Source organism: Salvelinus namaycush, chromosome 37 (assembly GCF_016432855.1).
Source record: "Salvelinus namaycush isolate Seneca chromosome 37, SaNama_1.0, whole genome shotgun sequence".
NCBI classification, from domain to species: domain Eukaryota; kingdom Metazoa; phylum Chordata; class Actinopteri; order Salmoniformes; family Salmonidae; genus Salvelinus; species Salvelinus namaycush.
In genome coordinates, this window is record NC_052343.1 from 6404857 (window position 1) to 6526752 (window position 121896).

Below are 121896 nucleotides of genomic sequence, written 5' to 3' on the forward strand. Positions count from 1 at the left end.
TTCAACACAATAGTCCCCCTCCCCCAAGCTCGTCACTGAACACCTCCCTCCGCAACTGGATCCTGGACTTCCTGACGGGCTGACCCCAGGTGGTGAGGGTAGGCAACATTACCTCCGCCACACTGACCTTCAACACGGGGGCCCCTCAGGGGATTGTGCGTAGTCCCCTCCTGTACTCCCTGTTCACCAACGACTGCATGGCCGCGCATGACTCCAACACCTTCATCATGTTTTCTGACGACACGACAGTCGTAGGCCTGATCCCCGGCAATGATGAGACAGCCTACAGGGAGGAGGTCAGTGACCTGGCAGTGGTGCCAGGACAACAACCTCTCCCTCAACGTCAGTAAGACCAAGGAGCTGATTGTGGACTACAGGAAATGGGGGGCGAGCGAGCCCCTATCCACATCGACGGGGCTGGAGTGGAGCGGGTCGAGAGCTTCATGTTCCTCGTGTCCAAATCACTAAAGACTTAAAATGGTCCACAAATACGCAAACAGTCGTGAAGGCGGCACAACAGAAACGATTTGGCACGGGCCCTCAAATCCTCAAAAAGTTCTACAGCTGCACCATTGAGAGCATCTTGACTTGCTGCATCACTGCTTGGTATGGCAACTGCACCACCCCTGATCACAAGACGCTACAGAGGGTGGTGCGTCACTGGAGCCGAGCTCCCTTACACCCAGGATCTCTATATCATGTGACCAGCTACACCTTTGCCCCCCCACCCCCGGCCCCCAAACATCTCTGTCTGACCCTCTCTGATACCCATAACCCCCAACTGGAGGTCCATAGTGCACTGCAGCATACATGTGCATGCCAACGCTGTGTCTGCTGTCTGATCGAGTCAATGAAGCAGGCAGAGTAAGGGCGGGACCAAGAGAGGGATGTAATAGTGTAAGAAGGAGAGAGATAGAGAGAGAGATGGAGAGATGAAGAGAGAGAGAGAAAGTGCGCTGCATGGGCCACCACAGAATTCATCTATAATTCATGGCCCCTCAATTAGTGTCAGTGATCGCAGGGGGCTGAGGAGAAAGCTGGCTGGCTTGGGCTGGCTGTCTCCTCCTGGGCTGGGCTCTCCCCACACAACCCCCCTTGGTCCTCACAGGCTCACACTGGTTCCCCCCTGGTCCCACAACACAAGAACCAGGGATCCCAGCCTGGATGGATAGACCACCCTGGGCCCTGCCTCCAAAAGCCACCCACCTCAACCACCCACAACCTTAACCCTGTTACCAGATCAGTTTGTGCTGTGTAGCCAACTCCAATGGTAGTTGTCATGTTTGGCATGACAATGAACCAGGAGGAACCAGGAGATGGCGAGACAGCATAAACAGATCTGGGATCAGGCTTCCTCGTGGTAGATGTTGTCATTAACCACTTATCTAGGGTAAGAGTACCTTTAACCTTAACCAATATGTGGTCGCTAGATGAAGAAATATCTTACCCTGTGTCAGTCAGTGGTGTGGGGCCATCTTCTACTTACTCCATACTTTCCACCCCTGCCTTGACTACAGATCTAGGAATCAGATTTCCTCTAATCTTAACCATTAGGTGGTCTGTGGGTGTAGACATATCTGACCCTGTATCAGTAGTTAGGGTGCTGGTACACTACTGTACATCTCTAGAGCTGTCTCCAGTCCCAGCTGGACAGATGGTGGTGGGGCACCTAAGGAGAGAGCCTCCCAGCTGGGAAACACAGCTGCTTAGGTATGGGACTGCCTCTCCCTGGAGGCTTGTTTGGGAAGGAGAAGAGAGACTCCTCTGTACTGTATGAGGGAGGGAGGGAGGGAGGGAGGGAATGTGTAGGAGGGGTGTATGGAGAAGAGACGGGCTGTGGGCTGCAGCACTAATGAGTGAGAAATTAATTAAGAGTGAAACAGTGGTCAGAGAGAGAGAGAGAGAGAGAGAGAGAGACAGAGAGAGAGAGACACAGAGACAGAGACACAGAGACAGAGAGACAGAGAGACAGAGACAGAGAGACAGAGACAGAGAGACAGAGACAGAGAGACAGACAGACAGACAGACAGACAGACAGACAGACAGACAGACAGACAGACAGACAGACAGACAGACAGACAGACAGACAGACAGAGAGAGAGAGACAGAGAGAGAAAGACAGAGAGAGAGACAGAGGCAGAGAGAGAGACAGAGAGAGAGACAGACAGACAGAGAGAGAGAGACAGAGAGAGAAAGACAGAGACAGAGGCAGAGAGACAGAGAGACAGAGAGAGAGAGAGACAGAGGCAGAGAGACAGAGACAGAGAGAGAGAGACAGAGAGAGAAAGACAGAGACAGAGGCAGAGAGACAGAGAGACAGAGAGAGAGAGAGACAGTCGCTCAATCATTACTGGTAGTCCCCACAAGGAGAAAGTCAAGGGGTATTCACACCCCTTGACTTTTTCCACATTTTGTTGTGTTACAACCTGAATTTAAAGTGGATTCAAGAAGGATTTGTTCCTTCTTCAAAGATAATTTGTGGAATTTCTTTCCTTCGTAATGTGTTTGAGCCAATCAGTTGTGTTATGACAAGGTAGGGGGGTATACAGAAGATAGCCCTATTTGGTAAAAGACCAAGACCATATTATCGAAAAAAACTGCTCAAATAAGCAAAGAGAAACGATAGTCTATCATTACTTTAAGACATGAAAGTCAGTCAATACGGAACATTTCAAGAAATTTGAACGTTTCTTCAAGTGGAATCGCAAAAACCATCAAGCGCTATGATGAAACTGACTCTCATGAGGACCGCCACAGGAATGGAAGACCCAGAGTTACCTCTGCTGCAGAGGATAAGTTCATTAGAGTTACCAGCCTCAGAAATTGCAGCCCAAATAAATGCTTCACAGAGTTCAAGTAACAGACACATCTCAACATCAACTGTTCAGAGGCGACTGCGTGAATCAGGCCTTCATGGTCGAATTGCTGCAAAGAAATCACTACTAAAGGTCACCAATAAGAAGAAGAGACTTGCTTGGGCCAAGAAACACGAGCAATGGACATTAGACCGGAGGAAATCTGTCCTTTGGTCTGGAGTCCAAATTGGAGATTTTTGGTATCCAACCACCGTGTCTTTGTGAGACGATGTGTGGGTGAACAAATTATCTCCGCATGTGTATTTCCCACCGTAAAGCATGGAGGAGGAGGTGTTATGGTGTGGGGGTGCTTTGCTGGTGACACTGTCTGCGATTTATTTAGATTTCAAGGCACACTTAACCAGCATGGCTACCACAGCACTCTGCAGCGATACGCCATCCCATCTGGTTTGGGCTAGTTAGACTATCATTTATTTTTCAACAGGACAATGATCCAACACTCCTCCAGGCTGTGTAAGGGCTATTTTACCAAGAAGAAGAGTGATGGAGTGCTGCATCAGATGACCTGGCCTCCACAATCCCCTGACCTCAACCCAATTGAGATGGTTTGGGATAAGTCGGACCGCAGAGTGAAGGAAAAGCAGCCAACAAGTGCTCAGCATATGTGGGAACTCCTTCAAGAGTGTTGGAAAACCATTCCAGATGTAGCTGGTTGAGAGAATGCCAAGCATGTGCAAAGCTGTCATCAAGGCAAAGGGTGGCTATTTGAAGAATCTCAAATATAAAATATATTTTGATTTGTTTAACACTTTTTTGGTTACTACATGATTCCATATGTGTTATTTCATAGTTTTGATGTCTTCACTATTATTCTACAATGTAGAAAATAGTAAAAATAAAGAAAAACCCTTGAATGAGTAGGTGTTCTAAAACTTTTGACCGGTAGTGTAAGTTATTTAATTTAATATTTTTTTTTACATATTAACCCCCTAGAGCCTATTGACTCACCGCTGCGTCAATCTAAGGACATCAAAATCCGTCAGTTTAAGCTAGAGATATCTATTTTTTCATGGGCTGGGTCTCAATCCACTGCATCAACCTATGTCGCCCTTCCAAATCTGTGGTGAAAAGTGGCAGAGCTACAGCGCTGTTTGTCAGAATTGGAGACATCCCGAAAATTGGTCTTGGGTGGCAGATGACCACGTCTGTGGCAGATGACCACTCTATAGAAGGAAGAGACTCTCACAAAGACAATGGTGTTTTCCATTTTGCTCTATGACCCCCACAGGTGCGGGACTCGTCTAAATGTAACCCATACAAATTAATGGAAGTATGGAGGTAGTTTTGTGCCAACAAAAATAAAGGGTTAAATGTGTATCATTTTTTTATATATATACTGTATATATATATATATGTATATATATATTTATTTTTTTACACATATTTAACCCTTTATGTTATTTTTGTATATGTGTATATACACTGCTCAAAAAAATAAAGGGAACACTTAAACAACACAATGTAACTCCAAGTCAATCACACTTCTGTGAAATCAAACTGTCCACTTAGGAAGCATTAGGTACCGAGATTTCACATTAGGTACCGAGATGAGATCCTCAGACCCCTTGTGAGACCATATGCTGACACATGCACATTTGTGGCCTGCTGGAGGTCATTTTGCAGGACTCTGGCAGTGCTCCTCCTTGCACAAAGGCGGAGGTAGCGGTCCTGCTGCTGGGTTGTTGCCCTCCTACGGCCTCCTCCACGTCTCCTGATGTACTGGCCTGTCTCCTGGTAGCGCCTCCATGCTCTGGACACTACGCTGACAGACACAGCAAACCTTCTTGCCACAGCTCGCATTGATGTGCCATCCTGGATGAGCTGCACTACCTGAGCCACTTGTGTGGGTTGTAGACTCCGTCTCATGCTACCACTAGAGTGAAAGCACCGCCAGCATTCAAAAGTGACCAAAACATTAGCCAGGAAGCATAGGAACTGAGAAGTGGTCTGTGGTCACCACCTGCAGAACCAGTCCTTTATTGGCGGTGTCTTGCTAATTGCCTATAATTTCCACCTTTTGTCTATTCCATTTGCACAACAGCATGTGAAATTTATTGTCAATCAGTGTTGCTTCCTAAGTGGACAGTTTGATTTCACAGAAGTGTGATTGACTTGGAGTTACATTGTGTTGTTTAAGTGTTCCCTTTATTTTTTTGAGCAGTGTATATATATATATATATATATATATTTCCTGAGCTTTTTACAGTATATATCCTAGATATAGGACAGACACTTCAAAACCTTATTCCTTATGATTAACTTTTTTGCCATTTGTGAATGTGTTATTTAATGTGCTTCTATGGACTATAGTAGTAAATACAAAATTAAATATTATATCAAATAATTTTAAAATGTTTTTGGGGATACCTAAAGGGGTAGCAATGATCAACAACCAATTTGACACAGCTTGAAGAATTTTGAAAATAATAATGGGCAAATGTTGCACAATCCAGGTGTGGAAAGGTTTTAGAGTCTTCCCAGAAAGACTCACAGCTGTAATCACTGCCAAAGGATAGGGAAAGGGGGATACCTAGTCAGTTGTACAACTGAATGCATTCAACTGAAATGTGTCTTCCGCATTTAGCCCAACCCCTCTGAATCAGAGAGGTGCGGGGGGCTGCCATAATCAACATCCACGGCGCCCGGGGAACTGTGGGTTAACTACCTTGTTCAGGGGCAGAATGACAGATTTTTACCTTGTCAGCTCGGGGATTCGATCCAGCAACGCTCTAACCACTAGAGGTGCTTCTACAAAGTATTGACTCAGGAGTGTGAATAGTTATGTAAATGTTAACTTATGTAAATGAGATTACATTTTCAATACATTTTCAAAATGTTTTAAAAACATGTTTTCACTTTGTCACCATAATTTTTTTTTCAATTTAATCCATTTTGAATTCAGGCTGTAACACAACAAAATGTCAAATAAGTCAAGGTGTTTGATTACTTGTCACTGAGAATGGATGGGATAGAGAGAGAGCTACGACAGGCTAACCAATAACCATTCAGTACAGAATGTGACGTTAGAGGTTAGGCCCAGAGGGATCCCGTGATTGGTTCTCCAGAGAGCGGGTCACCGCACCACAACATCTGGCAGTGAGTCCATCTCGTCTCTCCTCAGACACTCATCTCCTCCACACACACACACACACACACACACACACACACACACACACACACACACACACACACACACACACACACACACACACACACACACACACACACACACACACACACACACACACACACACACACACACGGCGAGATGACCTTGAGAGTGGCTGCCGGATTTTCTCTTTTCTCTCACTGAGCAATTACCACTAAAGGGAGAGAGCGAGAGTGCTCTGGGGGGTTCTTGGTGAGAGAGAGAGGGAGGGGTAGAGAGAGTGAGGGTCCGAAGTCAGAGAGAGAGAGAGAGAGAGAGAGAGAGAGAGAGAGAGAGAGAGAGAGGCTGGCTGGCTCTAACCTACAGGGTCAAGGCCTCACACAGACAGCACTACTCCTTTAGCAGAGCACTCGGGGGCTAGCCTGGGGCTAGGATTACTAACTCACGGCTTGGGCTTGGGGAGAGAGAGAGGGTCAGAGGGGTAAGTGTGAGGGAGGGACACTGTGTGCGCGCGGGTGCTGATATAAACAAAGTGTAAATGGCCTTGGCTGGGAAAGGAGAGGGAGAAGGGATTCTGATCTGAGGACAAGGGTGGTACATGCACACACTTAGAAAAAGGGTTATCAAATGGTTCTTTGTAGAGATTTAGGGTTCTACATGGGACCTTTTTCATCTGATGAGCCCTTTCTGCTTCTACGTAGCACGTTTTTTTTAATAAGGGCTCTATTTTAACAAAACTAACGCAATGGTGAGTCTTAGCGCTAGTGGTACCATTATAGGTTCAAGGGTGTGTCAGAAATATTGGTGCTATTTTCACAATTGGAATTATTGGTGTAGTAGTTGGCGGTGGCGCCATTTATTTGATGAATAAACAAGTTGTGGGTGTCGAGGCTTGGCCCCTCATTAGCCAATCAGAATGTGCTCCATGGCTAAATATGTAGTTTTTTTCAAGTCGTGTATTTATGGTCTTTTATGTATTGCATTGTCATCAACTCCAATTCGAATGTTAGTCCGTTATAGCCTAGTTCGTTAAATAGCCTGCCCGATATTTACTAAATATGTTGAACATGTTTGCAGTCCACATTGTTGTAGTTGCATTGCTTTAATATGGAAAATGCCCGTGCGCCAGTTTTTACATGACCAAATTGCAAACTAACATGCATGACTCTTGCACCTCCTTAGAGCCAGATGAAAATAGAGCCCTAAGAGTGCAGAGATTGAATTCCTAAAGGCCTCTACAGTCTTATACAGTAACAGACTAAAAGGTATATGGCAAGAGATCTAAGAACAGTTGATACAGGCACATATTAAATACCCTGGCATTGAGAGACACGAGAAACAGATCTGAGGCCAGCCTCAGAAGGAGGTGGAGAGGAGAAGAGACTGGCTGTGGGCTGCAGCACTAACGAGTTCGGAATTCATTAAGAGTGAAACAGTGGTGAGTGTGAGTGTGAGTGTGAGTGTGTGTGTGTGTGTGTGTGTGTGTGTGTGTGTGTGTGTGTGTGTGTGTGTGTGTGTGTGTGTGTGTGTGTGTGTGTGTGTGTGTGAGTGTGTGAGTGTGTGAGTGAGTGAGTGAGTGAGTGAGTGAGTGAGTGAGTGAGTGAGTGAGTGAGTGAGTGTGTGTGTGTGTGTGTGTGTGTGTGTGTGAGTGAGTGAGTGAGAGAGCTGTTCGCCTGTGGGAGGATCAAGACTATTATTGCTATTATTGCCATTATCATTGTCTCATTTTCTCTCTCCGTCTCTCCGTCTCTCCCTCTCTCTCTCTCTTTCTTGCATGTACGCACACACGCACGCACACACACACACACAGAACACACACACACTCTCTCCTGGCAGTAAGAGGGAAGACAGACTGCTAGCCGGTGGATCTGTAGGAGATTCTAATGAGATGTCTATCGCCTCAGTCTAGACTCTCTCTCCTCTCAGCGAAGACGAACCGACGCCACAGCCACCTGCGAGGGGGAATTGCAAGAGCCTGCGTGAGACGAGATATAGCAGGGTGTGTGTGTGTGCGTCAGTGAGTTTGAGTGTGTCCGATGCTGCATCATTGCCTCTCAATATTGTGATGGATGGCCTCACCAACACAACACCGTCCTCTTCCCCACCACCGATACCCCCAACACACACACACACAAACCGCTGCCCACCCTACACACACACCACTGTGACTGCCTGTTAAGGTATTTTTATTTATTTTACCTTTATTTAACTAGGCAAGTCAGTTAAGAACAAATTCTTATTTTCAATGACGGCCTAGGAGGCTAAAAGGCTGACATAAAAATCTGCCCTTCAAATTCCACCACCCTTTCTCCCTCTCCGTCTCCCTCCACCCCCACCCCCACCCAAAACCCTGTACCCTACACTCCACCCTTTATTTCCGCCCCTGCCAGGCTGGTCCTCAGTCGGGCACTACCACCACAGAAACCTCACCAGTGGCAAAGTCATGACGACAGCTATAGATGCATCGGTTCCCGTGCTCACCCCTCTGCTCTGCCCTGATTCAGTATGAACACTTCATATCAACACCCATTCATACAGAGAACCAAGGCCGCACGAAGCACAGTTGTCTTCCACAGTTGTCGTCCAAGCCCTGGTCAAAAGTAGCGCACTACATAGGGAGCCATTTGGGACACATCCCAAGTCTATTTCATCACACACCTATCTTTCATTTGAGTTCAACAACGGCACACTTCGTTTGTTGTTAACTTTGTTATTTTTAACAATCACTTGCTTACTATTACAGTGGTCCATGACTCCACATTGCATGTGGAAGCAGACTTGGTATCGTTTGTCGACGGTTGTTGACGGCTCGTCCCCAGCTGGTCCTTGATAAGCTGGAGCTTCTCTCGTCAGAGGGAGGGATGAACTCTCTCTCTCTCTCTTCCTCTCTCCTGGGTTTTAATCAGTCACTTTCTTGCAAGGCGTCTTCTCTGGGAATCTGGACACGGCTGTGTACACAAACTCTGTGGTGATTAAGGTAGCGGGAGAGGCTGAGAGAGAGAGAGATGCTGAGAGAGAGAGAGAGAGAGAGAGAAGGAGAAAGAGAGAGAGATGCTGAGAGAGAGAGAGAGAGAGAGAAGGAGAAAGAGAGAGAGATGCTGAGAGAGAGAGAGCGAGAGAGAAGGAGAAAGAGAGAGGGAGTAAGAGAGAGAGAGCGAGTAAGAGAGAGAGAGGGATGCTGTGAGAGAGAGAGAGAGAGAGAGAGAGAGAGAGAGAGAGAGAGAGAGAGAGAGAGAGAGAGAGAGAGAAGGAGAAAGAGAGAGTGAGTAAGAGAGAGAGAGAGAAAGAGAGAGAGAAAACGCTTGTTAGCAGCCAGATTGAAGTGCTGCTCCAGTTACTTGAGCGAGAGGCGCAGTTTTTTTCACTTTCACTCTGTCTCTCACTCTCTCTTTCGTGTCTATCTCTCTGAGGTCCATTGGTTCCAGGTGATGCTTACTGAGGGTCAGGGTAGACTGAACACTGGGTAACGCAACACACACACACACACACAGAGGGCTCTCCTCTGCAGGCCTATTAACTACACTACGGCTGCCCTCGATTCTGAGCCTCTGTCTAACACACACACACACGCACACGCACACGCACACGCACACACACACACACACACACACACACACACACACTCTCTATTCCTCTCATTTTCTCAATTCAGTTCATTCAATTCAATTATCTCTCTGTTAGTCTCTCTCTCTCTCTCTCTCTTTCTCTCTCTCTCTCTCTCTCTTTCACCAATGATGCATGAACTACCAACCACCACCACAGCCTACAGCTGACCCCTCTCTCTGAGCTCCGCAGTGCCCAAGCCCCAATCCAATCCTCCCCTACAGCAACCACATAACCCAGTATTTAAGCACCAGAACTATCTCTGATTCAGAACCTGTGTGTCTGCTCTTGCCCATGGGAGGCTAGTCGAAGTGTCGTTATCTCCTAGCGATCAACCCTAACGTTCCAAAGCTGTCGCCATTAGCCACACTCGCTAATTACTCTCTCAGTATCAGCCCGTAATTATAGACGCCAGTCGGCCCTGTTCCCCGTACGCCAGTGCTGCGCTAGCTGAATCAGGCTACGACGCTTAATGCTTAGCCCCCCATGTGGGATTAGGCCATGTGTGATAGAGCGGTGGGGGTTGAGGGGGGATACAGATTTGAGAAGGGAGCTCAGGGGTATTCATTTTACATTAATTGTGTCATCACCTCTGTAGCACCCCCCCCCCCCCCCCCCCCCCCTCTGGATGTCTGACTTGCGATCTGCAGTAGTATTAGTGGGCTACAGGGAATAGCTGCTTTTCATCTATATTCACCCTTTAAACCGGGGTGGACTAAGGACAGCGGGTCAGCACGGACCTAAGTCGATAGGGCAATTTATGACAGACCAGGACCGTGATTCCATCTGAACGGCAGCATAATGTGCGCCGATGACAGTTATATTAGCATCATCATTGAGAATGAAATGAAGCTCGATTCTCAGTAGAAACGCATGTGGTCAGCATTGAATCAAATGGATCCGTCTTCAGTATTATAGTCTAGGGTTATATTAACCTATAGGTCTTGGTTGGCAGTGCCCACCCCGGACAGCCTTAAGCCCTGTGAGTTTTTTCTATGCTAAACCATCACCAGGCTCAGTGAAGCAGACCTGCGCTGAGCTGTTTGAGTGTGAGAATAATGGCACGGGAATGTATAGTCTCTCTCTCTCTCTCTCTCTCTCTCTCTCTCTCTCTCTCTCTCTCTCTGATAATGAGGCAACAGAAGACTGGTCCAACCCTGAGGCGCAGCACCTGGACCGAGCTGTCTGCTTTTTCTTCTCTCCTCTGTCTTTCTTTCGGTGTCTCTCTCGGTCTCTCTCGCCATCTCTCTCTAGGTCTTTCTCTCCCTCTCTCTCTAGAGGTGGGGACGGCAGAATTGAGGGATGGGGATAACAGCCAGACTTGTAGAGCAATGCCTTCTTCCATTCCCTTTTCCTGCTTAATCACACGTGCTAGCGTACGATGCAGAGAAACGGAACTACGCAGACATCATGTAGAGTATATGTATAATGGCTTGTTTGAATTATTCAGTACAGCGATAACTGTTATGTATTGAGAATTGGGTCTTTTTCAAATGGTGTTTCTCTCTCTGGTTCTCTCCTCTCTGGCTTTTCCCTCCGTATGGTCCACCACCTCCCTCTTTTTCTCGCTCTCCCTCCCTCCCGAGAGTCTCTGCCGAGTGGAGTCAATTAAAAGCGAACATTTCAGTGAGAGGAGTGTTTGTGCGCTCCTGTGTGCGCGCGCTCCTGTGTGTGTCTGTATGCGCCTCCGTGTGTGTATCCGTGTCCATGTGTGTGTGTATGCGCGCCTGTCTGTGTGTGTGCGCGTGTGTGTGTGTGTGTATGTAAGGAGGAGGAGACTCCCCTGCGGCCTGGCAGTATTGCGCTGCAGCGCAGCACTCTCCTCCTGTGACAACGCCTCCGACGGGACTGGGACAGCTGTGACCAACCTACAGTGGCGATGACAAGCCTTATTAGACACTCACCCCCCCCCCCCTCCCCCATCTCTCTCGCTCACACACAGACACACACATGTTTTTGCTTTCGCACATACAAAAGGAGACACACTAACATACAAGAACACGCATACACACCCAAGGGCACACATACACACACACACACACACACACAGAGACGCACAAACACACTCACCATTTCCCTTACGCACATACAAACGGACACCCATCAACATATGCGTACACTCTTTCAAAGAAAAAAAAAAACCTACTCGTTCACAAACACACACTTTGGAAGCAAAGTGAGTCTGTGTGTGCCGTATGTACAAAAAGAGAAGCTTGTTGGACAGATTATCCTTGGGTAATATCAAATGAAAGAACAAATGCATACGCAACACAACACACGCAGTCGCTCACACAGGTATACGAAAGAACAAGGACTCAAGAACACACCAGCACAAGACAACTCACGAATCAGGGGATTACAATGGAAATGTCATCACACAATCGTGACAAATCCTCGCGCGGAACCACACAAGCGTAGAAAGAGCAAGAAAACAGATGCTTTCTTTTCATGTCATTTATTTAACAGTCACCAGATAAGATACATTCTCTTAAAAAAAAGAAAGACAACAAAATTAATCATTTCTTTTGAGTTTAAAAACTATTATACAATATCCTCAATATATAGATTTTTGTACAAAATAAAATCCTTACAACTATAAAGAAAGTGTGACGCGGAAACAAAGACCAAAAAATGGGAGGGAAATTGGAGTTGGCTCACAAACTACCACACTCGGGGGTGACAAAGACCCACCTCTTTCATAAATAAATATGTGTATAATAAAATGTTATATTATATATAGCTCTATTTTCCCAATATCGGGGCGTCACTAAACCATTTTAGCGCAGGCTATAACATATCGCCAAGACCTTCCACACATACTTCACAGACTGAGATTGAACAAGAGACGACATCCTAGAATAAGGATGTTGATCTCGAGGATAGGGCCTGATAGTCCGTGCCATAATTGACCTCTGGCTGTAATGATATGCCCCTTGTACGGTGTACATGTTAGGAAATCCCTGGTAAGGTGTACATTTTAGGACATTCCTGTTAGAAGTACTCAGTACAGTCCACAGCAGAGCGTGTCTACTGAGGGAGACAGGAGAGCTGGTTCATGTTCTTCAAGCATCAAACGAACAAAAACTGACTGAATCGGAGCGGGACAACCTGGACTTTGTCCAATAAGAAACACTCATTTTTGGGTTTCCGTTGCAAAGCGCTTTAAAACAGTTCGCAACGGTGTGCTGCGTGTGCCCTAATGAACATGACCCATGGCTCTCTCCTGTCCAGAGGCTTTGTGTGGAACTAGAGTGTGGTGGCTCCAGTAAATAGACACCGTGGTCCAATTCATGGGGACGGGTGTAGCCTAGAGTATAGGGTGTGGAGGGGGCGGGGGTCACAATCCCGATATCTGCCTTCACACATTACCATGCCGTATCCACCCTGTCCCTGTATGTCCCTTCAGAACTTCAACATTACAACGACAACAAGAGAGAACGACGACAAAAAGGGAAACACGCTGAATGTGGAGATGAGGGGAAGGAAGGTCGGAAGGAACAACAACCCTGTCTGACAGAGATGAATGCCAATCTGATTGGCTGATTGTTTTCGTAGTCTTTTCTACCCCTCTCCGCCTATATGTACAGTACCTTATACCAGAGAACCAGTCAAAACTCAAACTCCCACCAGGCCCAAAACACAGTCGAAAACACGACCTCATAACATGTGCAAGGGAACAGAAAATACAGATGATGAGGACGAAGCTGATGACTTACGACACAAACACACTACCCGTTTAAGACACACACACCCAAAAAAGGACGGGGAAGGGGACATGATCATGTGACTATCTCGTTTTTGACCTCAACCTGTGTTTACTTATTTTGTGTGGGGTTCTTTTTCCCACCAGTGCCCTTTCCGAACAGACAAACCGAAAAAACGGACGGCGTTGTCTCCCTCAGGCCAGGACGACTAGGCGTTAATCACGGCTATCAGTCAGCACATTACGTTAGCGACAACTGCGGGGGTGAGAGAGAAAGGAATGAGAGAGAGAGAAAGAGAGGGATGGGAGGCTGTTGCGTTTAGATTCCCGATAATGATGCATGGCTGCAGCATCACTTTGGAGATTAAAAGCAAGATGCTGAATTTCAATCAAGCCCCAGTTTAATGGGTCGGTCTGAGGGATGATCACTCTGTCTTCGTTGGCAGAGGGGAGGGAGGGAGGGAGAGAGAGAGAGAGACAGAGAGAGAGAGAGACAGACAGAGACAGAGACAGGGAGAGAGAGAAAAGTTAAAGAAAAAAAGCTGGCGCCACAAAGAAAAAATAAACCCTGGTTGAGGCAAGGTGATACGCCATTTCGAATTTTGTCTTCTGAATATTCCAAAGATGAATTCAATTGACATAATGACAGAATGCAAACGACTAATATAACATACATTTTGACTTGCACGGTAAAGTAAAGCACCAGATTATAGTTTTCAATTAGGTCAGTGAGGAGGCACAGGTCGTTGTAAGGGTCTTTCCCAAAATGTATCATTTGATTTGACCTAATACGAGCCAACGACAAAGAGACCAAATAAGCAATCAATCAGAAGTCTTTGATGACATTTTGCCTGCAGCATAGCAACCCCCATTATAAATCTATGCCACGAATGCATCTACAGATCCTGATTCTTGCACTTTCTTTATTTGTTCAGCAAAATGATATGTCAAATACCGTACCCGCCTTGCAAACAGCCAAACTCTGCATGAATTTGCCTGCTACATGAGCAGACCTGGGTCCAAATACCATTTGAGATATTTAAAATCCATTTAGCGTTTGCGTCTGCCTGGAGATAGGCGTGGTTTGCACTTTTGCGACAATTCTATTGGTTCCATTGCACCAGGCAAACTCAATCAAGCCCAGATAAAGTGATGGAAAGGATTTTGAATAGCATTTGAACCCAGGTCTGCATGTGAGTGAGCTGTGGAGTCTGACCCACTTGTTTTAAAGTGCTTGGTGAGTTCAGGTCTCATGATAGTAGATGAGAAAGGGTCAATGTGGGGCAACAACACAGTTGAGATTGTCATCACAGTATACAGCTGATGTGAGAAAAAAACAATGTGACATGAGCTACAATCCCCAGAGGGAGTCTGGGCAGGGGGGGATAGGACGGGGGCATTTTATAACACAACATAGAAAGGTATGGGGAGTGAGTGACAGTGTTTGTCCCATCTCCTCTGTTTTCAGTCCAGGAATGACACAGTTAAGCACAGTGCTTCCCAACATGTTAGTGGGGAGGGGGTGGAGTCTGTCTATCTGAGGGGCGGTGAGGGCTGGCCTGCAGCACTCTGGGTAGTGGAGTCTTTTGAGGCCTGCCCGGAAGCACTCCGTGAAACGTCTCAGCCGGGCACCCAGCTCTGGTTGTTGTGGGCTTGCTGAGGGCCTGCCAGTCCACTCATGCCCACCCCCACGCCCACCCCCATGCCCATCCCGACCCCCACCCCCTGGGCCAGGGAGCTGTCAAAGTTGAAGTCCATTTCCTCTCCGGAGTCCATGATATCGTGGAGGAGGATGGACTCGACGTCGCAGTCCAAGCTCCCGTGGAAGATATCCAGGTCCAGATCAGCTGGTAGTCTCTCGTGGGGGTGAGGCTGGTGGTAGGAGCTACCATGGTAGCTGCCTCCTGTGCCGCCTCCCACCATGCCCCGTTGGTGGTGGTACAGTCCACTGCCCATTCCTTGGTGTTGGGGACTGGGGTAAGTGTTGTGGCAGGGGTGCGAGGGGTGGGGGGCGGTGGCCAGGTGGCAGGAGTCCTGAGGCATCCCCAGCATGCCGGCCGGGTTGGGTGGCAGGGTGGTGGAAGCGGGGAGGTGGGCGTGGGACGGGGGGCTGTACAGATAGGGGGCTTTGTGGCTGTAGGGCTGGAGGTGGCCACTGCTTATGCGTGGGGCCAGGGCTGGGGCTGGGGCTTGAGTCGGTGTGTGTGTTGTGTGGTTGCTGTGGTTCTGACTGAGGTTGTGGCCAAGATGAGGAGAGTTGTGGTTGTGGTTGTTGTGGTTGGTCACAGGGTTGAGGTTACGACTCTGAGTTCCGTTGTGGCCGTGAGCCGAGTTGTGGTTTGTGTGGCTGCCATTGTGACTGTGTGCTGCATGTCCGTTGTGTCCGGAGTGATGGCTGTGATGGGTGGAGCTCACTCCGTTCGTGGAGGGCCCCATCATGGGGTGGGCATCTCTCTCTTGGCCCAGTATTATGTCCTTGGCACAGTACTGCTGTGGCACTCCGGGGCCTCCTGTCAGCAGGCTCTGCAGGGCGTTGGTCCCTGAGTAGGCCCGCATGGTGCCGCCGAAGCTAGCAGGCTTATTCTCCTGGATGGTCTGCATGGGTGAGTGGTGGCGCAGCATGCCCATCCCAGCCTGGCTGTAGACCGCGCCGCAGTACGATCCCTGACCTTTAACCCCAGGGTTGTAATGATAGACCGGGGGAAGTTTGTGGTCTGCCGCCGGGTGAGGATGATGATGGTGGTAGCCTTCATCCAGGAGCCTCTCCTCCAGGCAGATCGCCCCCGTGAGATTAGCCAGCTGGGGCAGCTGCTCCACGGGTGGACAGTGGCCTCCCGCAGCCCCCATGGCCGGGGAGCGGGCGCTGGAGGAGGGGGAGGGGTAGAGGTGGGGCGAGGCCGAGCAGGAGAGCCCGCCTTCCTCTGACTCCTCCAGCTCGCCCTCGGCCAGGATGGGCGAGAGGCGCCCGCTCAGGGTCGAAGTGGACGAACTAGCCCGGGAGTGGAGCTCCGTCCAGGCGTCAAACTCTCCTTCCACACCCCCAGCTCCCCCTATGTTGCCTGGGAGAACCTTCCCCGTTGGGCTACCCTGCTCAGGGGAAGCCTGGAGCCCCACTTGAGCCCCAGAACCAATCCCCGGCCTGCCCACCCTCTTGCGGCTGACCCGGCCCTTGCTCTTCAGGTACTTGGTGCTGTTGTCCATGGAGACGGTTCGCCGGCGAGGGGCCTTGCCCATCTTGCCCCCCTCAGGGTTGAGCATCCACCAGGAGGACTTACCCGTGCCTTCGTTCTGCACCCGGATGAAGCGCGTGTGGAGGGACAGGTTGTGTCGGATGGAGTTCTGCAGACATAGATAGATATATATATATATAGAGAGAGAGAGAGAGAGGGGGCGAGAGAGAGGGGGGGTGCGAGAGAGAGAGAGAAAGAGAGAGAGAGAGAGAGAGATTGATTTAGAGTGCACGTTACATTGCTCATCATATTATGTACACAGTAAGCATTTTCACTATTTAACACACTGGATCCCACCGCTGCCACCAAACGTCACACTTTAGCTATGGGTGAGGATAGCGTGTGACTTTCAGGCAATGAGTACTGGTCGCCTTTGTGCGTGTCCCAGTGCATCAGAACTCCTCATCTGTAGACATCAGCTGAATCAAGTATGCATATTACCTTTTGCATATGAATCAACTGTCTGTCGGAGAGGAAACTACAGTTTCAGCGACTTTGACGATGTGCAACCTGCCAATCTGATCCCAAGTCTGCTACTCCGTATTGATGACTGTTTAAAGGTTTATCTCACACACATTGATGCCACTGGGGAGTGTGTGGATTCCCCTTCCAAGAAGAGCTTCGCTGATCAATATGTACCAGACAGTTTGTGTTTATGCGTATAGAGCCGCTATACACTCACCATCCTGGGGCTACAAAAGACTTGCTAGTACCTTGTCTGCCTACTAAACTGTAGACACCAGGGCACAGTTTCTCCTGAAGTTATCTATCCGAATTTCAACTATCGGACATGATTAAATGCGTAGAAATAGAATGAATAGAATGGTGTGTCCCCATTCAAGTCAATTAATAGTCCATTCTATTTTTATACATTTAATCCTATCCGATAGGCGAAATCCAGATAGATAGCTTTAGAAAAAAATGGGCCCATAAATCAATTGCCAGGTAGGTAGTCCACATGGGTATACTACAAAGCAGGATAAATGAGTTAGCCAGCTAACTTTGATTAAAAAAAACAAAATAACTACCAATTTCTGCATCATTAAGACATTGAAACTAAAATATGTGTTTCTGGTTGTTGAGTCAACTAGACCATGTCCATTTCAAGGTTATCTTTCAAAAAAATATATATGTTTTTTCAGAATATTTAGGTTAGCTGGCTAACTCATTGATCATGCTTTGTGGTATACCCCTCAGTAGTCTACAAAGTGACCCAGTCTCTCTGTAACTCTCCTGCCTATTCACCATCATGGGTCTACAAACTAGCTACGTGTGCCTTTACCAAACAGTAGGACTCATGAAAATCTATTCTTCGCTCTGTAGTCTAAACTGGAGTGAGCCAGACTCTTTGTACAATCTATCAGGTGAGAGTGCCAAAGATTGTCTGAACTGAAGACACTCGGTCCACTTTATCTCTGTGAAGTGGAGGATATTCCTCCCTCCTTCTCCTTCCCTCGGTCTCTTTCCTCTCCACTTCTTCTCCTCTGCCTGGTAGATGTAAACTAATCCCTGGTTCAATGTGCCTGGCTGGGGATAGTGTTTGATGTGGCTGCCACTCTGGCCCAGCACCAGCCATGTGGAGATGGATGGGAAGATTGAGCTAGGAGCTACCAGGGATAACGGACGGAGCCCACCAACCGCCTCCTACCTACACAGACTCTCTCTATGGCCTTATTCTCTTTCTGTCTCTCTATAACCCTGTCTCTTTCTCTCCACCTTCTCCTCTCTCTCTCTCTCTCTCTCTCCTTTTATCTGTCTCTCTTTTATCACCGTTCTCTCTCTTTATAGCCTTCTCTACTCTAAGCGGTCTGCAACTTGTTGCTTCTCTCCTTTCTTGTCATCCTCTTTCCTCCCTCTCTCTCCGTGTCTCTTGTGTTTGTTAATATGCCATAATCATTATTTACCGCTGAGAGAAAGATTTCACTTTTTTTGTCAATTTCTTTCCCACTTTTTTTTTTTTGGAACACTCATATTCAGTGATAAACTCTCAATAGATGACTCTGTTCATTCAATTTCTCATTCCAAAAACAATTTGTAGGTGTATTAGACTTTTTCGTCAAGGCCAAGTGAAGGCCAAGTGAACACTGAGAAATATTGATTGACAATAGCTGTTCTGTTCTGCTTTTGCTGTAGGCGTTATTCTGAAACTTGAACGGCAAAATGAAACCAAAGCACTTAGTGTGGCTAAGCCTTACATTGGTACTATAGTACTATATTCCATTGTTTCAGATTGAGGTACACGTGGTGTAATTTAAGCGTTCGTACTTTCAATGGCACCATTGTGTCGTACATAATTTGTATTCACGGGCGAAAGGCACAGTCTGAGTACACACAAATCAAATTGTGGAGCACCAACTAGAAAGCGGCGACTGCCTGAATTCAGGTGATCTGTGAATGCCTCCCTTCGGTTGTCTCGCTGTGACACCTCGAGCATTGGGTAACCATGGCAACTGTTGGTAAACGTGCAGGAGAGGGAGTATATGATATTGTGGTGGGTAGAGCAGGGAGGCAGAGTAAGGGTAGCGGGGGGATGGGGAGAGACGTTGGTTGTTTGATGCTGCAGCTCTCTCTCTAACTCTAAACAGTCTTTCTTTCATCTGGGCCATGCCAGTCCGTCGGGGATGCCCGGTCGGCGGTTAGGGGCGGGCAACTACGTGCCTGCGCCGACTCCTACCCTTTTCACACTATCGTGCCAACCGGAACTGTACTGTGTTGGCTCACATATTTTCTTTTCACATTGATCTTTTCAGCACAGTTCAAGCAACTATGGTGGATACCCAGCCAGCTCAAACAGCTTGGCTCAGCAAAGTTCGGTCCGGCTTGCTAGTGTAAAAAAAGGTATACCTGTGTCTCCCATACCAGAACATTATCTTATCAGATCATGATAAATGTTGTCCATCAGGTTAGATGACAGATTGATTAAAGGCCGAATGAAAAGGAACCTCCTTTAATGGGACCAGACCGGTTGAAGCCGCTACCGGATATGATTTCTGATCTGTTCCAAAAGTAGCATGTATGATCAAAAAAGTCCCCCGCTATAGACTTGGGAGAGGGATTTGAACATCATCCACAAGCCCTCTTTATCTGATGAATTCTGAATCCACCTGCTTAAGAGAGATTTAAGGGATTGGCTGTGTCCCAACTGGCTCCCTATGCTCTATATAATGCACTACTTTTGACCAGGCGCCATAGGGCTCTGGTCAAAAGTGGAGCACTATATAGGGAATGCGGTGCCATTTGGGACTCAGCCATTGCGTGGGTAAGTTGGCCATGATGGCGTAGTCAGCTAGCTGTTTGCTTCCTGTCTGCCCGGCCTTTCTGTTTTGTTTTCAAACCCGGGGTTTCTTAGTAGTAGTCATCCTGTTTGGGTGTGGATTTAGGGACTAAGAATAGCCCTGCCAGGTTACAGGTTTCCCTCCCTGTGTTGGTGTAGCCTAGCCCTGGCCTCTCGCCCAATCTCGGCCTGAGTCAGGGCAAATATGGCCGGCCCATGCCCCACTCACTCACGCCCCCAAAACAGGCAGTCGCAGGCAGCCGGTGCTAATCCCGCTCCATCCCGAGTAATCCCAGACAATCCCGAGCTAATCCTGGAGTTGATTCGGGGGCACTCCCAGCTGGACGTCTCACACAGTCCACTGCCAGGTCATCGTGTGCACCGCGGGCAGTCCGGATACGGTATGATCCAATGGGAGGAGGAAGATGAGGGGGCAGACTAAGGAGATTCCTTTGTTAAGCAACCTGTCCATGTAAGACAATGAGAGGAAAGGCCATGATCTACAAGGCCATGTAATACAACCACCCTTTCAATTTCCTATCTGACAGAGCTAAGCGGAATGCCTCACTCTGAGTTTGGCCTTAAGGGTGGCTTTTTCCATACTTCTCCCCACAGGCTTACAACAGAATAGAATTGAAAACATTATTGTCTATTAAATATTCATAAAATGTTTCTTCAGCCCCCTGGCTTTCAGGACCAGACAAATGAAGGGAAGCGCACAGAAACATACAATGACACGGAACACACATTCCAACCCTGGGTCCGGCAGCTATCTCCTATTGAAATCAGGCCCATGATACAATACACATTGTGGAAGGCCGAAATAATAAAGTGAAATAGAAAGCTAAGACACAAATGTATTCCCTGATCCCATCCGACATAAGTAAACAGACGTGCTGTATATCAAAAGTTGTCAAATCAAACTTCTATGGAAATGTATATATCACAGAGTGGGTTTTTAAACAACAACAACCAGTTTGCAGTAGCCTTGCACTGTTATTTGTGAAAAGGGCATCTGTCCGATTTATAGAACAATTGTAGCCAGTGGAAGACTGTGTAGCACATATAAATATAATTACTAGAATGGTAAAGCCCCTCAGACCACATCAAGTTCACAGAACACTCATGGCTACATTCAATATGGCAGCCGGTTCACCCATCACATACGTAACATTGACTTGAATGGGAATGTCCTTTCTAGTAATTCTATTTCTATAGTGTGGCACCCCGGTGGCCCCAGAGAGACAATCGGCTTGAGATCAACTCTCATTAGAGCCCACGATCCTGATACCTGACTTACGTCTTCTTTATTCGCTCTGTACCAAGCCACTCTACCACAGCCCTCTTTGCCCGCAGATTAAGTTTAAGACCCATTAACCCGCTCAAATCTGACACGTTCACGCTCTTTCCGACACAGGTGGCCTCAGAGCAGCAGAAAGGGATTTTTCCTTTTTCCAAGACCGGGTACTTGTTCAAAGTCAATCGAATAGGGACTACAAGACTTCCTGTTTTGGATCGACCGAGCTCCGTTCATGTTCCGAGAATGAACAAAAACAAAACGGGCCCTGGTCATGGTAAATAATTCTCTTTCAAACCCTTTAATTTGCCCCTCAGCCTTCTGGCCATTCACATTGATTCCTGCTCAGTCCTCCCTCCTCACACCCACTGAGTTTGATTTTTGGATCTGGAGTAGCCAGTTCAACTTGGAGAATCGATTCAACTTAATAGCCTTCAATGCTAAGGCTTGGCATTAGACACATCAATGTCTGACTGTCTGTAGGAAGATATTCTATTGGACTAGCTTTGTGAAGGCGATATGGCTCCCTTTCCAATGCCCTTGCTCGAGGGTACCCCCGGCATTGCGTGAGTAGGGTGACCGCGCCCAGTTGCCCAGCCTGGCGCAATGCCAATGTGTGTCCCCTCTGCCGCCACTCCCAGGGTAACAATCTGCCATTAAGACTGTGGTGAGCGGGGTGGTGGGGCAACAGACCGTCTGGGTTGGCTTGACTGGCAAGGCGGGCAGCTGGGATAGAGGGGGGTAAGGGGGTGAGAATGTAGAGGTATAGCATGGAGCCCAGTGTGTGAAAACCCTCCGAGCCACACAATGGGCTGCCCTCAAAATGGGGCCCCTCTCCCCCCACATACTCACAAGAGGGGATAGAAGAAACAGGTCAAACTGTACAGGGCCCGTCTTGTGGAGAGAGGTTGTACTCATTCAAATAGAACCGAGTGACGAGCCCAAAGACAAGAGGGCTCGCATGGGAACGCCAAAAGAAACCACTCACCCGGTTCAAATAACTTAAAGGGTTGGATGACTGGCATGTTCGTTCTGCAAAGACGAGCATCTGTCTGGAAGCTGTTCACCGCCATTCGCCATGTACTCATTCGGTGTTTACCAATCCCATTTCACACAGAAAGCAGCCATTATGCTCCTCTGCTGTCTATGGGTATCTCTTCATAGCACACCATTCATTAGATAAGCACAAATCATGGGGGACCAGGAGAGGCTCTGGCTGTGTTTCCTGTGATGCCTGTTTGTGGGGGGGGGGGGGGGGGGGGGCTCAAACACAAGCAGTTTTGTTCAGGCAAAGGAATGAGTTTTGTCAGCTAAGCCTGTCTCCAGGCTATTGATGGAAATTAGCACTGGCTAAATATTCGCTTCCCGTGATTGATGTCACAGCTCGGCTTGTCCCCCTTTGAAGGGAAATAAAGAATTTAGAGGCGCATAGATTAATGGGAATCGGGGGGTTGGTGCATTCAGCATTCTCTGTCTGCAGGGGTGGGGTGGAGTGGAGGGATGGGAGGGCTTCAAGGGGACTGAAGGGCCTAATGGTAGATAAAATATGGCTCCATACGGAACAAAGCAGATACAGCACGCTATCCCAAGTGGCACAGGTACAGACAGGAACACAGATCTCGTTGGCTGCAAAGGAAGCCCAAAGTCAGACGATAATTCAAATCTCTTTAGAGGAGGAGAGCCTACTTTAAGGAGAGACAGATGGGCAGATGGACGAGCCTGATTTCTGGACTGCGCCCAAATTGAAAAGATTCAAAAAAGAAGACCTCTTATTAGGAGTTGAGAAACTAACTTAAGCCGCCACATGCCACAGGGGCGGCTGGTAGCCATACGGTTAAGAGCGTTGGGCCAGTAACCGAAAGGACTAGGTGAAAAATCTGGTGATGTGCCCTTGAGCAAGGCACTTAACCCTAATTGCTCTGGAGAAGATCATCTGCTGAATGACAAAATAAGTTATCATTTTATAATGCCATCGTCATTGCCATGGTCCAATGTATGTCCATAGTCACGGAACTATCAAGTAGGTCTAGTTGTGTAGTCACGGCAAGCCCTGTCAGAAACCTAGGCTAGGAACCAGGCTGAGCTATCGTACAGACCATTGGCTACTATCTGTACCTAAGACATAGTCTGGAGAACCTTTGCCATTAGAGCCTTACTAAGGCAAGTTCCCCCTCTTACGACAATGCAAATCAATTTCAGAATTGCTATATCATCCCACAAACCACTCAGTGCCATTCCAAAGGGGGAAAAGAGGGAAAGTCAATTGAGAGTTTGAGCTGCCATGTGCCGTGGTGCCCACAGTCAGGAAGTCTGTGGGGAGAGGGTGTAATGGAATTGGTAGGGGATTCCTGCTTGGCTGTGTTCTAATTGCAGCCAGTCCCTGGCAAATCGCTGCCTGTATACTTCTATAAGCACCAAGGGGGATGGTTAGCGGTCGGGTGTGGAACTGTGGATCAAGGGCTGCACGAGCTTTGGCGGCTAAAAATAGCTGCTAACAGATTAGCAGACCATCTGAGACCGGGATAGGGGATTGGAAAAAAATCCACCACGGAATGCCAGGGCGGTCTTGGCGGCTTTCCAGTTGGTCGGCGTGAGGGGGACACGACATCTATGACACCCACGCGACGAAAGCCTCCGCCTGGGCTCGTAATCACGTCTGACGCCCACGCCAAACGTGGGGAAGACCTGTGCCAGGGAGGGCACAAGGCGGGCACGTGCAAGAGGGTATGGTTTTCCACAGGGGCTATGGGAGTTAGGCTTCGCTTTCCCCTGTGAGGATTCACAAACAGGTGTAGTGGTTGGTCCACCTGTGGGGCCTGCTCACAGCTCACACTTCGACCAAAGTCTGGGGATCCATCTGACTCACATTTTCCACTGGGCCTGCCATCATGCTGTCATAAAGTCATGCACGTTTCTGGAGAGAGGCTTTTACAGCTTTTTGTTTGTATGTGTGTGTGTGTGTGTGTGCTTGTCTATTTGTGTGTGCTTGAGTCAGGTCTTTTAACGGCCCACAGGCGGAGTGTGGATTTGATTATATTGAAACCACCCTCTGCCACAAAGAAACAGACGATGCAACAATGGAATCAATGCCGATGCGATTTTCTCCTCCTCTCACTCCACAACATAATCCCGTTCATAATAATAACAATCTCATTTCCCGCATTCTAAAGGTCAGCACACACCTCTGATCAGACTTTAATAAACATAATTTCTCAGGGTTTCATTTCATATCAGCAGAGCAGGAAACTCATTCGGCAGCGGTTGCCTTATGGCATGCAAAATTTCATAGAATAGTCCCCTTTTAATTGCTTGCAATTTCATAGCGCAGAGACTAATGATCATCGCAATCAGATGGAAGCGTCCAAAGATTCAGAAGGACACGCACGCAGACATGCACGAATGCATCTTAAGCAGGCAGGCACGCACACACGCACACACAGTAGGGTATCCATCATGACTTGTGAGGTGCAGATGATGTGAAGACCGAAACTCAGGCATGTCTACACGTATATCACATGTATCAGTCCCGCAATAACACACAGCTTCTCCCTCACACGTTCATCTTCTCACATATACTGGCAAACAAAATATACACATAGGCCTCTTCACACTCTCTCTCTCTCTCTCTTACTCACTCACACACACACACACACACACACACACACACACACAAAGAGCCTGGCACAGTGGGCACGCTCATTACCGCAATGCCAAGCTACTAGTTGCTAAGGAGACCTGTGGGAGAGGGAGGCTCCTTGTTGCCATAGCAGCCGGCCTGCTCCCTGCCAACTATCCCCCGAGGGAAAGGCAGCTAAGGAGAGAGGTGGGGGGGGGGGGGGGGGGGGGGGTGAAGTAGGGAGAGGTAGAGGGCACCCGTCTAATAGGGGAGAGGTGCTGGGGAACTTCATTAAGCGCCCTGTGTACCACACCAACCACCGCTCCTCAACAATATACACCACATGCTATACACGCACACTCAAGTCTACTTATTCAGAGATGCAGAGAGCTACACCCACCTATGGTGTACGCCTACATACAACATTGAAAAAGGTAAGTGTATATGCGGAATCTTAGGTCAAGGAAAGGCAGCTATAGAAAGAACGAGGGAAAAGAGAACAAAGGAGGATCAAAGAGGGTCTTGCATTTTGGTGTGAATGGAGAACGTTTGGGGGATCTTAACTATGGAGGCGTCTGTTAACCACGGAGCCATCTTGAGACATTCCTTTATGTAAACGCATCGTTACCACCGTCTCTTTGAGCCAATATGGCCATCCAGTGATAGCCGCCAGGTGATTGGTTGAGCCTTCTGTGTGACATCACTCCGAGCCCATACCGAAACACAAAACAATGACGGCCAATTTCTCTCCCCTCGAATCTAAAACCAGTAGTAACCACCAACTTCACTGACCGTTATATCTAATATTCCCACACCCCCAAAAACATTGCCGCCGAGGAGGGCTCGTTAGCTAGTCACCTCAGCCGTTTTCTTCTGAAACAGCTCAGCTATCAATGCTAGCTAACTAGCTAACATTAGCTAGACTGCATCCAGACTCGGGAGTCTGGACGCATAGACAGGTCACATAGGCTTCAGGAGACAGCTGGTTAGATATGCTTCCACCATGGGCAACAACAACTGGCTACTAGTTCCTTTTCACTTAAATATGTTCAACTCATAGTTAGTTTATCCACTGACCACTGCATTAAGGAGGATAGCTAAATTACTGAAATGTAGCTAGCTAGCTAGCTAGCTCACCAACTAATCGTGGATTTCCTATTCTTTGATAGATTTGGGTTAACTTGCTCATATCAAGCAACAGACAGTTTGTGTAAAGGTAAAAATAACTATTAGTGGACTCGTTTTTATGAATGACCGGACAGTGAAACTAAAATAGATTGGTGAGTCTTCAATTTATTTTTCATTCAGTGCTTACTGCTTATGCCGGTGACCAAGCTAAACAGACAGCTCTGCAGGGCATCTGTGTGACATCACACACCCAAGAAGGCTCAACCAATCACCCAGCGCAACTCATGAATATGAAGGACTTTGCCTCCGGCTATCCCACGAAAGGAAATGTCCAGTGAGCCCATTCCATCCACTTCCTGGAAATTCAGTCTATGAGAATGAACAAACAATGAATGATTTCAACTTCACATACAGCTATGCTGTATATCCAACCATACAGTACAACGGCTCAATGGGAACCTACTACACAACATACTCAAGGAAACATACTATAGCAGCATTCCTTCACAAAACAAAAGCCCACACTGAAGAGTAAGAGAGTGCTCATTCAGGACTTACTCATCCCGCAAGAGAGGCCTCCGAGATTGCTTAAACAGAGTACAGATAGTGATACAGCGAAGTGATAATGCTGAGTTCATAGGTCAAGGTTTGCCTTTTACATTGAAGTGCATACACATACAGTAAGAGTGCCTTTACGTAGTGGGAAATGTATGAACCATGTTGCTTCCATGGAAATTAAATGGATTCTATTTCTATGGTTGCTTGACCCTCAAGATTGGAAGTGCCAACCTACTGTATGAATGAGTAGCTTTATTGCCTAGTTTGAATCTCAATGGGGGGTGGCGGTGGTGAAGGGCACAGAACACCCTGTCTGCTGGGGTAACTTGTCTCACTGTCTAGACTAATGAGAGAAGGAGAGATGCCCCTCTGAGTTAGGAGGAAAAGTGGAATGGGGGGGATTTCACCCCTCCTCCTATGCCTTCTCCCTCCATTTCCCGAAACAAAAAGAGCCCAATTAAGTCAGTTTGAGTTAGGGTCTGGTGGTGTGTGTCTGTACATTTGTCTGTGTGTGTATGAGAGGAAAACAAGGAGGGGGGGGGTCGTTCTCTCAATCGCTTAATCGCGTGGGAGAGAGAAGGGGAGAGCAGCCAACCACAGAGAGAGAGAAACGCACTACTCTACAACATAAGCGGGGCAAAACTTGCTCTCAGCTCCTCGACGGGAGACGCTGAAATATTAATCAGCATGCTCCGGTCACAGACTCTTCTCCTCTGAATGCAATTGCTTCAAACCCCTTCCCTCCCTAATGAGTGGCTATGAGTGGGTTCATGAATGGCTAATGGACACAGATGGGGGGGGGGGAGGGCTGATGGCGGGATAGATAGCGATGGGGGGGAGTGAGGTATGGGGGGGGGGGGGGGGGGGGGGGGATGTAGAGAAATGGCGTGACCTTTTAAGAGGCTACTGAAAACTTCATTACGACTATCCCCACTATTCCTCTTCTCGTTCCCTCAATCTTTCTTTCTCCCTCTCCATTTCTCATTCTCTGTCTCTCCCTCTGTTTCCTTCCTCTCTCTGTCTCTCCCTGTTTCCTTCCTCTCTCTGTCTCTCCATCGCTCTCTCATCCATCTACCTTGCGCTCTCCTGTTGGTGCGTGCTGACTGATAACCCTCTTACCCCCTTACCCACACAACCCCTCAGAGCTATACTGTACACTGAAGTTTCAGTTCTAGGGCTATTTAAGGGCACTTCACCAAACTACACACTTATGCTTTAATGAATGCACACAGCGTTCATGTCAAAATGAACATACTGTACATGCAGGCAAACGTATAAATAACCTACCAACATTAAAGCTGCAATAGTCTGAATGTTGTCTCCAAAACCCTTACATAGAAATGCCTCATATAGAATGTAAACATATAAATGTCTCATATAGAATGTAATCAGCTGTAGGGCTGTAGAGAAATCCACACAGGCCAGACAGTAGTAGCCCGAGAGTATCTGAAAGTGATGCAGTGTTACTTGAAGAGAGTCTCTCAGTAGAAAACCGATGCACTATTTCGGCCTTGTTGATTGGATTCGTAAAGCCAAATGGGTAATAGATTTGGGATATACCCCCACATTGAAGAAAGCTTTATGCCGAGAATTTTATGCACAATCCCCGATTCATTGAGAAGAGACAAAATAAATGGAAAAGGGAAAGCAAAAGGGAAAACATTTAAATTCAGTTGATTTTCGAGACTACTTTTTGACTGTGAACCGTGCAGGAACATTTTGAAAGTAGGACCACTTCAACTACTATTGGAACCCTAACTCCCCCTAGCATTCTCCTCAACTCAAAGTGTACGAGACACAATCAGCAGCGCCTTGAATGTATCACGTTTTTTTTTTTTTGTGAAGTCGGGAGGGGATTAGTGAGCAGAAGAATGAGAAATGTGGGTTACTTCGTCTTCCCAGGACCCTCCGTTACCATAGAGGCCGTGTCTGGAGTAGGAGCGGCTGGAGCTGCCAGCGTGCTGACGCAGATGCACACACTCCCCTGCTTAATCCACTCGCTAATTGGAGGAGTGGGCCCCTATTGGGCCTATGACCTAATTCTTGACCTAACCCCTCCCTCTCGGCAGCAGTCATGGCTGGGCAGGCCACCGGATTACAGTTCGCGCGGGGAAATGAGACCTGGTTCATAAGGAGCGTATAGGTCTATGTCAGAATGTATGGGGCTGTAGGAGACTGTACGGAGGAATGGGGTCATGCTGCACGGGGACGTACGGTCTATCTATGGGTCTGGGTAAGGATGTATGGGATTGCACGAGGCAGACCGGATTAGGGCAGGAAAATGAGACCTGGTTCACAGGGGGTGTTCAGGGCTGTATGGGCTCATGCTGCACTGAGACATATGTATGGAGCTGTGTAGGGTTGTAAGGGGATGTAGTAGGATGTATGGGGTCGTACTGCCCGAGGGCATACAGGGCTGTGTAGGGGGGTGTGGCGGGGTGGCCGCATAGGCCAATGGGGATTATAGAGTCAGACTACAGTCATACACGGGTCGCTATAAGGCATACAGGATATATATATATATATTGCCTCCTCTACAGAGGGATGAAAGCACCATTATGTCTATCAGTACTGTTGAATGTGATTGTGTGTGTGTGTGTGTGTGTGTGTGTGTGTGTGTGTGTGTGTGTGTGTGTGTGTGTGTGTGTGTGTGTGTGTGTGTGTGTGTGTGTGTGTGTGTGTGTGTGTGTGTGTGTGTGTGTGAGAGAGAGAGAGAGAGAGAGTTTCCGCCTGAGTGGTACTGTCAGTGGGTATCACTCAGCCCGGCTGCGTGGCGAGACGCGTGGATCATTAGCAGAGATGGAGAGAGAGGAGGAGCGGAACGCGGGAGAGAAAGAAGGCAGAGAGAGACTGAGTCGGGCAGCGCGTCTTAATGTCCGTCTTGAGAGCATTATACATGGCGCTGCACTCTCCTCTCAGTCACGCAATCACCCCACCGTAAAAGCAGACTGAGCCCCCCCTTTTCTCCTCTGTCACTCTCTCTCTACCCCTCCACCCCCCCCCCCCCCCCCTTGCCCAGTCTCTTATTCACTCTCTCCAAATCTCTTCCCTCCTCGTTCACACCGTTCACTTCATCTTCATTATCGCTTTTCATCTCTCACTTGCTCCAAATCTATCGCTCCCACTTTCTCTCGATTGCTGGCACGTCCTTTTTTTCTCCCCTCGTTCCAATCTCCCCATGTTCTCCAACCCCGTAGCCTTACGCGTTCATTTCCTCTCTTTCCCTCTCTCCATCAGTGTCACTTGCCTGCACTCTGGTCCACGGCGCTACGTAGCTACTGCTCTATGTCTTCAGACACATGCTTAGACACAGACTGACACACGGACACACACACACACACACACACACGTCTCTGCTACGCACTCTTTCATTCATCATCTGTTTTTCCAATGTTCTCCTTCCTTCGCTCTGGGGCTATGCCCAGTGCAGAGATGCCCGACGCTAAATGTTGAAAACAACATGGATGACATTTACTAGGATAATGGTAAACATTTGCCTGTATCCTTCTACATAGCTGTGTCGTGTTCATTAGGTACCAAAAGGAAGAAAATAGACTGAAACAGGGAAAGGAGTTCTACAACAAGAAACACTCATTTACGTTTTCTGTTGCAAAATGTTTGGAAACATTTTCCGTAGCATGTCATAATGAACACTACTCGGGATTCATACAAGCACGGCACCAATTGTCCCCCATGCAATGGTGGCTTGCTTGCTTAGCGGGTTAAATAATTTCTTAGCGTACATCTGTTGGTGGTAGCGTTAGCATTTTAACACCCAAACAGATGATGGGTTGCTGCATTTGTCCCTATGAAACATTTGTGAGACCGGCACAGAGCTGCCTAGCGTAGCCCAGCGTTAGCCCCGCTAACACGGAACCATAGTGAGGCTAAGTGATGCAATCTGGCCTGATGCCAACAGCGCTCTGAAACAGACTCAAGCCTCAGATGATATGCAGACAGAAAATGAGACACATGTACGCCCACTCGCTGCTTGGGGACCACGTGACTGCACAGGTGCAAATGGGGCTGGGTGGATAGAGGACAGAGAGTTTCGGCAAGTAGGCTACAAGACTGAACAGTGTATTTGAGGGATGACTGAGACAAAGATGGAATGATAAGAGTGGCTGGCGACGGAGTGTGAAAAGGTGGCTAGATGAAGCCTAGACGCCTCATGTACAAAAGACAGGCAATCACATTGAGACTGCACACACTCACCTCCAAACACACACACACACACACACACACACACACACACACACACACACACACACACACACACACACACACACACACACACACACACACACACACACACACACACACACACACACCCACACACACACACACACACACACACCTGCAAGCTCTCAACCATGTTTCAGCTGTCAATCCCCCCCTCACTTCCCCTCTCTTGCCCGAGAGTGCAGGCATCTGATCACCCCCCCTTTCCCCATTCTCTTGTCAGCGTGTCACTCAGGCCTTCTAGGTCCCACCTTCCCACCTACGAGTTCATCCCACCAGCCACCATCCTAGCCTGCTCTCCCGATCGACACACACACGAGTAACACAACCAAACAACCTCTCCCTTATGACAGAAATACATTAATCACACACACACGAGTAACACAACCAAACAATCTCTCCCTTATGACAATCATACATTCATAACATTCAGTCACACACACACACACACACACACACACACACACACACACACACACACACACACACACACACACACACACACACACACACACACACACACACACACACACACACACACACACACACACCTCTCTTCTACACCACTGATTTATTTGCCTCCCCAGTTGCTCCGTCTGCATGGATCACTTGTAAGGATTTGAGAAAATACTTTTGCTAAGCTGATTGCTAAGGGGGGGACAAATTAACGTCGCACAACTGCATAAAACCTTCTTGGGTCACGGTCTCCCTTATGTAATAGTGTGTGTCTGAGTTCCCGAAATACCACTCCCCCACACACACAGCCCCCGCCTCACCCCATTCACCCATTCTGTTCTAATTGAGGGATCTTTTTTCGGAAGCTGTTATTGCTCTCATTTAATTATTTATTTTGTCGGGAAGCACTGAGCAATCTGGTGGGATAAGAGAGCTGGTGTGTGTGTGTGTTTTTACAGTAACTGTAACATACAGTGACTGAGTCTAGACCAGTGAGTCTAGACCAGAATAGAACTTGAGTGAAATGAGGTATACGTGAAGGGAAGGCGGGTTAGGTCTTTGTGTGCCTGTGTTTTTTTTATTTGCACGAAAGTAGGCTATATACTGTGTGAATTTTACAGTGAATATGTGATTTTGCGGATGTGTGTGTGTGTGTGTGTGTGTGTGTGTGTGTGTGTGTGTGTGTGTGTGTGTGTGTGTGTGTGTGTGTGTGTGTGTGTGTGTGTGTGTGTGTGTGTGTGTGTGTTTGCTTAACTATCCTTGTGGGTACCAAGAAGTCCTCATAAGGAAGGTAAAACAAGGAATATTCAGACAAGTGGGGATATTGTGTCGGTTAGGGTTAGAATTAGAGTTAGGGGTTACGGTTAGGGGTTTGGGGTTAAGGTTAGGCATAGGGTTAAGGTTAGACATAGGGTTAAGGTTAGGGTTATGGTTAGGTTAAGGTTTAAGGTTAGATTTAGGGTTAGGGGAAATAGGATTTTAGATGGGAAGCAATTCTTTGGTCCCCACAAGGATAGCAATACAGAACTGTGTGTGTGTCTGACTGTATGCACTTCTGAGTGCAGTGGGAGTGCACTAATGGACGCACACTTGAGCGGAAGTGCGCAGAGTAGCTGAAGTGCAGCCAAGTCTGGCTTCCAGTCCTGCTTGGAAGCTCTAATCCACTCATCCTCATCTCCCTCTCCTTCTCTGTCTCTCCATCTGCGCTCTCTCTCTCTCACACACACACACGTCTGTTCTCTCTCTCTGTCTCTCTCTCCTGAATCCTCTCCCAAATGACAAAAGATCATGGATCCATATGCCAACCCTGACCTATCCCCTCTTTCCTGTCCTCTGCAAGGCGATGGAGAGAACAGGGGAAAAGAGGACAACACGGAACAACAAGCAGTGACCTTTACCATGCTCTCACTGCCTCAGGACACAGCTAAGGAGAGGTTAGGTTAGCAACATGACTGAGCGTCTTACCTCTACGCACGGGGTGTATCTCAATAGACTCAAGTAGCATTGTCTGACAATACCGGGTATAATAGTCCGAAGTAGCATCGTCTCCTAGCCTTCTCTCCTTTTGTATGTACTGATGAAAAAACAAAGGATAGGAGAGATCAAACCGTTTAAACCTGCTTTAATGTGTCCACCGAATGAAGGGGATGAGAGAAGGAGACAAACTATTGCGATGCACCCCATTGTCAAAGACCTTTGTGGTAGGTGTAGCTGTCAAGTCCTGCCAAGACCTCAGTCTGGATCAATCCTTGAAGCTCTCTGGTACACTCTTACTAAAAAGTTAGAACCAGGTTATTCAGCTGTCCCTGTAGGAGAATCCTTTTGGGGTCCACGTAGAATCCTTTTTACCAAAGGTTCTCTTACAGGGACCGCCAAAGAACCCTTAATGGTTATTTTCCGGATACATCAGACTGGATACAGAGCTGTCCATCAATGATGGATACACCTGTGGTCACAGGCGACTATAGCAACTATAGGCCCCAAACTCACAATGGAAAACGTCAGTCGGATACAGTCAGAGACAACTCTAAGACTGGCATTTAACAGAGAAGAAAAGCGAGGCGTTTGTCATGTTAGTTTTAGTAATAAAAGAATGACTGAAGGAGAGAAAGAAGGAGAGATGAAACAGGACATCGAAAGAGGATGAAAGGAGAGGGAATAAATGAGCGAGGGATGGGGAAATGAGTGGTAAACGGGGTACTTTGCGAGGAGGAATGAAAGTGACTGAAAGTGTGAAATAGAGCAAGAGAGGAGAGGAGTGAAGGGATTGAGTGACAGGAAGTGGGTGTGTGAGAGAAGGAAAGCCCAAATATAAAAAGAGTAAGAGAGACAGAAGCAGAGAGAGACGCATGTAGAGAGACTGAAACTGAGGGAGACATACGTGCTGGGTTCATTCCGGGCTATCTGCTGGCTCTGAGTTCAGCCCTCCTCACACGGTCAGAATACTAAACACGGGACCCCGCATCCTGACCTTACATTCATCCCCACTGACACACAAATCCAGTTAGGACAGTCAAATTTCAGCCCGATGGCCAGCCGGCCTGCTGGCCACGGCTAACCTCCCTCACCACCCCTGCTGCTACAGTCCCTACTTGGGTTGGAAAATTGGGTTGAAAAATAAAATGCACTGTTATTTTGTGAATAATTCCAGGTTGGAGAATTCCCTCAGAGTTCATTCCCTCCTTCAAAGAGGATTTCTGAAAAACCAGTGAACTTTGAAAACATTTGGGGATTTTTGCAACTATACCCCTACCCCCAGTGAACAGAGCCCCCAATGTAGTACCGTAGGCTGAAGTTGGGCTTAGATACTGATCCAAGATCCAATTTGTGCCCTTCCCCCCAGGTGCATAAAGTTGGGATTTAGGGAAGGGTAAGCTGATCCTAGACCTGTTTCTGAAAGCAACTTGTACCTGGAGTGACCCAGCTGACCACCAACAGCCAAATCCATCAACTGCATGGGCGGAAGTGGGCTACATACAGGTGTACATGAATAGCCAGTAACCATTAGCATAACAAGCAGACACTTTAACTGTTCTCAGCCCCGGTCTCCTCCTCACTCCCATATCAACCAGACAACGATATGTCAAGGTTCTGTCAACGGTAACTACATTTCCCTTTGTGATCCAGCCCTCTTCATCCCCTTTAGGGTGGTTACCCGTCGAGCCATGTGGCTGCGGGAACCTTAGATACACCGATAGAAGGCCCAGACACACACTCTCTCACGGACACACACACACTGATAGTTGGCCCAGACACACACTCTCACGGACACACACACACTGATAGATGGCCCAGATATACACGCATGTGCATGAGCGCGCACACGCACACACACACACCCTGACAGACAGGCTGAGAGGGGTGGGACAGACGGGGACACGCCACCTCAAACTGGCCAAAGATAGAGTGTCACCCACCCAGCCTCTATTCTCTCCCCTCTCTCCCCTCCTCGCTCTTCCACTTTCCTCACCCTGTCTCCCTCTCGTCTTCTCGCCCTCATCAATCGCTGCATATTGTGTTATGATATATGAAATATGAGCACCTAGATTTTCTGTGATGACATTTTTTTGTGGCGCTGAGAGAAATATGGCTTCCAGTGTACAGTATCTCCGTATGAAGAGAGAATCATACGTTGTTCATGTAACATGCTTTTCTTACTTTAATTTAAAAAATAAAAGATATATATATATTTTTTAAATGTATAAAGTAACACCATGCTCATGTCAGCAAATGGCTGATTATTTATATGCAAATATGACAGGTTCACAACCACTATTCTGTGTTCTCAACGGGGATTCCGCACCACACGGTCATTAAGAAGGACAAAAGACGGAACGGAAAACCATCAGTGAGTACATTATGTACACGATGGTGTTGCATTACAGAAAACCCCATTTCATCACACTGTACAATGAATATCAAGATAGTTTTATCATAACAACAATAAAGACTGGAAAAAGCCTAAGCCGGAACTCACATGGTCGAGTTGCCTTACATAAAACAACGTCAGCGTTCTAATCATCAACACACCGTAGGCCTTTATCACTACAGCAACCATAACAATACATGACATTCCACAAACATTGCTGTAGCAAGATACCAGGCCTACTGTAGCAACTGCTCATCTGATCGGTAAGTAAGTACAAATAGTATGTTTGTGACATTCCGTGCACAGTACGGGGAGGTGTACAGTGCAATACAGAAGGCAACATTGCTGTGGCCGTATGAAGGACGGAGGAGAACAGGAGAGAGCTGGGGTGAATACTGGAGGCAGAGAGTCAAACCTGGGTTCAAAAATCATTTCAAATACTTTAGCTGGGCTTGATTGAGCTTGCCTGACACAATGGAACCAATAGAATAGTATCAGAACTTCAAAACCCCAAACATCGCCCCTCTGGCACTCAAGACAGACTAGCTCAAACTAGCTTGAAAGATTTCAAATACTATTTAAACCCAGGTCTACTGAAGGCAGAGTGAATATGAGGGCTGTGCTAGGACTGGGATTGCTGCCTTGCCTGAGTGGAGCAGGCTGCCTGCAATTAAGGTGAAATCAGGGAGAAATCTGCACTGCCTTGATAATGAGCCTCGTCTGAATTATTAATGAGAAGCCGTTCCCCCGGGAACCAAACTCCCACTGAGCTCATCAGCCGCGCAGACGCATGTGAGCACTCTCTCTCTCACACACACACACACACACACACACACACACACACACACACACACACACACACACACACACACACACACACACACACACACACACACACACACACACACACACACAAAGGTATACAGTATGTGCACACACATATACATAATACACAGGAGGTTGGTGGCACCTTAATTGGGGAGGACGGGCTCGTGGTAACGCCTGGAGCGGAATAAGTGGAAAGATATCAAAACACATGGTTTCTATGTGTTGGATGCCATTCCATTTGGGCCGTTCCAGCAATTACTAAGAGCCATCCTCCCTTCAGCAGCCATCCACTGCATAATACACATTGACATGCACCCAAACAGACACACATGTACAGAGCCACACATGTATCCACAGACTCAGGCTCACCGACTCACTCATAGACAGACCAAGTTACTCCCAAGCACCGGCAACCTTTCATTGAACACAGTAGCAATATGTTACCAGCTGCTTCATGAGCCTTTGTGATTTATCCATGTCATGAAAAGGGCTCTACAAATAAAGTGTATTATTTTTCATGTTCAAGAAAGAATGGGAACAGACAGGCTTCACTATGTACCTATCCAAATGAACAGCTCCCAGACCAACCCACGCGCAAGCAAAAGGGATTGTACGTAAGCATTTCACGGTAAAGTCTACACCAGTTGTATTCTGCGCATGTGACAAATCAAATTTGATTTCAGCAGAAGCGAGCCTTGATGTGGAGCTTGAAATCGACTTGAAGGGACATCGTTGCTAATATCTGAGTCACTCCCATAGAGACTCATCTCCTACAGACAAACAAGATGGCTACCAATGTGCATACATTTTCTGAACCACATACAACAGAACTATAACCACAAATAAGACAGGACTCCGTATATCAGCGCAAGGAGTTATCTTACCGCCTTCACATTGACGTACACACACATCTACATTCACCAAAACAAAAGCCTTTTGGTGAGCAAACACAAGCCAAGAGGAAGGATAAACATTTGGTTTGGGATGAAAATAAAGCCCTTTACCATGTGTACCAACCACATCAACTTCCAGCTTTTATTGGGCACAATACAATTCCACCGAAAGGACTAGCACTCTCAGTGTCTCGTTTTACTTTTTGCTACGTTGGAATATAGGCCTAGTTGTGGAGGGCTGCCTTTTAACTCATTGTGCACCCAGTCAGTTAGCTGGATAGTTGTTGCTCTACAGAGAGAGCAACAGAAGCAGGCCTCCCACTCTTCCCTCTTTACTTCCCCATCTGCTCCCCCTCCTTCTGCCTTTGGCACCCCCCCCATCCAACCCTGGCAGGGTGGAAAGAGATGTGCTTTCTCAGAGGAACGTTGAGAACAGAAACCCCCCCATCCTCCCTTCCTTCCCTTGACTGTGGACGTTCCAAACTCGTAAAGTGCCTCGGCACACCAAGTCCCAAGCTGTAAAAGGCGTCACCAAAAGCATTTGACTCTTACCAAACAACGCCACACCTCCCCAAAGAGCCAATCCGCCCCAAGTCCAGCGAGTTTCAAAACAAAAGGCACGACCACATTTACATGACTTTCCCCTCTCATCATACCCCCACCCCGCGGGCCTCACCATCAAGAACACAGTGTTCCTCCATGGGTGGTGCTCCAAGGCAAAGGGATAGTGTGTGTGGTATGGTCGGAGCCAGCCCAGTCAGAGGGTGATGATGCGACGCTGCGGGAATGACGATCCACTTTGCCATATTTTGTATTTCTTTTTAAAAAGAGCAGAGTCCACATCCTAAAGGCCTAGCCTCACTCACAACACTGCCTTTACAAACCTCTGCCTGAGAAAATTAGAGAAAAGGTTGTTTCGTGTGGTAAGTCTCAACAAGGAAACCCTCCAAGTGAGTAACCCTATGTAACTAGAGCTGCGTCCCAAATGGCATCCTATGCCCGACATAGTGTACTACTTTTGATCAGATCTCTATGGTGCCGGGTCAAAAGTAGTGCACTAAATAGGGAATAAAGTGCCATTTCCAACATATTTCAAATGATACAGATACAGCTGGAGAGGGGAAATCCATGCAGTGTCATTATTGGTGAGATAAGGCCTGTGAGAGATGTGATGGCGGTAAGGAAACGCATGCTGCTCATGGCACTCTGGGTAACTGGCAGAGGCAGGAGACTCCTAACGAGTAAGACATTTAACCTGAATTGGCCCGCGCTAGGATAAACCTGAGGGGAGACGTAGAGAAGGAACGAGAGAACATATTGAAATCGGCCAATAAAGACAGTGTGATATTATATCTGTGAGATAGAGACAGTGGGAATATAATTGTGTAATTTCAAAGGGAAAACGCTATCACTCCACTTAGAACTGCTGCGCTGACTGCCTGAAGGTTGTTGGGAAGAGAGGGAGTCATCATCGCACCCTTAAGGTTAGGGATTAAGGTTTGGGATTAAGGTTAAAGGTTAGGTTTAGCTGTGTGTGTGTGTGTGTGTGTGTGTGTGTGTGTGTGTGTGTGTGTGTGTGTGTGTGTGTGTGTGTGTGTGTGTGTGTGTGTGTGTGTGAGACACAGTTTGTCTTCAGTATTCAACGTTTGTCCTGGGGGGGGATAAATGTCAAATTTCGACGGTTAAGTTTAGGCATTAAGGGGCCTCCCGAGTGGCGCAGCAGTCTAAGGCACCGCATCGCAGTGCTAGCTGCGTCACTACAGATCCTGGTTCGATACCGGACTGTGTCGCAGCCGGGAGCGACCGGGAGACCCATGATGCGGCGCAGAATTGACCCAGCGTAGTTCGCGTTAGGGGAGTTGCAGCGATGGGACTGTAACTACCAATTGGATATCACGAAAATGGGGAGAAAAAATGTGTAAGAATCTTTTTTTAAATTAATTTCATTATTTCCAAATGGTTAAGGTAAGAGTTAAGGTTTGGGATATTGTTTCAAATGAGTGCCTAGTACTGTGATTGAACACGCGACCCTCGGTGCTCGCTAGCAAGCCGCAAGCCTACTTGATGGTAATATCGCTCACCGTTGCCCCTAGTGGATGGTTTTGAAGGTGTCTCCCGACATCCTGGGGACCTGGACGAATGTCAAATATCGCCTTGGATCTGGAGTGACCTGGCTGGAGTGTGCATGCATGTACATAACAGAGAGTGTGTGACAAGAGAGAGATACTGTATAAGGTGTTCATAATCAGACATCATAAATCTCTCCAGCTTGTATCATCTGTGCTCTCATTGTGTGCGTCTCTCTCAAATTACACCATTCCCCTGGGCCAAAAGAGAGGATAAAATATGAATCAGCTGATGGTTTCCAGTCTTGCACCCTCAGACTACCCACCCTCAGCACGCACACACACACACACACACACACACACACACAGACAGCCACATATCCCTGTTATTTCCCAACTGGAGTGTTTATCTCCTACTTTCTGCTAAGGCCTGTGTGTCCCAACAGTACTATGAGTGTCTGTGCATCTCTCCACAGAGGTTGGCACACGTGTCAGTGTCACGTTTGTAGAAATCAATAACTAAACAGATATGATCCATGTGACTTCATCCCCTTCATGAGTAATGCCTGTATTGTAACACTGTAATAAGATTGTGTGATTGTCAGCGGAGACCCGGGTCGTGTTCATTGGGGCAGGCAACGGAAAATGTTCTACAACATTTTGCAACAGAATACAAAAATGAGTCCCCCCCCCCCCCCCCCCCCCGCATCCTCCTGACGCTTTCCATTTTGGCTGATATCTGTCAGGCAGCTAGCTAGCTGCTGACCCTATCTATGCCTTCTTGGCCTGGACCGCCCGTTACCTAAAGACACGTTATAAATAACAGTCTCGTCACTTCAGATTAGAGCGTCTGACTGACGCACCCGCTCCAACCTGACGCCAATCCCCTGGCATCTGACTGCCTGCAGCTCACACACACACACTGTGCGACACACAAACATATACCCTAAGTAGCACAGAGAACCACACACATTCAGAGACCAGACCCCCCCCCTCTCACTCACACACACACACACACACACACACACACACACACACACACACACACACACACACACACACACACACACACACACACACACACACACACACACACACACACACACACACACACACAAACACACACAGAGGTCATTAAGAAATACTCATTCCCCTCCAAACAAAGGGGAAAAAACTAATTCCACATGCAGGCAACACACACACACAATCAACATCTTCATTAGCCCCTAACACAGGAGATTCCCTTGAACCAAATGAAGTTATTAGCCCCTGCAGGCATTACACACACAAGCACCGTTAAAACACACCGTTATAGACATTAGGAAGTCAGCGCCAAGGCTGTGCACCATTCTCTGCAGTGACACGCTGTCACACTAATCAGAGGGGCCCAAGACAACCCCTCCCCCTGCAGTATCCCCCACAAAGACACCCCACCACCACTCACTGTTGACCCTTTGTTGTGTGTTGTCAGCATCATGTGTGTGTGTGTTCTGTGTGTGCTTGCCCTCATACGTGTGTGTTCGTTTTTCTATGCCTGTGTGTTTGAGCACATGCATGTGCGGGTGGGCGCGGCCAACACCACAAAGCACCACAAAGCCCACGCACTACAGTAGCCTCTCTAAGGAGATGATTAAGTTCAGGCCAGGGCCTCAGATTCCAGCCTTCCTAGAAGTTAGAAGAGCCGGTATTTATAGTCAGCTGTTGGTTGTTGTCAGTACTGTCTAGGACCAAGAGGTAATCCAGTGTCCATTCCAGACCAAGAGAGAGAGAGGAACTGGAAGCTGAAAAGACGACCTGCTTTTGGACCAGATTAGAACTACTACATACAAACCCCTTTCGATAGCCGTCTGCCTGTGCCTCTCCTTTCAGCCGACCCCTCCCCCTCTCAGCCGACCCCTCCCTCCTCCGCGAACCATACCATTTCAGTTCATTTCATCAGAGGCGTACCAATATTTTCGTCTTTTATCTTTTTTTTCTTCTTCCACAAAAAAAAAAAAACTGTTCCCACATCAAACGCGTTTGCCTATTGATTGAAATGGGAATGTAGCGTATGATGCGGGCAATCTTATCCAACTCTCACACACACTCGCACGCACATAACGAATAATTAGGGTGCCTGATATGATTGTGTAAGTATGGGAATGTGTATGGGGAGGGGAGGGAGATAGCATCTACAAACAACTGACTCATAATTTGGACTGTGCTGCGAGTCCGCGACAGTATTTGCATCAAAGCAGTTGGTCAACAACTGGATGTTAAACCCCTGCACAGTCCATCATTTAAAAGTGATCATCGACTATACCATACGTTATTTATTACCTACAAATGGCTGCTGTACGGACGATGGGTTTGTGTCGCATTAAACACTGTCTCCTCAGGCCTGGGTATGCGAGTGCTTCCTCTAAGTGTATATTTACATTACCTACCACGTCTCTCAATGAAACCAGGCCAGGGCTATTACTGCAATTACGCCTTGCTTTAAAACAACTTTCCTAAACACCTTCATTACCTGGGATGGACCGCGCCTCTCGCCTCGCACCGTTCATAATAAACCTGGGTTCATAATAACCCTGGCCCTCAGACTTCCTCAATCTTCCATGGAGTCAAACCCCCTAATTTGCCTGTTTCGTAACTGTCGGGCTCGCTGACTGGGTGACACTAGTGCTAAAGATAGAGCTGGGCTGTCGCTTAGCGGTTAGAGTCTGTTAGCATGGTTAGCGTCTGTTAGCGGTGCCACTGCCGTCGAGGTACAGGGCAGGGATAACAAGGGCTAAGCCACCTGCAGACACACCTCAGCAGCGCTCACTTAAATGGGATGGACTTAAGAGTTAAGAGTCAGTCAGGCGCTTGGTGATTAAGGCTAAGCAGGCTAAAGGACTGAACTCGAACATACTCCTCAACTCGTGACTACCTAAGTGCACCCTACTCCCTATATAGTGCACTACTTTTGACCAGGGCCCTTATGGGATTGGGCGCCATTTGGGACACACAAAGGGTTCTTTTAGAAACATAGACTACAACAGGTGTTTATGTGAAGACGACCAAACTCCACACAGGGAGACATACAGATCATGAAGACAGAGTCGCGTTTAAATGGAAAAGAAACACTTAAAACCCCAGGCCTCCAAGCATTTCTCACATGTACACCAATAAAGTGTTAGTTTCATTACTATGAGCCTGGTTGTGAAAGACTAAACTGACACTTGCCAAGCATGGAATACCTGGTAGGTGATGAACTGACGTGTGATTTTCACTCTTTTATGGGGTGGTATTAGTGCAGTTCTGAATCGTCTGTCTATGTGTTCTGGTGTTGATTACTAACTGTGGTCCTTCCAAATGTTGCTTTTTGGGCCGTGTTCCAATGTTAGCTTTGTTGAACATTGCAATGTCATGAATAGAGCCCACATTATTACTGATTCTACATGTCAGAGAGGCATGTTTGTTCTACGTAACGCCTGAACGCTCCACAACGTTGTGCCCTGGTAAACATGCTCCCTGTGATACTGTGAATAGACATGGTTAGTACAGGGTAAGTAGTGAGCAATCAAACTAGCCCTGACGATTTTCTCATGTTTTAGAGGATCTCACTGTTAAATTGTGAGGGTAAAACCATCACAACATAGCCTACATGTACAGTGGATGTGTTCATATGTAAACTCAGCAAAAAAATGAACGTCCTCTCACTGTCAACGTGAGGTCGACCGATTAATCGGCATGGCCGATTAATTAGGGCTGATTTCAAGTTTTCATAACAATCGGTAATTGGCATTTTTGGACGCCAATTATGGCCGATTACATTGCAATCCACAAGGAGACTGCGTGGCAGGCTGACCACCTGTTACGCAAATGCAGCAAGGAGCCAAGGTTAGTTGCTAGCTAGCATTAAACTTATCTAATAAAAAACAATCAATCTTAACATAATCACAAATTAACTACACATGGTTGATGATATTACTAGTTTAACTTTTTATGGCTGCAGGGGCAGTATTGAGTAGCTCTGATTAAAGGTGCCCATTTCAAACGGCCTCGTACTCAATTCTTGCTCGTACAATATGCATATTATTATTATTATTGGATAGAAAACACTCTCTAGTTTCTATAACCGTTGGAATTATGTCTCTGAGTGAAACAGAACTCATTCTACAGCACTTTTCCTGACAGGGAGTGAGATTTCAGAAATCTTGGCCCCTGGTCCCAGGTCAGTTTTAAGGTCCCTGTAAATGCTATGAGGATACAAACACTGCCTACGCCTTCCTCTAGATGTCAGTAAGAGGTGACAATTTGAATGGAGTCGATTGCGCAATCAGGGCCTGTATAAAAGAGCACAAGGCGGAAGTAGCTTTCTTTTTTTCCTGCGCCTGACGCACGATGGACGTCGGACTGGCTCTCTTTCCAAGCTTTGGTTTAGCCACTTCTAAATCGCCGGTCATGTTTTTACTCGTTATAGGTGTTAAAAACATCATAAGGTAGTTAATTTAAACCGTTTTATAGCAATTTATATCCGTTTAGTGCGATTTTGAGGCATTTCTTTGTGATTCACTTTGAAGCGCTGGGCACGTTTCCAGTACCGGTCGAACGTTAGTGGCCATTTCGACGGACAAGAGGACATCTTTCGACCAAAAGACGATTAGACCCGAGAAAGGATACATTGCCCAAGATTCTGATGGAAGATCAGCTCATAGTAAGAAATATTTAAGATGATAAATCGTTGTTCTGTAGAAAAATGTTAAACGCATATTCCGCCATTTTTTTTGGTATAGCTTCGCTTGGCGAACCCTGTATTGCACAGTAAGGATAATTTTAGAAATGTAATTCAGCGATTGCATTAAGAACTAATTTGTCTTTCGATAGCTGTCCAACTTGTATTTTTTTAGTCAAGTTTATGAATAGTTATTCATTAGACAAGATCACTGTCAAAGATGGCGCCCGACATTTTCAGGCCAGTTTTGCTACTATTCTCATTGTAAAACCACGTTTTTTTTGTGGCTAAATATGCACATTTTCGAACAAACTCTATATGTATGTTGTAATATGATGTTACAGGAGTGTCATCGGAAGAATTCTGAGAAGGTTAGTGAAAAAATTAATATATTTTGGCGATGATAACGTTATCGCTCTCTTTGGCTTGAATCAATGCTCGGGTAACGTTTGCACATGTGGTATGCTAATATAACGATTTATTGTGTTTTCGCTGTAAAACACTTAGAAAATCTGAAATGTTGTCTGAATTCACAAGATCTGTGTCTTTCCATTGCTATGCGCTGTCTATTTTTAAGAAATGTTTTATGATGAGTAAATTGGTAATACACGTTGCTCTCTGTAGTAATTCTAGTCGCTTTGGTGAGATTTGTGATGGTGGCTGCAATGGCAAACTATGATTTATACCTGAAATATGCACATTTTTCTAACAAAACCTATGCTATACAATAAATATGTTATCAGACTGGCATCTGATGAAGTTTTTTCTTGGTTAGTGGCTATTTATATCTTTATTTGGTCGAATTTGTGATAGCACCTGATGGAGTAAGAAACTGATGGAGTTAGAAAAGTGGTGTCTTTTGCTAACGTGGTTAGCTAATAGATTTACATATTTTGTCTTCCCTGTAAAACATTTTAAAAATCGGACATGTTGGCTTGATTCACAAGATGTGTACCTTTCATATGCTGTATTGGACTTGTTAATGTGTGAAAGTTAAATATTTTTAAAAAATATTTTTTTGAATTTCGCGCCCTGCACTTTGAGCTGGATGTTGTCATAGGTGTACCGACCTCGGGCTTGCAGCCATAAGAAGTTAACTAGCTTGTCCTGCGTTGCATATAATCAATGCGGTGCCTGTTCATTTATCATCGAATCACAGCCTACTTCGCCAAACGGGTGATGATTTAACAAAAGCACATTCGCAAAAAAAGCACAATCGTAGCACCAATGTACCTAACCATGAACATCAATGCCTTTCTTAAAATCAATACACAAGTATATTTTTCAAACCTGCATATTTAGTTAAAAGAAATTCATGATAGCAGGCAAGGGAAATTAACTAGGGAAATTGTGTCACTTCTCTTACGTTCAGTGTAAGCAGAGGCAGGGTATATGCAGCAGTTTGGGCCGCCTGGCTTGTTGTTGTAACGGCTTTCCTCCTCCTCTTCATCCGAAGAGGAGGAGCAGGGATTGAACCAAAATGCAGCGTTTCGATTTGACATAATATTTATTTACAAAACGGAAAAACACGACAACACTTTAAACAACCTACAAAACAATAAACGACGTAGACAGACCTGGACGACGAACTTACATGAAACACGAAGAACGCAATAACAGGAAAACTGACTACATAAAACGAACGAAAAAACAAAACCGAAAACAGTCCCGTGTGGCGTAACATACAGACACTGACACAGGAGACAACCACCCACAACAAACAGTGTGAAAACACCTACCTTAATATGACTCTCAATCAGAGGAAATGAAAACCACCTGCCTCTAATTGAGAGCCATATCAGGTCACCCTTTAAACCAACATAGAAACAGAAAACATAGACTGCCCACCCAAACTCACGTCCTGACCAACTAACACATACAAAAACTAACAGAAAACAGGTCAGGAACGTGACATAACCCCCCCCTTAAGGTGCGAACTCCGGGCGCACCAGCACAAAGTTTAGGGGAGGGTCTGGGTGGGCATCTGACCACGGTGGTGGCTCAGGCTCTGGGCGAGGTCCCCACCCCACCATAGTCAATCCCAGCTTACGTTTCCCCCTACGACTGACCACCCTCCTATTCCACCCACTTACTTTTAATGGTAACCTTACGATAAGAGGCAGCACCGTGACAAGGGGCAGCACCGGGATAGAGAGATAGCTCAAGACAGAGAGGTAGGTCAGGATAGAGAGGTAGCTCAGGATAGAGGGGCAACTCCGGACTGAAAGGCAGCTCCGGACAGAGAGACAGCTCTGGACTGAGGGGCAGTTCTGGATTAATGGCCGCTCTGGGCTGAGGGGCAGCTCATGACTGGCTGACGGCTCTGGACGCTCATGACTGGCTGACGGCTCTGGACGCTCATGGCTGGCTGACGGCTCTGGACGCTCATGGCTGGCTGACGGCTCTGGACGCTCATGGCTGGCTGACGGCTCTGGACGCTCATGGCTGGCTGGCGGCTCTGGCAGATCCTGTCTGGTTGGCGGCTCTGGCAGATCCTGTCTGGTTGGCGGCTCTGGCAGATCCTGTCTGGTTGGCGGCTCTGGCAGATCCTGTCTGGTTGGCGGCTCTGGCAGATCCTGTCTGGTTGGCGGCTCTGGCAGATCCTGACTGACAAATGGCTCTAGCGGCTCCTGACTGACTAACGGCTCGGGACAGACGGGCGGCTCTAATGGCTCGGGACAGACGGATGGCTCAGACGGCACTGGGCAGACGGATGGCTCAGACGGCGCTGGGGAGACGGATGGCTCAGACGGCGCTGGGGAGACGGATGGCTCAGATGGCGCTGGGGAGACGGATGGCTCAGATGGCGCTGGTGAGACGGATGGCTCTGGCCGGATGAGACGCACTGTAGGGCTGGTGCGTGGTGCCGGAACTGGAGGCACCGGACTGGAGACACGCCCTTCAAGGCTAGTGCGGGGAGCAGGGACAGGGCACACTGGACTCTCAAAACGTACTATAAGCCTGGTGCGTGGTACCGGCACTGGTGGCACCGGGCTGAGGGCACGCACATCAGGACGAGTACGGGGAGAAGGAACAGTGCGTACAGGGCTCTGGAGACGCACAGGAGGCTTAGTGCGTGTTGCCGGAACTGGAAGCACTGAGCTGGAGACACGCACCATAGGAAGAGTGCGTGGAGGAGGAACAGGGCTCTGAAAACGCACTGGAAGCCTGGTGCGTGGTGTAGGCACTGGTGGTACTGGGCTGGTGCGGGAAGGTGGCGCCGGAAATACCGGACCGTGCAGGCGTACTGGCTCCCTTGAGCATTGAGCCTGCCCAACCTTACCTGGTTGAATGCTCCCCGTCGCCCGACCAGTGCGGGGAGGTGGAATAACCCGCACCGGGCTATGTAGGCGAACCGGGGACACCATGCGTAAGGCTGGTGCCATGTAAGCCGGCCCGAGGAGATGTACTGGTGGCCAGATATGTAGGGCCGGCTTCATGACATCCGGCTCAACGCTCAATCTAGCCCTACCAGTGCGGGGAGGTGGAATAACCCGCACCGGGCTATGCACACGTACAGGAGACACCGTGCGCTCTACTGCGTAACACGGTGTCTGCCTGTACTCCCGCTCTCCACGGTTAGCCTGGGAAGTGGGCGCAGGTCTCCTACCTGCCCTTGGCCCACTACCTCTTAGCCCCCCCCCCCCCCCCAAGAAATTTTTGGGGTTTCTTCTCGGGCTTCCTCGCTAGCCGCGTACCTTCATATCTCCGGTTCCCTTTTCCGGTTGCCTCTGCTCTCCTCAGTGCCTCCAGCTGTTCCCATGGGAGGCGATCCCTTCCAGCCAGGATCTCCTCCCATGTGTAGCAACCCTTGCCGTTTAATACGTCCTCCCATATCCATTCCTGTTTCGTGTTCCACTGCTCGAACTTATGCTGCTTGGTTCTGGATGGGTGGGTGGTTCTGTAAGGGCTTTCCTCCTCCTCTTCATCCGAAGAGGAGGAGCAGGGATTGAACCAAAATGCAGCGTTTCGATTTGACATAATATTTATTTACAAAACGGAAAAACACGACAACACTTTAAACAACCTACAAAACAATAAACGACGTAGACAGACCTGGACGACGAACTTACATGAAACACGAAGAACGCAATAACAGGAAAACTGACTACATAAAACGAACGAACAAACAAAACCGAAAACAGTCCCGTGTGGCGTAACATACAGACACTGACACAGGAGACAACCACCCACAACAAACAGTGTGAAAACACCTACCTTAATATGACTCTCAATCAGAGGAAATGAAAACCACCTGCCTCTAATTGAGAGCCATATCAGGTCACCCTTTAAACCAACATAGAAACAGAAAACATAGACTGCCCACCCAAACTCACGTCCTGACCAACTAACACATACAAAAACTAACAGAAAACAGGTCAGGAACGTGACAGTTGTGAACTGTTTCTCTTGCGAACCATTTCTTCCTAACAAAGACCGTAATTAATTTGCCAGAATTTTACATAATTATGACACAACATTGAAGGTTGTGCAATGTAACAGCAAAATTTAGACTTAGGGTTGCCACCTGTTCGATAAAATACGGAACGGTTCCGTATTTCACTGAAAGAATAAACGTTTTGTTTTCGAAATGATAGTTTCCGGATTTTACCATATTAATGACCTAAGGCTCGTATTTCTGTGTGTTTATTATATTATAATTAAGTCTATGATTTGATATTTGATAGAACAGTCTGACTGAGCGGTGGTAGGCAGCAGCAGGCTCGTAAGCATTCATTCAAACAGCACTTTCCTGAGTTTGCCAGCAGCTCTTCACAATGCTTGAAGCACAGCTCTGTTTATGACTTCAAGCCTATCATCTCCCGATATTAGGCTGACAATACAATAGTGCCTATAAGAACATCCAATAGTCAAAGGTATATGAAATACAAATCGTATAGAGAGAAATAGTCCTAATAAATTCCTATAATAACTACAACCTAAAACTTCTTAACTGGGAATATTGAAGACTCATGTTAAAATGAACCACCAGCTTTAATATGTTCTCATGTTCTGAGCAAGGAACTTAAACGTTAGCTTTTTTACATGGCACATATTGCACTTTTACTTTCTTCTCCAACACTGTGTTTTTGCATTATTTAAACCAAATTGAACATGTTCCATTATTTATTTGAGACTAAATTGATTTTTTTTATGTATTATATTAAGTTAAAATAAAAGTGTTCATTCAGAATTGTTGTAATTGTCATTATTACAAATATATATATAAAAATTGTCCAATTAATCGGTATCAGCTTTTTTTGGTCCTCCAATAATCGGTATCGGCATTGAAAAATCATAATCGGTCAACCTCTACTGTCAACTGCGTTTATTTTCAGCAAACTTTACATGTGTAAATATTTGTATGAACATATTAAGATTCAACAACTGAGACATAAACTGAACACGTTCCAAAGACATGTGACTAACAGAAATTGAATAATGTGTCCCTGAACAAGGGGGGGTCAAAATCAAAAGTAACAGTCAGTATCTGGTGTGGCCACCAGCTGCATTAAGTACTGCAGTGCAACTCCTCCTCATGGACTGCACCAGATTTGCCAGTTCTTGCTGTGAGACGTTACCCATCTCTTCCACCAAGGCACCTGCAAGTTCCCAGACATTTCTGGGGGGAATGGCCCTAGCCCTTACCCTCTGATCCAACAGGTCCCAGACGTGCTCAATGGGATTGAGATCCGGGCTCTTCGCTGGCCATGGCAGAACACTGACATTCCTATCTTGCAGGAAATCACGCACAGTACGAGCAGTATGGCTGGTGGCATTGTCATGCTGGAGGGTCATGTCAGGATGAGCCTGCAGGAAGGGTACACATGAGGGAGGAGGATGTCTTCCCAGTAAAGCACAGTGTTGAGATTGCCTACAATGACAACAAGCTCAGTCCAATGATGCTGTGACACAACGCCCCAGACCATGACGGACCCTCCACCTCCAAATCGATCCCGCTCCAGAGTACAGGCCTCGGTGTAACACTCATTCCTTCAACGATAAACGCGAATCCGACCATCACCCCTGGTGAGACAATACCGCAACTTGTCAGTGAAGAGCACTTTTTGCCAGTCCTGTCTGGTCCAGCGACGGTGGGTTTGTGCCCATAGGTGACGTTGTTGCTGGTAATGTCTGGTGAGGACCTGCCTTACAACGGGCCTACTAGCCCTCAGTCCAGCCTCTCTCAGCCTATTGCGGACAGTCTGAGCACTGATGGAGGGATTGTGCGTTCCTGGTGTAACTCGGGCAGTTGTTGTTGCCATCCTGTACCTGTCCCGCAGGTGTGATGTTCGGATGTACCGATCCTGTGCAGGTGTTGTTACATGTGGTCTGCCATTGCGAGTACGATCAGCTGTCCGTCCTGTCTCCCTGTAGCGCTGTCTTAGGCGTCTCACAGTACAGACATTGCAATTTATTACCCTGGCCACATCTGCAGTCCTCATGCCTCCTTGCAGCATGCCTAAGGCACGTTCACGCAGATGAGCAGGGACCATGGGCATCTTTCTTTTGGTGTTTTTCAGAGTCCGTAGAAAGGCCTCTTTAGTGTCCTAAGTTTCCATAACTGTGACCTTAATTGCCTACCGTCTGTAAGCTGTTAGTGTCTTATCAACCGGTCCACAGGTGCATGTTCATTAATTGTTTATGGTTCATTGAACAAGCATGGTAAACAGTTTTTAAAACCTTCACAATGAAAATCTGTGAAGTTGTTTGGATTTTTACAAATTATCTTTGAAAGACAGGGTTCTGAAAAAGGGGCGTTTCTTTTTTTGCTGAGTTTATATACTGTATACACCTTTTCTATTCATATACTGTTCATAATGTCTATACACACCATCATATACATGTACACTGAGTGGACAAACCATTAGGAACACCATCCTAATATTGATTGCACCCTCTTTTGCCCTCATAACAGCCTCAATTCGTCAGGTCATGGACTCTACAAGGTGTCGAAAGTGTTCCACAGGGATGCTGGCCCATGTTGACTCCAATGCTTCCCACAGTTGTGTGAAGTTGGCTGCATGTGACTTGGGTGGTGGACCATTCTTGATACACACAGGAAACTGTTCAGTGTGAAAAACCCAGTAGCGTTGCAGTTCTTGACACACTCAAACCGGTGCTACCATAACTACTACCATACCCCGTTCAAAGGCTTTTAAATATTTTGTCTTGCCCATTCACCCTCTGAATGGCACACATACACAATCCATGTCTCAATTGTCACAAGGCTTAAAAATCCTTCTTTAACCTGTCTCCTCACCTTCATCTACACTGATTGGAGTGGATTTAACGGGTGATATCAATAAGGGATCATAGCTTTCACCTGGATTCACCTGGTCTGTCTATGTCATGGAAATAGCAGGTGTTCATAATGTTTTGTGTGCTCATTGTATATTCCGGACTCTGACATTGCTCGTCCTGATATTTCTTCATGTTTTGGATCTGTATTGTTTTGTTAGGTATAACTTCACTGTCGGAGTTGGAAACACAAGCATTTCACTGCATCCGCAAAACATGTGTACGCGACCAATCAAATTTGATTTGATGCGATCACACAGACAGAAAAAGAGACCACGACAGTAGCTTTCAAAACAGCCTCTTGAGAGGGGAACCAACAGGAACGACTGACAGCAGATTGACAGCAAACCTGAGGGGATACTATAGTCGATCCCACTGCACGCACGACACATGGTTCAATGTTCACATGTTCCGGAGTTCCAAATTAAGCAGCAGCAGCTGAAAAGATGAGCTCCTACAAATATTGAAATTTAAATGTTTTTTTAGAGTAAAGTACATCGAAAAAAAATCAAAAGAAAACTGCAAACTGAATAGGAGACCAAACAAGCAGCAAACAAAGAAGAAAGGCTTTTGAAAAAGTAACAATTTTTTCATAAAATTATACCGTTTTCTTAGCTAGCTAAGTTGTTTACCTGTTGCTAGGCAGTTGCTAGGGACATTCCTGGAAGAAGCTAGCTAGCTAACAAGGAGTGTCTAGTTGGCAGAAGAGAAGAAGGGACAAAGAAGGGACAAAGTGGGACAAAATAAGGACAGAAGAAAAGGGAAAGGGGGGAAAAGGGACATTAAGGTGAAGCAGTCCTCTAAAGACACAAAAGACAATAATACAAGAAACAACACTTCTATTGCCTCTCCCTCTACGATACGCACTTCCGGGTTGGAGCGAGTAGTTGCATTCCGCTTTGCTCCACAGGTAGTATTACATTTCATTTCATTACAGTACAACAGTTTGATTTGTTTGATCTTAGCTGGCTACATAGCCGTCTTTGTATCCAAGATAATTGTGTAGTCTAGAGTAATTGTCGAGGTTACCTAGCCAGTTAGAGGTTACCTAGCCAGCTACACTTTCAAACAAAGTCAACAACGCAGCCACTGCTAGCTAGCCTATTTCACCAGCCAGCAGTACTATATCATTTTAGTCAATAAGATTTTTTGCAACGTAAGCTTAACTTTCTGAACATTCGAGACGTGTAGTCCACTTGTCATTCCAATCTCCTTTGCATTAGCGTAGCCTCTTCTGTAGCCTGTCAACTATGTGTCTGTCTATCCCTGTTCTCTCCTCTCTGCACAGACCATACAAACGCTTCACACCGCGTGGCCGCTGCTACTCTAACCTGGTGGTCCCAGCGCGCACGACCCACGTGGAGTTCCAGGTCTCAGGCAGCCTCTGGAACTGCCGATCTGCGGCCAACAAGGCAGAGTTCATCTCAGCCTATGCTTCCCTCCAGTCCCTCGACTTCTTGGCACTGACGGAAACATGGATTACCACTGATAACACTGCTACTCCTACTGCTCTCTCCTCGTCTGCCCACGTGTTCTCGCACACCCCGAGAGCTTCTGGTCAGCGGGGTGGTGGCACTGGGATCCTCATCTCTCCCAAGTGGACATTCTCTCTTTCTCCCCTGACCCATCTGTCTATCGCCTCCTTTGAATTCCATGCTGTCACAGTTACCAGCCCTTTCAAGCTTAACATCCTTATCATTTATCGCCCTCCAGGTTCCCTTGGAGAGTTCATCAATGAGCTTGACGCCCTGATAAGTTCCTTTCCTGAGGATGGCTCACCTCTCACAGTTCTGGGTGACTTTAACCTCCCCACGTCTACCTTTGACTCATTCCTCTCTGCCTCCTTCTTTCCACTCCTCTCCTCTTTTGACCTCACCCTCTCACCTTCCCCCCCTACTCACAAGGCAGGCAATACGCTTGACCTCATCTTTACTAGATGCTGTTCTTCCACTAATCTCATTGCAACTCCCCTCCAAGTCTCCGACCACTACCTTGTATCCTTTTCCCTCTCGCTCTCATCCAACACTTCCCACACTGCCCCTACTCGGATGGTATCGCGCCGTCCCAACCTTCGCTCTCTCTCCCCCGCTACTCTCTCCTCTTCCATCCTATCATCTCTTCCCTCTGCTCAAACCTTCTCCAACCTATCTCCTGATTCTGCCTCCTCAACCCTCCTCTCCTCCCTTTCTGCATCCTTTGACTCTCTATGTCCCCTATCCTCCAGGCCGGCTCGGTCCTCCCCTCCTGCTCCGTGGCTCGACGACTCATTGCGAGCTCACAGAACAGGGCTCCGGGCAGCCGAGCGGAAATGGAGGAAAACTCGCCTCCCTGCGGACCTGGCATCCTTTCACTCCCTCCTCTCTACATTCTCCTCTTCTGTCTCTGCTGCTAAAGCCAATTTCTACCACTCTAAATTCCAAGCATCTGCCTCTAACCCTAGGAAGCTCTTTGCTACCTTCTCCTCCCTCCTGAATCCTCCTCCCCCTCCTCCCCCCTCCTCCCTCTCTGCTGATGACTTCGTCAACCATTTTGAAAAGAAGGTTGACGACATCCGATCCTCGTTTGCTAAGTCAAACGACACCGCTGGTTCTGCTCACACTGCCCTACCCTGTGCTTTGACCTCTTTCTCCCCTCTCTCTCCAGATGAAATCTCGCGTCTTGTGACGGCCGGCCGCCCAACAACCTGCCCGCTTGACCCTATCCCCTCCTCTCTTCTCCAGACCATTTCCGGAGACCTTCTCCCTTACCTCACCTCGCTCATCAACTCATCCTTGACCGCTGGCTACGTCCCTTCCGTCTTCAAGAGAGCGAGAGTTGCACCCCTTCTGAAAAAACCTACACTCGATCCCTCCGATGTCAACAACTACAGACCAGTATCCCTTCTTTCTTTTCTCTCCAAAACTCTTGAACGTGCCGTCCTTGGTCAGCTCTCCTGCTATCTCTCTCAGAATGACCTTCTTGATCCAAATCAGTCAGGTTTCAAGACTAGTCATTCAACTGAGACTGCTCTTCTCTGTGTCACGGAGGCGCTCCGCACTGCTAAAGCTAACTCTCTCTCCTCTGCTCTCATCCTTCTAGACCTATCGGCTGCCTTTGATACTGTGAACCATCAGATCCTCCTCTCCACCCTCTCCGAGCTGGGCATCTCCGGCGCGGCCCACGCTTGGATTGCGTCCTACCTGACAGGTCGCTCCTACCAGGTGGCGTGGCGAGAATCTGTCTCCGCACCACGTGCTCTCACCACTGGTGTCCCCCAGGGCTCTGTTCTAGGCCCTCTCCTATTCTCGCTATACACCAAGTCACTTGGCTCTGTCATATCCTCACATGGTCTCTCCTATCATTGCTATGCAGACGACACACAATTAATCTTCTCCTTTCCCCCCTCTGATAACCAGGTGGTGAATCGCATCTCTGCATGTCTGGCAGACATATCAGTGTGGATGACGGATCACCACCTCAAACTGAACCTCGGCAAGACGGAGCTGCTCTTCCTCCCGGGGAAGGACTGCCCGTTCCATGATCTCGCCATCACGGTTGACAACTCCATTGTGTCCTCCTCCCAGAGTGCTAAGAACCTTGGCGTGATCCTGGACAACACCCTGTCGTTCTCAACTAACATCAAGGCGGTGACCCGTTCCTGTAGGTTCATGCTCTACAACATTCGCAGAGTACGACCCTGCCTCACGCAGGAAGCGGCGCAGGTCCTAATCCAGGCACTTGTCATCTCCCGTCTGGATTACTGCAACTCGCTGTTGGCTGGGCTCCCTGCCTGTGCCATTAAACCCCTACAACTCATCCAGAACGCCGCAGCCCGTCTGGTGTTCAACTTTCCCAAGTTCTCTCACGTCACCCCGCTCCTCCGCTCTCTCCACTGGCTTCCAGTTGAAGCTCGCATCCGCTACAAGACCATGGTGCTTGCCTACGGAGCTGTGAGGGGAACGGCACCTCCGTACCTTCAGGCTCTGATCAGGCCCTACACCCAAACAAGGGCACTGCGTTCATCCACCTCTGGCCTGCTCGCCTCCCTACCTCTGAGGAAGTACAGTTCCCGCTCAGCCCAGTCAAAACTGTTCGCTGCTCTGGCACCCCAATGGTGGAACAAACTCCCTCACGACGCCAGGTCAGCGGAGTCAATCACCACCTTCCGGAGACACCTGAAACCCCACCTCTTTAAGGAATACCTAGGATAGGATAAAGTAATCCTTCTAACCCCCCCCCCCCTTAAAAGAGTTAGATGCACTATTGTAAAGTGGTTGTTCCACTGGATATCATAAGGTGAATGCACCAATTTGTAAGTCGCTCTGGATAAGAGCGTCTGCTAAATGACTTAAATGTAAATGTAAATGTAAATGTTCAAACTGCTACGGATATCAGCAAAGGTTCTAAAAGGGTTCTTCTGATCTACAGGGACAAGGGTTCTCTACATGAAACCTTTTTCATACAAAATGGTTCCTTTGGAACCGTGCCTCAACGAAAGAAAGGATTCCAAAAGTGTTCTCCGTCGGGTGAAAAGGTTCTACCTGGAACCATAAAGGGTTCTTCTACAGGGACAAGTGGCATGGTGTGGGTTTATAACGCTCCCACCTGTGACCTCATCATGTCTGGCCCTCAAGATCTCCTCTCTGAGAGGTACAATATCAAGAGCCACACTTGTGCCTCTGACTGTCCTTGTTACTTTGGGATTTCATTTTTATGTTCTTAACATTAGCTTGTATTAATGAAGAACAGCGATATGAGTGAGACGGTATAATAATGAGGCTGATACAGTAAAATGGGCAGACATCCAGGAGAGGCAGCTCTAGGCTGCTGGCGAGACAGGCGGTAGCCTCTGCGTGCGTGTGTGTGTATGTGCGTGTCTGTAGAAAAGCACCCTTTGAATAGCCTAACCCCTGGGCACAGACGTCAATTCAACATCTATTCCATGTCGGTTCTATGTAATTTAATTGAAATGACGTGGAAACAACATTGATTCAACCAGTGTGTGCCCAGTGGGTATTACACGATGGACAGCTGACCGGCTACAACTACAAGTGTCTCTCAAGTGACACCTTAAAAAGCGAGTATAGAGTAGGTGTACAACAAATATTTGTAGTGAAAATTGATTTTTATTGGCTATATGCCTCTGTCTAGGGCCTATTTCTCCGTCTCACACACATAGAGATAGTGTGAGAGAGAGAGGAGAGAAACCAAAGGAACCAATATAAAAATGCTTGCCATGTGTGCATTTTCATGATCATAGGCTTTGAAAAGGGGGCGGTTACTCATTTACTGTATACATGTAGCCAAACTAAAGATGGAATTATGAAGGTATGCACAGTGCTCTTCCAACCTCTACCCAGCTCCATTCCATTTAGCTGTCAATGGTAGGCTACAGTAATATATCGATCGGTGCCATTGACGAGAGGGATAATTACATGGCACCATTCATGCGTAACGACCCTAAAGTGTGACATGTGGCAATGTAATACACAGTATATGTGCAAAAATTTAGCCTATAGCCCAGGTATAGCCTACCCAATGTTGTCTTGATTAAGACTTCTGGTGTGTTGAATATCGACATAAAGTATTTCCTATTATAACATTTGTAGACATGCGCTTACCTTCCATCCAGCTGAACTATTACTGTCGCCCTTATCCTTGAAATAGGGCACATAGCGGACCATCCAGTCGTAGACCTGTGATAGCGTGAGTCTTTTTTCAGGGGTGCTTTCAATGGCTCGTGTGATAAGGTCCGCGTACGACTGGTTACCCCATGCGTTCCGCCGCGAGGATTTGGCTTTGCGCAATTGTCCAGTCACGTCAAGTGCGGCGCCGGCCAAGCATGGGTGCGTCGCGCCGATGGGAGCAGGGGCGACTGCTGGATGCTTCAGCTCCGTCGGCGTGCCACCCATTCTCCCCGCTCTGCACGCTGAAACGGCTAGATTGTCATCTGGTTCCACCTTGATGGTGGTCAGTGGAAGACCCCCATTGACCTCCAGTACTTCGGGGAAATCCTCCGGACAAGGCAGTGGCCAAGTGCACGAGCGAGGCCGGTTTTGCGGCTCGAAATCCGAATCAACCTGATGAGCCAATTCGTCGTCCCCCATCATCAACATTTATCTTCAGTTGTGAAGGAATAACCGGGTTTATTAAGAAATACAATACCTCCACAATTCCCGTATTGTCTCCAATACTAGACCTACTTCAAGCCGAAATCCGTCTCGTGACGGGGATATTACAGTCTGATTCAACAAAGTAACGATCAAATCTCAGAGAAGCCGGCTGCTGTGGAGATGGACGATTTTGAATGGCTCGTCTGCAGTAGGCTATCACAACCAGCATGTAACGATAAGAGTAGCAATAATAGTAACAATAATCGTTCTCCCATTTTACCTGAAATAAAACATGTTCAATTGGGGAAATTATGAATTGCTGATTGCCTACATCTCCAGCAGCTAGGGTCAATCCAAACGCATGACAATGTCAGTTAATCCGGCTGCAGCAACAGATGATACCTCATATAACGAGAATGGAGATGCAGAGAGCCGTCGAAAGAATCCGCCAAAACATAGACAGGAATAATGTTTAAATCAACAGGATTGTCCAGACAGCACAGACAAGCGATGATGTGTGATCATCGTACATTAAATATTCCAGTCTTCACGGAATAGGCTGGCAAATGCAAATCCATCCACAGTCACACACAAACGATTACGAATTCAATTGCAATGATACTTTTTTTTTTTTTTTTCTTACTCTCAGATCCCCTCACATATCCTCATTTAATAAAAACTCGTTTCGTAGATGTGAACTGATGACGTGCTGACGCTGTTGTGTGGAATAGATGCTGCCATTGGATGGCGCGCACATTACTCCCAGAACACACTTACAACACCCCGGCCCGAACTCTCTCACATATAATATCAACCCCATCATAAAACGGTAGAAAAATATCCATGGCAAATAAATGTTTCAACATGAAAAATATGCTAAATGTCCTTAATCTCTGGAAAAGCAGCTGCTGCGCGTTTTAATGCGACCTTTGGTCTCCAGATTCCAATCAGCCTTAATTTCACTCTTAAAAGAATTTGGTGCAGATATACTCTCTTAATGTCCTTATGATCAGTTTTGGAGAATCAGTTGATAATTTCCTTTTGGCAGCACGGTGTCCAAAAAGACCAACTGACGCGCCAAGCGTCTCTGATGGTGCACCAGAACAGCGGGAGTGTAGTTTTCTACCACAATTAGATAGATTTAGTTCAGATTACCAGAGATTAGGTAACCCCAGATTATAATCCGATATGAGTTGGAAAAAAATGCAATAGCTACATGCTGTTCAATTATCTCTGCTCTATTCCCCTCATCACCAGATTTTTTTTTAGGTTTAACACAATTTAGCACATAATTTTCTAAAATCGCATTTGCCAAGCTTCGATGCGTTACAGCAGCCTGTTTCTTTCTACACTGCAGGCATGACTGTTGAGGATTTCAGACTCCCAGTGGCAGCCCCTGTTTGACCCATGTGTGCATAACTACCAGATTGCTACATTGACCGAGGGGATTCCGACCACGCCTCACTGTATGGCGCCGCCTCCTCATGTATCAAATTGACAGCTGGGCGGGCGCATTGCTCAGTTGCTTAGATGCGATTGGCTACCGCGTTTCAGACCACGTTGTCCATTGCATAAGAATTTATTGCATAAGGGGTTAATTCAGATGAACGCTGTAATTAATGTAGTATCCTTTATTTTGACTGATAATTTCGAATTGTATTGGTGGTGCGTCTGCGTCACACATTTGCCATTGACAGTAGTAGTCAAGGGTGAACAAAACCAAAGGAGTCATCACAGACTTGGGGTATTTACATCATGAGTAATCCAGATTTACAAAATTTAACAGTCAGGGTAATAGAGAAATCAGACACCCTGGTGTTCATTCTCATTGTCTAACTCAAAACATATGGGTCAGTGGTTTTTGAAAAACAGACACTAGCCCTATAAACTACATAAAACCAGAAAAGTAAAAATAGACATAGGGGGCTGCCTAACCCATAATGCATTTCTTAACCACACAGGAATGGAAAACATATATCCAAACGCTGTGCAACATATCTGACCAATACTGTACTTTTCACCAAATAAATACAACTTGCTTTACAATTCTATTACCATTATTACAAACATGGACACATCTAATTGACTGTACATGGGTTGGTCATTAATACAGTGTTCAATAGAATACAGGATAGATTCAGGATTAGGGCATTGACTTTTACATTTCTGTTTTTTTAAATGTTTTTCATTCGTCAGGAATAAAATGTCATCGTCCATCTTGAAATTGTTTAGGGTGGACCTGTAGACTGCATGTTGGCTTGCCGCCCATTGTCTAGTAAAGTAACCAACCCAGGATCAGGTGAGTAGTTGGGAAATGTCGTGGCCATTACGGAATGTCTGCACGCACCAGTTATGAGATAGGTAGGCCTACACTACCAACCCACAGTCATTGCTACATACACACACACCTGTGAATTACTTCACATTGCATTTATTTGTTCTGAAAAAGGGGTTGTCAATGTTCTCCATGATTGAAGGTTTTGGCAGAAGCTTTCGTTCTGAGGACAATACTAGATGGTGGATCGAATAGCATTGTTTACTTGAGGGATCGACAGCACACATAAAAACCTATGCACGCTCACATATTCCTTGAGTGATATAAGTGGCCACAAAGATCCCAACCCACAAAAACATCTATTTAAAGTACAAACTGAGATTGTCTACCAAATCTCCACCCAGCACACCTACTACAGTAAGTACATTTAAAGTTGCACAGTCATGTCTACAAAATGCAGTCACAGTTGTGAAATTGTAAATGTCAAATGTAGCACTTGATGAGTTGGAAGGATGTGTCATAGTGTGTCACGGTTTGACGAAATAAATATTGCACAATTAAACACAGTCATAATATTATATTGCTAATACAGAGGAAAACCTCTGAACATAAAATAATTTTATTCATATTAATTTAAATAATTAATTAACCGCTCAGAGTCTAAGCTTGGGGGGATCTACTAAGCTAACATAAGAAATTGTTTTAAGATGGTCATACCAAGGATCATTTAGCCATTTGAGTAAGAAATGTAAGGCCCCTTTAGGTATAAAAAAAATAACGAACAATTACATTTGACGAAACATTGAATTTGGCCTTACTGCTGTTAGCCCACAGAACTGCATTGAATAACAGATTCATACATGGATGAACAGATAAATAATAAAATATAATACATTTTAATAAAGTTTGTTTTGAAGTGTCTGTCCTATAATTGAGATATATAAAATCAAGAAATTATTATTATTGAACCCCCCTTTTTCAGATGAGTCTTGTGGGCATCCTAGAGCAAAACAACCAACGTGTTCGTGAGAGTCTCACCTTTCCATAGAGGGGTCATATTAGTGGCTAGGCCAAACCGTTCGGACGCTATTGATGTTTTCGTGAGAAGACCGATTTTCAGGATGTCTCCTGGTCTGACAAATACCGCTGTAGCTCTGCCACCTTTCACCGCAGATGATGAAGGCCGACATCAACGGACGTGGTTGATTGAGACGCAGCCCATGCAACAACAAAAAAACGGATACTGTATCTCTAGCTTAACAGACAGATTTTATGGGGATTTTATTTTACTATGCTAGTTAGATTTTCGCGGGGAGTGGATATCCACTCTTCACAGAAACTGAAAAGTTACAATTTCCAAGCTATGGAGTTTCGGCCAGCATTGCATAACATGTCTCACAACAAGAACACCTACTCAGACAAAGAACAAACTAATCAGAGGTGATGAGAGACAGTGCAACCAATCCAGAGGCTTGGAAGAGGACCACGCCTAAGGAGGGAGAAGAGGGAAGGCCAGGAAGAGGTGGAGAGACAGAGGGAGGCCCTGTCACTGTCAGAAGACGTAGCCAGACAGGCTGCTTTACACGGGTCCCCATACCAGACAATCCGAGGCAGGAGGGCTGGTTGCAGGAGCTCTCTGTGGCTGATCTTAGAAAAGCCTGTTCACCACAACGAACCATTTCAGCCGCAAGCAGCACAGCAGCAGGCTGGTCTGAGAGCTGCTCCACAACAGCACAAACTGACACACCGAAGAAGCACTCAGTGGAATTTCATTCACTTACAAAAAATATAAATAAATAAAAGGGTTCCCTCCCACTTCCCCACAGCCAAGACCCACCCATCATTCCTCCTCCCACCTCCCACCTCCAGTAACCTCACAACTTTACATAAGTGAGCCATGTACCCCTGTCGCTCTGGTGGTACTGGGATGAGTGGAAGACTGGAAGTTGGAGGAGCCACAAGGAGGCCCTGGGGAGACCAATGTCCGTCCTAGGAAAACGCCTCCCTCCTCTTCAGTCACAGTTCGCCTCCCTCACCAAGCATATGGGCTCCCAATGACACAGGAAGGAGAGAGGATCCTTTCCAAGTATCAAGAATGTTCCTGAGTAGGCAAGTCTGGATTTCACCCCCTACATGGCACCGGCCCAACTTAGGCTGACTTAAATACTTCCTGCCCTGGGCATGGAGTCAGGCTTATTGTGGCACAGATTTTGGCACGGGCCCTACTTGGTATGAACATAATGCTCAGAGGCACAAAGATGAGTGGAGCCAAGAGGCTATAATTAAGACGGAATGCAGCAGAATGGAAAGGAGAGGGGGGAAAAAGTGGAGCACAGGTAACAGCTTCTCTCCTCTGTTTCGAGGGCTCCGACAGTGAGAGGTTTAACTAATACGATACTGGCCCGCTTAATCCTATTTACAAGTTAAACACTGTCTGGATGATAAAAATCTCCTTGAAGATTCTCCCGTACTAGGCTGTTTCTTTGGGTGGCAGAAGATGGTAAGGTGGCTTAGATGTGTGTTCTGGTTGTCAAATACATGAACATGGCATTGGGGAAAACGCATTGACTTCACACTTATTAGAGTCATGGAGAGTGAGATGAGGAGTGGAAAGGTCATGCTAATGTCCATGCTCCTCTACAATGGGCATATAAGTACATTATCTGCAAGTGCATTATCCTGAAAATCCTCGATTAATACGATTCATATTTCTTAAAAAAGGGTCGTCTATGAGATGCCCATAACCTTCTGCTGAGCCACACATCGCTATGCGCTTTACTACTGACTACACATGATGAGCATTGACTATTGACTGTGTGCAACCCAAGATGTCATGCTACTACATTTATCTCATTGTCTAATCTGGTTTTTAGGAGGAACTCTGTATTCTATTTTCTAAGACACTGAGGCTCCATCGCTTGGCCTCTGCCTCCAGCAGTGAGTTAAATTAACTCACTAGCACAAGAAGAAGCCATTGGTTGGCAGGATCCACAATGGCTGAGAGGGCCCGATGCCAAGCAGCTGATTAGCCTGGCTGGGCTCTCCAGGCAGCACGGAGGAGAGGTACCCAGGGCGGGGGGGGGGGGGGGCTCATGACCATAGATCAGGCTACTAAACACACGTTTAAGTGGAATAATGCCAGCAGAATGTGTATGATGGGCTGGACATAAACAGCCCTGGGCAAGAGGCATCTGCTTCTTTAATATATAATTCACTTTATAGGCAGCAAGAAACACCAGACTCAGTCCTTAGGGCCATGACTCTGGTTTAGGTTGTTGGTCAGTGGTAAGAAGGGCTATGTCTCTATCTTGTACTTTCATTGATAAATCAGCCACTATGGAATACTGTGCACAGAAAAGAGCTGTATTTGAAAAATTACAGACTAAATGGAAGTGGAGACAGACATGTTGGAAGGCAGGCCCTAACCCTAACCTTAAATTAAGGCCATTTTTGTTTTCATTCATTTTTACCAGACAATTTAGACTTTGCAGCTGGCCCATCTAGCCGAAAACGCACAGTTCTGATTCATAACAATAAACGTCAAACTGCTCACCAACCCTGACATGCCAATAAATCAAGGAGTAGACAGCCACCTGCTTCCCAAACCCTCCTTTCAGACAGTCACCACTTCACACACAGGGTCACTTGACATTGAACTGCCTGCTCAGTTGAAGCAGGGACATGGAATACTGTGACCTGCGAGATTTCACAATTTAGGTCATTATTCTACTTACCTACTTTTCCATTATCGGTCTCAATGGCACTGCCCGTGCGCTCAGGCACCATAATGGGACAGATACAACTTTGCAATATCTATACGACGGAGAATGAATAAGGAAGTGGATAGATTCTTATTTCTTACGATCAGTAAAAGTAACACATTTATAAAATATCGATGACTACAGTATGTTTAGCTTTGTAAGATTATACATGACCAACCACCCAGCTTCGGAGTAGTTCGAATGTCTATTTCCCCACAGCTGGCTACTGTACCAGGAGTCTTCCAGCAAATGCGCTAAACTAATGATATGCAAACTGCACGCAGAGATTAAAAATGGTAACCATGAGTTCGTCTGACTATGGGTAAGTAAAAAACAAAATATCGCAGTTTGAGCATTGGACATGATGTGCACTTGTAACAAGTTTGTTATAACACAGCCTTATTTTAAAATGTATTAAATTGGCCCCCCCCAATAAATGTGCACACAATACCCGATAATGACCCCCCAAAAAATACAAAAAAATTAAAATGAAATATCACATTTACATACAGTACCAATCAAACGTTTGGACACAACTACTCATTCAACGATTTTTCTTTATTTTTACTATTTTCTACATTGTAGAATAATAATGAAGACATCAACACTATGAAATAACACTTACGTAATTATATAGTAACCAAAAAAAGTTAAAAATATCTAAATAGATTTGATATTCTTCAAAGTAGCCACCCTTTGCCTTGATGACAGCTTTGCACACTCTTGGCAATCTCTCAACCAGCTTCATTAGGTAGTCACCTGGGATGCATTTCAATTAACAGGTTTGGCTTGTTAAAAGTTAATTTGTGTAATTTCTTTCCTTCTTAATGCATTTGAGCCAATCAGTCGTGTTGTGACAAGGTAGGGGTGGTATACAGAAGATAGCCCTATTTGGTAAAAGACCAAGTCCATATTATGGCAAGAACAGCTCAAATAAGTAAAGAGAAACGACAGTCCATCACTACTTTAAGACATGAAGGTCAGTCAATGCGAAAAATGTTAACAAATTTGATAGTTTCTTCAAGTGCAGTCGCAAAAAAACTCTAATTCTATGACGAAACTGTCTCTCATGAGGACCGCCACAGAAATGGAAGACCCAGAGTTACCTCTGCTGCAGAGGATAAGTTAGAGTAACCAGCTTCAGAAATTGCAGCCCAAATAAATGCTTCACAGAGTTCAAGTAACATACACATCAACTGTTAAGAGGAGACTGTCACGTCGTGTATGTAGGTGGCAGGGAAGTCAGGCGCAGGAGAATCAAACTTGGTATAAATGGAGTATTTTAATAACTTAAAACACAAACTCCAAAACCAAAGTCCATAATAAAATAAATGTGGGTACAAGAACCCGTCACACACCAATCCATGAAACATGAACATAACAACAAACAAACAGAGGGTTAAATACACAACATATAATGAATGGGATTGGAACCAGGTGTGTAAGAAGACAAGACAAAACCAATTAAAAATTAAACATAGATCAATGATGGCTAGAAGACCGAGCACTGCCAGAACAAGGAGAGGCATCGACTTCGGCAGAAGTCGTGACAGAGACTGCATGAATCAGGCCTTCATGGTCGAATTGCTGCAAAGAAACCATTACTAAATGACACCAACAAGAAGAAGAGACTTACTTGGCCCAAGAAACATGAGCAATGGACATTAGACGCGTGGAAATCTTTCCTTTGGTCTGATGAGTCCAAATTTCAGATTTTTGGTTCCAACTGCCGTGAACGGATGATCTCCGCATGTGTGGTTCCCACCGTGAAACATGGAGGTGGTGTGATGGTGTTTGCTGGTGACACTGAGTGTACAAACTTTTGATTGGTATTGTAGTATTTAGACCCTTTATTCTGTACTTTGTTTAAGCACCTTTGGCAGCGATTACAACCTCGAGCATTCTTGGGTATGACGCTACAAGCTTGGCACACCTGTATTTGGGGAGTATCTCCCATTCTTCTCTGTATATCTTCTCAAGCTCTGACAGGTTGGATGGGGAGTGTCGCTGCACAGCTATTTTCAGGTCTCTCCAGAGATGTTCGATCGGGTTCAAGTCCGGGCTCTGGCTGGGCCACTCAAGGACATTACGGAGACTTAGCCCGAAGCCACTCCTGCGTTGTCTTGGCTGTGTGCTTAGGTTCGCTGTCCTGTTGGAAGGTGAACCTTTGCCCCAGATTGAGGTCCTGAGTGCTCTGGAGCAGGTTTTCAACAAGGATCTCTCTGTACTTTGCTCTGTTCATCTTTCCCTCGATCCTGACTAGTCTCCCAGTACCTGCCGCTGAAAAACATCCCCACATGATGATTCTGCCACCACCATGCTTCACTGAAGCAATGGTGCCAGGTTTCCTCCAGACGTGACGCTTGGCAATCAGGCCAAAGAGTTCAATCTTGGCTTCATCAGACCAGAGAATCTGGTTTCTCATGGTCAGAGTCCTTTAGGTGCCTTTTGGCAAACTCCAAGCGGGCTGTCATGTGCCTTTTACTGAGGAGTGGTTTCCGCCTGGCCACTCTACCATAAAGGTCTGATTGGTGGAGTGCTGCAGAGATGGTTGAGGAACTCTGGAGCTCTGTCAGAGTGACCATTAGGTTCTTGGTCACCATCTGACCAAGGCCCTTCTACCCGATTGCTCAGTTTGGCCGGACAGCCAGCTCTAGGAAGAGTCTTGGTGGTTCTAAACTTCTTCCATTTAATAATGGAGGAGGCCACTGTGTTCTTGGGGACCTTCAATACTGAAGACATTTTTTTGTACCCCTTCCCCAGATCTGTGCCTCAACACAATCTGGTCTCGGAGCTCTACGAACAATTCCTTCGTCCTCATGGCTTGGTTTTTGCTCTGACATGCACCGTCAACTGTGGGACCTTATATAGACAGGTGTGTGCCATTCCAAATCATGTCCAATCAATTGAATTTACCACAGGTGCTCAAATCAAGTTGTAGAATCATCTCAAGGATGACCTGAGCTCACCTGAGCTCACTTACAAGTCTCATAGCAAAGGGTCTGAAAACAAATTGTGTTTTAATAAATGTACAAACATTTCTAAAAACCTGTTTTCGCTTTGTCATGCTGAGGTAGTGTGTACACTGAGGGAAAAAATTATTTAATCAGTTTTAGAATAAGGCTGTAACGTAACAAAATGTGGAAATAGTGAAGGGGTCTGAATACTTTCCGAATGCACTGTATATGGGAGGGCATCAGCGGAAAACTGATCTCTAGCCAAGAATGGAGATGATACAATGGAGACAAGACCATTTTGAAATAACTGTAGATTAAACAACCAGAGGCCTCAAGTCTTGTACATACAAGAGCCTCCCTCTGCTCAGGTTGCCATTGAGGTACTAATGGGTTAAGAGAAATGAGAGGGGAAGGGAAATCAATGCTTTTGTGAGAAGAAGAAAGGGAAAGCTTTCACAGGTATATGTATAATTAAGCAATTGAAAAAGCTAATTAGAGTTGTTGGATGAGATGTGCAGATCTCGTGGCTAATTATTACCATGGCAACCACGGCTCCTGTGTAGATGATCGGAGGTGCAGATATAACTGGCTCTAACCAGAAAGTCCGGGTTTTTACAAATAGAGTAGGAGAGCTCCCTAGTGGTAAACGATGGAAATGGCACCTGTCATCAGGGTCACATGTATTAGACAAACTTTGGGGAATGTTGCAGACATAACTGTTATTAATAGAGCTGGAATAATGGGGCGGCAGGTATGAGAGCTGGAATGATGCGGCGGCAGGTATGGGCGTTGGGCCAGTAACCGAAAGGTCGCTGGTTTGATTCCCGAGCCGGTGGAAAATCTGTCGATGTGTCCTAAGGCAAGGCATACCCAATTGCTCCTGTAAGTCGCTCTTTTTTTAAACTAAAGTCTGTTACAAATTCTTATTTACAATGACGGCTTACACCGGCCAAACCCGGACAACGCTGGGCCAATTGTGTGCTGCCCTACGGCACTACCAATCATGGCCGGTTGTGATACAAACTGGAAGCGAACCAGGGTGTCTGTAGTGACACCTTTAGCACTGAGATGCAGTGCCTTAGACCGGTGCGACACTCGGGAGCCCAAATGACTTAAAATGTAATGATTCATTATTCTACATGTCAGAATATGTTGTGAATGTAGATTAGAACAAACTGGCCTGTCTGAACATTCCACAATGTTGTGTACTGCTGCACCTGCATCCGTTGAGCACTGCAAACCAAGAGGACACAGTTGAGTTGAGAAAAATCATGTTTAATAAACACTATAGCTGTGCATTTCTGGAAACACAGAACAAAGCACTATCAGCATCACACAAAACCAATGTGCTAAGAGTTCAGCACTGAATAGAAACATTGTTATTTATTGACTCGTTCAAAGCCTCATTTGTCACAATGTCCATGTTGGCTGTGTCAATCCTCCTGTGAAGTCCTTTTCAAACACTACTAACATCCTAATGACAGGTGGTCCTGCTCCAAATGTACGAAATACACATCAAGATTGTGAGATCTAGCGTTTCACAGAGACAAAGGACTGTGGGAAAGAGCTTTCTTATAGGAATCATACAAAACCACTTTGTCCATGACTGCCAACAGAGGCTCATCTTAACACACCCCTTCTTACATGTGTCTCTTGGGGTCAATCTTCTCCAGGTGAACAAGGGGCTTGAGCTGCTCAGCGAAGCTGCGCATGTCCTCCGACATGGTATCCTGGCCCGCGGGGACCAATACACTGAGCTCCACCAGGTAGGAGAGTGACAGCGGCTCAGTGTTCTCTGTATTCCCAGGGACCAGGATGCGTGACAGTTTACTCACCACCACTTTGAGCACGCCTCTACGGAAAATGTGGCCCTTGGCTACAAACTCGTGGTCCATGCGGAAGCCCATTTCGTTGAGGAAGTCGGGCAGGCTGTGCGAGGTGGCCACATCCACACAGTTGCGAACCAGCGCGTGGCGGGACTTGTCACCCACCTCCGGCTGGCCCAGGTAGCGCAGGTGCCAGGGAACTGTTGGGTGAGAGAGGGAGCGGCGGGCGCGCAGCAGGAACGGGTTGCCCTGCTGACCCTTCAGGAGGTAGACCAGCTCATGGTCGGCGAACGTCTCGGGTTCCATGTTGTCACAAAGGCCCCGGAGGCGGTGCAATAGGCTTTCGAGGGCCTGGTCCAAGACGCTGCCTTGAGTGGCGACATGACAGAACAGTGTCAGCAATGTTACATTTACAAGCGTAACTTGAAAGCAGGGTAACTTGTCATTTGGACTTTTTAGAGTGAATTGAAATGCCAATTCAAAAACCTAAAAGGCCTCAATGGTAACAGACTGAACTTTTCAATTATTGAATTGCAACTGATACCGAGTTGACCAAGCCACAGCACAGGAGCTGGTATGGGGTCTTCACCTTAACATATTGTAACGACACTGGGTTTATAAACGCGGATATCGACTCTGCCGCTCGAGCATGTTTTTGCGGCACAGTCGATAGCTCGCTGGACTTCATGCTAGAAGGTTGAGACCTACCTTACCGACCTGCCTGTTTCATTACAATATTTACATTCAATATGATCCGGATGTTTTTTCCAAGATCCCTACAAGAACCAACCACACTTCAGACACCCAAATACAGAATACCAAATAGGTACGCCTGCCCTAATGAAGACGCTAGAATTTCGACCTAGGCAGACTCACCTTGCAGCAGGTACTCCATCATGTTGATTGTGCCCCCCGTGATGGGCAGCACTGACACTGGTGGGGCCTCCATCACTCGTCAGTGTCAGACAGGTAACGTTAACTAGATCAATGGGAAAAATGAAAACACTTCGTGTTACAGACTAACGGTGACTATAAACATATATTTTTTCATGAATACATCTCTAACCTATCCAACTTTTCTGACTGGCTAAGTTAGCAGGCTAGTTAGAGCTAGTTTAGACAGACAGTAGTTAATTTTATTCAAACAAAGTTAGCTAGCCAGTTAGCTAGCCAGCCAAATAAACTACAGCCAGAAAGTGTTACAACTCACCGGTAAGATAGTTACTGAGAAATAATGCGAAATGCACTAAACTTGCCTTATGTTTGGCCTTAAACTGCCGCGTATCTGCTTCTTCCTTCCCAATCTGCACTGCACCAACTCAAGCTAACTTGCAACCTAGCTAACGTTAGCTCATAGCTAAATAAGGTTAAATTGAAAGTAGCTAGCTAGGCAGCTACAAACAAACGTTCAAAAGCAGCAGCTATAAACAAACGTTCAAAAGCAACCGCTACACAGATGCCACTATCAGCAGTGACAGAACAGAGTTGATTGAGCCCGTGTGATGGAGAGGAATAGCTAGTTAGTATCTAGCGTTTCACCCAGATCCGCGCATGCGCAGCGGGTTGGAGCACGGAGCATTCAAGAACGGAAACGTTGTAGAGTGTTCTGAAAGCAACTCAGTGGATCGATGATGAGTTCAAAATGTCACATTTCAGCAACTTGTTTACAATTATGTCACAAATGACTTGTATAGACATCTAAATACAAAGGCTTTATGCTTTTTGAGATAAAGAGTAGACTTTCTTCATTTTCTTTTTTTTACAGTGGTTTAAAGGTTTTAAGTACAGAAGTGCTTGACACAGTGCAATAAAAGTTTGAAATACAAACTAAAGGTCATGCAATAATGTGATTATATAAAACCAACCATTCAAAAGCCTACAAATAATTCCCAACAACAATAGTAGGCCTTTTTGGAATTTTGTGTGCCTGAGCACAATAGAAAAACTTGATTTAGGCTATTTATTACCCCTCTCATCAAAGTAGAATCATTCTTAGTTCCTAGACCCTGATATGACTGTACACACACTCATTGTCATTTCTGATGTCATCTCTCTGTTGGAGTCTCCTGATAACCAAGGATGAATAAACAAGTGTAAGTTCTTCCTCCTGTTGAAAGGAGATGCATAGATTTATGTGCATAATACCATAATGCTGTGCAACTAGTCATCATCATCGTTTTAACAAGAATAATAATAGTAATGTCGGCTAGATAAGATAACTTACAAAGCTGGTCCCCTGGCCACCAAAGAGAAGTTGATTGGCAGAAGCTTAAACATTTGAACAAACAGACACACATTTTTTTTTTTTTAAGTATTCCCATTACAACAGATAGGGCCTCAAACTGCATACCATCTCCAAACAATTGTATTAATCTTGTGATCTTCAAATATAACAATACGGAATATTTCTCCTACCTGTGAGTATTCTCCATTTGAAATGGCATAATATAAACAGTGCCAGTACAACAAGGAAAAGGCACACAGCTGCAGAGACTCCAGCTACTGTTGATGCCAGCCATTGAGGTTCTCGGTTATCTGAAGGAGTAGGCCCATTGTCTGTAAAAGAGGCAACAGTGTTGCGTAGTGTTACTACAGAAAATGCTGGTAGTGAAGTATCTGTCAATCCTGTTGAAGTTATAGAACATGTGGAAGATCAATGAGATTGGGGTTTAAGAACTACTCAAAACTTTTGGTTCTCACCTATGCTTTTGTTGGTGGTGTTGTTGTTCAGAGCGGAGTCAAGTGCGTAATATGTTCTGGTAATCACATTCTTTGTTACTTCATGCATAAAACCACTGCCTGGCACAGTGGCTATTACCGGCATGTAAGATTCTAAATAAAGAGATAGATGGTTAGGGTGAGCTGTAAACTGATTTAGTGTAGACGATCAATCTGCTTGCAAATTATCTCCAATTACAATAGGCTGACTAATGTTTTTCAAGAACAACTGAAGTGGACAATCCGTATGTCATCTTGTCATTTTTATACAATTCACATGAGTATATTCCTTGATCCTTCTCTGTAAAAGGGCTGATTACCAGTGAACGATTCCTTGAAACACTCTTTCTATGCCAGAAATCTTTGGAAAGGCGATGTAGGCCACTTTTATCCTCATGAAAAATCTGGGTGCGGCGCTGACCAGCATTGTTCGTACTGTAAAACCAGATAAAAGATTCTGGATGACTTTCCTTACTCTAGCAGGGTATCAACAATTTTCTACCAAGCGGTATGCGAAGAGGACTTGAAGATTCTACAACAGATTGATTAAAACAATAAGGAAGTACAATAGCATTACATGAAAGTACTGTTTATAAAGTGTTTATGGATGAATAAATTATGGATTGATGATTGAAATAGTTATACATTTCTCTTACGCCTATAGAAAACAATAACAACATAATGTTAATTCAGCTTCATAAATAGTCTAAACAAATCACTCAATGCATGTCCAATTTCATTAAACTGATTAGCAGGTTTTCAACGTCCAAAGAGACATTTGAATATTGAAATTGAATTCAATCAATGAGTATTCGAAAACATATTTTTAAAAGTTTCTGTGGTACATCTGTATACTAATTGTTTTGCTGTATAACAGTGTACAATAAGGTTAAACACTGTATTGCCTTATTAATTTTCAATAAAGGCCAATACATATGTGAGAATTCTAACCCCCAGGTAGTTTCACTCAGCTAAGTATTGAGCGATATTAATGTTTTTGTAAATTTCAGACACTTACCTGATGTTGGAAATGAGGCCCAAACCATAAATACAATAATTATGGCAGAGGTAGCGATCATGATTACAATGAACACTGTTGAGGCAGATTACTTTAGCATTGTATTTAAAACAACTACAAGTAATCTGCTCTAAAATGTGTAGGCTACAGGCCTAAGCCGAAACTGCCACTTAATGTTGGTAATTTAAAGCTATAGGAAATTAAGCTGAAGTTACAAATCTAACAGTTGACTCGGTATGAAACAGAAATAAGAAATAATGCTTTACATAAACATTTACAAACACCTCCCACACAGATGTTTCCTCAGAACCAATGGCATAGGCTGTGGTGTAGGTGTCAGTGACACAAAATGGGGTCCTTGACTAATGTCATCTGTATCTCCATTTTCCATCAGCGGGTTTGCATGCAGCTTCTTGCAAGGCGTTATCACCAAAGGCGGAAGCTGATGTGTTAATCAAGAGCATGTCATTAGTCACTAGGCTTATCAGCCTTCATTGGAAATGTTGGTTCCATTGCGTTGCAAATGCTGTTAGATTTTTTGTATTTATTCTTTATTTCACCTTTATTTAACCAGGTAGGCTAGTTGAGAACAAGTTCTCATTTACAACTGCGACCTGGCCAAGATAAAGCAAAGCAGTGTGACACAAACAACAACACAGAGTTACACATGAAATAAACAAGCGTACAGTCAATAACACAATAGAAAAAAAGAAAGTCTATATGCAGTGTGTGCAAATGGCGTGAGGAGGTAAGGCAATAAATAGGCCATAGTAGCGAAGTAATTACAATTTAGCAGATTAACACTGGAGTGATAGATGAGCAGATGATGATATGCAAGTAGTGATACTGGTGTGCAAAAGAGCAGAAAAGTAAATAAAAACAATATGGGGATGAGGTAGGTAGATTGGGTGGGCTATTTACAGATGGACTATGTACAGCTGCAGCAATCGGTTAGCTGCTTAGATAGCTGATGTTTAAAGTTAGTGAGGGAAATGTAAGTCTCCAGCTTCAGAGATTTTTGCAATTCATTCCAGTCACTGGCAGCAGGGAACTGGAAGGAAAGGCGGCCAAATTAGGTGCTGGCTTTGGGGACGACCAGTGAGATATACCTGCTGGAGCGCGTGCTACAGGTGAGTGTTGTTATCGTGACCAGTGAGCTGAGATAAGGCGGAGCTTTACCTAGCATAGATTTATAGATGACCTGGAGCCAGTGGGTCTGGCGACGAATATGTAGCGAGGGCCAGGCGACTAATACTCTTGTGAATTCATGAATGGTTTTTACTAGATTACTTGTAGTTTTTCATGTTGTCTGTCTGTCATTTTTTGTAATGACTTGGTGCTGCCTATCTTGGCCAGGACGCTCTTGAAAAAGAGATTTTAAATCTCAATGAGCCCTTCCTGGTTAAATAAAGGTTAAATAAATAAAAAGAGCATACAGGTCGCAGTAAGGGGCTTTGGTAACAAAACGGATGGCACTGTGATAGACTGCATCCAGTTTGCTGAGTAGAGTATTGGAAGCTATTTTGTAGATGACATCGCCGAAGTCGAGGATCGGAAGGATGGTCAGTTTTACTAGGGTAAGTTTGGCAGTGTGAGTGAAGGAGGCTTTGTTGCGATATAGAAAGCCGATTCTAGATTTGATTTTGGCATAGATACAGTATGTTTCGGCCTAGATCTTGGCCTTTGTGTTGTTTTTCAGAGAGGGATAGCCAATCAAAAGGTTAACAGGAAGTCAACATGTGCTACCTGACTACAGTATATCATCTATAGTTATATTATAGTAGAGGTTGATGGCTAATGTCCAATATTTGGTTGTATTTTGTCCAGCAGTGTCCTCTTCTTGGTGTTCCCCAAGGTTGTGTGTTCTCCTGATAATATAGCGCTATAATCATTCATGTCAGGTGGAAAAACATGATTCTGATATATGCAGAGCAGAATATTTGAAGATATCATGGATTTAAAAATAAACAAGGATTAGATACATCAAGGTAAAGAATTGGTAGACAGTGCTGTATTAGTTCCCACAGGCGGGACTCCGCCCCTAAATGACCTCAAACCACTCACCCTACTCGCTTCTGCTTCTCGCAGTTGTCACTCACCAGACCGTCACCTTGTGTTGTAAAAGTTGTCAATGGTAGCCTCGGCAGGTAGACGTCCATTGCAATGGAGTTATTTGAAACGTTGAAAAAAGTGACGCTGGAGTCCTATCGCATTCATCACTTGGTTGCAATATTTAGCCTGGTCTATGTAATTCTTAAAATCTCTAAACTTATTGTCAAAAGAAATGAATGGATTCGGGCGCTCGAGACATTCCCAGGACCACCAAAACACTGGCTTTTCGGGCATGTCCGAGAGGTAACGTTAGGTTAAAATGAGAATGTCTTTAACGTGCACATTGAGTGACTGCAAAATTGTTTCCTCCGTGTGGAACTTTGTACCATCAGCTTCAGAGGCAAGTTTCCGTGTCATGCTCGTGCATTTGCTGCTTTATTTTATAAGTGCATGTTTTCTCTGTTGTCTTGCAGTTTAAAGAAGACGGGACCGATATGTATAAGGTTGTCAAATGGGGAGAGTCGTACCCCTTTGCATTTCAAATGTGGTTTGGTCCATTTGTGTCCTTCCTCAATATTCACCACCCAGATTACGTCAAAACCATCCTGGCATCAACAGGTTGGTCTCTTTGGAACGACAAGACTCACATAATTATTTAAACTAGTTGCATCTATGTAATGTCTATCTATGGAATCTCACTACATGTGACAGAATACCTGTTTCACTCTCTTTCTTAATAGAGCCCAAAGATGACCTTTTATATAGATTTCTAATTCCGTGGATAGGTAAGGTTGCATTGTCTTTGCCAAAGTCACATATGCTACAAATATTGAACCAACAAAGTTAGATTCTATATATTTAACTGCAGATATTTTAAGAATAGGCATTTTCTAATATTTATCTTTTTGGGTGCAGTTCTGGTTTTCAATAACATTATGACCCATGCCACTTAGGCAATTATACAGTTATGGTTATAAAGTATATTCTTTAGTTCTATTCTTTTGCATGAACGTACAACATATGAGTGTCTCAGGATGTGCTCTCTGTCTTTCTCTGTCTCGCTCTCTCTCTCTCTAGGGGATGGTTTACTGGTGTCTGAAGGTCAGAAATGGTTCCGCCACAGAAGACTCCTGACCCCTGGCTTCCATTACGATGTTTTAAAGCCCTATGTCAAACTGATGGCTGATTCTGCCCAAACTATGCTGGTGCGTTTTGTTAGCTCTACCCTAATTACTGTATAGATTGACAACCATAGCCTATTTGGGGGGAATTTCTGTTAACGTTACATATTCTGCCAACTGTATTAGAATGCTGTATAGTTTGACAACTGTATTTGGAGGGAAATTATGCCATGAACAAGCTAAAGGAGTAATTTAATAAGGGAGTGACGTACTATATGTCACTGTCCATCTTGTGCAAGTTGACTATGTCTGTCCTCTTTCTGTTCCAGGACAAATGGGAGACTCACTCAAAATCCGACGAGTCATTTGAGTTATTTGAGCATGTGAGCCTCATGACACTGGACAGCATTATGAAGTGTGCCTTCAGCTCCAACACTAACTGCCAGACAGTGCAAGGGGGAGAGAGGTCAGTCAGTTAAATGTTTTTAACCACTGCATCATCTGCCATGTACATCTGCCCATGTTGAATATCTTGTCTTGTCAGCGTAAATGTTATATAAATTGTAAGCCCCAATCCAATACTAACGCTTTTCTTTCTTGTCCTTTAACTAAGGCCCAGGGCCCGTATTCGCGAAAGTTTCAGAGTACGACTGCCGATATAGGATCAGATTTCCCTTTTAGATCATAATTAATACGAATATAAAGACAGAGGGGACCTGATCCTAGATCAGCACTCCTACAGAGACTTGTTGTGAATACGGGCCCAGAGGTTTTCGGGCCAGATCACATGATCAGGAAAAAACCCAAGGCCCTGCCTATCAGCAATGATTGAGAGGAAGTAACTTATACTTTTCTGTTGTTTTTCTCTCGTTTCAGTGGAACCAACTCGTACATCAAGGCTGTGTACGAGCTCAGTGATCTGGTGAATGTCCGCTTCCGGACCTTTCCCTACCACAGCGAGTGGATCTTCCAACTTAGCCCACATGGGTACAAATACAGGAAAGCATGCAATGTTGCACACAGTCATACAGGTGCGTTCTGTGAATGAAGGTTGGAATGGTGATCTTAATCCCCTTTGCCTGCAAGTCTCACCCCTGAAAACATTTAGATGTGTGAATTTGACAAAGCAAATATACCCTAAAAAAACAGCATTATGCATTCGCCATTATGCATTCGCCGAGTATGCATGTATGCATTTTCCATTGATTAAATGCATACATCTTGTATTCATGTACAGCTATAGGCTTAACCATGTCATAAGAAGGAGCTATGCTGCTGCTGCTATGTCTGATGCTCTCCCATGATGTGTTTCTCGGGAGTTTCTCCTTAGCCACCATGTTTCTACATCTGCATTGCTTGCTGTTTGGGGTTTTAGGCTGGGTTTCTGTATCGAACTTTGTGACATCTGTGATGTAAAAAAAAAAAAAGGGCTTTATAGATATATTTGATGTAAAATTTGATTGATGCCCTCTGCTTGTAGAGGAAATCATACGAAAGCGAAAAGAAGCCTTGAAGGACGAAAAGGAACTGGGCAGGATACAGGCTAAGAGAAACCTGGACTTTCTGGATATCCTGCTCTGCGCGAGAGTACGTCACACCTCCTCTATTACGCTACTACACTATTATCCACCATTATGCCATTTATGCAGTCATCTAACCAGGTCATTAGTTAAAGCGGCTACATTGGCGATGGTATATTATGTCATTGAATAAAGCCAATTCGAAAAGAAACTCATCGTAGCCTCGAGATCGCCAGTGTGTCGGAGTTGATTTTCTATTCATTATATTCTTTCTCCATGCCACTGGTAACACTATAGCCTGAGTGCCAGTTTGTTTGTGCTGTCCAACTCCATGTCAGTCATTGTCTTGCCAAACACATGGCTTGGCTTGAAAATGAGCAATGGAGTTGGCAAGAGCACAAACAGATCTGGGACCAGGCTAGTAACACTATAGGTGTGTGAGTTATACCTTTTCCATTAAAATGAAGCCAAACAAGGAAGAACATGCAAGGATCTGATTGTTCCTGATGGTTTTCAATCCAGGACGAGGACCAGCAGGGCCTGTCGGATGAGGCTATCCGAGCGGAGGTGGACACCTTCATGTTCGAGGGGCACGACACCACAGCCAGTGGGATCTCCTGGACCCTGTACAGCCTGGCCTGCAACCCGGAGCACCAGCAAATCTGCAGGGACGAGGTCATCAGCGCCCTGGAGGAGAGGGACACCATGGAATGGTAGGTTCTACTGTCCAGGGCCCGTATTCATAAAGCGCCTTAGAGTAGGAATGCTGATCTAGGACCAGCCCTTCTTATTCATGATGATTTAAAAGACTAAACTGATCTTAGATCAGCACTCCTACTCTGAAATGCTTTATGAATACGGGGCCTGATTTACTGTCCTAGTCATGTTGTATGTTAGATATGCATTCATTTGGCTGGAGGAGAGTGACATGGAATGGAAGGCTGTTTTGTCCAGATTTATTGTTCAGAGATCATGCTGTGCGGTGTATGTTAGATATGCATTTAAGTTTCAAGGTTTTATTTGGTTATTTTACAGTCCGCAGCTACAGTATATATAAATTACTATTTTGTTACTTTTGGGATCATTTACTACACTGGTCTAAATCAGGGTCACTCGGAGTGATTCTTGGTAATCTTAAACAAATCTACTTTGAAACAAAACTATACACCTCACACACATGGTTATGGGCTTAAAGAAATGAAGACACCTGTACTATGTCAGATATAGAGTTGAAATGTATTACATTTTAAGTTTGCATCCCAATATTACACTTTATATACGTCACAGAGGACTGAAATATAACAAACTGGTTTGACATAGAAACACCAGATTTTCTTCCTAAAAAAAACTTGAATATTTATTAATTATGAAATGATAAAAAAATATGAATAACATTCCACCCATGAGGCCAAAGAGGGCGCTTTTGGTCATTGATTGCAGCTAAGGGCTACACAATCGCCAATAGGCTCCATGTTTGGAACTAGTTACCAATGCCATTCCTTTATTTAAGATATAGATAGAGTAAAGGAAGGGAAATCAGGTCTGTATTTCCTCTTAGATTGGAGCCCACACATGTTTACTAAAAGAGAATTGATATAAAGAAAATGTTCTGTATTCTTCAGGGAAGATCTCAGTAAAATACCGTACACAACCATGTGCATAAAGGAATCCCTCCGCCTCTACCCTCCTGTACCTGGGATGTCCAGGAAGATAACCAAACCCATTACGTTCTTCGATGGGAGGACTGTGCCTGAAGGTAAATGTGTACATTTAAAAAATGTCGCATTGTGATGTACCGAAGGGGAATTTTTTTGTACATTTTATTGGACTGAGGCGAGATAGTGTTAGGAGAGTGGGTCACACAGGCAGTGGTGTCGGAATCAAACCCACGCCGACACTGGTAGGTATATTTGCTGTAGGCAGTGGAACTAACCACTACACCCACCGGACTTTTTAAATGATAGTTTTAAATGCACAATGGCTCTGCCTTAAAATGAGGCTGTAAGTGGTTGCAATAGAGTCCTCTGTAACCTTTGCCTCAGTCACCGGCAATAACAAATTAAATATTAACTCATGTTTGTTTGTCTCCAGAGCTAGTTCACCAACTAGTTAGTATGTAGAGACTAACTGCAACTTGTTTATTCATCTTTTTCATAAACAATGATGTATTTCTAGTGGCAGTTTCTTTGACACACATTAAGCCTAGTCCTGGACTAAGTAAAATGTTCATTGCAGGTCCTCCATTTAAAGTGCTTTTTAGTCCAGGACTAGGCTTAATCTCTGTCCTGGAAACAGGACCCTAGTATTTTTTATGTCAAATGAATTGGTGCTGTTGGAGCATTCTCAGCATGTTCTTCTCATCGTATTTACTACTGCCAAAAAAAAAAGGTCTGTCCAGATAGCAGAGGTGCGACCAAGTCATTGTCATTGATTTTTTCGGGCGGCAGGGTAGCCTAGTGGTTAGAGTGTTGGACTAGTAACCGAAAGGTTGCAAGATCGAATCCCGAGCTGACAAGAAAAAAATCTGTAGTTCCGCCCCTGATCAAGGCAGTTAACCCACTGTTCCTAGGCCGTCATTGAAAATAAGAATTTGTTCTTAACTGACCTGCCTAGTTAAATTAAGGTAAAATAAAAAATTGTTTCACAAGTAAGTCGCAAGTCCTAAACTTTGAGTCATAATGTGCTCTTCACCAAATGTAATACCATTTCATATTTTTAACAAGAGTAATAGTTAGTATATTACATTTACGCAAATCATGAATGCTTTTAAAAATATCTATATATTTATTACTTTCTAAATAAACCTTATATTTCCATGGAAATACATGGGTAGCCATGAGAAAGATCCCTCCCCCCAATAGTGATCGACTATCGAGGATCGCTATGGGGCGCATTCGGGCGATGTAGGCTTGTACACAATCACCCAACCTTAACACACACACACACACACACTCTTTGTGTGGTTACAGTAGGCTAACGTATGTCAATGGTTTTAGGAACAGCAGTAACATCAGGCAGGACTTAGGCTACCAACTGCCTAGCCAGTTGTAGCTCAATCGTGGGTGCAATGATCACGTTCCCGCACTGACTGACTGTGTGGAGGCTCATTGATTTAACGTTACGCTAGCCTACATGATACACTAGTAAAGTAATAAAATATATAGCTGTCGGCTATGTTAGCCACGACTTACCGTTCTTTGTGCAGCTTCAAATGTCGAACAAAGTTGGAAATTGTTGCGCCTCCGTCTAATTTTCTTCCCGCATGTTTTGCAAGTTGCAATCCGTTTTTTGTTGATACAGCGTCGTCTTTATATCCGAAAATACTAATTTTGGGTATCATCTTTCCAAGGGCTCCATCTGAATTCACCCGCCGACGTTCCTCTGCACTGCCACGCACAACTTTTTCTTAGCTGGCACAATTTGATTGGCTGCTGTCCGATTCAAACTGTAATCCGTTAAATGAAGAGTTGATGCACTGCACACCTTTTTTTAATAGCATCATTTTTAACATTTGGGCTTGAGGAGGGTATCAAGTCAGTTTGGGGAGGGTATCAAGTCAGGTCAAGTTATAAGGCTCAAGTCCAAGTCAAGTCACGAGTCATTGGTGTTAAAGTCAAAGTCGAATTGTAAGTTATCATATTTGTGACTCGAGTCTGACTCGAGTCCAAGTCATATGACTCGGGTCCACACCTCTGCCAGATAGTGTCTCTTTCTGCCTCAGCGGATGGATCCTTTTGCAGCGTGGACAATATTATCACTCTGTCCATAGGAAACAAAACAGATGTCAAGCACTAACACTGTGGAAATATAATTTCTCTCTCTTTACTCCCTCTAGGTTGTCTTGTTGGAACCAGCATTTTTGGCATTCATAGGAACGCGACCGTTTGGGAGAATCCTAACGTATGCACACCATCTTTATAAACACCATTTTCTCATGAACATTTAACTGGGTTAATATAATTAATGATTAGTAGTAGAGGAAATGCGTAATAAAAGGACAAGGTCTGCAGTATTGACAGAAGAAACAACATGAGGCTGTTGCTGAGTTAGTTTGTAATGAAATCCTTGTGACCTAGCAGTAAGTCCATGGGTCTGATTTTGTCTAATCTATCGCTTTAAGATTAAGGGTTTACACAATAGGGAACTGAAACCTGTTTCAAGGTCCCTTTATACAAGCCTGGTGGCAGTTTGTCTCACCAGCCTGGTTTGTTTGTGCCGTCTTGCCAACTCATATGGTCATGTTTGCAGTGACTATTAACAAGACAACATATTTGGGGCCAGCTGTCTACCTATGCACAGTCTTTCCCACTGTTTCAATTTACTATTTTATTTTGTATTCTCGTAGGCATTCGACCCACTCCGATTTCTGCCTGAGAACTCTGCAAAAAGATCACCCCATGCCTTTGTCCCCTTCTCTGCCGGCCCGAGGTTCGTTACCACACCAGTGCCACTATTTAAGAGAGCAGCATTTGCAGCAGGGTTTGGCTCTCATATTACTAGTCTGGGCCTAGGATGGAAGCATAGAGCTACTCATTTACCTGACTGGATATTGGAACCCTTCGGCCCCTTGATGCCTGTGACCTAGATCCAACCTAACTATATTAACCCCAATTGTTGTGTCAGAGGGGGACAAATATGTTGTCTAGCATGGTCCCAGATCTGTTTGTACTGTCTTGTTTGGCATGACAATGAAATTAGGAGTTGGCAAAATAGCACAAACGGATCTGGGATCAGGCTAGATCCCATCCCCCTCTGACACAACAGTAGTTATTATAGGTCTGTGGAGTAGGCACAGGCTGAACTCATTTCAAAGAGCTATAGGTTCTGTCAGATGATATGGTAATGTTTTATTGTGTAAAAAAGCTATAAACCTTTGATAGTCTTACTGCATAACTTATTTATTACACAGGGTGAATGTATAGTAGTTCTACAAATAAATGCTTTCAAATGTATAGCCTACCTTGCAGGACTGGCATTAGTGATATGTACAAATAACACTTCACTGACTCAATATGTTGTCCATGTTCGTCCATGTCCTCTTCTCCCACTATAGAAACTGCATTGGGCAGAACTTTGCCATGAATGAGATGAAGGTGGTGGTGGCACAGACACTCAAGCGATATCAGCTGACCGAGGACCCAATGAAGAAACCAAAAATGATTCAAAGACTGGTGCTCCGCTCACTCAATGGGATCCATCTGAAAATCAAACCTGTCAATCTTGAACCATAAGGAATGTATAGTTGCACTTGTTTTATCCGGCATAGGCTACTGTTTTATGGAATGTTCATATGAATTTGTTTTTAACATGCTAATTCGCCAGGAAATGGGAAATAAAAGTTAGATTTAAGGACAATTTTTCAAATATTAACTTCTCAAAGCTATATTCAGAATTATTTAAATATCCATATAGAATGTGTTCTACAAAGATGATTAACACTAATTTATGTTACTAATATTTTGCCAGCAACTAACTGCCTAAATGTTGTTCATTTTTCCTTTTGACATATAGCCTATGGTAAGTCAATGCCCCTTTGAAAAGGAATAGACAAAGGATTGAGTTTTTAATGTTATTCTCAGTATTTCAATTAAACGTGTGGCGCAAACCACTCAGGAAAATGTTGGTGTAATCCATTCATTTGCATTCTCTTAAAAGGGACAGTGTACCTCTGTCCCTTTAAGAATAATAAGAGGTTCTTATAACATGGTTTCTCTTTGTTGTTGCCTATATGGTTTACCTCGCAAGTTTGTATTTTGTATGGTGTTTCCAGCATGCTACCTCAGGTAACTTAAAACACTTCTTCCCTCGCTGTCACTTGCATCTACATAGCACTTAAAGAGATATAATATTTGTTTCCTTACCCTGTAAGCAGGTGTGACAGCAATCCATGCTCTGGTTTAGTTTCCCTGGTACTGTTTCCACACGCTGTCCCATTCAAGTCATGGGACTGACATTAGCATTTTTCACACGTTCAAATAATCGAGAAGTGAGCTTGAGCTTCACGATCAATTTGAGATACTTTTGGATGACTTGGACATGATGCACGAAAAATTCTAATATCAGTCCCATGAATGAGATTTGTGCCACAAATGCTAAAATGGTGCCAGAGAAACTCAACCAAAGCAGGAATTGCTGTCATACCTTGTCCATAGACTGCTTACAGGGTAATGAAACCAATGTCATTTTGTAATTGAGTAAACTATCCCTTTTACAATACTTATCATTTTGTATGGTAAGTCCTACCATGTGGTGATATGAATGCGTTCCTTCCTTCTTGTGGTGATTTGGGGAACAAAACTGAAAAACAGATGGTCGGAAATGCATGGTGCCACATCAGGGGCCTGTGCAGGAGGATGTAACGCTGCAGAACGTTCAGATAAGTTTGCGTAGAACAGAAATAGTCTGAATAGGGAATCGTGTCAGCTCTATCCAGTCTATTTCGATCTGCAATAATGTGTTTTCCAATCCATAAATACACCCAAGATGCTATGGTACAGGGTTGGAGTCAATTCCAGTCAATTCAGGATGTACACTGAAATTCCAATTCTCTTCAATTAGGAATTTGGTTTACTTTCTGAATTGACTGGATTTGAAATGGAATTGACCCCAACCCTGCTAGTGTCACATGAGTATGTAAAGAAGTCTTAACCACCCAACAGTTAGCATCCATGCCACTGAGTGAAGGGTCACCTGCCAGCTGATGGATTGAGAAACACTAAGTGCGGTGTCGGCTGGCCTTCACCACATAACCGACAGACTGGCATGCTCTGACCAACACTGATGACTGTGTTCAAAGTCCTCACAAATTAGTCTGCCTGGTCAATGTTTGTCTATGGAATATTCTGTAATAGGTTTAACACTTGGCATTCATTCATGTAATGTGCTGGTAGATACTGGTATTTAATAATAAGATGGCTACTATCCTTGGAATTAAAGAATAACTGACAAAATCCCAATTGAATCATGGTGTTTGAAGATATAGACCTACTACCATGTAAAAACGACACTATTCTGTAAACCCCACAAAAATCAATGTTTGTGACAAAATTCAGTTTTTATTTACAGTGTATTATGTGAATAAAAAAGCCAACATCCGAAAGTGGGACAAAAGGTCTGGGTACACGTGTCTGTCCATCTGTACAAAGTTGATGCAAATAGCATGGCTTTTGCAAGTTCTCAAATACCACAAATGTTTCATTAACCAGTAAAGGGGGCAACCTAAGAATGTATTCTGCTGGTGTGAAAACTAACACAGTTCTTTGAACATCAAGAAATTACATTGAGTCATTTTATGGGTGCTTTGATGCAGGACCATGTGTACCACATTTTAAATGTAATCAATTCAAAAAGGCCTGTAAAACAACACTCAACATCAAATTGCACCAACTGAGAACCTTACAGTCTTAACTCATGTGACCAATCCATTTTATCGGTGGCTCAGATCAGGCCAATTTACATTGCGATATGTAAAATCTAGAGGACTTCAGGACTCACTAACATTCAGGCAGAGCTGCAACTCACAGGTTATACTGCTATCTTTTTTAGAATGGGAAGACAGTATTTAAATATACTCTGCGCAGTCTATTAACGGTTTATTTCTGAGCTTGATTGTGAATGTAAACTGAGTAAACATTAAATTCTCTCCTCGCTGCGCTCATTTTGATAGCACTGTAAAAATATAAACCTATAGTCCTATTCAGTCTTTAGGAAAATGGACATATCTTTTTTCAGAAACTCTGATCTACTTTTGTCAATTCCTATAATAATCCCTCTTGTATAAAACAGTTTTCACATTACAAGTTTAACAGGTAAAAAAATAAATGTACAGTCCATTCAGAAAGTTCCGACCTCTTGAAGTTAAGTAATTTTTGCAAATCTATATATTAAAAAAATATTTAGAAATAACTTATTTACTTAAGTATACAGACCCTTTGCTATGAGACTCAAAATTGAGCTCAGGTACATCTTGTTTCCATTGATCATCCTTGAGATGTTTCTACAACTTGGAGTCCACCTGTGGTACATTCAATTGATTGGACATGATTTGGAAAGTGACACCTGTCTATACAAGGTCCCACTGTTGACAGTGCAGGTCAGAGCTAAAACCAAGCCATGAGGATGAATGAATTATCCGCAGAGCTCCGAGACAGGATTGTGCCGAAGCACAGATCTGGGGAAGTACACCCAAAAAAATCTGCAGCATTGAAGGTCCCCAAGAACACAGTGGCTTCCATCGTTCTTAAATGGAAGAAGTTTGGAACCACCAAAGACTCTTCCTAGAGCTGGCCGCCTGGCCAAACTGAGCAATCGAGGGAGAAGGGCCTTGGTCAGGGAAGTGGCCAAGAACCCAATGGTCACTGAAGGAGCTCCAGAGATCCTCTGTGGAGATGGGAGAATCTTCCAGAAGGACAACCATCTCTGCAGCACTTCACCAATCAGGCCTTTATGGTAGAGTGGACAGACAGAAGCCACTCCTTCACAAAAGGCACGACAGCCCACTTAGAGTTTGCCAAAAGGCATCTAAAGACTCTCAGACCATGAGAAACAAGATTCTCTGGTCTAATGAAAACAAGATTGAACTCTTTGGCCTGAATTCCAAGCGTCACATCTGGAAGAAACCTGGCACCATCCCAACGGTGAAGCATGGTGGTGGCAGCATCATGCTGTGGGGATGCTTTTTAGCAGCAGGGACTGGGAGACTAGTCAGGATCGAGGGAAAGATGAACGGAGCAAAGTACAGAGAGATCCTTAATGAAAACCTGCTCCAGAGCGCTCAGGACCTCAGTCTGGGGTGAAGGTTCACCTTCCAAAAGAACAACGACCCTAAGCACACAGCCAAGACAACGCAGGAGTGGCTTCGGGACAAGTCTCTGAATGTCCTTGAGTGGCCCCGCCAGAGCCCGGACTTGAACATCTCTGGAGAGACCTGAAAATAGCTGTGTAGCAACAGTCCCCATCCAACCTGACAGAGCTTGAGAGGATCTGCAGAGAAGAATGGGAGAAACTCCCTAAATAAAAGTCTGCCAAGCTTGTAGCGTCATACCCAAGAAGACTCGAGGCTGTAATCGCTGCCAAAGGTGCTTCAACAAAGTACTGAGTAAAGGGTCTGAATACTTATGTAAATGTGATATTTCAGCATTCTATTTTTAATAACTTGCTAAAATGTCTAAACCTGTTTTTGCTTTGACATGGAGTATTGTGTGTAGATGGATGAAATTGTTGTTTTTCTCATCCATTTTAGAATAAGGCTGTAAAGTAACAAAATGTGGGGGAAAAATCAAGGGGTCTGAATACTTTCCGAATGCACTGTACACGCATGTTTACAGTGGGCAAAAATACTACATCCAAAGATTGACTTCAAACAAATATCAAGACCTTATTGAAGGAAGTGGAGATCGTAATATGGAACTCACAGTGACCAACCATATAACGATTAGGCTGTGATACCAGTATCGCAATGTTTTTCCCATAGCAAAAATGATAACACGGAACAGGTCCTTTAAAAACCTGCTGTAATATTGGGTGCTGTAGCATGGAAAATAAATCCATGTGAATCTGGATGAGAACATAATGATGTTTGTTTCCAACATAAGGGCTGTTTTCCTAAGTTACATCCGCTTCGTGTTTGTTTCCCTGCACGATGCCTGACTATCAATTAGAGGTAAAATATCACAACCATGGGACACCGATTTATGCCACAAGTTACTCTTATCTGACCAACTGACTTGGTCTGCCAAGTACTGCCTTTTTTACATGACTTCATTTGTAAAACACATCAAACATTCATCTCCCGAAGGAGTGGTGTTCCTGTCTTCATGGAATGTACTACTGAAGACTTTCGGATAATTTTTAGGAGAATGAGGAAGTAACGTAGAAAACATTGACAAAACTAGAAAATCCCCAAAACAGTCTTATAAGTAAAATCGATCCGCCTCCAACGGGTCATGGTCCCTGATGTCTCCGCCCATACCCTGAGAGTCAGCCCTGCCTCCACTACATAAGCTCTTTCCCAATTCGACTTTCCTGGATTCCTCGTCTCCTCTCCTCAAAATACATTGAAGAAGGTCCAAGAGGAGAGACCTTGGATCTTCTACAATGCATGAGGTGGTAAAGAATAGAGGAAAGACGAATTGAGAAAGAGCCGTAGTGTTGGGAGAGGGTTAGATTAGTAGGGAGGGGGTGGGCTTCTTGCCTGGCCATGCCTCTTTAGCGTACTTTTTCTTGCGGGGCTCGTTGAGGACCTCGGAGAGATAGGGGCCTGTAACGGGGACAGGGTTGAGGGTGACAGGTGGCTGGGGGGCATCCGGGGCCAGGTTCACCTCTGGGGCCGGGTTGGGGAAGGGTAGAGGGAGACCCCCCAGGATAGTGGCTCCACTCGGGGCCCCGGCGGGGTGGACCTCGTGGCTGGTGGGTGGCAGGTCCCCGTAAAGGCCGCCGCCGAAGGTGTAGTTGTGGATGCGCCTCGTCACAACGTCGTCCATACTAAGTGAGCCGTGCCTCTCCATTTTCTGTTTCTAGAGTGGAAATGACCAAAGACTGAGTAGTAACTCATCTGTAGGCTATGTATAGTGTTTGTTTCTGGGATATCATTGCAATTTTCTTAATTATAGGCTTCCTTAAATTGAAATGTGACTGTATAAAAGGATCTTGACACCTCATGCAATAGATGCATTTTAGTGGCTTACCTTTATAGGGACGACAGCAGTCTGCACCATGTTCCTGAAGCGTCCCACTGAGGGATCAATGTCCTCTGTAAGGTTTCAAAAAGCACTGAGTTACCGCATGCAATACATGAGTAAAGCAACAGGTTTTAGATTGGCACACAGCTCCTTATTTTCACCCAACCTCAGTTTACGAAATGACTTACAGTACCAGTCAAAAGTTGACACCTCATTTCCAGGGTTTTTCTTTATTTTTTACTATTTTCTGCATTGTAGAATAATAGTGAAGAAATCAAAACAACGAAATAACACAGGGAATTTTGTAGTAACCAAAAAAAGTGTAAAACAAATCAAAATATATATTTTATATTTGAGACTCTTCAAATAGCCACCCTTTGCCTAAATGACAGCTTTTGGCATTCTCTCAACCAGCTTCATTAGGTAGTCACCTGGAATGCATTTCAATTAAAAGGGGTGGCTTTTAAAAGTACATTTGTAGAATTTCTTTCCTTCTTAATGCGTTTAAGTCAATGTGTTGTGACAAGGTAGGGGTGGTATACAGAAGATAGCCCTATTTAGTAAAAGACCAAGTCCATATTATGGCAAGAACAGCTCAAATAAGCAAAGAGAAACGACAGTTCATCATTACTTTAAGACATGAAGGTCAGTCAACGCGGAAAATATCAAGAACTTTGAAAGTTTCTTCAAGTGCAGTCGCAAAAACCATCAAGTGCTATGATGAAACTGGCTCTCATGAGGACCACCACAGGAAAGGAAGACCCAGAGTTATCTCTGCTGCAGAGGATAAGTTCATTAGAGTTACCAGCCTCAGAAATTGCAGCCCAAATAAATGCTTCACAAAGTTCAAGTAACAGACACATCTCAACATCAATTGTTCAGAGGAGACTGCATGAACCAAGCCTACATGGTCGAATTGCTGTAAAGAAACTGCTACTAAAAGAACATTAATACGAAGAGACTTGCTTGGCCCAAGAAACACGAGCAATGGACATTAGACCGGAGGAAATATGTCATTTTGTCTGATGTGAGTCCAAATTAGAGATTTTTGGTTCCAACCACCGTGTCGAGAAGCAGAGTAGGTGAACGGATGATCTCCGTATGTGTGGTTCCCACCGTGAAGCACGGAGGAGGTGGTGTGATGGTGCTTTCCTGGTGACACCGTCAGTGATTTATTTAGAATTCTGCAACGATACGGCATCCTATCCGTTTTGCGCTTATTGGGACTATCATTTGTTTTTCAACAGGACAATGACGCAACACACCCCCAGGCTGTGTAAGGGCTATTTGACCAAGAAAGAGAGTGATGGAGTACTGCATCAGATGACCTGGCCTCCACAATCATCCAACCCCAACCCAATTGAGATGAGTTGAACCGCAGAGTGAAGGAAAAGCAGCCAACAAGTGCTCAGCATATGTGGGAACTACGTCAAGACAGTTGGAAGAGCATTCTTGGTGAAGCTGGTTGAGAGAATTCCCTTGAATGAGTAGGTGTCCAAACTTTTGACTGGTACTGTAAATCAGGGTCCATGTTTACAAAGCATCTCAAAGTGAGAGTGTTCAACTAGGATCAATATTTTCTTTTAAATCATCAAATTAAATAAACTGTCTCTTAGACACTTTGTGAAATATGAAAACGGGCACAGAAACACTTTTTCCTCAACTACAGATACTGGGATACTGGTGCTAGGCCAATGGGGTTGAAGAGAGAGCTTACCCGGGTTGATGACCTCATCGTCCTCGTTGAAGGTGACTCTGGAGTTCCGCCTCTTCCTCTTGGGTCTCTGGATCTCTAGGTTGCCCTCCTCGATGGTCAGGGTTGAGATGCGCTTGTTGTGGGCCGTGTTGAACTCTGTCAGGTTCTGTCACAGCCCAGACAGGATGAATGTTTGGGAAAGGAGAAGTGAAACAAAGCTAATACACTCGTGTGCTTAATAGGAATAGCCTTGTCTAAACACACAGAATTGGAAACAGAGAGCTAAAAAAACACTAAAGACACTGACAGAACAAAAGATAACTCACTATGTCCTGCTTTACATAGTGTATCTATAGCCACTGTGGTAATAGTACACACCATCCTTACCAGCATGTCCAGACAAATGCCCTAGTAGACAACTACTGAAGACACACAAAGACACACCTCTAGCTCGGTCTCCTCCTCTGGTAATCCTAAGAGGCCCTTAGACCCCTCCTCGTCCTCTCCGGCCTTGCTGTCCCCTGTGGTGGCGTTGGTTCCTTGCTGGCTCTGAGGTTTCTCCCGGATGGTGTAGGCTCGCGTGGACGCTCCAAACGACATGGTGGAGTCTATGGGGACCTGCTGAGGCTTATTGGGCTCCAGGCGGATGTGTCCCAGATAGGTACCATGCGCTGAGAACGTAATTTACAACCTTCAAGTCCACATATCATGTTGGGATGTAGTTTATAAAAAGTGAAGTAAAGAGTCAACAAAACATAATAGTTCCATAGAGGAGTGCACTGTAGAATAAAGGCTAAGGCAATGCAACTGTTACATTGAGTCCTTTTACTAGCTGTAGTAAGATACAGTATTTTACAGACTAATGTACACGACAGTTCACTTACTGCTGTTGTTATCAATAAGGAACACCCTCTTCAGGTGCTTGTGGTAGACCAGGGCAGCATGCACGCGTGAACATGACTGGTGGTCGATGGTGAAGTCACACATGTCCGGGTTCCTCCCGAATAAGTAGTACTTTTTCTCGTCAATGATCAGTTTCTACAAGGATTCACCATCATAACAACAGATATGAGAAAATACATGTATTGCCCTGTCAGGTCCCATATATAATTCTGCTTTCTTGCCAACTCATCACTCACGCCAAGCTGTTTTAGCAAGACAATTCCATAAGGAGTCGGCAAGAGATCAAAACCAGACACCCAGGCTAACAACACTGATGACATTGAATGAAATCCTTTCCAGCTGTAAGAAACAGTTTAAAGCACTGTGCCTCTGAGCCATAACTCAGGAGTGCACCTTCACACTCATGAGCTTAAATATCAGGGCTGAGGTTTCTGTAGCACCTTTTTTAAAACCCAACAGTCACGGAACTCACAGTCGGGTCCGTATCTGGTGCATGCATGTATGATCGATTTGTTTATTTAGTTAAGTACACCATGACACCTAGCTACCTATACTGAAGTATACAGACTGAAGTAGACTATATTGTATATTGTGTATACTCTATTGAAGTAGACAGTCTAGACTATAGACATTTATGGGTAAACTACGTCATGTAGGACCACATATGGTTCTCTATCACAGCTTTTGATAAAGCTGGTACAGTTGGTCAGTACAGAATGTAAGTAAACCCATCAGTTGCGTAAAGGATGATCTATTATGCAAGATATTAGCCATATTCTAAGGAACAATACAGAATATCTACCCTTGTTTGAGTGTGGCTAATACAGACAGGCAGTTCAAATGTTTGCCCCGTGAAGCCCCAAGCTCTTACCTCGACCATTTTGTCACCTTTCATCACGTCCAAATGGAGTCCTGGAGGGGGCTTGCCTGCCCTGAAAAGAACAAGGACCAAAAGCTAAGCACACCATTCAGTGAAATGTATCAGCTAGCTAGCATGTGTTAGCTAATAAGACGTGGCTAAAAGGAATACATACGTTTCCAGCTACAAAATAAAAAAAAGTAATGCTGTTTTGTGATTTTGCATGCACTTGATGTCTTTGTATAGCGTAAATATCTCGGTAAATGCATTTTCTCACCATGTTGGACAATCAAAAGATGGTAAGTTTGTAGCAGTTGCATTTGTCGCCATCTTGCAGCATTATCCATTCACAAACCCGTTGAATGCTGGGTAAAATGTTCCCTTGGTTTGGGAATTGTAGTTTTTGGGGGGTTAATCCGTTGACAGCCAAATCTCTGTCTCTGCCCAAATGGACGAAAAGAAAGTAATACATTCCATTATCTACAATGACTTGATTCGACCCGAGATTAAAAGGTTACCTACTGAAATGTAATGGCAACTATGAACTGTGAACATACACGCACTAACGCATACAGTTCTGCCTAGCTTTCATTATCGCTCATTCACTTGAATCAGATTGAAAAGCTTCAAGAATAGTCAATAGGATAGACTATTTTTTATTGAAAAGCCACTGGACAGAAGAACATAGACTACTAGAGCAACATCCTCCTTGTTTTATATTCCTTTTATAGACTGAAAATTGTAGGAAGTTGCGGTGCAACATTTAATTTTGGTGCATGTTCATGTAGCTTCCCATTTATCACAGACCATACAATTTTGCAGAATGTTTTTTAATTAGACCTTTGGACTGTTATGGTGTAGAGTATATAATGTTTATTATTCCTGAGGGGCAGTTTGCTTTACAGCTGATAATGAGAAATCTATAAAAAATATATTCACGTACAGAGAAGAACATGAATAGAATTTAAAAAATCCACAATGCAATACTGTACTGCTAGGAACCATACATTTTCCATAGGAAACATGGTGAGTTGTAAGCTTTCTTTTTTGATTGTAGGCAAATAATAAAATGTTTATGGCTGCATAAAATAAGCAAACAATAAAGAAGTAAAAGCCAGGTTCACATTTCTTTATTGGCAACACAAGCTAGTGTCACAGGGCAGAGGTTAACTTTACTTGAAAATATCTGGTTGCCTACTTCCTCATACAATCGTTGCTTTCAACTGTTAGATCAGTGGCACCTCTCTTCGGAAACCACAGTTGAGCCTAGACAGCACAGCATCGGGTTCTGCACTGCAGTGATGGCAGGCACTGAAGTAGTTATGTCCCTGCAAGATTTAATTGCATCCTTGGATCAAACTTGTCTGCCACGGATTCTACAGGTTTGCTCTGGTGTATACTTTCAAGGTAGGACTTTTTCATACTTTCTTTCATAAACTCCATGTGTGGGAAAACCCAATTTTACATTGCCTGAAATGAGACAGACAAGCTTACTGATTAACAGTCAGTGGCAGTTTTTTAATACTCAATTCTGACATACACAAACAGAAGTAGAACAAAAGTCTCATAATTAGGCAACAGTACAGAATGTCGTATTTACAACTGAGGGTATTTTCATATACATATAATTACATTTGTCCAAATAAATGACACCCTCAAATGGGGGGACTAGATACTGTAATTTCTAAATGGTAAAATAGATATGTGTATTAAAGTAGTCAAAGGTGTAGTATTTGATTAAATAGTCCAAGCATGCATTTGCAGTTTTCTTTGGTTGTGTTTCAGATGATGTTGTGCCCAGTAGAAATTAATAGTAAATGATGTATTGTGTCATTTTGGAGTCACTTTTATTGTAAATAAGAGTACCATATGTTACTGAACACTTCTATATTAATGTGGATGCTACCATGATCATGGATAATCATGAATGAATCGTTTTGGTATTGCGAATCCAAGCCTGACATACATCTAGACTGATGTGAAAATAAGTGGCGAGCGCTTAACCAACGTGAGTTGAGGTGCAACCAAAAAATGTGATCCTCATAGAAAGAAAAGCTCACCATTAAAAATTCTGTTTTATTTCAGCAAAGTTAAAAGAATACATTTTGGCCTACAATTGCCTTCTTACAAACATTATCTCTCAACTTTCCTAAAATAAAACATTGAGTTTCACAGTTTTTTTCATTCGCTTTGTTGCTATTTTCACAAGTATGTGGTGAATCTTTTAACTCTTAGTACAAAACTCCAAACTGGTAACACTTGTAACACAGCCAGTCTTACATTCAAAACCTTTCATTGTGCATTCATTTTGTTTAGACACATCTTTCACCACACAACCATTCATCCAAAATATAAGTTTACTGTGAAATATCATGAAAACATTGGTTTAATCACCAAAATACAACTTAATGATACATTCTAAATTTAGTTGTTTCAACAACCAGTTGATCCAATAGCAAAAAATGCAAGATACACTATATATACAAAAGTATGTGGACACCAATTAAAATGAGTGGATTCGGCTATTTCAGTCACATCCGTTGCTTACAGGTGTATAAAATTGAGCACACAGCCATGCAATCGCCAAAGGCAAACATTAGCAGTAGAATGGCCTTACTGAAGAGCTCCATGACACCATCATAGGATGCTACCTTTCCAACAAGTCAGTTTGTCAAATTTCTGCCCTGGTCAACTGTAAATGCTGTCATTGTGAAGTGTAAACGAGTAGGAGCAACATCGGCTCAGCTGCGAAATGGTAGGCCACACAAGCTCACAGAACAGTACCACCCAGTGCTGAAGCACGTAGCGTCTGTCCTCGGACCATTCATGATACACATGGGAAACTGTTGAGCGTGAAAAACCCAGCGGCATTGCAGTTCTTGACACAAACCGGTGTGCCTGGCACCTACTACCATACCCTGTTTAAAGACATCTAAATATTTTGTCTTGCCGATTCACCCTCTGAACGGCACACATACACAATCCATGTCTCAATTGTCTCAAGGCTTAAAAATCCTTCTTTAACCTGTCTCCTCCCCTACACCGAAGTGGATTTAACAAGTGACATTCAATAAGGGATCATAGCTTTCACTTGGCTTCACCTGGTCAATCAAGATCATGGAAAGAGCAGGTGTCCTTAATGTTTTGTACACTCACTGTATATCCTACTTTATACGTTTATATTTTACAAACATACATTGGAATTCTGTAGTTCTCCAAATCTGTATATGGTAGACAAACCAGTTTAAAGTGTGTAGGTTTACAAAAAGGTTGTGATTATCGAATAAGAGCAGTTGGATTAAGTAATAGTGAAAGGTATATTACCAAATAAGACTATCATATTAAAAGTAATGTGAGCATTGCGAAAGGCAAATTCTTAATATGAACATGTTGCAATGCAAAACATGTATTTCTAGATGAAACACTGATTGAATTTTAGTGAAAAAAGTGACTTTGATTGTGTTTTACTAAGTCATTTGGAAATGTGCTTTGAGTTTTGAAACTGCCTTTTTGATAATCTGTTGTAGCAGGCTCATGGGTGTGGGGTTTCAAAGTCATCAAGTTCAATAACACAACATGCACCAGTAGCACAACTAGAATGCAAAGGGGAGTTTATTAGGGATTTTTGTGCACAGAGAAAGAAGGGGGAATTCACAAATTACTTCCCAGTTCACAAGCCGTTCTCGTTGTCTGTTCCGTCCTCCAGGGGAATCCAAAAACTCGGGTCCTCAGCCAATTCGGTACACAAAAGGGGTAATCTCACTGATACTGTTTTCTCTTCTCCCACTCTTCATAATACACAATTCTCTCTCCAATCGTGCAGGCTGCTTCCTCCTTTAACCCCAAGCACTCCCTGGCTTAAGGAATGACAGCCTTGCCTTGTTGGGGCAGGAAGTCCATATAAGGCTTGGGGGTGGAGCCAGCAGGCTGCACTATATCTCCCCTCAATAACAACTCCCCTCACCTCTCCCTGCCGTCTGCCACACTGTTTTGAGTTTTGTACTAAGTGTTGTGAAAATGTACCACATAAATTGTAAATTGTAAATCCATCTGTACCATTGTAAATCCATCTGTACCGTTAACCCTAGAATCTTCACACTATTAGATACTTTGAGCTCCAATGCAGCCCTGCCCCTCGAACTGGAGAGGGCATGGGACAGGTGGATTTCTAGTGAGGGTCACTGATAGGACCTTGCACTTGGCAGAGTTCAGTGACATTTTGCTTGCCTGAACCCATGAGTCAAAGTTGTCCAGGGCCTGCTTTGGTGTGCAGATTTTTCCCATTGTGCATGTGTGGGCCAGACTGAAATCATCAATGTACTTCCACCTACCGTCAACATCCCAGACTGCACCGTTTATGACTGCAAGGAAGATGAGAGGACCCAGAGGAGTTCCTTGAGCCACACCTCCCTTCAGCTCCTGCCAGAGTGTTGTTTACGTCACAAAACTGACGAGCCATGCTGTGAGGGCAGGTCTGACATTATTATGTTAGCACAGCTGAAAACTGTTGTGCTGATTAAAGAAGAAAAAGAAGTGTCTAGTTTGAGAAACAGATGCCTCACAAGTCCTCAGCTGGCAGCTTCATTAAATAGTACCCACAAAACACCAGTCTCAACGTCAACAGTGAAGAGGCGACTCCGGGATGCTGGCCTTCTAGGCAGAGTTCCTCTGTCCAGTGTCTGTGTTCTTTTTCCCATTTTAATCTTTTCTTTTTATTGGCCAGTCTGAGATATGGCTTTTTCTTTGCAACTCTGCCTAGAAGGCCAGCATCCCGGAGTCACCTCTTCACTGTTGATGTTGAGACTGGTGTTTTGCGGGTACTATTTAATGAAGCTGCCAGTTGAGGACTTGTGAGGCATCTGTTTCTCAAACTAGACACTCTGATGTACTTGTCCTTCTCAGTTGTGCACCGGGGCCTCCCACTCCTCTTTCTATTCTGGTTAGGGCCAGTTTGCGCTGTTCTGTGAAGGGAGTAGTACACAGCGTTGTACGAGATCTTCAGTTTCTTGGCAATTTCTCGCATAGAATAGCCTTCATTTCTCAGAAAAAGAATAGACTGACGAGTTTCAGAAGAAAGTAATTTGTTTCTAGCCATTTTGAGCCTGTAATCGAACACACAAATGCTGATGCTCCAGATACTAAACTAGTCTAAAGAAGGCCAGGTTTATTGCTTCTTTAATCAGCACAACAGTTTTCAGATGTGCAAACATGATTGCAAGAGGATTTTCTAATGATCAATTAGCCTTTTAAAATGAACAACTTGGATTAGCTGACACAACGTGCCATTGGAACACAGGCGTGATGGTTGCTGGTAATGGGCCTCTGTACACCTATGTAGATATTCCATAAAAAATCTGCTGTTTCCAGCCACAAATGTCATTTACAACATTACCAATGTCTACACTGTATTTCTGATTAATTTGATGCTATTTTAATGGACACATTGTTTTTGCTTTTCTTTCGAAAACAAGGACATTTCTAAGTGACCACAAACTTTTGAACGGTAGTGTATGTATTTATATTCCGGACTCTGAAAATTGTTCTGATGTCTTAATTCCTTGTCATTTAATTTTACTTTCGGATTATGTGCGTATTGTTATTGTATTACTGCACTGTTTCACTGCACCTGCAATAACATCTGGAAAACTGTGTAGGTGACCAATAAACTTTAATTTGACTTCTATTGGGCACAACATCATCTGAAACACAACGAAAAGAAACGGCAAATGCATCCAGCAAGTTTGTAGAGTCACAAGCTTAATGTAGTCATTGTGTGCTAGGAATACGGGATTAAAATACCGCATTTTTGAGTACTTCAATACTCATAAGTGAATGTCTAAATACTGTATGACACCTTCAAATGGGAGGACTAGATATATAAAGTGCTTTCCTTTCTAAACAGTTAAACAGATATGTATGAAAATACCCTCAAACAAAAGGTGACACTGTACTGTCGCCTCATGAAACATTTTGCTTCAGTCTAAATAAATACATAGAGGAGTGTATGTAATATCACATGTTCAAAGATTAATAGATCATATGCTTGGTTATATGGATGGACGGTCAGTCAATAGACTACCTTGAAATGTTGCAGCAGACAAATAAGGAAATGGGGGGGGAAATGAGTGTACAAAGTCTCATGAGTGATGTTCCTAGAGCAGAGAAGTTAATACTGTGTACTGTATATATTAAGATCTACTTCCATCAGTTCAGGCATGCATTGTAATGGGACAGTATTATTGAGTTATCACCTCTGATAAAAAAAGATATAATCAACAAGTTCTGTACGTGCATGTTGCTGCAAATATGCATTGTCATCAGAACTGAAATTGTGGTGTGTTGATGCTTTATAGGGTCTGTTTATGAGCTGTCGGGAAACGAGGTGTGCCTATCCACGGGGGACCTGGTGAAGGTCATCGACATCGAGCTCCTGTCTGTCAGCTGTGAGGACATCAGCAACAATGAGAAGTTTCAGCTGCCCCTCAACCATGCAGGTGAGGCTTTCAACAAATGCACTTAGCCAGGGCTAGAAATAGAAAAACCTCTGGTCCACCTAGCAAAGATGATTGACTCTACCAAGAATGGAAGTTTTAGTAATTCTATGTAAGTGAGCCCCCCAATTCTTTATTAACCATGGTAATATGTTTAATCAATTCTAATAAAGTCCCTTGATCAATGCTGTGTTATTCATGGGCTCATTGCGGACTCTCCCTCTCAGATCTGTTCAAGCTGGTTCCAGAGGAGATGCCATACAGCACAGTGGAGGAGATGGTGAGCCTGAGGCCTGTAGGCCTGGACACCTGCTTTCCCTTCACCTTCACCAGCCAATGTGTGCTGACTTTTGAGAATTTCACCCTCGGTGCCGGGGTGGCCGTGACCATGCTGTACATCGAGCAGCAAGACGGGGGTGAGGAGAGCTGCGTCCGCTGTCAACTCAGAGGCCAGCAGGGGGCGTTGGCTGAAGTGCTAGTCCCCTTCTCCTGCCGTGGGGAGTTCTATGAGTGTGAGAGTGACCAGACCTACACCCTCCAGGAGATCATATCCTCGCCCCACCTCTGTAGCCGGCGCTTTCGCTTCAGCAAGAATACCAAGCACGGGGGATCGCTAGTCTTCAGCCCCATATACCAGGTCCAGGCCATCATGCACTGTGAGTAGAACCTGGTTCTGAGTCAACAAACGGCATACTTCCTTATCCAATGAAAAAACACTGATCATGTTATAATCTAGAAGTGAGAGAAGTGTTGGCTGAGGAGCACATCATTAAAGCTATTGGCAAGCTGTAGCCTGCATTTCTTTTTCACAAATCATTGCACTACAGGATTGCACATTTTGAACATACAGCTTAGTTTTTGTGTTCTGCTCAGCATCAAGTTTAGTACTTTACTATGTGGGTCTACACCCTTCAACATCATTTCTCAAATTTTCTCACAGTGAGGAAGAACATAGTCAAGTTCCCCTCTAGCTTGGAGGTGGATGTAGTTGACGTGACGACGCAATCCCAAGACTTGACATTTGTGACCCCGCTCACTCTGCCCGAGGTATTTGCCCAGCCAGACGAGGCCTTCCCCACCATGGCTGAAATACTGGAGCACCATGAGGGCCAGCCTTTGTTCCGCTGTACCTGGCTGGCTGAACTACACAAGGGCCATCCTCTAGTCCTTCACAAGCGTGGTTCCTCAGCCATGGTTCTGGCTTCGGGTATCAAGGGGCGCAATGCCCGCCAGTACTTCCTAGTGTCGCAGCGCTACGGGGGACGCCTGCGACGGAGGCCGCGGGAGTTTGAGTCAGTGTACGAGCTGTACGCCGCCTCGACCCGGGCACTGTTTCTCAAGGTCAGGGTGACGCGGCACAGTGAGGAGCTGGACGAGGAGGGGTTTCTGGCGCTCAGTGTGGGCGAGCAGCTGGAGGTGCTGCGCTGCGAGAAGGTGAAGCTGCCTGGAGGAAGAACCAGCCAGGAGAAGAATAACCAGACCATGGAGGTCCTTGTATGTAGACGTCTCCAAGAAGTGGGCGATGACGAGGAGGAGGATGAAGAGGAGGAGAGCGAGGTGGTCCACTTGCCCCTGTACATGCAGAGCCACTTTGTGGAGAATCTCACGGACAACAAGAAGTACAGCCTGAAGGACTTGGGCAAGGCCTTTGCCCTGCCGTTGGACGTTAAGGTGGCGAGCCGTGACGCAGAGCTGGAGACAGATCCTCTGGTGGGGTTCTCATCCCTGAGGCTGGAGGCTACTACTATACAGCCCATGATACAGGCCAGCCTTCCAGGAAAGCCAGAGAGGTGCTTTGAGATACCCACTCACTGGCTTAACATGTCTTTGTCCTTTACTAATGACCCCTTGCCTTTGGCCCAAGAATATCACCTGGAGACAGTTACAGAGGTGACGGACTCATTCTATTGCGAATTTCGAAAGCTCACCGCATCAGATGAACCCCCACCACCACGTCCACCAAAGCCATCGTCAAGATCAAAGCCATCGTCAGGCTCAAAGTCTTCAAAGGCAACCCCTTCACCCTCACAACCAGACACCCCCTGCCATCCACCCAAAAGTGGCACCCTTTCCCTGTTGAGTGGTCTATGTCTTGATAGCAAAAAGACTCACAGGCCCCCTGCTCCTCTGCCTCCGGTAAGCTCTTCCTTTCAGACCTTATGTACTTTCTAGGCAGGATATAGCGCTGCTCATCTCCTGTTGTCACTCCTGTCTTGCTGGACTCGTTTACTGTCCTACATGTCCTGCCTACTGTCTTGCATCCCATGTATTGCCCTTGTACTCTGCCTTGGAGCCCCCACATTCCTTGTCTTAGCTGTGAAATTGTCTCGTTTTTTTGTCACTGTACTGTCGTTGTCTGCTGTTTCTGTTTTAACTTTTTTTTTTTTTAAGTATCTGTAAAGTGGTGTTACGTACGCCTCTTGGAGGGAACACAACACCCCACTACATCTCTTTTCCCCGGGGAGTGAAAAAAGTATGTGATCGTAGGTGTGGGGAAGGATGACAGAAGCAGAGAAAAATACAGTTTACAAAATATTTATTACTCCTACACACGGTAAGGTGGGGAAAAGGGGCTGGATGGAACCAAAGCAAAGAAAGTAAAAGTTAGTCCCCTCTCCTACCTTACATGCCTTCCCACTACTTACCTAACCTTTAGCACCACCTGGCGCGCTAACCAAAATACAGGGGGTGGTCTGCCCAGGTCTTACCTAGTGTGCATAGACAGATTCAATACTACGGGTTATGTGTGCCCGCAGGCCTCTTGCCTAAACACTCCCAAGGTGCGTTCCCTTCCCCCCAGGAACAATTACTATTACTAATACTTAGTGCACAATTTCAATAATCAAAAACACTAAATCCTATTGGCATACATACCTCGGAAGGAGCGGCTACAAAAGAATATCGACAAAACTTTTACTGACCGCCACAAATATCAACACAGAACATAAAAAGCTCTCGTCTAACAAAGGAACACTGGATTTGATCAAGCTGGAGGAGTTGGTAAATGCAGAGATAGCTGTATCCCCTGACGAGAGGGAGGGGTCAGAGCTCCAATCTGCGATGGGGTCGACCAATCAGCTGCTTAGAATCCAGGAAGCTATTTCCTGAAATACACACACATACAAATCCACAACACAGAACCTGGGGAAACGTGTGTTGTGTTGAGATATTGTGAAATACACTTTAAATAAGTGGAATAAGTTGTGACTTGATTTGACTAGGACTAGAATGCTGCCTCATATAATAGGGTCTTGGGTTGTTCAATGTCTTATATAACATTTACACACAACACACTCCACATATGTTACTGTAGTCTCATCAGTTATCATGTGAAAATGTTATTTGATTATGCAGACACCTCGCCCCATGCAAGTATGTGGTTCCTGTTTTTTCAACATAGCATGTACACTCCTAATATAACGGTAGTTTCATTTTCCTGTTGTCGTGAAGGCTATCACAGATGCCCCTCCGCTGAATCCAAGAAAGCCTATGACCGGTGTCAAGTCAGGAAAGGCTCAGCCAAACACTTATGTCACGTCTATAAGTCACATGCCCAACAATAAAGGTACAGTATGTCCTACATTGGAAATTACTTGTGAGCTATGACATCAGGGAAGTAAAATTCAACACCAAAAACTATCCCATTCATCATTCTGCATTTGGTGTAGCTTTTTATAAAACATTTTACTGTTATCTGCAGTTTTATTCTTTGTTTAGATACATGTTTTTGCACTGGGTGACCACTTCACACAAAACCTAGATTATACGGTAAGCCTAAAATTAACTTGTCTTTCAACAGTGCCGAAATATGAGGTGCAAGCAGATGAGGGCAGCCACCATGATTATGAGCAAGTGGACGACATGTTGAAAACAGCACAGGACAGTTTTTTACTTTACTGAACCAGCCACATGAACTACTATTAAAAGGCTAACTATTCAAGTAACCAAGTCTCATTGCATAAAATAGACTAGACTATGGGGTGCAAGACAACTGAATGTCAGAACTATGCAGACTGATAGCCAGCCACTGTAAATGTGAATACTTTGAGATAGGACTATGCAAAAACAGGATACATGTCTTATTGTACCCAGATTGTGTTACTTGGTTTTCATTTTCTCTATGTTGCTGCAATCACAAGCAACACTTGCCAACCGATTATCCCAAATGCTTATAATAGCCCATTGGTGTTTAAGGTCCAGTTACATTTCATAATTTAGCAGTGTATTTTGTAACTAAATTTCCCCCCTCATTTTAAAACTGGAGGTCAATATCAAAAAGCCGGAGTGATAACAGTGGGGATCTTCATTCGCAATACAAAGCTTTACTGGTGCATATGTATCATTGCTTTGGTTATCAATACTGTATGATCTTATATTTCTGAATTCTAAGGATACACATTGTAAGAGATACTTCCCAATTGACTATAAAGTAATAGTAATATCTGGGGAACAAATATCTGGAGAACATTTTTCTGAAAATATGTTTACTAGAGACAAAAACAAAACAGAGACATAAAAAAATCTGAATAGGAATGGCATTCTGTTTTGCATTCTGTTCACCATTTTTAAATGACAACTACCAATACCAATGATTCAGGAACTGGTCAGTCACAGATTGCATTCACTGTGAGAAAAACCATTAGCCTGTGATGCACCCACTCATACTGTAATATAATTAACGAAATGGAAGTTGAAACAGGATGTGTCAGTCAAACCAAGAAGGCCTAATTTCACAAAAACACTCAGGATTATATAGACATCCCATGATGTTACTCAGTATGAATCATGGTTCCAATAATGACTACAGGTTCTATTTCAGAGATCTTAAAATTCTAAGAGGGTTTTGGACATTATCCTTATATACACAATCGTCCGCTCATAGCGCACAGTGTGTTGAGAATGATCCCAAGACTATGATCATGTTCTTAGTGCTAACAGGGAATGGAGAGATGCTTTAGTCATCATTGTCCGTAGACTTGAAGTGGTCCTCGTCGATGGTGGAGAAGATGTGTCCTTCGTTGCTGAGGAACTCCACTGCTTGCCTATGATTAGACAAAGGACAGTAAGACTGGTGCCAATGCAGCACGCTTAATTATGCAGTCTACTCTTATGCCTTGCACATGAGAGTGCACTGGGCCACGTTCAGTAGGCAAATGTTGAACATTGCAGATAGAAATGCAATGAATAGAGCTGATATTACTTATTCTTCATCCCAGAAAAGCGTATTTGTTCTATAAAATATTTGTATCTGAATGCTGGCCAATGTTGTGCCCTGCAGAACACGACCACTATTGTGGTCAAACAGGACACATTCAAGCATATCAAGAACTTCAGAGCCTGATTTGAGGACGGAGGGAAGGGAATGTCTTACTTGATGACAGCCAAGCTCAAGCCGCTGAGACTCTGCTTCAAGTCCTGTGTGCTTATACCCTGTGCGTCTGGACAGCTCCTTATCAAGCTCAGCACCTTATGAGAAGACATGAGAATAACAAACATTCATATAGAATATTGTACCAATCATATTTAGAACAACTTGAAGACTTCCCAATTGTTCTGTCAGTTCTACAGATGGCAGTATGGTATGTTTGGTAAGGCATTTTTAATAAATAGAAAAACTGATGAGACCCAATAAATGTTCCTATCATCTAGTGTGCTGGATTTTTAAATTAAAAGTACACTTTTCTCCATTCACCTGGTAACAGGTAAGGTATGCTGGTTTACTTTCTAATTGGTATGGTAGGTGAGTTTAGGCTACCTATTGTTTATCCTACCAACTATTTAAAGTTTCCAGCACTTTTCTTTAGTCCATTACAGACTCACCTGGTTTTGGCTTGGGCTCAGGCCGTTAGTGGACATGTCGTTAGCACCCGAGTATCCACCTCCCATGTTGCCACCCATTCCCGGCCGTAACATGGGCACCATGCTAGTGTTCATTCCCCCTCCTCCGCCCATCTAAAAGGGAACAAAAACTGTGTGTGAGTGGTGCCACACAGGAAGAGACTCTTAACAAAACTTGTTTTGATTGTGGCATTACTGAGCTTGAACGGCCTTATTCAAAGCTAAGTTTAATGATTCATTCATCTCCATTTAAATATGTGGCAGTTGGGCCAAGGCCAACTCGTATGACAGTAGTCACAGAGTGGACAGGTGGAAAATAGTCAGATATTCAGGCATAGTGGTGCTTTTCAGGGCCTAAAATGTACTTTTTGGTCTACCACACAAAAAAATTTACCAGACAAAATATCCCCCTCCTATATTTACATCAACAAAACACAAAAAAAGATGAGCATGCTTTGTAATGTTGCTAAAACGATAAATGTATTACTAGTAAGAAGTAATGTGGTATATTGTTTAATTTCATATTTTTTGTGACCTGAGTGTTAACCAAAATATCACAGATGTTCAAGGGGCAGGAGGTTACTGTGGTAAAGCTATGCAAGGGTCTTGTGTTTGAGATTCAGAGTCTGACTAATAGCCGAATTGTCCACTCTGCCCTACTAGTTGAAACTCACACATTGAAAAACAAACTAGCTTGAAAACAAAACAAAGTAAATTGCCAAGAAACTCAAGGACAAAGTCTCACATAAATAAACTTCAGATTCAAGAAATTAGACACATTTTTATGCCTGTTCACAGCGCTACCAATAAACAATTTTTCACTTAGCTCTTCATGGACGTACAGGTTCTTTAACTTTGTGCGCTTAATTTACCAGCTATGAAACAAAATGGCAGAAATACTTAGAAAACAGCTACTGCTTCATTTATTTTGCTATAAATGTGATCATACTTGACTTTTTATTAACAAATGCGAGTGAAACGCTCAAAGTGTGGAGCCCTGACCAACTGCCAACGTAGCTCGTGAAATAGGCATCTTAGCCGCCAATGCCAAAATCTACCCACATTTGGCAGGTGGCGGTTGTTTTTTTAGGCCCTGGTGCTCTTTGTCATGCGTGAAGAAAGTTCTCACCATAATAGTCTGTGGTTTGCTGAGCAACATGTGTGCCTGCACCACCTCCAGCATGTGGGAGGTGATCTCGTTCATGTCCTGAAGGGGCCGGACGTTGAACGCCACCACGGACCTGTGGTTCTATTGAAGACAGGAAGTTACACACAAACAGTACATCAGACACACACACACAGAAAGAGAGAAAGAGAGAAAGAGAGAAAGAGAGAAAGAGAGAGAGAGAGAGAGAGAGAGAAATAGAACCAGGACTGTATGTGCAATGCACACTTGCAGGTGATATGAATGCATTTGCACGGATTAGTGGAGGCTCCTCAGAGAAGGGGGGACCATCCCACTCAGCAGATTTCATTTTTTAAAAAGTGGGGGGAAAAGTTTGCAATTTTAGATAAAACTATACTAAATATATCCACGGCAACAAATAACTGATTAAAACACACTGTTTTGCAATGAAGGGCTACAGTAGCCTCAACAGCACCCGCTAGGGTAGCACCAGGGTATAGCTGGAGGACATATATTTTCTGTCCTCCTCTGGGTACATTGACTTGAATACAAAACCTAGAAGGGTCATGGTTCTCACACCTTTCCATAGGCTTACAAAGTAATTTTGAAGACTCCGGAGGACATCCTCCAACCTATCAGAGCTCTTGCAGCTTAAACTGACATGTTGTCCATCCAAACATAGGAGCAGAGAATTAATCTAGTACTGAAAGCATATGCTACAGCTAGCTAGCACTGCATAAAGTGTGAAAGATTGAGAAAGAAAATAGTTGAACATTTTGAACAAATTCAATTCTTCAAAAATGGAGTAACTCTTAAACTGGGTTAAATCAAGGTTTATCTATCAATCTTCTTGCACCAAATGTTAAATCTAGTTTTAAATTATTCCTAGTTAAATTAAATCATTCCTCTAATCTTAAATTGAGTTTTCACTTAACTTAGATACATTTAAAGCCTGTTGTTCAATAAATTTAAAATATATATTTAAACTTAGATTGGAGATTCATTCTAAACTGCCACTTGAGGTGGTTTAACTGATAAAATGGCAGCATATCTAAATGTGGAGACCAAAACGAGTTCCTCAGTGAATAATTAGAGACCGGTTGAATCCTGTTGAGTTTTATGATAATTAACTCATTATTAGTTGGCTATTTACATGCCCATTTCGTACAACAATTGAATTGGGGCTTATGATATGCCCAGCCTTGGTACGAATGATGATGTTATGCAACATGCTGTAATGGGCCTGATAACGGTAACATTGTAGTGAAGTAGCATTAAAGTTTTAACGTGCATTACAAGCATTGATATTTACCAGTTATTTATGCTTACTAAATATTGGTGGATCAAGTTGTCCGTCGTGATCACAGGGGTTATGGAGAAGGGCAAACTGCTGGGGAATCATCTCGCATATCTTCTGGGTGATAGGATCAATTCCCTTGGACTGAGGCCCCCCTCCGGCTCCGGTCTGAAATAGCTTTTGGCTTTTCATTTTTTCCCTGCACGCTTTCATCCAATTTGGGTCCCTCTTCTCTTCAATCCACGCCGATCCATTACATTTGTTGCATAAAATGGCCCAGGTGTCTTCCTTCTTTTTAACAGTCGTGCTTGTCTGTCTTTTTATCCTCCAGTACGTTACTAAATTTCTACGTTTTTCCCCCCCCATAAGCGGAGAAATGTGAACTTCTTTGACGTGTCATGGTCAGGTGGCTAGCGGACAAATAATAAAATGGCTAAATAACGTTAAGTAATGACAATAATAAATAATATTGTGTGCTAGCTAACTTGGTTTATAAACTAGCTAGCGAATTAGTTCTGTCTAGTACTGGAAAATAACAGATTTTATTTCAAATCAGCCAACCAATGAGAACCTTTCACGATGGAGTTGCAGTAGTTCTAACTTTACATTGTTATTATTCTAATAATATCAAGGAACAGCAACTTTGTGGCCTTATTTGTCAAGTAGGCTAGCTACTTCGCTTCAACTCGAAATACCTCATATTGGTGTAACATGTCACTAATCATAGTTTAAAACCGTTAATCATAGAGTTACTGATCCATATTAAAAATTAAGTGGCGCAACATCTCTGATTAATTATATTTACAAAACCTAGATTACTCTAATCCTAGATTCATTTAAACCATGTAGGTGCAACCCACCCTGAGTGTACAAAACATTAAGAACACCTTCCTAATATTGAGTTGCAGGACCACTTTTGACCTCAGAACAACCTCAATTCAGTTCTTGACACAAAGCGGTGCTTCTGGCACCTACGACCATACCCCGTTCAAAAGGCACTTAAATATTTTGTCTTGCCCATTCACCCTCTGAATGGCACACATACACAATCCATATCTAAATTGTCTCATAACTCCTTATTTAACCTGTCGCCTACCCTTTGATGGGTTCCGACTCCTAAACTTTAAATATTGTTAAATATCAGGTATCTATCCTATTGAAATATTGAGTGCCATAGCCTGTTTTCTACAACAGAAGTTAATGGTTATCTGTAAGAGTGTATATGGTGGAGGCAATTAAGCTTGGAATGTACTGAGTAAAGGAATGGCAATCACATGTTGACAGGCACTGATGGAGAGATGTGGTTTTATGAGGAATGGTGGGCCGAGGTCAGATCACATAAAGGGACAAGGAACAATTTGTTGCCCGCATCACTTAACTTCCTGCCTAGTAATAAATATGTAATGTTTAGAGAGGAGACTCCACCCAAATTGGGTCAATCAGGGATCATAGCTTTCACCTGGATTCACCTGGTCAGTCTACATCGTCGAAAGAGCAGGTGTTCATAATGTTTTGTACACTGGCTATTTCGATGTACTTTTTAATTCTCAGTTTACCTTTCACTTACTTAGCTAATGCAGCCGATTTAGTCTACACAAGAACCTGACAGAGAGAAATGCAATTTATGTTGGCTAGGTGGCTAAGGCTATCCAACACTGCAACTCTTCCAAGTCAAGGTGAGCTTTCTGTTTTATTAATATATTGCCACATGGGCCTGCCGGTGTAAATGCTAAACTGATTGCTGTACACTGTACTGTGTGATTGTACACAGGGATTGATTGTGGGTTTACTAGTTCTACTTTGTTGACTATGACGTTAGCTAATATGGTGACAACGATGTAGGATGTGTAGCAGTTATAGTATGAAGGTTTGGCTTGAGGAGATTGTTGCACCTGGTCATCAAAGTGATGATACTGTATGTGGCTGCTATGAAAGTGAACCGTGTGTGTGAGTGATCAGCTGTGTATTCACTCGCCAAGTCTGTTAGAAAATGTTTCTTAAACAGAAGCAAACGGAACTAAACGGGGATGACCTACCCAAATTTGTCCAATAGAAACTTGTTTTAGTTGCAAAACAGAAAATTTTGCAACTGTTTGGACAAATGATTAGACACCAGATCAGCTAGATGCAGGCAAGATTGTGCAAGGCAGTATTTGATGTGTCACGGTCTCACCTTGATTACTCCAATTTCTCTCGACCTGTGTACCTACACTATAAACGTTAATTTGTAGGTTAGGTTGTAGCAACCTCATGGGTATAGGGCAAATTTGCATATTATGCAATAGCCTAAACCTATTGTGATACATTGAGCTGGGTGAATAGAATACGAATGACAGTCATCCTAAATTCTGTAATAGAAATATGGCCAGCCTCATAAAAATATGACTCGTCCACCCTAATCTTAAACGGCACCAATTGCCACTGGCATGGGTGTAGTTTCCATTTGTGAATCAAAATGCCAAAGAGACAACTCCCTGCCCTAGATGCATATAAAATAAAACATCTCAGGTTACACATAGCTCTCCATTGTTTGAAAACCATGTGGTCAGGGCTGTGATATGACCTATAGATAAAGGTATGTAGTTGTATGGGAATGATGACCTCACCTGGAAGGAGCGCAAATTGCCAGAGACCTTAACGTAAGTGCCTGGGGGGATGACAGTGCTGTCCACACTGGGATCCTATGAGTGAGGAGACAGCAGGACAGAACCATAGGTGAGCAGATTAGCAGTTGAACTCCCATTTGAGTGTAGCATGTGGTCACAAAATATCTGTTAATTTAACATTTAGAAATTATACTGCAAGTGTTGACTGTACTGTATATCCTTGCTGATCCTAGTACTTAGCAGTCTCAGTTGCCCTGATGAGGATTACCTCTGTATCTACCCACTGCTTCACGTCCATAGGGGCCCCTGTCATGTCATCGACTTTGTACTGGATGTTGGTCATGGATTTGTCAGTGGTTCTGATGATGCCCACAATTGTAACCTAGCACACAAAAAGAGAATACTGTCATGGGATACCAAGGCACTCATCACACATTTCATTTGTACATGGAAGATTGAAATCCTGATCAGTCTATGAGTCACTGTATCACAACGCACCACCATCCTCATATTTACACATGTAATTTGGGTTACCTGGGCAACCTCTACCTCTCCCACTTTGAAGACATCCTCCGCTTGGGCAGCAGACATGAGCTGGGACACTGTGCAGGGGACAATCTGTTGGGCACGTTGTCTCTGTAAACATACATACACAGTAAGTCTGAGTAATTCACATTGAGCCAACTTTATCCTACAACAAAAAATCAAACAATGGCAGACAATAGTGCATGGGGATATTTACTGTCCGTTTAACTATTATTTAACTGTTGCCCATAGGTTATGCTACTAATATAACGATGACAGACTTCCACCTACTGTTCGCTAACTGTGTAATATATGGAGTTGGTGAGTGACAAATACAGACCCCTTTCTTCTCTCCTCCCTGGGAGGCAGCAGGTGATGCGAATCCTCCCGGGGACTGAGTGTATCCACCACCCATGTTTGATTCACCGTATGATCCCCCTACATGAAATGACAGTGTTTTTTTTATTTAACTAGGCAAGTCAGTTAAGAACAAATTATAATTTACAATTACGACATACACCGGCCAAACCCGGACGACGCTGGACCAATTGGGAGTCCCATAATGCTGAGCACAATCACTGCCGGTTGTGACAATGAGACAACTGCAGCAATAATCCACTCTCTGACTAAAACCATGTAAACAAGCTTGCATTACTAGCTAACAACGTTAGGTAGCTTATAGATGGAGACTACACACAACGTTAACTAGCGAGCCACATAAGTTAGCTAACGTAAACTCACCCCATTCCGTACAAATGTGCACAACAGCAACATTCAAACGAGGCTACAAAGAAAACTAATGGGACTGTAGCGACTGTGTTGACTTCAAAATCGGGGGTGTGAACTAGGTTTCTATTCAAGCGTTGATCGACATGGTAATGGCTCTATAGTATTGGAGAAAAGTTGAAAAAACGGACCCTCCGTTACATTGTGACGTGTCATGTTGTAATGTACAGCACGCATAAAGCAACTATTTCTGTCTTACAATCTCTCTCCACCAGGTGTAGCACATTTCTCATCATTTAAAAATCAGGAAATGGACAGTGTCGGAGGTAGGCGGGGATACTTAGTCATTTTTTGCATCATCATTGCATTCGATCATCATTCTCAAAGCCTCTGTTTACTTCTAAGATCACTAGCACTGCCCTAAAAACCTGATTCAAATTCGACACAAACCTTCAAATAGGTATGTAACGACACATTATATAAACTCTTTATAGTGTTTTATTTACATTTTAGAGGCGATAAGGTGATAAGTTGGACAGATCGAGTGAAAAAAGGCTATTTTCCCACACAACATCTCTCCTTCTCACTATTACGCATTAGTTTCACTTCCCCACCCGCCATTTTTAAAAAGACCCGACGGGGCTCATTGCCTGCTTGAATTATGCAGAAACGGGCAGCGTTTAGGTCATGTAATTGATAATGTTGGAAAGGGGAGAAATTGTGCTTTACAATGGTATTGACATTACAGTTGATCTGGAAGTATTACGTTTTTGAGGCGAAAATAAGGGCAATTGTACGGACCAAGGCGATGTACGAGTTTACGTTAGCGGACAAAAGCACTACAGTAACTAGCTAACTACAGTAGCTAGTTAGTTAGAGTTAACGTTACCTAGCTAACGTTTGCTACTGTTGTTTCCCGTTACTGTACGACAAAAAGCTCGGTGCCTTTTAGTTTACAGAAGAAATACAGCCAAGTCAGCTACCGTAGCTAGCTAGGCACCCAAACTGCACAACAAAACAGAGAGCTGGCTACAGTAACTGGCAACAGTAACTAGCTAGCAAGCTAACGTTATTTACAACAACTAGGCAGCGCTTTTGAGCTATTGTTGACAGCCATAGAAAACATTGCTACAAGGACAAACTCACCTTGGTTCCACATGGTGCCGTTAGTTTACGTTATATGATAAAATAATGTTTAAACAGGTGGCAAGACAATAAAGTGTAAAAAGTATTCACAACGATTCCCACCCCTGTACAATTCCGCGCGCTGGAAAGTTGACAGTATAGAACGCATGCGCCCTATAGAAATGCCGCGAAATCCATTGTCCAATGAGATTCTCTGACTAGATTTGGTAGCTACACCAATGAACATGCGAGATTGCTAGACGCACTAGCTTACCCAGAGATACACTACACGGGTTTGTGGACACCCATCTACTTCCATGACCGAAGTCTTTTCTTGCAAAAAAACATCTTTAGCTAACGATTTGATGTTTTCAATGAGAGTAGTATCTTTAAGAAGAAGTGTGTTGTTTAATTTCCAGTATCCTCGAGTACCTTTTGATTTTTTAGTAGCTTGTAAATTCAGGGAAATCAAGTGATGATCAGAAAAGGGAGCCAACTGATGATCTACATCTATAACAAATTGTAACAAAAAATAGGAAATTATGAATAAATCTATTCTAGATTTACGTGACATAGTTTTGTTGGTCCAGGTATAACCCTTTGCATCCGGATTGAAATAACGCCAGGCATTCTCAACACAGAGATCGTTGCATAATGTAGTGATAATATTGCTATTTTGAGGGCTTTGACTCGTTCTAGGAGGAAAACGATCAGCAGATGCATCAGGTGTTTCATTAAAATCCCCTGAAATAATTAGAAAAGCCTCTGAGTATCTGTTGCTTAAATCCTGTACTTTCCTGGTAAAAAGGGTCTTATTAGGAGCATGTGAGCTATGTCCGTATACATTACAGATGATGAAAATAGCATTGTCAAGTTTAACAGTTACTATGACCCATCTTCCGTCTTGTGAAGATGTGGATTCTAGAACGTCACCTTTAAACTTGTGAATAAGTATCAAAACACCAGCAGAATGATTTGATCCATGACTGAAATAGGCCATGTCTCCCCATTGTGCTTTCCAAAATTTCAAATCACTTTCACCCGAATGAGTTTCCTGAAGAAGAACAAAATCTGCGTTACTGCGTTTACAATATAAAGCTTTCATATTTGTAAGATTTCTCAAACCCCTAGCATTCAGAGTGGTAGCCATTAAACGCACCAAAGAGCTGATGCAATTAATAAAGAGCCTTAAAGAAAAAGAGATGATGAGCAAGCTTGACAGTTTTCTAAAGAAAGATAATCTCTCTGAAGAAGAGGAGTCTGTATTCAAGTCTTTACAACTAGAATTAGAACAGCTTTACACGGATATGGCAAAGGGCGCCTTTGTAAGGTCAAGAGCAAAATGGATTGAAGAGGGGGAAAGAAACACTAGTTACTTTTTTGCACTTGAAAAGAGAAACTACAAAAGAAAATCTATAACTGCACTCAAAATTAACGATGTTTTATTCAAAGATCCCATTACAATATCATTTGTCAATTCCTTTTATGAAAACCTTTACAGATCTCAATTTCAGGAAGATGGTTGTGAAAGCTACATTTGCCACATTCAGAATTATGTCCCTGTAGTTGAGGATGATTTCCACTCAGTTTGCGATTAATCTGTGTCAATTGAATAAATTAGAGAGGCTCTGAATTCAATGAAAAAAAGGAAATCACCTGGCCCTGATGGCCTGTCAGTTGAATTCTATAGACCGTTTTGGGAGTTACTAGAAGACCCGATTTTTAATATGTTTCAAGATTGCATTAAAAGTGGGGAAATGGTCTCCACTATTAAACAGGGTCTTATTTCATTGATCTCGAAGCCCGATAAAGACCCTTCTCTCATTGACAATTGGAGACCAATTACTTTATTATATATTGATTACAAATTGATTTCTCTGGATTATGCCAAAAGATTAAAGAAAGGAATATATACCATTATAAATGAGACTCAAACAGGATTTATAAGCTCTAACATTCGTTTAGTCTTGGACCTTATAGATTATTCAGATGCAATTGACTCAGATGCGATTGTCTTATTTTTGGACTTCTGTAAAAGCCTTTGACACAATTGAACATTCATTTCTCTTTAGGTCTCTTAAACTTTTTGGATTTGGTGAAAATGTTATCAAAGTATTTCGCATGTTTTACAAAGATATAAATAGTTCTGTGTTACTAAACCTTAATAGTTCCAAAAGATTCAGTATCAACAGAAGTGTACGACAGGGATGCCCAATTGCGCCATTTTTATTCATTTTGGTTGTGGAATTTCTATCTCTAGATATTCTGAATAATGCAAATGTCTATGACTTAACCATTTTTAACAAAGAAATAAACATTTCCCAACTGGCTGATGATACAACTCTTTTTTAAGAGACAAAGACCAGGTCGCCCATGCCCTTAATGCTATAAATGCATTTTCTATTGCATCAGGATTAAAACTGAATGTTTCTAAATATGAAATCTTATGTTTATTTGACTCTGTTGATAAAGAAATAAAACATATTCCTGTAAAGGACCGTGTTAAATATTTAGGAATACATCTGTCAAAAAAACACTTAGTCAGACAACATTTTAATTTCTCTCCTAAAATTAAGAAAACCAAAAAATATATTAAATAATTGGCTACAAAGAGATCTTTCTATACTGTGGAGCCAAGGCAGAGGGACTGTCTCGTTTGTGTACCCCTCATTATCGTTATGTTTAAATCCTGCTACTTGTAAAGAGATCAATAAGAACTTTCTTTTTTTCAATTTAAAGTTTTATTAAATTTTCTTGTTTTTCAGTCAACCAACAAAACACATTCCACATTCACAGATGTGACAGACTTTAAAAAAAGAAAAGATACAAATAAATAACAATAATATTACAAATATAATAAACATAATAAAAAAATATAAAAAAAAAAATATATATATATATATAAAAACTTGCAGCAGCACTATCAAGGTTCTTATTAGCTATTTCCAGCCTTAGTTGAGATGACGAGCAAATAATTCGTTTTTTTACAGCACCTTACACAACATGTATCTGCTCCTTTCCCTAATCACCCCATTCACTCTGTCAAATTTGAAATATAGTTGAGTAGTGGAGACCAGAGTCTATCAAACTTGGGCTGTCTCTTGTGGATGTCATTAGTGAGCTTTTCAAGAGGGAGAAAGTCAACAATCTGGTCAATCCACATTTTAAATGTAGGAGAAGTATTAGAGGCCCACAATAGAAGAATACATTTCTTAGCAAAGTATGTAATGGTCATAAACAAATTTTCTCTGTCAGGATCAAGAACAAAGTCCTGCTGGGCATTAAGAAGATAGATACACGGGGTCATATCAAACTGTACATCTAGTATTTTCTGTGCAGCAGTATGTATAGATTGCCAAAATCTGGCAATCTCTCTACAGCTCCAAATACATGCATATAGGTTCCACTTTCAGAGGTACATCTTTTACAGTTAGGATAAATGTCTGTTTCCATTCTATGGAGTCTCATTGGAGTGTAATAAAATGTGTAAAAAAAATTGTAATTAGATTCTTTCATTTTTACATTAGTAGAGGAGCAGTATACCCTGTCGCAAACCTCCGCCCATAACTCATCACTGATAGTCAGACCAAGGTCCTTTTCCCAGATTATTTTCAAAGGAGTAAAGGAGGAGCCTCCTTTCTCAGAAAGGAGTCTATAGATATAGGAGATTTTGCCTTTAATGGATTGTGCTTTAGCAAGAAGGGTTTCAACTTCATTCAGCTGAGCTGTAAACCTCCTCTTGGAAGTAAATGAGGAAATTACATGTCTAATTTGAAGATATTTTTAAAAAAATGGGATCTTGGCACATTGAATTCACTGCAGAGCTCTTGAAAGGATTTCCGTGTAGTGGTTTTCTGATGAAATAGGTCTGAAAAGGTCCTGATTCCTAGAGTATGCCAAAGATTAAAGTTGGCATCACTCAGGGCTTTTGGCAAGTCTGGGTTGCATACTATAGGCGAGTGAGAACATATTTGGGAGGAAATGCCCAGGTATTTCTTATAGTCCCTCCACGCTAGTAGGGTGCTGTAAATCACAAAGGTTTTGGCTAGGTTGCCCACTTCACTAAAGTTATTAATGAATATAATTGAGCTTAGGGGCGGGCAATGAACCACAGGATTGGGCTTCTATCTGAATCCACATTCTTGTCTGTTTGTGATCCATGTTAGCATGTTGCGGATTTGGGCAGACCAGTAGTACAATTGAAGGGAGGGAAGGGCAAGACCACCCTTAGATTCAGGTTTCAATAGAGTGGAGCACTTGATCCTAGGTTTTTTATTGCCCCATATAAATTTGGTGATGCTTTGGTTAGTTGTTTTGAAAAAGGAAGCTGGGAGATAACATGGGAGCATCTGAAATAAATAGTTCAATCTAGGTAGGATGTTCATATGGATGACATTAATTCTTCCGACTAAGCAAATTGGGATGGAGATCCAGGTTTGGAGATCGTTCTTGATTCGATCCAGGAGTGGAAGATAATTTTCCTTGAAAAGGCTATTCAGATCTGGTGTAACGAAGATCCCAAGGTATTGAAACCCCTGTGTCTTCCATTGCAACGGACATAGTGTCTTCATAGAGCTGGTGAGTGTAAGATTGAGAGGGCAAACAGTGGATTTGTTCAAATTTATCTTATATACTGAAAACTTTCCATACTGAGCAATTGTGTCTAAAATGGGAGGGATTTCTCAGGGTTGGATATGTAGAGCAAGACAACATCCGCGTAGAGTGAAATCTTGTGCTGCAGGCCGCCTGCAGAAACACCCATAATACTTGGATTGCTCCTTATCAACTCTGCCAAAGGCTCCGCCCCCAACAAGTAGAGCAGGGGGGACAGCGAGCACCCTTGTCTTGTGCCCCGTCCCAAAGGGAATCTGTCAGAGTTCAGTCCATTAGTAGTCACCATGGCATTTGGATGAGAGTATAGGGACTTAATCCATTTAATAAAGTTTGGGCCCATATTGAACTTTTCTAAGACTGAGAACAGAAAGCTCCACTCCATCCTGTCGAACGCCTTCTCAGCATCCAGTGAAGCCAGCAGGACAGGGATCTTCTGTGCATTTACTTGATCAATAATATCAAAAAGACAGCGAATGTTATCAGAAGAGTACCTGTCTCTAATCAATCCAATTTGGTCCTCTTTAATTATTTTGGGAAGAAGAGTGTTTAGTCTTTTGGCGAGCAATTTGGTAATTATTTTGTAGTGGAAATCCAACAAGCTTATGGGCCGGAAGGACGAGCAGGGTAGAGGGTCCTTGTCTTTTTTGAGCAACACTGTAATGTGAGCTGTGTGCATTGAGTCTTGGAGAACTCCGTTTTTGCAAAAATCATCCAGCATTGGCATGAAAATAGGGCTAAACTGGGGCCAAAAAGCATTGTAGAACTCTCTGGGGAATCCATCTGGGCCTGGGGACTTATTAGGTGGCATGGAGGTAATTGCCTCCAGAACCTCCTCAGGAGTGAAGGGGGAGTTGAGATCTTCTTGATCGGTCTCTGATAGTTTAGGTAGCGAGATTCCCTCTAGAAAGGAATGGAGTTCTGCATCCGTATGTTTTCTCTCAGAGGTATATAGTTTGCAGTAAAAATCATGAAAAGTTAAATTGATCTTTTTTGGGTCATATGTGACCTCGTCCTCTGCTGTTCAGATAGCCATGATTGTACGCTCTGACTGCTATTTTTTAAATTGGTAAGCAAGCAATCTACTCGGCCTATTGCTATACTCATGGTATTGTAATATTTGTGTTGTGGAGAAATGACCAGGCAGGAGACGGGAGTACAGTTAGTTTTCGTTTAGTCAAAACCTCTCGTGCTCTACAGTTCCCGGGCACACTAGTGCGCATGTGCATTTCCTATTAGGTGTAGTAACGTAACACTGTCGTAATACATCACTGCTTAGTAACAGCATAGTAACTAATATAAACAGATGTAGATCCCAGATACTACACTCCTCCCCCATAGTGTTTAACTCCCAGAGAACAAGGTAAATATGTTAGGGAACTACTAATGCAATATCTGAACAATGCATTCTTAACATTTTCAACTACTGGGTTGAAGCAGACTTTTCAGAGCCCAGCACAAATCCAGGGGATTATTCTGCCCCGAAGATGGAGTTTGTGTCCTAATAACTAACCCAGGTAATGTCCTTTTTCTTTCCTTTTATCTAGGACATATTAAAGTGTTTGTTTGTTTTACTGTCTGTTACCTTAACCAGCTCAACTCACAGGTCAAGCTTTTGAGGTGCCCTTCGCTGTCGAATAGGATATCTCTGCTCCTCCTGGGCTTCCGGTGGTGGGCCAGGTTCGGGTGGAAGGTCAGGATCTGTCTCTCCCGTACGTCCACAGTCAGGAGAATAGTCCTGGGGGTCGTTATTGTTCTCTCGGCGTGTCTCTGCTGGGGCGTTGGACCGTAGCAGATGATCCACATGAACGTTGACCTGGCGATGACCAATTTGGACTTGGTAAGTCAAAGGTCCTTTGCGTTGCAAGATCACACCTGAGTTCCACAGGCTCTTGGGGTGTTTGAAATCACGTACCATCACCCTCTCTCCCTCTTTGAATTCTCTGACAGTCTTTGAGTGTCTGTCATGAGCTTTCTTCTGCTGTAGCTGGTGCTTTGCCACAGTGCTTGACAAGTCTAGTTTCAACAATGTCAGGCGGGTACGTGGTTGGCGTCTCAGAAACAGTTCAGCTGGTGTACATTCCGTTACTGTGTGTGGTGTGTTACGGTAAGTAAACAGGAACCGGGGAAGCCTTTGGTGGGTGGGCACAGACTGAACCTCGAGTCTAGTCCAGGCCTTCTTAAAGGTTTGCACGGCTCTCTCCGCTGCTCCGTTTGATGCCGGATGGTAAGGTGGTGACAGGATGTGCCTTACTCCATTGTTCTTGAGAAACATTTCAAAATCGTTTGACGTGAAAGGAGGGCCATTGTCCGATACGAGCTCCTTGACTAGTCCAAAGGATGCGAACAGGTGTCTGAGAAGATTGATGGTCTTCTCAGCTGTGGTCAGTTGAGTAGGGAACACTTCCATCCACTTGGAATGGACATCGACGACAACAAGGAAATGTTGCTTGTCAATCTCGGCGTAATCCACATGGATGCGTTCCCAAGGTGTCGCAGCCCAGGACCATGGATGAAGAGCTGCAGCAGCAGGCTTGTTGCGAACAGCTTCACAAGGTGAGCAGTGGCCTACATGCTGTTGAATGTCCTGATCCAGTCCAGGCCACCACAGATAACTGCGAGCGAGTGCTTTCATTCGAGTGATCCCTGGATGTCCCTCATGCAGGTCAGATAGCAGTCTCCTCTGGAATTTGTGAGGTACCACCACCCTTGATCCCCACAGAACACATCCTTGATCAGTGGACAACTGGTCTTTCTTGTCGATGAATGGACGAAGGTTATCGTCATTTACGAAGTTTGGCCAACCTCCTAATGTTAAGTCCAAGACTTTGGAAAGCACTGGATCTTTCCTTGTTTCCTCTGCTATGTCTGAAGCAGATATGGGCAGTTCGTCAATGAGAGAGATCTGGAAGACTGCTCTATCATCTTCACTGTCGGAGTCACTATTGCATGGTAGTCTTGATAGTGCATCTGCATTTGCGTGATCACTGGATCGTCTGTACTCAATCTCGTAGTCGTAGGCTAACAATATCAGAGCCCAACGTTGCATTCGAAGTGCAGCAAGGGTTGGTATAGCTGATTTTGGTCCAAGGATGGCCAACAGAGGCTTGTGATCTGTCAGCAGTTGGAACTTCCTTCCGTACAGGTATTTGTGAAACTTCTTCACTCCGAATATTATGCTCAGGGCTTCCTTCTCAATTTGAGCATAATTTTTCTCACTTGGTGACAGAGTCCGTGATGCAAATGCAATAGGGTGTTCTTCACCTGACGATAGAACATGTGAGATGACGGCTCCTACTCCGTATGGAGATGCATCACACGCGAGTCTCAGCTTCATCTCTGTGTTGTAGTGGGCAAGCCACTTGCTCTTTAGCAGACGCTGTTTGCAAGTCTTGAATGCTTCTTCGCATTGTGGGGACCAATTCCACTTTGTATCGGCCTGCAGCAGTTGGTGAAGCGGATGCAACAATGTGGACAAGTTTGCTACAAACTTTCCGTAATAGTTCAGGAGCCCCAAAAATGACCTCAGCTCTGAGATATTTGTGGGTGCTGGTGCGTTTACGATTGCTTCCACCTTGCTGTTGGTTGGGTGCAGGCCTTGTGCATCAATCTTGTATCCGAGATACTCCACTGAGTCCTGGAGAAACTCACACTTGCTGCGTTTCATTCTCACTCCGTATTTCTCCAGTCTTGACATCACTTTGTCCAGCACTACAAGGTGCTCTCCAATGGTTGGTGCTGACACGAGGATGTCGTCCATGAAGCACACAACGTTGTCTATACCGTCCAAGATCTGATCCATTGTGTGTTGGAATATCGCTGGAGCTGTCGAGATTCCATAGGCCAAGCGATTGAATCTGAATAGCCCCTTGTGTGTATTGATGATCAGATACTGTTCTGACTCCGGATCCAGCTTCAGTTGCTGATAAGCGAATGCCAGGTCCAGCTTACTGTAAACCTTCCCACCAGCTAGAGTGGCAAACAGATCTTCAGCGTTTGGTATTGGATATTCCTCTGGTAGTATGCAGCGATTTACTGTGACCTTGTAGTCACCGCACATTCTGACGGTCTTGTCTTTCTTTGGGACTACAACAATCGGAGCGGCCCAGTCGCTCCTCGCTACTTTCGTGATTATGTTATTCTTCTGTAGGCGGTCCAGTTCCTTCTCTACTGCTTCCTTAAGAGCATAGGGAACTGGACGTGGTTTGTGAAAGATAGGCTTGGTTCCTTCTTGCACTCTGACTTTTGCTGTGAAGTCTTGTATTTCGCCGTAGCCATCTTTGAAAAGTTCTTTGTGCTTCTCCAGCATGTTAGTGAGTGTAGCCTGACTCACTGGTTTGTCCTTTCTCAGACTGAAGATTTCTCCCCAGTTCAACTTGATCTTTTGTAGCCAGTTTCTGCCTAGCAAGGCTGATTTTTCTCCTTTAACAATGACAAGCGGTAGCGTCCACTCCTTCCCCTCATACCGGACTGGTACCTGGATCTGCCCTAACACAGGAATAGTGTCACCAGTGTATGAAGAAAGGCGGATGGACGCTGGCTGAAGAGGGCACTCTTTCAGTTTTTCTTTGTAGAGTCTCTCTGGAACCACAGATACAGACGCTCCGGTGTCCAGCTGCATATTTACCGGTTTTCCCGCTAACTCCATGTTGAGATAGATTCCATCTTTTTGTTGTTGAGCTGTGTACACTGTGGACAGTTCCAATACTGTTTCAGTAGTACCTTCCTCTTCTTGTGCTGCGTCTGACACTTTGTGCGCTCTTGCTGTGCGTTTTGAGGCTTTACACACTTTCTGTAAATGTCCAACCTTTCCACAATTGTGGCACTTTACATTTTGGAATCGACATTCACTGTGCTGATGATTATCTCCCCCACATCTGTAGCAACTTGGCTTAGACCTTTGAGATGTGGGCTGCTTTGTTCTTGTGTAACCTTGAGGACGGGACTGAGAAAAGTGTGACTTTTGTGAGCCTTTTCTCACCACGTGCATCACTGACCTTGTGAACACCTTTCTGACGTTCTGCATATCCCGATAGCTCAATAGTATCCCTGTGGGCAAGCTCGAGTCCAAGTGCGATATCACAGGCTTTCCGAAAGGTCAGGTCCTTCTCTGACAGAAGCCTTGTGTGATATACTTCACCTGTGAGACCACATACAAACTTGTCTCGAAGAGCATCATCAAGAAATTGTGCAAACTCACATGTACTTGCCAGCCTTTTCAAAGCAAGGATGTAGTCAGCCACGGTTTCCCCTTGACTCTGGTGACGTTGGTAAAATCTGAAACGTTCTGCAATGAGAATTGGCTTAGGCTTGAAATGCCTTGAAAGAGTTTCAGTCAGTTCTGCATAGTTCAACTCCACTGCTTTTATTGGTTCAATGAGACCTTTCAGCAATCCATACTCAGTTGGACCCAAAACACTGAGAAATACGTCTGCTTTCTTTTCATCTTTGATTTCATTTGCAGACAGCCAACGCTCAAAACGCTCCAAAAAGGAATCAAAATCCTCTTTTGTAGCCTCAAACTCTGGTACTCGACCAATGGTTGCCATTTTCACAGTTAATTGTTCAGTTTCCTTATTCCTTGTATTCCTTAATTTTCCTCTAATTCTTCACTTCGGAAGTTTCTGCAATTACTTCGTTCACTGCACTCATTTGTAATAATGTACACACCGTGTTACATTCCTTCTTCCTTTTTTTTTTTCTTCTTGACAATATTTCTCCACTGAGATCGCCTAATTTCAATGGGTTCAATTAGTTTTTTTATTTTATTTAACCACCAGAGGGCAGTGTCGCTATTCTGGACTCCAATAGTCTTGCTACTTGGCAGCTCCTGAACACTGTACCTGCTAGCAGTGCTTAGCCTTTTTTTACTGGCGAAAGAAAATAAAAATAACTGACGAATTACATAATTATTTTGAGTTTCATTACTCACGCAACATTCTTCCCTTCAAGCAATATCCGTTAAAGAAGTTTAATCACCTCGTCGCCACTGTAATATTTGTGTTGTGGAGAAATGACCAGGCAGGAAACGGGAGTACAGTTAGTTTTCGTTTAGTCAAAACCTCTCGTGCTCTACAGTTCCCAGGCACACTAGTGCGCATGTGCATTTCCTATTAGGTGTAGTAACGTAACACTGTCGTAATACATCACTGCTTAGTAACAGCATAGTAACTAATATAAACAGATGTAGATCCCAGATACTACAGGTATAAGTAAAGAAAACGTTTTTTTATCTCCAGTCCAAATACAGTCCAAATTCAGTTTGGCTTTGGCTACTTTAAATTGACTCCAGGAGATGCTGTCTGGGAATTGTTTATGTACTTTTTCACAGCGTTCCATCTCCCCCTCAAGATCTAGCATATGTGCATCCATTGCTTTGTTTCTTAGAGGAAGCATATGCAATTAGATGACCTCTTAGTGTGGCTTTGGCAGCGTTGCACATTGTGGCCGGAGAAACAGGATAATCTTTGTTGTCTTGTGTGTAGTTGTCTATCCATGTAGTTACCAATGTATGGAACGCTTCGTTTGATAACATGGAGGTGTTGAATTTCCAGCTCTTTGACCTCGGAATGTTTTTGCAGAGGTCAAAGCGGAGGTGGACAAAGGCGTGATCTGAAAGTGCTATGGGTCCGATTGTACACGTGGCTGAATTTATGAAACTCTTTGGGATAAAAATGTATTCTATACAGGAGTAGGTGTTATGAACATTAGATTAGTATCTATAGTCCATAGATGAGCTATTAGTCTCTCTCCAGATATCTATCAGTCCCATCTCTTTAGTAAGAGACTTCAACATCTTTGCAGATCTAGGATTTGTGGAGGGGACTTGAGATGATTTGTCTAGGGTTGGGTTAAGGGTACAATTAAAATCTCCAGCCACCACGCCAAAGGAAACACAATGCTCATTGAACAGGGTTATCATTTTCAACATGAAAGCAGGAGTATCTGTGTTAGGGGCGTATATGTTTAAGATAGTAATTGGTTGCCCATACAGTGATCTAGTTATCCAAATAAATCTCCCCTCCGGATCAGATATGTTTTTGTCAATTATGAATGGAACATTCTTATGGATAAGTATGGCTGTACCTCTACTGTTTGATTTGAAAGATGAGAAATTCACCTGTCCCACCCAAGCTCTGTGGAGTTTGGCATGTTCAGCATCACAGAGGTGTGTCTCTTGTAATAGCGCAATGTCTGCTTTTTCCTTTTTTAGAGCACATAGTATCTTTTTCCGTTTTATTGCATGACCTAGACCGTGGCAGTTCCATGTCAATAGATTTAAGGTACTAGTCAACGTCATCGAACAGTAATCGAACTTTAGTGCAA

The 121896-nt window shown here is 44.3% G+C and overlaps 6 protein-coding genes and 1 non-coding gene across 8 annotated transcripts; 2 read left to right on the top strand and 5 right to left on the bottom strand.

Moving 5' to 3' along the window:
* Positions 1-14911: 14911 nt before the first annotated feature.
* Positions 14912-56843, bottom strand: LOC120030815 (forkhead box protein O3-like). The gene is made up of 2 exons (XM_038976268.1): positions 56349-56843; positions 14912-16630 (listed from the first exon to the last, which is right to left on the bottom strand). Exons 1-2 carry the CDS (start codon positions 56841-56843, stop codon positions 14912-14914), a joined length of 2214 nt encoding a protein of 737 aa, XP_038832196.1.
* Positions 56844-67087: 10244 nt separating this feature from the next.
* Positions 67088-76782, bottom strand: LOC120031702 (mediator of RNA polymerase II transcription subunit 18). 2 transcript variants are annotated; one of them, XM_038977501.1, is made up of 8 exons: positions 73460-73761; positions 70698-70812; positions 70360-70491; positions 70075-70215; positions 69884-69927; positions 68916-69766; positions 68536-68638; positions 67088-68027 (listed from the first exon to the last, which is right to left on the bottom strand). In XM_038977501.1, exons 7-8 carry the CDS (start codon positions 68606-68608, stop codon positions 67474-67476), a joined length of 627 nt encoding a protein of 208 aa, XP_038833429.1. In that variant the 5' UTR covers positions 68609-68638; positions 68916-69766; positions 69884-69927; positions 70075-70215; positions 70360-70491; positions 70698-70812; positions 73460-73761; the 3' UTR covers positions 67088-67473. The 2 variants fall into 2 exon arrangements, with proteins under 2 accessions (XP_038833429.1, XP_038833430.1); XM_038977502.1 differs by lacking the exons at positions 68916-69766; positions 69884-69927; positions 73460-73761 and adding an exon at positions 76537-76782.
* Positions 73478-81706, top strand: LOC120031701 (cytochrome P450 4B1-like). Its single transcript, XM_038977500.1, has 12 exons — positions 73478-73750; positions 73921-74065; positions 74188-74232; positions 74525-74652; positions 74898-75034; positions 75445-75599; positions 76049-76155; positions 76611-76801; positions 77711-77844; positions 79924-79988; positions 80434-80516; positions 81142-81706. The coding sequence occupies exons 1-12, from the start codon at positions 73559-73561 to the stop codon at positions 81317-81319; spliced, it is 1560 nt and encodes a 519-aa protein (XP_038833428.1). The 5' UTR covers positions 73478-73558; the 3' UTR covers positions 81320-81706.
* A 3596-nt stretch (positions 81707-85302) lies between these two features.
* On the bottom strand, positions 85303-90594 carry LOC120031130 (nuclear inhibitor of protein phosphatase 1-like). The gene is made up of 7 exons (XM_038976720.1): positions 90503-90594; positions 90238-90298; positions 89348-89501; positions 88908-89134; positions 88485-88629; positions 86774-86838; positions 85303-86602 (listed from the first exon to the last, which is right to left on the bottom strand). Exons 1-7 carry the CDS (start codon positions 90553-90555, stop codon positions 86249-86251), a joined length of 1059 nt encoding a protein of 352 aa, XP_038832648.1. The 5' UTR covers positions 90556-90594; the 3' UTR covers positions 85303-86248.
* On the bottom strand, positions 89726-89861 carry LOC120031719. The gene has a single exon (XR_005473759.1).
* An 854-nt stretch (positions 90595-91448) lies between the features above and the next one.
* On the top strand, positions 91449-100807 carry LOC120030870 (protein THEMIS2-like). The gene is made up of 6 exons (XM_038976361.1): positions 91449-91632; positions 96579-96719; positions 96944-97372; positions 97657-98852; positions 100167-100281; positions 100516-100807. Exons 1-6 carry the CDS (start codon positions 91527-91529, stop codon positions 100614-100616), a joined length of 2088 nt encoding a protein of 695 aa, XP_038832289.1. The 5' UTR covers positions 91449-91526; the 3' UTR covers positions 100617-100807.
* Positions 100808-101022: 215 nt separating this feature from the next.
* On the bottom strand, positions 101023-110122 carry LOC120030871 (replication protein A 32 kDa subunit-like). The gene is made up of 9 exons (XM_038976362.1): positions 109981-110122; positions 108449-108546; positions 108118-108219; positions 107852-107965; positions 107584-107658; positions 103684-103803; positions 102537-102668; positions 102088-102182; positions 101023-101758 (listed from the first exon to the last, which is right to left on the bottom strand). Exons 1-9 carry the CDS (start codon positions 109991-109993, stop codon positions 101671-101673), a joined length of 837 nt encoding a protein of 278 aa, XP_038832290.1. The 5' UTR covers positions 109994-110122; the 3' UTR covers positions 101023-101670.
* Between the last annotated feature and the right edge of the window lie 11774 nt (positions 110123-121896).

Bases quoted from the DNA above. Each gene is read 5' to 3' on its own strand.
- LOC120030815 (XM_038976268.1), bottom strand. From the start codon at position 56,843: ATGTTGATGATGGGGGACGACGAATTGGCTCATCAGGTTGATTCGGAT. The intron at 16,631-56,348 runs GTAAGCGCATGT...CTATGTCTGCAG, and splicing joins ATAGTTCAGCTGGATGGAAG to AACTCCATCCGACACAACCT.
- LOC120031702 (XM_038977502.1), bottom strand. From the start codon at position 68,608: ATGGAGGCCCCACCAGTGTCAGTGCTGCCCATCACGGGGGGCACAATC. The intron at 68,028-68,535 runs GTGAGTCTGCCT...TCGCCACTCAAG, and splicing joins GATGGAGTACCTGCTGCAAG to GCAGCGTCTTGGACCAGGCC.
- LOC120031701 (XM_038977500.1), top strand. From the start codon at position 73,559: ATGGAGTTATTTGAAACGTTGAAAAAAGTGACGCTGGAGTCCTATCGC. The intron at 74,233-74,524 runs GTAAGGTTGCAT...CTCTCTCTCTAG, and splicing joins ATTTCTAATTCCGTGGATAG to GGGATGGTTTACTGGTGTCT. The intron at 77,845-79,923 runs GTAAATGTGTAC...TACTCCCTCTAG, and splicing joins TGGGAGGACTGTGCCTGAAG to GTTGTCTTGTTGGAACCAGC.
- LOC120031130 (XM_038976720.1), bottom strand. From the start codon at position 90,555: ATGGCGACAAATGCAACTGCTACAAACTTACCATCTTTTGATTGTCCA. The intron at 90,299-90,502 runs GTGAGAAAATGC...TGTTCTTTTCAG, and splicing joins TCTTTTGATTGTCCAACATG to GGCAGGCAAGCCCCCTCCAG. The intron at 86,603-86,773 runs GTAAGCCACTAA...TTTCCACTCTAG, and splicing joins CTGCTGTCGTCCCTATAAAG to AAACAGAAAATGGAGAGGCA.
- LOC120030870 (XM_038976361.1), top strand. From the start codon at position 91,527: ATGGCAGGCACTGAAGTAGTTATGTCCCTGCAAGATTTAATTGCATCC. The intron at 96,720-96,943 runs GTGAGGCTTTCA...TCTCCCTCTCAG, and splicing joins GCTGCCCCTCAACCATGCAG to ATCTGTTCAAGCTGGTTCCA. The intron at 97,373-97,656 runs GTGAGTAGAACC...ATTTTCTCACAG, and splicing joins GGTCCAGGCCATCATGCACT to TGAGGAAGAACATAGTCAAG.
- LOC120030871 (XM_038976362.1), bottom strand. The intron at 107,966-108,117 runs GTAACCCAAATT...TTTGTGTGCTAG, and splicing joins GAGAGGTAGAGGTTGCCCAG to GTTACAATTGTGGGCATCAT. The intron at 102,669-103,683 runs GTGAGAACTTTC...GTTCCCTTTTAG, and splicing joins GCAAACCACAGACTATTATG to ATGGGCGGAGGAGGGGGAAT.